This window comes from Papio anubis, unplaced genomic scaffold (genome assembly GCF_008728515.1).
Source record: "Papio anubis isolate 15944 unplaced genomic scaffold, Panubis1.0 scaffold176, whole genome shotgun sequence".
Lineage (NCBI taxonomy): Eukaryota > Metazoa > Chordata > Mammalia > Primates > Cercopithecidae > Papio > Papio anubis.
In genome coordinates this window covers 1,533-145,711 of record NW_022161757.1, presented here as the reverse complement: position 1 = coordinate 145,711, position 144,179 = coordinate 1,533, and the positions used below count along the sequence as shown (strand labels likewise).

Here is a 144,179-nt window from a genome sequence, read left to right as displayed (position 1 = left end):
AAATTCAGCCAAACTGAGCTTCATAAACAAAGGAGAAATAAAATCCTATACAGACAAGTAAATGCTGAGAGATTTTGTCACCACCAGGCCTCCCTTACAAGAGCTGCTGAAGGAAGCACTAAATATGGAAAGGAAAAACCAGTACCAGCCACTGTAAAAACATACTAAATTGTAGACCATCGACACTATGAAGAAACTGCATCAACTAAGGGGCAAAATAACCAGCTAGCATCATAATGACAGGATCAGATTCACACATAACAATATTAACTGTAAATGTAAATGGGCTAAATGCCCCAATTAAAAGACATGGACTGTCAAATTGGATAAAGAGTCAAGAGCCATTAGTGTCCTGTATTCAGGAGACCCATCTCACATGCAAAGACACACATAGGCTCAAAATAAAAGGATGGAGGAATATTTACCAAGCAAATGGAAAGCAAAAAAAAAAAAAAAAAAAAAAGCAAGGGTTGTAATCCTCCTCTCTGATAAAACAGACTTTAAACAAATAAGATCAAAAGAGACAAAGAAGGGCATTACATAATGGTAAAGGATCAGTGCATCAAGATGAGCTAACTATCCCAAATATATATGCACCCAATACAAGAGCACCCAGATTCATAAAGCAAGTTCTTAGAGACCTACAAAGAGACTTAGACTCCCACACAACAATAGTGGGAGACTTTTTTTTTTGAGATGGAGTCTTGCTCTGTCACCCAGGCTGGAGTGCAGTGGCACTATCTCAGCTCATTGCAACCTCCACCTCCCGAGTTCAAGCGATTCTCCTGCCTCAGCCTCCTGAATAGCTGGGACTACAGGCCCATGCCACCACGCCTGGCTAATTTTTGTATTTTTAGTAGAGACAGGGTTTCGCCATGTTGGCCAGGCTGGTCTTAGTGTTCTGACCTCAGGTGATCCACCCACCTTGGTCTCCCAAAGTGCTGGGATTACAGGCGTGAGCCACTGCACCCAGCCAATAGTGGGAGACTTTAATACCCCACTGTCAATATTAGACAGATCAACAAGACAGAAAATTAATAAGGATATTTAAGACTTGAACTCAGCTCTGGACCAAGCGGACCTATTAGACGTCTACGTAACTCTCCACCCCAAATCACAAATTATACATTCTTCTCAGCACCACATCGCACTTATTCTAAAATTGACCACATAATTGGAATGTAAAACCTTCCTCAGCAAATGCAAAAGAATGGAAATCATAAAAAACAGTCTCTCAAAACAAGTGCAGTCAAATTAGAACTCAGGATTAAGAAACTCACTCAAAACTGCACAACTACATGGAAATTGAACAACATGTTCCTGAATGACTACTGGGTAAATAACGAAATTAAGGCAGAGATAAATAAGTTCTTTGAAACCAATGAGAACAAAGACACAATGTACTAGAATCTCTGGGACACAGCTAAAGCAGTGTTTAGAGGAAAATTTATAGCACTAAATCCCCACAGGAGAAAGTGGGAAAGATCTCAGATCAACACCCTAACGTCACAATTAAAAGAACTAGAGAAGCAAGAGCAAACAAATTGAAAAACTAGCAGAAGAGAAGAAATAACTGAGATCAGAGCAGAACTAAAGGAGACAGAGACACAAAAAAAACCCTTCAAACAATCAGTGAATCTAGGAGCTGGTTTTTTGAAAAGGTTAACAAAATAGACCACTAGCCAGACTAATAGAAAAGAGAGAAGAATCAAATAGACACAATAAAAAATGATAAAGGGGATATCACCACTGATTCCATAGAAATACAAACTACCATCAGAGAATACTATAAACACCTCTATGCAAATAAACTAGAAAATCTAGAAGAAATGGATAATTTCCTGGACACATACACCCTCCCAAGACTAAACCAGGAAGAAGTCGAATCCCTGAATAGAGCAATAACAAGTTCTGAAATTGAGGCAGTAATTAATAGCCTACCAGCCAAAAACCCAGAACTGGATAGATTCACAGCTGAATTCTACCAGAGTTACAAAGAGGAGCTGGTACCATTCCTTCTGAAACTATTCCAAACAATAGAAAAAGAGGAACTCCTCCCTAACTCATTTTATGAGGCCTACTTCATCCTGATACCAAGACCTGGCAGACACACAACAGAAAAAGAAAATTTCAGGCCAATATCCCTGATGAACATCGATGCAAAAATCCTCAATAAAATACTGGCAAAACAAATGCAGCAGCACATCAAAAAGCTTATCCACCACGATCAAGTCGGCTTCATCCCTTCAATGCAAGGCTGGTCCACCATATGCAAATCAATAAACATAATCCATCACATAAAGAGATCCAATGATAAAACTCACATGATTATCTCAATAGATGCAGAAAAGCCCCTCAATAAAATTCAACAGCCCTTCATGCTAAAAACTCTCAAAAAACTAGGTATTGATGGAATGTATCTCAAAATAATAAGAGCTATTTGTGACAAACCTACAGCCAATATCATACTGAATGGGCAAAAGCTGGAAGCATTCCCTTTGAAAACCAACACAAGACAAGGATGCCCTCTCTCTCACCACTCCTATTCAACATAGTGTTGGAAGTTCTGGCCAGGGCAATCAGGCAAGAGAAAGAAATAAAGTGTATTCAAATAGGAAGAGAGGAAGTTGAATTGTCCCTGTTTGCAGATGACATGATTGTATATTTAGAAAACCCCATCGTCTCAGCCCCAAATCTCCTTAAGCTGATAAGCGACTTCAGCAAAGTCTCAGGATACAAAATCAATGTGCAAAAATCACAAGCATTCCTATACACCAATAATAGACAAACGGAGAGCCAAATCATGAGTGAAAACTCCCATTCACAGTTGCTACAAAGAGAATAAAATACCTAGGAATCCAACTTAACAAGGGATGTGAAGGACCTCTTCAAGGAGAACTACAAACCACTGCTCAAGGAAATGAGAGGACACAAACAAATGGAAAAACATTCCATACTCATGGATAGGAAGAATCAGTATTGTGAAAATGACCATACTGCCCAAAGTAATTTATAGATTCAGTGCTACCCCCATCAAGCTACCATAGACTTTATTGACAGAATTAGAAAAAACTACTTTAAACTTCATATGGAACCAAAAAAGAGTCCATATAGCCAAGACAACCCTAAACAAAAAGAACGAAGCTGGAGGCATCACACTACCTGACTTCAAACTTTACTACAAGGCTACAGTAACCAAAACAGCATGGTACTGGTACCAAAACAGATACATAGACCAATGGAACAGAACAGAGGCCTCAGAAGTAACTCCACACATCTACCACCTTCTGATCTTTGACAAACCTGACAAAAACAAGCAATGGGGAAAGGATTCCCTATTTAATAAATGCTGTTGGGAAAACTGGCTAGCCATATGCAGAAAACTAAAACGGGACCCCTTTCTTACACCTTATACAAAAGTTAACTCAAAATGGAGTAATGGCTTAAACATAAAACCTAAAACCATAAAAAACCTGGAAGAAAACCTAGGCAGTAGCATTCAGGACATAGGCATGGGCAAAGACTGCATGACTAAAACACCAAAAGTAATGGCAACAAAAGCCAAAATTGACAAATGGGATCTAGTTAAACTGAAGAGCTTCTGCACAGCAAAAGAAACTACCATCAGAGTGAACAGGCAGCCTACAGAATGGGAGAAAATTTTTGCAATCTATCCATCTGACAAAGGGCTAATATTAGAATCTACAAAGAACTTAAACAAATTTACAAGAAAAAAAACCCCATCAAAAAGTGGGCAAAGGATATGAACAGACACTTCTCAAAAGAAGACATTTATGCGGCCAAGAAACATGAAAACTCATCATCATTGGTCATTAGAGAAATGCAAGTCAAAACCACCATGAGATACCATCTCATGCCAGTTAGAATGGCAGTCATTAAAAAGTCAGGAAACAACAGACACTAGAGAGGATGCAGAGAAATAGGAATGCTTTTACACAGTTGGTATGAGTGTAAATTAGTTCAACCATTGTGGAAGACTGTGTCGATTCCTCAAGGATCTAGAATCAGAAATACCATTTGACCCAGCAATCGCATTACTGGGTCTATACCCAAAGGATTCTAAATCACTCTGCTATAAAGACACATGCACACGTATGTTTATTGCAGCACTATTCACAATAGCAAAGACTTGGAACCAACCCAAATGCCCATCAGTGATAGACTGGATAAAGAAAATGTGGCACATACACACCATGGAATACTATACAGCCATAAAAAAGGATGAGTTCATGTTCTTTGCAGGGACATGGATGAAGCTGGAAACCATGATTCTCAGCAAACTAACACAGGAACAGAAAACCAAACACTGCATGTTTTCACTCGTAAGTGGGAGTTGAACAATTAGAACACATGGACACGGGGAGGGGAACATCACACACTGGGGCCTGTCGGGGTGGGGGGTGGAGAGGGATAGCATTAGGATAAATACCTAATGTAGATGACAGGTTGATGGATGCAGCAAACCACCATGACACGTGTATACCTATGTAACAAACCTGCATATTCTGCACGTGTATCCCAGAACTTAAAGGATAATTAAAAAAAAAAAAAAAAAAGAATACAACATGGAAGACAACAAATATATTTGTTGATTTATCAGATATTTTTAAGTGCTTAGTATGTGCCTTTTTCTAGGTGATGGGGATAAAGTGATGAATAAAACCAGTGTCATAATAAAAGCAAGCATTTATTGAATACTTAAAAAAAATTTCGGAATCAAGTCTGCCTATTTGAAATGCAGAAACAAGGAATATCTGTATCACCCTTCTGTTTTTGTAATTGACTGAAGAATTTAAGAAGTTTTAAACACTTCTTTAAAAGACTTTTCATGAAAACTTCTTGCCAGATATATTTTCTCTTAGAGATATTTCCTTAAGGTAGTTTTATAACTATAGGGGAAAAATTAGGATGGAGTTACCCATTTTGGTTTTCTTTACAGGTATTGTAATCAGGTTCTTTGTAAAGAGATTGATGAATGTGTGACTCTTCTTCTCCAAGAGCTTGTCAGTTTCCAGGAACGCATCTACCAAAAAGATCCTGTGAGAGCAAAAGCAAGGAGACGACTCGTTATGGGTCTAAGAGAAGTTACCAAACATATGAAGTTAAACAAGATCAAGTGTGTTATAATTTCTCCAAACTGTGAAAAAATCCAGTCAAAAGGTATGCGCTTTTTGCTTTTGAAGTATTTTGATAGTATAGCTGTAGGATATTCAGTGAATATAAAGTGGAAGCCATATGTCTTTCTCATCAGAGTTTAGGTATAAAGCAGAATATTGGAGCATGAGAAAAGAAAATGCAGTCTTTCAATACCTGAAATTAAGTAGTAGAATTGAGACTGGATTGTAAATAAAATCCTCATGTATGAATACCAGTGGAAGATTTCAGTTTGGCCCACCAACTGTCCCTTCTGTTGTGATCAGATGGAGGTCTATCCAGAATGCATTTCTTTGGCAAATATATTCTGCTTTTAAAATTTTATGGTGGTGATTTGTCTCTCAGCAGCAGTTTCATTTAGAGGCACTTATGCAAACCAGCACACAAGTACTTTGAACTACATCATGCATCCTTATTTGTCCTTTTTGATGGGCAACTTTAGGTGACCATAGTAGACAAAGCAGGTAGAAGTAGTAGGCATATGCATGGCGAGGAATATCAGTGAGACCAGTAATGTATAATCGATCTCATTGCATTGTGAGAGATCTTTTCTTGAACTGAAAGATTTGCGAGTCAGCCATTAACAATTTGAATTAATTTCTTTATAATAAATATTTGCTGAATTGCAGTTTGATTGCTGCTATGCTAATCCCTATGGAGAAAGAAAAACACTGGATTTGAGGGAATTTGGAATTTAATAGGGGAGAAAGAAAATACATATATACTTCCATATGTAGTATAAAATCAAATAGGATAATGTGTGTAACAGCGTAAGTGCTACAAGCGTTCATAGAATTCTTTGCTGCAATGTTTTATGCTTTAGCTGTCGGGTGTGCAATTAGCTCCATGTAGGCAACAACTAAAAGCCTTTCTGTGTGTTGATTTTCTCAGGTGGTCTTGATGAGGCCCTCTATAATGTTATAGCCATGGCACGGGAACAAGAAATTCCTTTTGTGTTTGCCCTTGGAAGGAAAGCACTAGGACGCTGTGTGAACAAGCTGGTTCCTGTTAGCGTAGTGGGAATCTTCAACTACTTTGGTGCTGAGGTAAGAATTTAGAAGACACACACTCTTGCTCTCCAGCACATACATCCCCCAGATAGCACATTTTTCAATTGACATATGCCAGTGTTATGTTTAAGCATTTGAAGGAGTGAGTTGACAACCCTCAAAGAATGAGTGGAAATTTTTTGAGTATTACATTTCCTTTTTTAGTGGTGGAAAAGATTTATGTAGATGAATCCTAAAGCATTTTGAAAAGGTTTTAGTTCCTATTTCTGCCAAAGTGGTTTTTTCTTCCGGGCTCAACTGCATAGTACTTGGTAATTTATTTTACTGCTGGTTAAAGATATCTGATATTATGTAATGTAATTTCTTCAGTCTCTAGATGGGTATATTTTGTGCTACTAGGAATCAGGAGACAAAAGAATCCTTTAATTGGAAGGGATTTTCCTTTAGAAAATGGAATTTCTAAACCAATTGTCACAATAGTTGTACCCATGATACTATCAACCATCATCTCTCTGGCAATCTGCTAATATTGATCTTTATCTATAGGAGCTGATAATATAATGGTTATTAATTTAGCATAATGCTCATCAACTGTAGTGTTTAAGACTGTTTTTTTACGAAGGTGATTCTAAAGTACTTTGTGATATCATTGACAGACTGTTTTTGCCAACCACACTATTTTTGTGTGTCTATCCAGTCACCATGTTTGCATATCCTACATTCCCCTGTCCATTCTGTTTCTTTCCCACCACCCATGAAATTCTCTACCCACCTGCTCTATGAGCATATAAATAATATTTGTGCTCCCACAATAGCCCATGCTTTTGTCACGTTTAGCATAACACACTGCCTTGCTGTAGGTTATGTATGTTTCTTTCCCTTTAACTGTGAATTCCTTGGTGACAGCCCCCTTCCTTTGTCTTTATATTCCTGACACCTTTCACATTGCTTGAGTATAAGCAGGCAATAAATGTTTGTTGAATGAAATTGTGAGATAGATGTATATCTGCCCACTATGCTAGACTATATGTGAGAATTTCTTGCCTGTTAGCCCAGTCACTTGGGAGGCTGAGGTGGGAGGAGCGCTTGACCCCAGGAGTTCCAGACCAGCTTGGTATATTATCAAGTATGTCTATTCACAGTGAATGGTAGTGCACCTGTTACTTTTACCATCTTATAGAACTAATCTTTGAATTAAGCTTCCAGTCTTTACCCTCACATTCAAGGCTTTTATTCCTTGATCTTAGCATCTCTCTTCAGTTTTTCTTCTCTTTCCTTATATTCTTTTATTCCTAACAATTTCTTTCTTTTTTTATATTGTAAAACCAATGTTAAACTCACATATCCATTTGCATGTTTTCTTTTTACTGTTTTCACTTCAATGCATGGTTTATTAAACACTGCAAATATTTGTCAAGCCTGTTACATGTAACCACATAGGGGCTGTCATTTTTTTTTAACAGAATCTGTCTTCCTTTTTAAAAATAATAAATCCTGAATATATTTTTTTACACTACCAGTAGGTAACACCCACCACTCTTCAAAATTAATACAATTAGCAGCATCCTATATTATACCTGCTATTTTAAACAGTTTAAAGTGGAGCTGGATAAAGGAGGCTACTTATATTTTTCCGTCTTGAGATGAATTTTCAGAGACGTATTATTCTACAGCAATGTAGCACTTTTTGCCATGCTTTCATCTCAAGGTTTATACTTACTATAAAATTAAACAGATTCTCAAAAATGTCCAGGTTATGTTTAATTATTTGAAATTCTTTACTTAATGTTGTATGTTGCATTGTGATACTAAATTGGTCATTTAACAGGAGTGGGATGCTGTAGAATTATGGCATAACTAAAAGTCATATAGATTGGCCTTCTGGTGGCTGTGGAAACTTAAATCTTTGGACATCATTAGGTATCATAGTTATTGAAGTACAACTTTAATGCTATATGAATTTTGCCATCTTATTATTATTAATTTTTTTTGAGGTGGAGTTTCACTCTTGTTGCCCAGGCTGGAGTGCAATGGCATGATCTCGGCTCACCGCAACCTCTGCCTCCTGGGTTCAAGTGATTCTCCTGCCTCAGCCTCCCGAGTAGCTGGGATTACAGGCATGCACCACCATGCCTGGCTAATTTTGTAGTTTTAGTAGAGATAGGGTTTCTCTTTGTTGGTCAGGGCTGGTCTCGAACTCCTATCTTCAGGTGATCCACCCACCTCGGCCTTCCAAAGTGCTGGGATTACAGGCGTGAGCCACTATGCCCAGCTGAATTTTGCCATCTCATTAAATGTGAGTATGCTCAGTGTACCTACCACTTCACGGAAATTATTTATTTTGTTCCTATTTTTGTTTCAGCAATGAAAGAACTTCTGGTTTTTTTAGCTCCATATTCTACTTCCAAGCTCTATATTCTAATTTGCATTTGGCCCAGTAGTCATGCTTTTCTATCTTGTGTTATCTTTTCATCATCTTCAAGGTCCTAGCTATCCATATTATCACCAGCTTACTTTTGTCATCTAGTTCTTCCAAAAAATAAACAATACAGGAAAATTTAATTCCTATAGAGATTGCCATCTCCTTCTACATTCCTGAACATCACTCAGAATACACTCATTCCCTTATATTGTAACCCAGATAAGATTCTTTACTGCTCCCCTAACAAGCCTTATACTTTTCTTATGTCTGTAGCTTTATTAATGATTTTGCATATTTGGCTTTGAAGGCCCTGATTTCACCCCTCAAAATTGTACCGTTTTCCAGGCCAATGCTGATGTCATCTTCCCTTCATGACTTCCTCAGTGATGCCCAGCAGTTTAGAGTTGATGTCTCATCTAAAAGCTGTAACACTTTACACCTCTCAAGGCATTTAAGGTATTATGCCTTGGATTATAGGTGTCTCTTACCATATTTTTCCAGCCACATAGAAGGTTCCTTGAGAGTAGAGTTGATGTTCAGTCATCTTTGTACCCTCTGTAGTGGCAGACACTAAAGGAAGAGTGCACTTGTTGAATGTTGTAAGAATTTTAATACATCACATTTAGTGGCTAGTGTTGGAATCAAGAAATTTCCTCAGACTTGTGAGAATTAAACAGTAAATGTAAGTTATAGAGTAATTTCATAAGGTTCTGTGGTTTGCATACCATTTGGATTTTATCCCCATTGAAAGTATGTCTGACCCTGAAACAAACAGTAGAGATATTTATTATCCATAATAGGAATAAAAAGTATAACAAAAATGGATTAATCAAAATACTCTTTCTTTTCAGAGCCTGTTTAATAAGTTAGTAGAACTCACTGAGGAAGCCAGGAAAGCATATAAAGATATGGTTGCAGCAATGGAACAGGAGCAGGCTGAGGAAGCCTTGAAGAATGTGAAGAAGGTGCCACACCACATGGGACATTCTCGGAACCCCTCTGCAGCAAGTGCCATTTCTTTCTGCAGTGTCATTTCTGAACCCATCTCTGAAGTAAATGAAAAGGAATATGGTAAGTTGTTGAATACTATTTTAAATGACCTAAACTATGAGATGATTTCTATTCTGCCTTTTATTTCTATCTTTATTCTTGACTAGTCAAATGTTGCTCGAAATTTGGTTTAAAACATTGCATTAAACATGTTCATTAAAAATCAGGAGAATATTTGGGACTGAGACTTCTTATGAGACACTGGAATTTAATCACAGTTCCAAATTTTTAAAAAAGCCTCGGGGGCTTTAAAAATCAAAACACACCGTACTTGTGACCTGTCACTAAGTAAACACTAGGAAGTTTTATTCCAATACTTTATGCTCAGTTACTAAAATTTTATATTTCCTAAGGGCTGGTCTGAAGGTAGTGAATTATCTAATTTGTTCACAGTCAGTTATAGATTGATCTCCTTTGTTCTGCTCTTTCCCCGCTTCTCACTACTGCACTAATCTTAAAAAGAAAAAAATTTTAAAAAAAATTTTAATATTGTATTTACTAAGTAAACTACAGACCTGAATGTTATTCACTCTAAGCTTGTAAAACCTAGACATGATATTTGCCTTAAGTAAAGTCTGATTGTAATCAAAAAGAGATACAGACTAAAAAATAGTACTTAATGTTTAACATTTGTTTATTGAAGTCTACATCTCAGTCGTTTCTTTGCCTTATAGTCTATAAAACTTTGAGCTCTTTAATTCTCTTTCTTGGTTTAGTTTATGATTTGTTTTCCCTATGTAACTTTCTTTGTTCTTCTTTTCTTAAAATTTAAATAGTATAGCCACCTTCTTTCATTTGACTCTTTGTTCGTTCTTTTTTTCTTTTCTCTGGGAGGTTATCAAATAGCTTGTTGCCACCTAAAATTTAACATGTAAAAAGAGTGAGTCCTCATTTTCTTCCCATACTCCCCTTCCTGGCCTCCCTGTCTGTGATTGTAGTTAGATGTTTGGAATGCTTTCAATAAAGCTTCAGAGCAGAGGCAATTTATAAGTTGTTGTGGGCCCTTAGGAAACTATTGGCCAGGGACAGGTGATACTGGTTTAGAGGCAGCCATGTTTCTTTTGCAGGAGTGATACTAGTTGAAAATTAAGAAGATAAAGGGAAAGTGCTAACATTGTAAATGAGCGCGATCCTCTCTATATAGTGAAATGCCACATCTCAAAGGCAAGCCATAAGAGAAACCTATAAAGCTGTGGGTTTGGACAGATGACAGAGTAACAAATGGTATTCATACGGGCACAAATAAACACAGGTAGTATAAAAAGAAGGTCTCAGAGATGGAGGTGATGTTTTCAGAAAGCACCAGATTCAAAGTGTTCAAAGATTGAAGCCTTGGTTTTTCTATATTCTGCCTAAAGGTTTTAGGTGTTATCAGTTAATCTCGGGGTCTTGGATTTCTCTTTAGAAAAAAAACTGTTGAAAGGAAATGTTAATGTGCATCTAAAATTTTAAAACATTTTATGCCTTTCGGAGTTTTTTTTAATATGTAATTAAATATATGTAGGAACATTTTCACTTACTAGACTTTTTGTTTGGTTGGTTTTTTTGTTTTTTTTTTCTAGCACTTACTATATGCCAGTCATAGGGACACAGAGATGAGCTGGAGTGGAAGTGAGGAGGGATGAGGAAGGTGAAACAGCAAACACAAAACGAGAGCTTTTGACTGTATATGTAAAAAGTGCTGTGGGAGTTCAGGTTAGCGATTGCCTGTCTCAGGAGCCAGGAAAAACTTCATGAAGGAACTAACATTTAAGAGTAGTTTAAGATGAATGGGAGTCTGAAGGGGAAAGGAGGAAAACACATCTACAGAAAGAGTATAGCTTATGTTGCAACTTTAGGGAACAGTGAGAATTTAAATGACACTGAGCAGGGAGCGTGTGGCCCATGGTTCAGGGTCAGAATGAAATAGGACCAGAATGATAGATAAGGGCCAGATCATGGAGGCCTTTGCTGTGCCACGCCAAGGATTTTGGATTCTATCCTAGGGTGATAAAAAGCCAGTTAGACAATGATATAATCAATTCACAAAACTGGTTAGGAAGATACTACAAATGAACAGCAAGAAAAAGAAGGCCTGAGCTAAGGCAGTAGTAAACAGATTTAGTAGTTTTTGAGCTACCAGTGTCATGGTATAGTGGTGAATTCAGTGGACTAAAGGGATATAATATTAATAGGAGAGAAAAGTAGAACCAAGGGTTACTATAAGGTTTCTTCTGCTTTGAGATCGTGTAAATGATAATGTCATTAGCTGAGAATGAGAATATAGAAGGAGGTGTTGTTTGTTTCTTTCTTTCTTTGTTTTTTCATGAGGTAGAAATTAGAGTGGAAAGGACTCATTCTATGCTAAAGAAGCTTCAGGAAAGAAATTTTTTCCCAGACAATGTATCCTGACTTGAAGTGCCCAAAATACGCTCTGTATCAATATATCGTCCATAGATGGTAACCATAGTGAACATATTAGTGTGAATAGGTTTGCTACAACTGACACCTATGAACTGCAAATAGTAGCTGTAATGTCAATATGATAGAATTTTTATTTTTAAAAAAAACTGAAAAAATTGAAGGGTGAGAGATCTTTACTGATTATTGGTATGTTTTTTGCCTTCAACTGATTTCCTATCATGAGAAATAATTTAGTTTGTCACCACTCTAGTATATAATACTTTTTTTGTCTTCCAAAATCACTTTGTAAGCCAAGCTATATATATATGTTATAAAACAACCTTTCACAGATGTTAGAAATGCATAGATGGATTCTTTGCTTATAATTGGAAACACATGTCCCATTACAGGCCAAAAGATAATTTAAATAACTTGCTGAGTGAGCATGGTACAAACATATGAAATCAGAACTATTGTTGCTGGACATCTTGGCTCTTCTATCTCTCGGGTTGTGGGTCCTTGAGCCCAGTACACCTCTAGGCCACAAAAAAGTTAGGCAGTTCATTGATTTTCATGAGTGTATGGATTTTATTTATGAGTGCCAGTGAGCTCCCATTGGTATAAGAGCTCTTGCATTCTGAAGCATTAATATACTTATTTGTACCTCCCTGTTTCTTTATCTTGAATGTACATTTTTGGGAATTATTTTCCCTTTATAACATTTAAATTAGGTTGGGCACAGTGGCTCACCTGTAATCCCAGCATTTGGGGAGCTCAGGATAGGAGGATAGCTTGAGCCTAGGAGGTCAAGGCTGCAGTGAGCCAAAATCATGCTGCTGCATTCCAGCCTAAAAGAGCAAGACTCCATCTGAAATACACACACACACACAAGCGTGCGCGCACACACTTTCTCTCTCTCTCAAACTAGTACTAAACAAACTAAATTTGTAGTTTTTCCAGTTTCTAAGCCAACAAATTTATATATTTTGTTGTTCTTTCTTATTTGGGGGTTTTTAAAGAGTTGCATGATTTTGAAACAGTGTTCCAGAACGTTTTAAAAAATCTGCTTGATATTTGTAGAAACAAATTGGAGAAACATGGTGGAAACTTCAGATGGACTGGAAACATCAGAAAATGAGAAAGAGGTATCCTGTAAGCACAGCACTTCTGAAAAACCCAGTAAACTTCCATTTGACACACCCCCTATTGGTAAGCAGCCATCATTAGTGGCTACAGGCAGTACTACCTCAGCTACAAGTGCTGGGAAATCCACAGCAAGTGATAAAGAGGAAGTGAAGCCAGATGACCTGGAATGGGCCTCACAGCAGAGTACAGAGACTGGCTCTTTGGATGGCAGTTGCCGAGACCTTTTGAATTCCTCCATCACCAGCACCACCAGCACTCTTGTACCTGGCATGCTTGAAGAAGAAGATGATGAAGATGAGGAGGAGGAGGAAGATTACACTCATGAACCCATATCTGTAGAAGTACAGCTCAATAGTCGAATTGAGTCTTGGGTCTCAGAGACCCAGAGAACTATGGAAACCCTTCAGCTTGGAAAAACCCTTAATGGTTCTGAGGAAGACAATGTAGAGCAAAGTGGAGAAGAGGAAGCAGAGACGCCCGAGGTGCTGGAGCCAGGGATGGACAGTGAGGCATGGACTGCTGACCAGCAGGCCAGTCCTGGGCAGCAGAAGTCCAGCAACTGCAGCTTGCTCAACAAAGAGCACTCTGATTCTAATTACACAACCCAAACTACGTAACTCTCAGGAAATGTCGGCTCTCTATCTCCAGCTGTGGAAGGGTTGCAGCCATTACCATTTATGCTTCATCTCAACATTTTGCACTGTCCAGTATTTAATATACGTATTTAATTCCCAACAAATATTTTTGTAGCTTTTACTTGTTTTGTTGTGATCTGTAGCTTAGCTTTTGATTAGCATCCAGGTGTCTTTCTTTCTAAGAACTGTGTGGAAAATTCAGATCTGTTTCAGCTTATTTTGTAATCAAAAATAATGATAAAAAGAAGACCAGATCTTAAAGAAAATAAATTTCAAATGCTTACTTAAAGTTATTTTGAAAATTAAAGAACAAGGTTCTCAGGATAGAAGCAGTTATCAGTGTTTGCTTCAGGATTCCACCTCCTCTACTCTAATTTGACCAAAAAGTTGTTTGGGCTTCTTTAAAAAAGAACTGGGGGTGGAGTCAGAAAACTAAATAAAAGGCTGAGGGTAACTAAGTCCACCAGTGTTGTATGTTAAAAAATCGATGCAACTTTTATGTGGTCCACAAATGTTTAGTCAGAAGTCACTGATTATTGTAATTAATTAATGTTGGGATGGGCTAAAACAGAGTCTTCAAAACTTCGGCTAGCAGTGGAGCCACCATCTTAGATTATAGCTAGCTAGCCTCATTTGTGGAAAGTGATAGATGCTGTCTATAATAGTGAACAGTCACCCGTGATAGGACCTCCAGGTTCTCTCATATTTGCTTCTTACTTACCTCAGGAATGCTCTTGTACATAGACTTATTTACAAAAGTTAGGCACATTTTGACAGGTGAATAACTGTAACCGATTGTATGACTGCTGCACTTACATGTAAACTCTTCAGAAACAAAGTCTTCTACTGGTGTGTTCTCTTGCATGCTTCTGGTTCAGGACTCTTGATTTGAGATATGGATTTGATTGAGTATCCAAACTTGTCCTGAGTGCAAAACCGTTTCACCTTTTAAAAGATACCTATTTTGCACCTAGCCTTGAGCACCTTCCACATAGCAATGACCGTAGTTACTGTCAGGAGGTCAGGGAAAGGAACTTTGCACAACTTGTGACATGTATCCTGATAATCAAGGCTTAGATGAGGAAGTTTTAGAAGATAAGAGAAAGTTGTTCTAATTGTGCTGAAACTATTAGATGATTTAGAGTATACAGATATGTAGGTATTAATTCTCTATTCACTATTATTTATCTCTGCCCTTCTCTAGGAGTTTGTATACCTGCTTAGGAGACAATAAATGAGCTAAATGTTTTATTTGCTAGTCAGTCACCACCTGGACTTTAGTGACTTTACAAGTTTATGTAATGGTGGAAGAATGACAAACTGTATTTTTTGTGTCTTCCATCCAACTCCCCACCACCCCCAACTGCCCCCCCCCCCCCCCCCAACATGCACACGTGTGTGTGTGTGTGTATGCCAGTTTCCCACTTACAAGCTTCCATAAGCAGGCACACAACTGAGAAGGAAGGGGTATTTTCCCTGCCCTGATTATCTGGGGCAGGGCTTTGCCTCACAGAGGCAGGAGAGAAGAATTGGGCAGATTCTTTACTGAACTCATTGGGACTACTGTGCTAGTTTTGATGTTTTATAATGCTGGCATTTAATTACTGGAGAGATTGGATTCTTGGTTGGTGATTTAGTATTTGTGAATTGTGAAAGTTTAGGAGCATTGCTGTGTAGAAAATGTTAGTCAATCAACTTTATTATTGTGCTAAAAGGGGACATTATTATACTGTCCTGTCTAAACTGTTCTCCAGTATAGACTTCCTAGGCACTAAATATCCAATACTTAAAGGAACACAGCAGGTAAGGAATGAAGCCTCTGAAATAGTACTCATGGATTTATATGTGGCAGATCTTACTGTCTCTACACATTTGGAAGTGTTCATTGATTTAAAGAAATGATAGAGGTTTTGAACTACTGACAGTCTTAAAAGTGAATTTCAAAACTTTCATACTTTTTATGGTGTAAATTTCCTTTGCTCGATGTCAGTGATTCAGATAACTCTTGACCTTGAGATGATGGCTTTTCACAGGTTTCTTATATTTTATATCTCTTCTGAACATGAATTGTCGTTTTAGATTTTTGACATTTGTATCAAAAGAGAAGTTGAGGAAATCTTCAGAACACTGGTAACTTTTAATTTTGCTATGGACTTCAGAAGTGTTTATTTCTATGTTCGGTAAATGCTCTCGCATATGCAGTACCTCTTCTGCCAGCAAATCCAAGGCACCATCGCCTTTTTATGAGACAGGTCACCTCGAGAGGACAACCCAAGAATTAGTAAAGGCAATGTTACCATTTTGAGAGCATGCTTAAATAAATATTAATCACGTCTTTGTAACTTGTTTCCTTTAAATTTTGGAATATTGAATTACAGACTTTGGAGGAGTTGTGAAAATCAGGAAAGTTTTTATGTATTTTTTGAAGTGGGCGTGCTTGGCTCTTTGAAGACCTATAAAGAGATCCAGTGGAAAGAGTAAAGGTTCATCATCACAAGAAATAAAAAAACATAGTGATTCTTTTTCTTAATGTGTAGAGGTGGTTTTACTGGCAATAATTAATAATAGATTTCTATTTCCGTATATAAGTATATTAACTAAAATATGAATTACACTTCCAAAGTTAGATTTCTGCTTCAGTAGGTTTGTTTGCTGTGAAGATTACTTCTCAAAAGACAAATGTTCATATTAGCTTAATTTTTGGTTTAAATATGTTTGTAAATGATGTAATATATTTCTTTTGACTAAACATGGAAAAGTAATGTGTGTTATACATTGAGAAGTTTTTACTGGCTTTGACTGGAGGTTGTTTTTGCAGAGATGGTATTTTATATGATTCCAGTATTTCGAAAAGAATTAGTCAAAAGGAATTACATAGTTTAAATACTGAGAAATTAATATCCAAATATGTACTTGTCTGATTTCTAAATAAGCTGGGGGAGGAGGGAGGGGTGGGAATTGAAATGTGCAAATGAGTAGTGAATGCTACATTCATTTTCAACTCTTTAACATACAACTGTTCAATCTTAACACATTGTTACTTTAATATATGTATAAAGAAGTATTACTGTTTGTAAAGCTGCTGTTTGCTTAAAAAAACACCCTTGTCATGTATTTTCTGTATGTTGGGCCAACAGGTTAGAACATTAACCCATTTAAAAATGTTTATCTTTTTTTGATTTAAAAAAATTCTGTGAAATAATTTATTTACAGACATCTTCCTCCTCCCTCATCCCTTCCAACCTTTACATACATCACAGAATCAACCAAACTGTTTGCCTAATCTGAAATCTGAATCCTAATGAGAAAAATTTAAACTTTGTTGGCACATCACACCTTGAAAGTATTTGTATTATTTTATAATTTAATTTCTAAATATACCACATAAGTTTATAATTTAATGTCTTAATTGTAATGCTCTAATAAAAAACTAGCAAAATTAGTGTGAGTTATAACATGAAGGGATTTTCATCTTTTGCTCTATGAAGGATAATTGTTACATCACATTTGGGGGGTAATAACAGCTTTTTTGCACTATGTAAATACTAGTGGGGATTCTTCTGTACTAATAAAATGATTATTGAAATGAAATCTGTCCTTTCAGAAGAGATACTTGAAGAGTTCATGACTTTCCCCACATGTGGAAGACAGAAAAAAGAGTCCAGCTCAAGTATTGATTGGTGGTCACATGGGGTTGCCAGAAAAGGCTTTAAAATCGGCACGAAGGAGTTAAGAATAAAAATCTCCATCTGGGGTGGTCGGTGTGATCTGTGGCACGGGCCCAGGCATTTAGCCAGAAACCATCCTGGTGTTAGGAGAAGGCTTCTGTAGATTCCTTCACCTTTTTATATTAGTTCCCCTGTGCTGGGCACTGTCTTTTCCCAGTATTAACTCATCTAATCCTTACAACAATCCTGTGAAGTAGATTCTGGTTACTGTTTCTCAGTTTTCAGATGATGGAAGAGTCATGGAGATGTTAACCCAGCCCATGCGAAAGCCCATGCCCCAGTCACTGTACTTTGTTATGTCTTGGCGCAAAGTGCCTAGGGTGTGCAAAGCAAGCATGCTTCCTTCACCTTCAGGTGTCTTCAGGAATGTGGAGCAGGAGGACTGAAGATGGCCTTGGGGACTGAAGTTATTGGGCCTTACCTCATCGCTCTTTCCCTAAGTAGCCCCAGACCTTGTCACTGTGTCACAGTGACATGTAGGGAATCTGAAAAAGTACATTAATCTGCCAGAAAATAGTAATGATACTAATTTTCATAAATGAATTTTTTGGTGATCACAAAGAAAAGGAGGATGCCTCATCAGTTGTTATCAGATACTTCCTTTTTAACCAGTACGTGTACCACTCCCTAATTTTTTCCCGATAGTGATCAGTTTTTCTCCTAACTGACCAGAAGAGGGTGTGCGTCACACCTGAAAACAGTCAAAAGCTACATGTAATATTAATGCTTTTTTTAAAGCAGGAAAAGGCGAAGGAGAAGTAACGTGAACTATGGGCCTTGCCATTAAAGGTGCTTAGTTGAGTCTAAGCTCAGAACTGGGAACCGTGCCTATGCGTGTCATTTCATTTTAGAAAGAACATTTAGACATGGTGAATAGGTCACGTGAAATTTCTAGATTAGCAATTCAGTCAGTACTTTTGGCTTAATTTGGGTTCTTCTGATGTTATTGTCATGAAATATTACACTTGACTTATGTGTTAGGCATCAGTGGCAGCCTTGTGGTTGCAGAGCCAAATATGGTTTGGGAAATGGGAGGTGTTTCAGTTCTGGACCCAGTGTCAATCTCTGTATTTCTCCCTTCCCACTCCTTCCATTTTGACACTTTGAGTAATTATTTGGCAACCATGTGGCAAGCAAGGTGACCCTTACTCTTGCAGAAATGGGTTGGATAATTGTGCGACTATAAACTGGCTGTACCTGTATCTAAGGTTTCAGTTGGAAGCAGAGGATCGGAGCAAATAAGATAATGAGCTGCGTGAAATTTGGAGCTTCTGGCTGAGCATGATGTTCTTCATGTAATTGCTGAGGAACCAACCAAAGAATGGAATTGTGATCTGGTGAGCTATGGTTTTGGAGGCTGGTGTAATAGGTTTCTGTGGAAGGAATGAGTGCTTCATCTAGCCATGGCTTTGAATTACCCAGAGGGAGCAGATAATAGCCACAGCATTCCCGTGGTAGGCCTCTGGAGGCAGTGTCAGTTGCATCCTCATCTACCAGGAGATGAGTGATGTGAGTAAGGCGGTTCCTACTTCCTTGTGCAGATTTCTCCAGGTAATTGTTTTCACCCTTCACTTCTCAGCCTTCTCTCTGTTTAACTGAGTTAGAGAATTTCATTCCCTTGTAAACCCTCAGCTTGAGAATGGAGTAATGAATTGAAATTAAAGCAGTTAATGTTTGTTAGCTCTGGATAAAAAGAAAACTTCTAAAATATTGGCTTCTCAATCACAGAAATATTAGAAGTCATCATCCCTCTCATTGTTCCTTTTCCTTGCTTCCCCCTTCTTAAAGCCAACATTGTAAGGAAAATGGCGAACTTCTAACAAATCCTGTAACATCTGTAATTAGAAAGGTAAGAAATTACTGTGTTCCTATTTTACAAATACTCAAAACACCATGATGACCAAGAAAGATAAAACTATTTTCTTAATTTTCTCTTTTCCTAATAAAGTGTACCAATTAAATGATGTAATCTTCTAGATAAGGTGATAAGCAAACTATTGCCTTATAGCCTGTGGGCCAACTCTGCCCAGCAGCCTCTTTTTGTCAATAAAGTTTTGTTAGAACACAGCCACACATTATTTACATATTGTCCATGGTTGCTTCAGTGCTACAATGCAGAGGTGAGAGATTTATACGGCCTGCAAAGCCTGAGATAACTTATTCTCTGGCCCTTTACAGAAATGGTTTGCCAATCTCTAAAATTGAGATGATGTCCAACATTTTACACTCATGTGATTCCCACCCCCAGTTCTTTTATCTCTAGAGATGATACATTTATTGTGGTTTTACACTTTAAAAAACATACCAAGCTCTGCCCAGGGGTAGAAGACATGCAGATGCATAGGAGGAGCACCACCAGAAGCAAGCCTGGATGCTTTGACAGTACTGGGGTTTGGGAAGGCCTGAATTCTTGTTTCTCTATTCTCTAATATTGGGCAAGCCCCTGGAATCTCTGGTTCTTGATTTCCTCTTCTATCGGGGGATGTACTGGGTGAATCATAACTTGGCTCTTTAGAGAAATGGAGGCCATTTTTTGGTCAAGGATGGTCATGAGTTGGATGTGAGCTGGGCACTTTCCTAAGGCTACCATAGCCAAAGACTGCCAGCACCCTCAAGGTGGCCTGGAAGGGTCCTGTCCCCAGAATGGGTCATGGCAATTAAGCCGATCACCTTAGTTCTTACCGCTCCAACCCCTGCTAAAATTTGAACTGGAGGCCGGAGAAAGCAGAGTGGCGCAGGTGCGTGGTATGCAGGTATGCATAAAGTAGAGAGGCTATGAAAGTAACAAAGCAAGACTGACCACTTTGCATTTTTTTAGCCCATGCTGTGCTTTAATCAACATGACTTTTCTTTAATTGTGTAGAGCTTTTTATGCAGTTAAAATATTTTATAAGAATAACCAAAAGGAATGGGCCAACTAAAACGCAACTATTTTCTATCCCATAACTGACTTCCCAGACTTTGCACTGACTTCAATACATTGACAACAAAAAAATTAGTAGTGGAAATGGAACTGGAAACCAGATTTAAACCCCTATCTTGATCGATTTAGCAAATAATGACTATTTGTTAAATAGCCAAGAGCTACAAATTTTATCTTCTTCCCACGAATGAAAAACTCTTCATCTTTTCCCTGGCCTAACCCTCCCCCACGTAGTGAGAAATATGGGTTCCATCTATGACTCTCCCATCTGCTCTTTAGCTAGAGCAAAGTGCTTTAATCTTCATAGAAAGTTCTAAGATTGTGTTAGCAACCCACTTATTTGGTTTCCTTAGCAACCAGAACACAGTATTTAAAGTAATGACATTCCTTGCTCGGAATAGAAATTGAGTAAGCTGATCATGGTGCTCCTGGTCTGCTCAGGGCTGCTTCACCTCTTCAAACACTATTTTTCACCTGCCAGTTCATGGTAGCAAACCTATAAACGGTAGCAAAGGGGCAACTACCTGGAATACAACGTAGTGAAAACTCTGGACCTGTATCCACAGCCAACTTCACCCTGGCCAGCTGCAGTGGCCCCTGCAGTGGCCTAGTCTGTGGAAATATTGACAAAACAAACTGTCTCTTTTAATTCCAGAATTTAAAAAATGTTTCCATGTCCTTGTAACTTTTGCAGCAATTTAGGTTAGTTGCCACCAGCTTCCAAGAAATTCGAACACGAATCAAGATGATGAAGCTGCTCAGGCATTTAGAAAAAAAGCATAAAGAAAGAAAAAAGAACTTTGAAAGGAAATCAGTACTAAAGTACTGTCAACTAGGCATCTGCTGTTTTGTCTGGTTGGTACATCCATTCTTCGGGGAACAACACTTATGCCTCACACACCCACCAGCGATATAATCTCTTAATTGCAACAGGAGCAGGCAATTAAATGACCCTGAAACCATTGATTAGTCTGGAAAACCTGAAACAGTTGATCTATGCTGTGCCAATGGGTTTTATCCTTGGAAATTTTGGACTTGGGATTGAGAGAGCTTGGCTCAAATGGTTTGGGGTGCCTGGCTTTTAAGAGAGGAATCTCTGAAGTCATTTTTGGCCAAGAAAAAGCTAAATCTGGGTTAGGCAGTGTTGAACAGGTTTCCTTACTGTCAGACATTCTACAGCCTCCAATATCCTAATGTATTTTGACTCTCCATGAAGGAAAGATTTATTATATATCAGGCTGCATTTCCTCAACATGTTGGACCATGACACACAGAGTTCTCCAAATTTAGTCACAGAGCACTTTTTCTGTGCAGGAACTATGAACATCCTGGGGAACTAGTTTTTCATGTAATGTGCAACAAAATCTATGTTGCATGAACTCTGAAGGTCCAGGAGGATGAGACACATAAGGAATGCCTGGACTGCTGTAACTCGGAGATTCTCAACCAGGGGCGATTTCGCCCCCAGGGGACATTTGGCAATGTCTGGAAACAGTTTTGATTGTCACAACTGAAGAAGGGGCTACTGTCATCTAGCAGGTCAAGACCAGAGATACTGCTAAGCACCTTACAGTACACAAGAGAGCGACCCCACCCCACAAGAAAGAAGTATCTGGCCTGAAATGTCGACAGTGCAGAGGTTGAGAGGCCCTGCACTAACTCAACCCTGGTAGACTGCATTACTCTCGTATAGGTTCAGGGCCCCAATTAGGTGGGCCTGTGTTCATATGGTGAGTTATCAAATGCTCTTGACTTCTGTTTCTGGCACATGTTTATACATTCTCTAATGTTCCAGAGTTGGCTTAGCCAGAGACATCCAGGTCTTCCTGATACAATAGGCCTTATTTTAAAAAAGTGTTTTTTTCAACCGCCTGGGGAAGAGAATGAAGAGAGTTTGACCTGGAGCTTCTGATGACGTGCCAGTACCTCCTCCCATGTCTCCCACTTGTTTCCTCCCATCATGTGGGCAGGCGTGTGAGGAGCAAAAGGGCAAGGAGGCACCTCTGGCAAGGGCTGCTCAGTGAACACTCCAAGAAAAGCACAACTCAAGTGTGAACACGAGGCCAAAGGAATTCGCTGGTCTGGCCCCATCACACAACTGAATCAAGCAAAGGTGGCAGGGACTGAGTTTTCTAAGACACAGTGACATGGAGTCCAGCTGCCTGCCCTGCTGAGTAGCATCCCTGAAGCAGACACAAGAAAGCCTTTGCAGGATACTCCAGCCATCTCTCAGCGAATGGCTGCCCTGGAACCAAGTTCCTCAGGAGAATCACTGGACAGGGGCTTGGAAATGCCTGAGCAGCTCCTGTAATTCTGGAGAGCATGAAACACAAAGCCCCTGGCTACAAAGAAGCAGCTCCCTTCTTAAGGTCCCGCTACTGTTCAAAGACATAGGGAGACTTACTAAGCCACAATCCGTGGACGCTCTATTACATTTTAATCGAATCAGTGTTGGTTGATGCTGATTCTGGGCCAGGGTTGAGTTAGGTGCCCTGGCAGAGTTGACAGACACGCAGGCTGCCCCATCTCACACATGACTGTGCAGTGAGAGTTCCTAAATTGCTTGAAACATAGAACGTTATTCCAGAGTAGCCATATTAAAGTGCTCATTATATTCCCAACCTAAGTCCTAGAAACCCTTAACCATAACTCACGTTGGAGCTGAAACGATAGGGAAAACCCACAGTTAGAGGAAACTATGCTGCTACAAATGCGTTTCAGCTTCATACATTGAAACTGTTATTGAATCCCCCTTGTTTCTAGGAGAAAAGTGTATAATTCAGGAAAATAAGTACACATTTCCAATTACCTGGCCCCTCCTACTCACACATATAAATACACACACACACACACACACACACACACACACGGTCTTTCTGTTACCCAAACTCCAGTAGAGCAGTGTGAGAATCAAGGACCAAGGTTTCCCGGTGCAAAGGCAGGTCAGGAGCACTTTCCCCTGCTGGGGTGTTGATGTCTCAGAACAGCCACTCTCCCGGCTATGGCCCCCGGATACAACGACGGGGGTAAGAAAACACAGCACACTCCCCAAGTCTGTCAAATAGAGACACAGGGCAGGCAGCGTGTTTCCCCAACACAGAGTTCCCAGGTTAGAGGATCTTTAATATGGAGGGAATCGTAAAGATGATTCAGTCCAAGCCCCTCATTTACAGATGGGGAAACTGAGGCCCAGGGAAGTGAAAGAATCTGGCCAAGGCCACTTAGCTTTGTGGAGGCATATTAGGGCTGGGATTCCAGATCCACCAATCCCCAGGCTGTGCTCTTGTCCCTCCATCCTGAGACTCAGAAACTAGAATTCCCCTCGGGCTCCTTCCAAGGCCCAGTTCTACTTTTGCAAAACACATTCTCTAAGAGAAGCTTTGTTTCTGGCTAAAATAGCTGTGCTTGCTGAGTTGAGGTCATAGAACTCTTGAGGCAGATATTGCTAAACTTTGCCACCCCATGATACTGCAGATGCTGCGCTTTCTCTGCACCTAGAATCTTCCTTCTCCCAAGCAAAAATCAGCAATTGGCAGCACCACCAACCACCATCACGTGTCTCCCATCCTCACCATGTTTATCTCCGATTGTTGGAAAGGAGCTGCCCCCACTCTGGCCATCTTCTGACCAGAATGTTCTTAAATCTCAAGAAGAGAGAGACTGCTCTTTGTAGGTGTGTGATGGTGATGGAAGAGGAAATACAAACACTTTGTCAAAAGATGTAACACTGGTGCTCCACGGCCCTCTGTCTGCAGATGTCTGAAAAGCCTCCAAACCTCTTTTCTAACCTGGAAACGCCCATTATCTTGCTCAAAGCCATGCGGCTCTTTACAAGGTCCTCAGGCTGCCAGAGTGGGTGGAGCAAGGAGTTGACCATAATGATCCAACTATAGTACAATAATGTATTCCATGTGCAAGGCTGTTCACACCTTGAAAAATGCTTTTGTGTAAATGATCTCAGGTGGCCCTGTGAGGGAGGTAAGAGAAGTGATTCTTATACCCATTTTATGGATAAAAAAACTGAAAATAAATCTGATTATTCTTCAAATGTATCCGGTGGCAGAGGCAAGATCAGAACCCGAGTCTCTTGGATCCAGTATCTTTTCCAACAAACACAGAGCAGTCTTTTGAAAATTTTTTATTGTTCTTGAATAGACAGTATCTACACATGGTTCATAATTCCAAAGATACCAAAAGATGTACAGTGAAAAGCAAGTCCCTTTCCTGCTTCTCCACTTCGTTCCCCAAAGGCAGCTAGAGATGCAGCCTTCCAGAGCCCATCTAGGCACATCCCAACAATAGATATGTGTATGGAAATACATCTGTATGTGTGCATGTGTATAAACACAAATGAGAGAGCTTTTATTCTCTTAAACATATGTATTTTCCACTTCAGCCCATGTGGAGTTACATTCCAAAGGGATCAATAATGCTTATTTGGGTGGAAGGTGGGCAGTGGATCTTACAGTTAAGTGCACAGGCACTCTGCAGTCAGGCAGATCTAGGACAGACTTAACACTGATCATGTACATGTGACAAAACCTCTCTGGGTTTAGTTTTCTCATCTGACAAATGGACATAACCATTTCTAATACATAAGTGAGACAGTGTCTGTGACATGTTTAGCACATAGCGTGTCCAATAAATGGTGGCTACTTAACTGTATGCCTATGATGTGCCAGATAGTCTCCTGGGTACTGGAGAAAAGAGGTGTCGGCTCTTAAAATGCTTACAACTGAAGATTGGAGAAGGAGATCTAAACAAACAAATTTACTTTATTTATTTTTATATTTATGTTATACTAAATATTTTATATTTTATATATATTACGGCAGAATGGTTGGGAAGTCGTTCACAAAGAGGGTAAGAGCATACATAGACTCTTACCTGCAGGCAAAACATTCTTGGGGTGCAATCTCATCTTGAATGAGTTATTCAACTTGCCGTGAGCATCAGCTTCCTTGTCTGTAAAATAGGCATCATAATATAGAGTTGTGAGGATCAAGTGAAAGAATGCACAGCACTTAAAACAGTGTCCGGCATGTGATAGACATTCAATAAAGGGTGATTTTCAGAATTGTATAGAAGAAATGCCACTGTAGAAACATGTACAAGGCACCAAGGTGGCACATGGAGAGGGCAAGCCTTGCGATGACATGAGAACGGCCATGTAGCAGGCCCTGTAGTTGATGTTTCACACGCATCCTCTCACTGAATGCTCAAACTCCCTCTGCGAACTGTGTTACCCCCTTTTCACAGAAGAGAAAATCAAGGCTCAGAGAACTTCTCCCAAGGCATAGGCAGAAATGGCAATTCCCTTCTCATTCTCCTTTTATCACCTGGCTCTCCAGAGAAGAGTCACTAAAACCAAGACGTCAAGGACCTGGGGCACTTCGTAGGTGACATTCACTCACTTGCTCACACATCCTCAGATGTATGCTGAGCCCTGTTGTGCCCGAGCCTCTATGCTACACCCCGGGCCAGAGCAGAGACGGCAACTCTGGTCCTTGAGGAGCTTCTATCCCCGTGGCTGGACAGACCTCAAAGTCTCACTACACATCTGATCATTCATTCACAGCCATGATAGACAGAAGGAGATGTGCCTGGCTTCGGATCTGATCTGGTTCAAGAAGATGTGAGGTTCCACCTCCATCTGCTCTTGCCTTCCCAACGTCTCAGTTTATGAGGGAGATTGGAGGGTAGAGAGGAAGAGACTATGAGCAGAGGTAGAAGTCGTTGGGCTTGTTATTGCATGGAGGGGAAGAAAGTCTCTCTTCAACCCAGAGATCACAGGGCAGTCCTCTCAGGGGGCCTCCCATTGCCACAGCTGTGATGAGCACTGACCTTGGCCAAGCAACGCCTCTCACACCCACAGACAAGGAGGGTGTGGAACTGACAAGATGCTGAGCGTGTAGCTTCTACTGCTGTCATGGGTGGCACTGTTGAAGATATTCTTTACATCTAATTTACATGGCAGCTTCTAGTCTACCCAGCACTTTTGACATCCACCATTTCATTTTATTTGTTGTACATGATATTTATATACAACATTTATGTACAATTGGGGTGGGTGGGCCAGGAGAGATTGGGAATTACTTCTCACTACTGCTACTCCTCACTGTAGCTCAGTTTTCTACCTTCTCAGGTAAACTAGGTAGGTATTATCAGTCCCATTTTACAGATAAGGAAACTGAGGCCGTGAGCATTTAAGTGACTGGCCCGAGGTCACAGAGGTCATTTGCTTCCGAACCAGGGATTTGGTCAGAAGGGTCCTCACGTTGACATGCAGTGATGCCACATGTTGGCCCCTTGTCAGACTCTGCCTAAGTTTCACCCTGTGACAAAGAGCCTCTTAGCTCTCCACATTCTTTACCAGGTAGAATTAGGCTGTGTCCTGAGGAAATAAGGTCCTCATGGCAGGTGTGGACTTCTCTCCTTCCCTATGTTCTAGTGACACTCCCCTATACCCACTTTGGCTCCTGTTACGGACTGAATTGTGTCCCCTGCCTCCGTTCATATGTTTAAGTCCCACCTCCAATGTAACTGCATTTGGAAATAGGCCCAAGGAGATAATTAAGATTAAATGAGGTCATAAGGATGGGGCCCTAATATGACAGGACCAGTGTCCTTATAAGAGAGGGAGGCACCAGAATTCTCTCTCTCTAAGCATGCTCAGAAGAAAGGTCATATGAGGACACAGCCAGAAGGCGCATCTGCAAGCCAGGAAGAGAGGTCTCACCAGGAACCAACCCTGGCACCTTGATATTGGACTCCAGCCTCCAGAACAGTGAGAAAATGAATTTCTGTGGTTAAAGTCACCCAGTCTGTGTCACTTTGTCATGGTAGTCTGAGCAGACGAATAGAGCTACTACGTCCTAAATCTCCACCCTCCACCTTCACCTAAAGGCATTGAGCACAGGTATTTTACCCAAGACTTTCTCTCTGGGGTTCTCCTCAATTAACTGCTTAAATTAATTTCTCTTGCAGTGTTTATTTTCACAAAAACTTTCAAGAGAGATTTCCAAAGAAATAGCTTATGACCCTGAGAAACAGGTTTGGTTTCATCAGTGAACAGCATGAATTATGAAATTGATCATGTTCCCTTGTTTGACATGTTTGCTTGGGAGCTCAGAATTAAATTGACAGTCTAAACTTTTAGAAAGTTTACTTGCCCTTCTGTGAAACACTTTATATACTATCACCACTGCTTTCATCTTAAGTTCCTTCTTGTTTTTTCCCATCAGTTGCTTCTTACATTCATTTATTTCATAAGTTAATGGATGAATAACACATTCTTGTTGTAAATAATGAAAAGAACTCAGAAGTATACAGAACAAAACTTGAAAGTATTCATTTATTACATCATCGTACTCTCTGTATTTGTGTAAGTAGCCTCAAATCCATTTGGAACAATATTAGGAATAATCAAAAATTTTAAAACAAATAAAAGATATCTTTATCTGAAAAACAAATAAATAGATACCTTTGTTTGAAAGCTTACTACCATGCTAGGAATGTTCACGTATGCTTTCTCTTTTGATTGTCACAGCAACTCTATAAAGCAGATTTCATATGCCTGTTTCACAAACTAACGCAATTGAATGAGGTTAAGTTAGTTGTCCAAAGTCATAGTAAGTGGTAAAGTCAGAACAAAACTCAGATCAAGAGTTCAAAGTTTGTGTGTTCAATAGCAAAGTCATGGAATCAACCTAAATGCCCATCAATGGTGGACTGGATGGAGAAAATGTGGTATATATACACTATGAAATACTACACAGCCATAAAAAAGAACGAGATCATGTCCTTTGCAGCAACACGGACAAAGCTGAAGGCCATAAATTCTAAAAGAACCAACGCAGGAACAGAAAACCAAATACTGCATGTTCTCACTTATAAGTGGGAGCTAAACATTGAGTACACATGGCCATAAAGAAGGAAACAAAAGACACCAGGGCCTGCGTGAGGGTGGAGGGTGGGAAGGGGAAGAGAATTTTTTAAAAAACTATCTATTGGGTACTATGCTTTTTACCAAGGTGATGAAATAATCAGTACAGCAAACCCCGTGACAAGCAATTTCCCTATATAACAAACCTGCACATGTACTCCTGAACCTAAAAGAAAAGTTGAAAAAAAAAGTTTGTGTGTTTGATTTAGTTGTTTGTTGTTACTGTTTTAACTATCTTGATCCTCTACAACAAAGAGTAGGATTAGGAAATTGATGTACAACTGGGTTGTGTGGATGTGCGTGTGTTGCGGGGCAGCTGTTGTGAATTGCTTTTCATCACAGCTATTCCTCTGTCTGGTGCAAGCCGTTGGAATTATTTAGGCAATTCAGCCAAGAGCCAGGTTTTGTTTTCCCTTAAGTGGCAATAGAGACCTGACCCCGGCCAGCCGATCTTGTGTCAACTCCAGGAGAAAACTTGGCCAAGGCCAAGTGTAAGGACCGTAGCCTGTCACCTTCCACCACTGATCAGTGGGCCGCTGCTATCTGCTAGAATACAGGGCGGCCTCTCTCTCTGGTGAAGAGGCAGTAGCCGAGTCTGGACAGCAGATAGTTGGTGGGAAGAAACTTGCCCACCTCCCACCCGCTACTTCTCCCCAACCAGGGCAAGTTCACATTGCTATACAACACGTGTGCACAGGCGCCTTCCGGACCGCTGGCTCCAGTAATTTGTACTGGTGTCCCCCTCCTCGTAGGTCCTGGCCAGAGGACACAACTTTCGACAAAACACTGACCGCTGTCCCAGCTAGCAGGCAAGCCCATTTCTATTTTCATCTGAATTCCCAGCATCTTGGGGAAAGAACTTGGCCCTTCCTATCAAACAGACCCATGACGAGGGAGGAGAGCCTGCAGGCTCCTTCTTTAGCCTTCTTTGACTTGGACTCCGAAGACAAAGGTGAACTTGAGTGCTGCGGAGACACAGCTTCCCTTTATGCTCCCACCAGGCCCCCGGGCCGCCTAGTATCCAGCACTGAGGCCCTATTGTCCCGACGGAGCACCCGGGGCCTGACTGCCCACACTGTGAAAGCGCAGTTCCAGCCCCCTCTCCTCTCCCCCTGAGTCGCTGTGCCTGGAGAAGGGCTTTGGAGTTTCAGGGAATGCACACTGGCCCTTTTCTTCTCGGGGCGCCCGCAGCTTTGATGCTGCGCGCCTGGCAGCCGGGTGCTCCGCTGGTCTTCTTCAGAGAGACCGTGCGAAAGCGCGGACCAGAGGCTCTTCCCGCCGCCAGCCGGGGCTTCTCTAGAGGGGCACAGCCCGCGGCGGCCGCGGACCCGGCGGCCTGCAGCTCCCTCCGCCGCACCGAGGGGGCGCTGCGCCTGCCCGCGGGGAGCCCACGCAGCAGGAGCTCATCCGGGAAACTCATCCCTGGCCCGCCTTTCAGACGGAAAACAGGCAGCCGCGAGCCGGGCAATGCTACCTCTGGGAGCTGATTCTGAGATAATTAGATTGGGATCTGTGAGAGGATATGTCAAAAAAAACTTCTTCAGCCAAATCTTTCTATGAAAAATTGCAATCATGCTAAAAAGTTGGAAGAATGTTACAACAGACACCTATATACCCGCTATCTGGCGTCTGCAATTAGCATTTTGTATGGAAGGATTTAGCAACAGTGGCTATCACTGTCCTATTGTATGTGTGTGTAGGAATCTAAAACCCCCCTCTCCGATTTGTTAAATTATGCCACATTTGCACAATGGTACTATATAGCCGTTTTAAAGTAACATCGTGTATTCAGTGATATGGAGATTTTTTTAAGTTAAAAAAAAAGCAGGTAGAAAACCGTATGCACAATATTATGTTATTTTTGTTTGAAAAAGCAATTATTTATAGGGGAAAAAGCAGCCTGAGGTGGTTTTTGTCTCTAAAATATGAATAAGGATTGTGGCTAAATTAGGATATGGAAGAATTTAGTTTTCATAACTGACTTATGAAGTACTTCTATGCAAAATGAAAAAAAGAAATTTAAAACATGTGATCAACTCAAGAAGCTGACCAGGCTCCCTGGGATTATTTCAGCACTATTTATCATGATAGAAGTCCTGGGCTCTCCCAGCCCACATACAAACACTACTGTGTTGCCCCTTTTGGCCATTTCCAGCTCCACCAGCCCCACACAGGTTCCCAAATTTGCACTAGATCCTCACTTCTCTTACCCCTGCTTTCCTGCAGCAAACCACATTCCTCCTTCTCATCACTTACTCTTAAGCCAGAGAGGTTCCTTAGTCTCTATAAAGACAGAATCCTACCATGCTATTCACTTTTCCCACTAAAAGCAAAAGTCTTGTAAGATAAAATTCCTCTTCTTAAAAAGAAGTCTGGGGCTTAACCCAGAGGCAGACCCTGACGTGTCTCTCTGTGAGAGGCCTGTCCCAGTTAGATTCCCAGGAAAAAGCATTTTTTTTGGTGTGGGTTCTTCAGGAATCTTTAGGACCAGCTGGATGATATTTTCATCACTACACAAGCAATGGCACTTTGGGAGACTACAGTAATAATAGCTCACTTTGTACATGTATTTTCAGTTCACAAAGGAAATCCACAGACTCCCTTACAGTGATTCCCAGAGCATATCCAAAATCATTTGGAGATAGACATAGGGTTGCTAACTTATGTTTTGCCACATAGAGCCATTTAAATACTACCTAGTATACTACCTAGTATCCTAGATACTACCTGGTATACTACCTTGTGTCCTAGATACTACCTGGTATCCTAGATACTACCTGGTATACTACCTAGTATCCTAGATACTACCTAGTATCCATGTTTGCCGTTACTTCATAACAGAAAAGACATTTTACCACACACAGAAAATAGGAAGGACAATCTCAAAACTTTTTTTAAAAAGCAGTATTTAAATATAACTTCACTATAAGGTCCTCCTTTTCCCCCATGTATTTTACGATTATTATCATTTCTATATAAACTGGAGAAAACATTTTTACAGACAATCAGTGGTTTGGGAACAGTGCTCCATTGTTTTTGATACTTAGAGTTACGCACTTGCAGGTGAGGAAGCCAAAGTTTACAGACCATCGGCTGATGGAATGTTTAGAATCAAATTCAAGTCTGTCTGCTCCCAGCGGCTTTTTCTTATTCCAGATTGCTTCTGTCTAACCATGTTGCCAGTGTGATTCTACCAAGAGAAAACCTAACTAAAAAGCAAATGAAAGTCTTGGCTATGCTTGGATCACCAGACTACACCTAGTGGGTCAAATTTTATTTTTGATTGAAAAATCACTGAGCTCATCAGATGGAATTAGCCTTTCAGGAAAGTTCCTCTCTAAGTTCATTATTTACTTAATCAACAAAGTCATTCATATAGGTGGTTTCTAGGGGAGAATTATATGTTAGAATTCTAATATTTCTACTTGTATGTATCTATCCATATACGTCTATTGACTGGTGCCTGAAATTCCTTCATTTTGGTCTCCTTTAGTGATAGGTTTTTAAAAATCACTAAAAATGTAAGAATAAGGCAAAAAGGTAGACAGCATGTCCTTTCAATGTAATACTGAAGCATTGTTTAACAAGCTCAATTTTTTTTTAACTTTTATATTCTGGGGTGCATGTGCAGGCTTGTTATAAGGGTATATTGCATGATGCTAAGGTTTGGGGTGCTAATGATCCCATCACCTAGGTACTGAGCATAGTACCCTATAGGTTTTTTTTTTTTTTTTTTTTGGCAGAGCTAACTGAGGTTTTATTTTGGGGGGAAAAATGGAATTGGAACTGGAGGCATGGGCAAGGCAGTTCTCCCGGGCAGTAAACTTCCCCACGGGTGGGCTGAGGGCCAGGGCTGAACCTCAGGTGGGCCTCCTGTTCCCTGTGCTCCCCTGCATAACGGCCTCCCTCCCAGGCTCTGAGGCAGCGGCAGGAGGGGTAGGCTGGGCAGGGCTGCTGTGGCCATTCACTTGGGCAGGACATTAGAGGACTCGGACCCCAGCTTCCCATCGCGGGTCTTGATCGTCTTCACAACCACGGCCCTGAGGGAGCTGGTGCAGCTGAAAGAGCTGGAGGCCCGGCCAGAGCCAAAGCTGGAGCCCCAGGCCTTAGCTGAGGTCAAGGCTTGTGACGCACTGGTAGCGGAGCTCAGCGCACCTGCATAGCCACGGGTGGTCTTCCTATGCATACTCGTATTCTGCATCCCAAACTCCAGCCGGCTCTCCTCGCGCTCCAGTAGCTTCCTGTAGGTGGCGATCTCGATGTCCAGGACCAGCTTGCCGTTCATCAGCTCCTGGTACTCAGGCAGCTGCCGCGCCATGTGCCCTGTCGTGCTTGGCCCACTGCTGGGCGGCCTCCAGCTCGGACAGCTTGGCGTTGGCGTCCTTAACCGCCAGCTCCCCGCGCTGCTCAGTATCTGCGATGGCGGACTCCAGGGAAGCCCTCTGCTCTGGCCCTTGAGGCAGGCCCTCAGTCTCAGCCTGGAGCCGGCTGATGTTTCGGTTCATCTCAAAGATCTTCGTCTTTGTGCGACGCCGGTCATCCCAGTGCTTCCCAGCCAGTGTCTGCAGCTCCTCATACTTGATCTGGTACATAATCTCAGCCTCGGCCCGGCTGCAGTTGGCGATCTCCTCGTACTGCGCCTTGACCTCCGCGATGATGCTGTCCATGTCCAGGGAGCCGCTGTTGTCCGTGGACAGCACCACAGATGTATCCAAGATCTGGGACTGTAGCTCTGGGATCTCCTCTTCATACAGCTGCCTGAGGAAGCTGATCTCGTCAGTCAGCCCTTTCAGATGAAACTCCAGCTCTCCCTTGTTCATGTAAGCTTCATCCACAGCCTTCTTGACCAGGACAAATTCATCCTCCATCTCTGTAAGCTTTTTGATCTCATCCTCGTACTTTTTCTTGAAGTCCTCCAGAGCCCCTGCATGTTGCCAAGCTCCGCCTCCAGTTTCAGCTTCTCCTGGCCCAGGGTCTCCAGCAGCCACAGAAGGTTGTTGATGTAGCTCTCCAACACGTTGTCCGAGAACAAGTTGCTCCAAACCGTCTTCTGCTGCTGCAGGAAGCTCCACTTGGTCTCTGGCATCTTGTTCTGCTGCTCCAGGAACCGTACCTTGTCAACGAAGGAGGCAAACATGTTGAGGGTCTTGATCTGCTCTTTCTCCTGGGTGTCCGTGGCTTGCATGTTGGGGTCCAATTCCAGGTTAAGGGGGCTCAGCAGGTTCTGGTTGACTGTGATGGCTGTGATGCCTCCCATACGCTGGCCCCTCATAGCCTCCACACAGACCCATGCTGGTGCCCAGGACATCTCGGAAGCTGCTGCTGCTCACTTGGGAGAAGCTCAACAAGCCTAGTTAATAATTTTTTTTAACTTTTATATTCAAGGGATACATGTGCAGGGTTGTTATAAGGGTATATTGCATGATGCTAAGGTTTGGGGTACTAATGATCCCGTTAGGAGGCCTGGGGCCAAGAGGTGGACACCTTGTAGGACTTCTGGGTCACCCTGATGGACATGGTGGAGGCAGGAGTGGAGGCAGGCAGGCTGAACCACGCAGAGATTCGAGAACGAACGGAGAAGCTACTTCTAGGACCCATAGTTAGTTTTTCAACCCTTGCCTCACTCCTGGCGTCTCCCCCAATAGTCTCCAGTATCTATTTTTGCCATATTTATGTCCATGAGCACCCAATATTTAGCTACCACTTATAAGTGAGAACATGCAGTATTTGGTTTTCAGTTCCTGCATCAATTCACTTAGAAAAATGACCTCCAACTTCATCCATGTCAATGCAAAGGACACGATTTTGTCTTTTTTGATGGCAGCATAATATTCCATGGTATATTTGTATGACATTTTCTTTATCTAATCCACCATTGATGGACACCTAGATGTAATGTCTTTGCTATGGTGAATGAAGTGCTGCAATGAAGATATGAGTGCATGTGTCTTTTTGGTGGAATGTTTTCTTTTCTTTTGGATACCTACCCAGTAATGAGATTGCTGGATCTAATGGTAGTTCTGTTTAAAGTTCTTTGAGAAATCTCCAAACTGCTTTCCACAGTGGTTGAACTAATTTACATTCCCACCAACAGCGTGTAAGCATTCCCTTTTCTCTGCAGTCTTGCCAATATCTATTGTTTTTTGACTTTTTAATAATAGCCATTCTGACTGGTATGAGTGGTATCTCATTGTGGTTTTGATTTGCATTTCTCTGATGATTAGTGATATTGAGCATCCTTTCATGTTTTTTGGCTGCTTGTATGTCTTCTTTTGAGAAATGTCTGTTAATGTCTTTACTCACTTTTTAATAGAGTTGTATGGATTTTTTTGCTTGTTCAGTTGCTTAAGTTATAGATTCTGCATATTAGACTTTTGTCAGATGCATAGTTTACAAATATTTTCTCCCATTCTGTAGGTTGTCTGTTTACTCTGTTGATAGTTTCTTTTGCTGTGGAAGCTCTTTAATTATGTTCCACTTGTCCATCTTTCTTTTTGTTGCAATTGTTTTTGAGGTCTCAGTTATAAATTCTTTCCCAAGGTTGATGTCCAGAATGGTGTTTCCTAGGATGCTTATAGTTTGAAGTGTTAAATGTAAATCTTTTATCTTGAGTTAATTTGTATATGGTGAAAGGTAGGGGTCTAGTTTCTTTCTTCTGAATATGGCTGACCAGCTATCCCAGCATCGTTTATTGAACAGGGAGTCCTTTCCCCATTGCTTGTTTTTGTCAACTTTGTTAAAAATCAGATGGCTGTAGGCGTGTGGCTTTATTTCTGGGTTCTCTATTCTGTTCCATTGATCTATGTGTGTGTTTTTGTACCTGTACCATGCTGTTTTGGTTACTGTAGTCTTATAGTATAGTTTGAAGTTGGGTAGCTTTGTTCTTTTTGCTTAGGGTTGCTTTGGTTATTTGGGCTCCTTTTTGATTTCATATGAATTTTAGAATAGTTTTTTCTAATTCTGGGAAAAATGATGGTGGTACTTTGATAGGAATAGCATTGAATCTATAGATTGTGTTGGGCAGTTTGGCTATTACAATGATATTGATTCTTAATTTAGCCTTTTGTGGTCATGCTCCTCAAAATTTTTCCAGCCACTGCCTATTGCCCAATTTTGAAACCACTTCACATTTTATATTTGTTATAGTAGTACTTCACTTGTGGTGCCAAATCTGTATTAGTTTTCAATTGCTGCCATAACAAATTACCACCGATTTAGTTTAAAAAACACACATTTATTATCTAGCTACTGTAAGGATTGGGGTAGTTGTTTGACACAGGTCTCTCCAATCACCTGCTTAAATCAAAGTACTGGCAGGGCTACATTTCTTTCTGGAGACTTTAGAGAAGAATCTGGTTTCTTGCTTACTCAGACTTTCAGCAGAATTAAATTCTTTACAGCTCTATGTCTGAGATCCCTGTTTCTTTGTTGGCTGTCAGCTGAGGACCCTGTCTTCATGGCCCCTTCCGTGGCTCATGATCCCTTCTTCTATCTCCAAAGTCAGTAACAGTAGGGTGAGTCCTTCTCATGCTTCAAATTTTTCCTCCGTTTTTTTATGTCTCAAATCTCCTAGCTCTTACCACAATGAGGAAATGTTCTCTGCATTGAAAGACTTGTGTGTTTAGATTGGGCCCACGCAGATAATTCCCCCATCTCAAGGTCTGTAATCTTAATCACATCTGCAAAGTTTCTTTTGTCATGTTCCTGGGATTAGGGTGTGGACATCTTTGGGAGTGTTTAGTCTGTTTACCATACTGTCAACATCCAGAGTTGAACCCAGGTTGATCTGACTGCTTTTGGACTTTTCCCACCTGACTCCATAGTCTCCTCTCATAACTGTGCTTGTGTCTCATGCCTGGAGGCCCTGTTCTTCTTATGATCCTGTTCTTGCCATTGTATTTTTGTCAGGTAGCAATGTGTTGGGCCGTAAGTAATAACTAACAGCTAACAGCTCCTTGAGTTGCTTGAACTATTGAGGTTCATTTTTCTCACATAACAAATCTAGAGGTGATTGCTGGTCTTGGTTCAGGGATTCAGTGATGTCAAAGCATTGGCTTCATCATTTGGTTGGTCTTTCCCTCATGGTCGCAGGAGGAACCACAGTTGTATGTGTGGCTACCACAACTCCAGTTATCATATCCACATTCAAGACAAGAAGACATGGGGTGAAGAGAGTGGGCTCCAGTTTTGTGTGCCCCTTTAATTAGGAAGCAGATGTTTTCCCAGAAGTTCCCATCATATTTTCACTTGCATCTCATAGATCAGAACTGTATCAAATGTCCCTATTCCCTGCAGTTGCAAGGAAGCCTTCTCCTGGTGGAAGTGGGCAAAGGAAAAGAAAGTTGGGAAAGGATTGGATTAGCCAATTCATAGTGTCAGAGTTCCAACCTATCAGGACTCTATCTTTGCCTTTTTCTTTTGCCAGACACAGTTAGAGTGGAAATCCTGCTCCTAAATCAGACACCTGATGATTGTACTGGGACTGCATTAACACCCACTCACTCCTTATAAAATATTCCTGGCCCCAATTAACTACTTGGCCTGCCATCTGACATGTCCTGGATGCACTTTCTGTTGCTTCTTGCTGCTGGCCCCTGGAAGCACCTGACCACCTTTCAGAGGCAAGGCCTAGAGACTCCATCAGTCCCCTGGCTATGCAGAGGTAAGCTTCTATTCTGACAGTGCCTGTTTTCACTTGGGTCATTTATAAGCATCGTGTGTGTGTGTGTGTGTGTGTGTGTGTGTGTGTGTGTGCATGTATGAAAAAGGGGGAAATTGGACCACATTGGCCAAGAACATTTTAATCCTATGCTAGGTTTAAATTTAATAAAGTAGAAGGTTTTCTAAAAATATTACCATGGCAGATAATATCTATTTTTATCTTCTTCCCCCCAGTAACAGAACTGTGATTTTTGTGCAGCAACCATGCACCCAGACAAAAGACTTTTTCATTCTCAGATGAAGAAGACTTTATCTTCTTTTATAGCTAGGTACAGCATGTGATTAAGTTCTGGCTAATGTAATATAAATTAAAACATTGTGTAGGGTATCTAGAATGTTTCTTTAAAGAGACAGAGCATATTATTCTTTGTCCTTTCATCCGTTTTGCTGCCTGGAGTGCAGATAAAATATCTGGAGCTCCATCAGCCATTTTGGGCTATGAGGAGAAGGACTATACTTTAGGGCTAGCCAAGAGCTGACACTGCCCCTGGATTTCCCACCTCCAGAGTAATAAACTTTCTATTTAATCCATTGTAATTTTTAATTTTTATTTTATTTTCAACTGAACCTGACCCTAAGTAGTTCATCTGCTTTTCATCTGCATGCTGTCTAACTCTTTACATAGCCTTTCCAGGTACATTATTTTCTTTTCAACAGATAGGAAAATACCCATTTTCCTGTACATTTTTTTTTAGCTGGTTCGAGTTCTAGGAGTGTAAGATCAACAGCAACTATCAGAAAACTGTCGATCTATAGGGCTGGAGACTGTGAAAAAACAGAAAACACTGGGTTCAGGAAGCAAAAGGTGATTATTTCCAGAATCAATGACAACTTTGGGGGATATGACCCTGCCTCGATTTTTGGGAGGCTAGGCCCTTACCCTTGGAGATACAACTCTTCTTCACCATCTTATTTCCCCATCCTGAAAATGATATTTTGGTCTCTACCAAGAACTTTATATAAATATTTTCTTGTGGAATTTTTTCTCCAAAATAGAGCTTCAGCAATGTTTTCATTCCCAACTGATGGGCTGTTAGACGCATTGTGGGTATTGCTCAGTGAAAATCCTTCGCTAGTAGGTCTGCTGTATGATAGAAATTGTAGTGGAGGGATGGAGTAAGAGTCCTTGTGCTACAGCACTCAGATACCACCTGCTCCACTTTGTTCCAAAGTAGCGATCGGCCTACAGCCCCCCAGAGTTATTATGTCTCTGCCTTGTTCTCTCTCCTCTTCCCCCATATCCTCTAGCACAACCTTCCTCTACCCCAAATTCCACATTGGATTATCTTCAAAAGCTGGGCTGGCATTTTTGCCAGGTTCTCTTCTCTCCTCCTCCTGGACCTGGCTAATTCTAGCGTGGCAAAGCCTGACCCAGGTCTTCCTTGAAACTGCCTGTTCTACTCAAGAAGCTCAGCCAGCACAGGATGTCTCTTAAGAAACTGACATGTTGTTTCCTAGCAGGTGCCCTTGGAGGGGGGATGTCTCAAAGTAAAGGAGGCATACCACCGGGCTCTAAGCAGAACTCTGTTTTCCAAGGGCAAAGATGAGGCGTTCATGGTTCTCAGATGATTTAATGACAATAATGGCTCTTCTTATCTATTATTCATGTTTTTACTTGTGAGGTATTTAGGGTGAATTTTATAGGTATGCTATCCAAGGAGGAGAAAGGAGCAAGAACTAACATTTATTGAGCATACAGTAGGAGTCAGGTTTATATACACTGGATCATATCACGGTGGTTAAGGGCATAGTTTGGAGTGAGTCAGTGCTTCGTTCTACACCACACATACCACTCCCTGGTTATGTGACTTGGGCAAGTCAGTAAATGACGGATAGCACCTGCTATATAGACTTGCTGGGGGGCTTAAATGTGAAGCGCTTTGTTCAGGACCTGCTCTAGAGTTAGTGCTCAGCAGATATTATTGATTATTATTGTGCACATTTTACATATACAAAACCTGAGTCTCAGAGAGGTTAAGTAACTTACTCAAAATCCCACAGCTGGTTCTGTAATTCCCAGATAAATGTTCATCCAATTACATTTTGCTGTGAGTGCATACTGCTTGTAGGTAGTGGCCCAGTTATCAAAGTTTCCTGAGACATCTAGTCTAGTATTATCTTCTGATAAATGATCTTTGGGCTAAATACACTTTCCCTGGGGATTTTGGAGGGGTAGATACAGGAAAACCATAGATAGGAAAATATTCTGCCAGCCTGATCTCATTGATCTGTGAGGGCCAGCTCAGGGGTAGGCTTCCAAACAACCCTAGAACCTCCCCAAATCCCCAGCTCTTCTTCCTGCCTAGTCATTTCTCAGAGCTTTAGGAAGCAGTAGGATGCCCTGTAGCCATCATAGGCCTGGAAACTAGACTTGAGCGCTCTGGTCCCTGGGAGGCGGCAGAGTACAGTGGCTGCCAGCACAGGCTTTGCAGTCAGGCCCAGAGGGATCCCAGGATCATTGTTCAACAGCTGGAGCGCCTTGAACAAGTCACTGCCCTTTCTCTCAGCCTCATTTTCATATCTGTAAGGCAGTGAGGAACACAATCCCAGCCTCCACAATTTGTTATAATAATTGAACCAGAATGTAGGTAAACTGTCAGGTGTTCCACAGATAGTAGCTCTTATTAATATTGTTTTAATCATTACTAATTGAAGAGGATGTTCTAATGCCTTGAAAAAAGCAAACCATCTGCCTTGCCCAGCCATCTACCTAGAATGAAAAGCAATTCAATCAATGAGCCTTCTCTTGGGCTGTTAGGACTGAGAGAATGGTCCAGCTGGGCAGGCTCAGCCTAGAGGCTATTGCCCACTTCCCAGTTGGGGATCTGGTCTCTTTCATCCTCATAAAACGCTGTGGCAGAGCTACCCAGGAGAGCCGAAGTCTCCAGGCTTTCAGAAGAGAAAGAGCCCACAATGGCCATGACTGCTTTCTTACCTTACCTAGTCCCACTTCGCAACCCCCAACCCGCCCAGGACTCAGGCTTTCTGAGGAATGTAGACTGGTCTGAGCTCCTGGAGTCTGGCCAGCACCGTGCCTACCTAGATGAGCTGGCTCCCCTGGACACCCCATCCTGCAGTCATGAGACCTCTGTGAGGATTCCTATCAGCCAGGCAGGCCCCTGTCCTTTCCAGCCTTCTCCAGGCCCAGCTGATTTAAAAAACTGTTTTCTTTGGACAATGTTGGCTTTCTTGGCTTCTCCCACTTTGTACTAATTTTTCTTTTTAGTTGCTTAGAATGATATAAACTCTGCAGTGTGAGGGGTAAGAGTATGATCTTAGGGGGAGGCAGCTCTGGTTCCAATGGCCATTTTCTCATACTGCCCACAGGTACTTAGTGAGATAGGCACTGTGTGGAGCATTGGGCCAAGACTTTACAGGGATGAGGATTATTCATAAGCCCTCATAACAACCCCATTAGGTGGCTGCTGCCGACCTATGAGGACATTCAACCACGGAGAGGTAAAGTAACTTTCTAAAGGAAGCATGTGATGAGGTCATCACAGCATAGCAGAAGCAAGGCAGGGACCCAGGGGAAGGCAAGAAAAATGAGAGGAAGAAAGCAGATGAGGAATGAGGAGGAATAAGAGGTAAATAATCTTGTCCAGAGCCTGTCTCCTCAGCCCTAGGGATGTGGGGTCCAACTGATTTAGCTACTTCCCTCAGTTTTGCCAGGAGGAGATGTAGGGGAGGGAAAAGGAGGTCAGCTAGGGTTGAAGGGAAGATTTATGAAGACGCAGAAAAGCCTTTCCAGGTAAAGAAACGTCTGAACAGCCTTGGCAGAAGGGATGCAGATAGGTGCGTTATCTCCCTGGGGGAGCAGGGAGCTTGAGAGGAGGATGCTGCTTTCACTGGTCACTCTCAAACCATTTAATTCAGAGCCTGAGTTTGGATCCCAAGGGAGCTCAGGCTCCCAAAGTCATCAATATACATGAGCCTAATGCAGCGTTAGGGTCAATAAGATAATGAAGGTGGCACCCTTGATTCCTTTGGTTGCCAGTTTGTCTTAATTTTTTAATTAACGAACAATTTCAGATGACAAAGCCTTGAACCACGGAGTAGTGCAATCTTTTCTGAGAGTTCTTCATCTCTTCCTATGTGTGATTTCCACCCTACCCTGACACCCCACACCCCCGGTGTTTCAGCAGTTTCCTCTTCTCCATTCCTGAAGAACCTGCATTTTCTTTTCCCAGCTCTGGTTTTGGCTTCCTGTGTGCTAAGCCTTTGCAGTTGTCATCATGTCTTCAGGATACATTTGATAGGTACAGGAAGTTGCACCAGACGGAAGATGGAACCAACAATCAATAAAAAAAGAACTATGTTTCTAAGAAAAATGCATCATGGCTTCCCACAGGAGTTGTGAACCGTATGGCCTAATATCCCTGGAACAATGGGTCTAATTTTTAGCTCCTCTGCTCTGCCCTCCCGGCCATCTCAACAAGAAAGAAAATAGATCTTTTAACCTGCTGCTCCCCAGCTAATGATCTGTAGTAAAGATTGCCTTTCCTTTTAACTCATTCATCAGATACCACAAAATAAAATGTGTCCCTCCTCTCCCGCTAGCTTTATTTCTCTCGGCTACTAGTTTAGTATATTTATGGTCTATGAGTCATCAAGCTGCCTCCTGATTGGATAAAAACCAAGCACCTCTGAGACCGTCAGTCAATTACAGCTATTCTCAGCTTCATTCACAGATTTATTAGCTTGCACACACAGAGAGAAATTCATTCGGCAAAGTTCATTCATAAAAATTTCAACACGCTGCGTATCATCCTGCACATCTCAGCTTTCGGCTGCAAATGGGCTTCTGAAAAAAGCTCCGAGAGGAGCCCAGGAGGGAGGGAAGCTCTGAGCGAGGGTAGGCAGGCTGGGAGGGGATCTGAGGAACACGGACCCATCACAAGTCAGTGAAACAATGCGGAGCAGCGCCCGTCAGTAGTACTCCTGGCTGGTGGCCCAGAACGATGCAAGACAAGATCTTCCAAGAGAGGGCAGCCTTCGGAATCAACGAACCCAGGCAGAAGGGCCTTTGGCTCATAGATACAATATTTTTTTCTTTTTAAATGAACAATCACTGGAACAAATAAAGGGTTAATAGGCCAGTCATTTGCCCCGCCCTGTGGGAGCCGAAGGGAGCAGGTTCGAAAGTTCCTGTGTGCAGAACAGAACGCTGGGGTAAGGGTGGGAGTGGGGTGCTAAATATTTCTACTAGGCTCCTGCAAGGCTAGTGATGCGTCGGGGCCCCCTGGCCGGCGCTCGCCCGGGTTCTGTGCCTAAGAGTTGGCCGTGAGCGACCACCGCCGCCGGGAGCCTGGGTCTAGGCTCTCCCGACAAGGATTCCAAGGCGAGAACACTGGTGCCTCTGCCTGGGCCAGGGAGGGACTGAAATCAGAGCAGGGGAGGCGTTTCCCCTCTGGGCTGTCACCCTTAAGGGGCCGGGAGCCGAGGTGGGCGAGCTCGAGAGCAGAGTTGGAGAGGTGGCTGCTGCGAGTTGCATCGGGCGTTGAGGCGTTTGATGTCTGCACCGTTTATCTACCAGACGACGAGGCGATTTATGCAACAGTATCCTGTTTCAGCACTGCCAAGGCTATGCGAGAACGCAGCCAGGACAGCCTGGCAGGACTCGTGCTGTATGTAGGACTCTTCGGGCACCCCGGGATGCTGCACAGGGCCAAGTACAGCCGCTTTCGGAACGAGTCGATCACGTCCTTGGACGAAGGTAGCTCCGGAGGCTCGGTCGGGAACAAGGGCTCACCGCAGCCTCCCCACCCCGCCCTGGCACCTCACCTGCCGGCTGAAGATGCCGCCTTGCCGTCGCAGGAGAGCCCCACCCCACTGTGCACCTTGATCCCCCGCATGGCGAGCATGAAGCTGGCCAACCCGGCCACTTTGCTGAGTCTGAAAAACTTTTGCCTGGGTACCAAAGAGGTGCCTCGGCTGAAGCTCCAGGAAAGCCGGGACCCAGGTTCCAGCAGTCCCTCTTCCCCAGAAACCAGTCTCAGTAGGTCTGGGACTGCACCTCCACCGCAGCCGGACCTGGTGGGCCACAGGGCAACCGCCCTAACCCCTGATTCGTGCCCGCTTCCTGGCCCTGGGGAGCCACCCCTTAGGAGCAGGCAGGACAGGCACTTTCTACAGCACCTGTTGGGGATGGGCATGAACTACTGTGTGAGGGTAAGTCCATTTTCCTCTCTGCACTCTTTCTAAGAACTTCTGTGGAAGGGGGCATCTTCTCTGCTTTCTGCAAGGGGTCTAACGTTACCTACCTGGGTTCTGTGTTTGGACAGGACATGATTCGACTGGACCAAGGGGGAGGGGAGCTGGGTTTACAAATGTCCCTACAACTATCTGACTTGTACTGGAGTCAGGCAGCCTTTGGTTCAAGGACATGAACTGGTGCTAACTTGTAGGACATGAACCTGTGGGTACTTGGCAGGTGTAGAGGCAAGTTCTGATAGAGGCAGCTGATGGCACCACTTTGTCCCCACTGGACCTAGTATTCTGGCCAAAAAGAGTCAAGGACTTCAAATCTGATCAGTGATTGAGAGTTGGTAGGTTATACTGGCCATTGTATTTTGGATGAATACAGTAAAGATTTCTGTGCTATAGAAACACATGGTGTTTAAGGGGCTTGAATTATTCTTTAAAAATTTATTTCAGCATTTAGCAAACACTTCTCAAAACATGTCTGAGTTTCTAACCTTGTGCTAGGAGCTAGTCTTAGCTCTCCAGTGCACATTTATTGCCTTTACTGCCTACGCTGCAGCAACTAGGCCTTGTCCATGAGCTATGGGCAAAATCAAGGTCCTTGCTGGCCTTGCATCTGTCCTTGCTCGATCAAGATTTGGGCAAATGAAGATTTGGCCTGTGCCCTTTCGGAGCTCAAATTTCAATGAGGGAGATCAATGAATACATGCGAAATACTAAGATAATAATACTTAGCAATAGATAGCTAATATGAGAATGCTGAGGGAATTCAGAAAAAAGGAACGATTTTGTGATCTGGGATTCATTCACATGGGGAACCCTCAGGAGAAGATGAATCTTGGAAGAAATGTCAAATCCGGGTTGGCAGAAAGGAGGAAATTCCTGGTAGGCCAAGAATAGGAGCAAAGTCACTGTGGTGGCTGCAGGGGAGCACCACACAGGCTAGCAAGGGGAATGCTGGAGAATAGTGGGGGACTGAGGGAGGGGCTGGGGTAGTTCTCAAACAAGTATGAGTTGAATAAAGACAAATAGAGATCACGAGTAGCTTGAGAGACCGAAGTTGACCGAAGCTCTTAAATGCCGAATGAGGAGATTATAAACACTCTGACTGGTAAATGCGAATCTTCCTAGGTTTGTAGGGCATGACTTGCTGAAAGTAATTTTTAAAAGACCAGTCGGTTGATTTATTTGACATGGATTGAAGCAGGGAAAAATTAGAGACTTGGAGGGCAGTAAGAAAGATACTCTGAGAGTTTAGGTATGAGGGAATGAGAACACTGATTAAGGTGGAGAGGAGAGAAAGGAGGTGAATGGTAAGCCATTCTGTGAGAGAAGAATGAGAGAAACCTCAACAACCCTGGGAGATTAAGCAGATTATTTCAGATCCTAATATAAATAATAGAATAGCGAACATTTATTGAGCAGTGGGTAGATTGGTTTGTTACCATTGTTGTTTATTGGGGTCGTGAAGATTATTGATGGAGAGTTGTAAAGGGTGAAGAAAAGCCTTTCAAATTGAAGTCTCGGAATGACGTCAGTGATGCCAATGACTGAAGCAGAGAAAATTAGGAAGTGGACTCGTTTTAAGTTTGTTTTTGACATATTAAATTTAATGTCATGATCTCTAAATAATGCTAATATGTAGGTAGACAGTCATATAAGACTAGCACTCAGGTGAGATGTCTGATCTGAAGGTATACAGAGCTAGCCCAATAACTGTATTACAAACAGACAATTAGGATCTCAAGGAAGGCCAAATAGTAAACACTGGAAGGGTTACAGAGAGAGCAGGCTTGGGCAGTCCTGGCAAATGGGTAACTAAAACCTCTAAAGCAAATAAATGTATGGGACATGCAGCTCTTGCCCTCCCCCACAGTGACATGGCACATAATGGAAATACTTTCATGTTTCTACTCAGAGTTCACGGGCATATTCTCATTTGTCAAGATTAGGTGTGTGCCAGGCCCTCATGGGAAAACGAGTGACTCTCCAAACCTGGGCTCTCTGCACCTGCCTTACTGTCACCTACACATCCTCTAGCCTCTGCCTCAGCTTTCCTTTCCTCTTGTACCTCCTGCAATCTCTCCACACCCACACACCTGTACAATTTTAAATGTGAAAAGAGTTGCTATGTGATCTCCAGTTTCCCTAGGGATTGGCTCCTCTGGCGTTTTAGATTTTTAATGTGGCCACCATCTGTCTTCTTATGGCAATAATCACTGACCCCAGAAAAAGTGCCGACCCCATGACCCAAATGAACCTCACAAGATTGCCAATATCTGTGACATCCAATACAAGCTAATGACATCTCTTATGAAGTCAAAATACGTGAAAGAACTTACTTTATTAAGTTTTATAGAATCCTAACTTTGAAAGATGGAAGAGACTCAGAAGTTATCAAGGTCAATTCCTTTATGGTGAAACCAAACCCCAGAGAAGGGGTTTTTCAAAGGCCACACAGGTGAGTTAAAGCAGAGTGAGATCTAGAGCCCAAATCTCCTGTGTGCCATTCTCACCTGTCTTCACCACAAGTTTCCATGCTGGTTGTTGTTCTGTTACTCAGAATTCTTTTGAGATGTGAACCAATTTTGAAAATGAATGCCAAGCTATTAATTTACAGTAAAAATATCATACCAAATGAACCAAACTTGTGAACTCTGTATTCCCATCTGTAGGGAAAAGCACGTTAAAACATTTAAATCAAACCTTGCTTGGTAATAATGGATTCAGAGGAGAGAACTAAGAGAAAGATGATCTTAATGGCTAGTTGACACAGGGCTGGTGGATTTAGGGGCAAATTTTACAGGAAAAAGGCCACTTAATATTCTACCTTCTTATCCATATCATGTGACTGTTCCTCTCCCTGCCCCAACTTATTCACTAATCCATTCATCCATTTATTCAACAAATAATACAAATATGCAAATTGCATTATGAATCAATTATGCAGCAGTAACTGTTCTAGGCACTGGGCATCTATGAACAAAACGAATCACTTCTAAGCATCAGTAAACAAAAGAGGTCTGACTCATTGTGATATATTTTAGTGAGTGGAGATAGGTTCAATTGAATAAATGAAAAAATATACTATTTCAGATGGTAATAAGTGCTATGGAGAGCGATAAAGTGGGGTAAGTGAAAAAGGCAGTAGCTTGGGTGGGAATGGAAGTTATTCCTTTTAGGTAAAAAGTGGAGTTGTTATAGCTACTCTTTATTTTGTTTTCTTGCATCTTTTCTCTTTACAATAAGGACTATATTTTCCATCTGCACTAAGCTAGAGTTGACTTTGGGTTAAATATTCTTTTTAAAAAATGGCTTGTTTGGTCTTATGATGCAGAATCAATTTTACAGCTGAAAACACTTTATGAATCCTGAGTACCTGTTTTGAGTAACTTTAATTTAAACTCAGACTTTGGACCCCTCGAAGGTCTCTCAGGGAAGGGGGCCTAACCATTCTTTGAAAGATATTGAGCCAGGAATAGGACAGTGAGATCCCAGTCTGGGCAAAGTAGTGAGGTGGGCAAAGCCCATTAAATGGTGTCAAATGTGACTTCATTCTCCCCATAAGACTAAGTCTGTTTTCTTTAGAGGCCTTTCCAAGTCCATTCATCCATCAGCAGACATTCATTTAAAGGTCTCCCAGGTGCCCAATGTAGTGGGGAATGTGGAAAATCTACACCGTGACAGTGTTCTCCTCTTTAAATGAGGGAATTGGCTTGAAAGCCCTCGCAGCACCAGTGTTTAATGAATGAAGGGTTCCTTTCTCATACGGGAGGTGTTTAAAATATCAGTTTCCTTTCCACCTCTGAACTTGGCTCAAAGACGTAATAAAGCAGAGGCAAAGAAACCAACCCCGACGAGCTGTGGCAGGTAACCACAGTGGCCCTCACCACAACCCCCTGAGGAAGGCTGTGTTCTCCAGGTGAGGCCACTGAGAGCCCAGGTGTTTGTGATCCACAGGATACTTCACAACTAGTAAGTAGCAGACTGAGGATTCCTATCCAGGTGTGTCTCACTCCAACGTTTCTCCTCTTCCCAACCTCTCACTTGACTCCAAGCAGGACGGGCAATCTCTGAAGTATGGGAATGGAGTAACATAGATGAAAGGCCACACTGTGCAGGATAGCCTCATCATAGCACCAGCCCACGGAACTTGCCTTGTCATATCCATGTGAGTGATTTCAGTCTCTTCACTTCAGCCCAGCCCAGCCAACTGTTTCCTAGATTGTATTGGTTTCCTAGGGCTTCTGTAACAAGTACCACAAACTGGGTGGCTTACTACTATAGAAATCAATTCTCTCACAGTTCTTGAGGCTAGACGTCTGAAATCAAGATATCAGCCAAGTCACTCTGTCTCTAAAAGCTCTAGGGGGGGATTCTTAGAGCTCTTTCTTGTCTCTTCTAGCTTTTGGTAATTGCCAGCAATTCTTGGTGCTCCTTGGCTTGTAGGTGCATCACTCCAGTCTCTGCCTCTGTCTTCACATGCATTCTCTCTGTGTGTCCATGGCCAAATTTCCCTCTTTTTTATAAGAACATCAGTCATTGGATTAGGACTCACTCTCATCTAGATTAATCTCATCTTCACTTGATGACATTTGCAAAGACCCTCTTTCCAAAGAAGGTCACGCTCTCAGGTTCTGAGGGTTAAGACTTGGACGTATCTTTTTTGGTGGACAAAATTCAACCCAAAACAGTCCCCAAGAACATTTATTGCAATGTGTTTGCTCACATAGGCCTTCTTGGGTATCAAGCTCATCATCTTTGTGTGCAAATAGAAATTTGTGTTGAAAGATTTTCTTTACTTCCTTTGTAAATCCCACAGTATACTCTTACCATCCATCTTCTCCTGTCTAAGGTTTCTTATCACTGAGCCAGTAAACTAGTATTATCAATCATCTATTGTCTAGACTAGATGTAGTCCACAGTACCAAATGTTATGTCTACCTCAAGTAGCTTTTCCATAGGAGATGACAGGTCTAGGAATTTGAAGACTTGTATTAAAGTAAGGGCTCTGACACTAAGTTGTGTGACTTTGGGTGAGTCACTTCACCTCTGTGGGCCTCATTTTCTCATATTTAAAAGAAGAAAGAAGTTTCCGCCAGGCACGGTGGCTCACGCCTGTAATCCCAGCACTTAGGGAGGCCGAGGCATGCAGATCACTTGAGGTCAGGAGTTCGAGACCAGCCTGGCCAACATGGTGAAACCTCCTCTCTACTAGAAATACACAAATTAGCCGAGCATGTTTACATGCACCTGCACTCCCAGCTACTTGGGAGGCTGAGGTGGGAAGTTTGCTTGAACCTGGGAAGTGGAGGTTGTAGTGAGCTGAGATCGTGCCACTACACTCCAGCTTGGTCAAGAAAGCGAGACTCTGTCTCAAAGAAAAAAAAAAAAAAAAGAAAAGAAGAAGAAGAAGAAGAAGTTTGAACAAATGCTGCTTAAAATCCTGAGGCTCCAGGTATTTTTTCCTGCCTGTTTGAACCCCCTTACTATTAGGATCTCTTTTGGTTAGAAAGAGTTACCTTGAGGAAATAATGTTTATCTGCTTTGTGTTAGCAGAGAAGAGAAAGAATGTCCTTCAGGGATGCATTCAATTCTATTTTAGCACCCTCTTGCTAACACTGAGCTGGCTTCACCAGTAAGGCAGAAAGGAGGGTGTTATACTGGCATGGGTGGAGGCAGTAAGTTTCAGAGAGATGGAGGGCGGTAGAACAGCATCCAAGAGTAGGATTCCAGGGAGGGGTGAAGCGTGGGCTAGCTCGGGGGCAGGCCAGGGTTGGAAGAGGTGAGTGATAGTGGATGGGATTGTGGGAACATGGCATTCATTCCTCATGTGTCTGGCCAGTTAGGTCTGACTGGACTTGGTGTCCAACAGGAGGACTGCAGAAGCGACAGAAATTAAGCCTTCTCTATTTTCTCTGGACAAAAGAGCCAAGTAAAAAAGGCCTTGCCACACACATAGCCTGGTAACTCTAACCTTGAAAGAGGGAGATTTGTAACTCCAGGAGACTCCTGGAAAGACAGTCCCATGGTTTACACAATGAAGCCAGAGCTGGGTCACTCAGGTACCCACAGTGAAGGGAAATGGCTTTCTGCCTCTGTAAATTTCCTTCTTTTCTAAGTTATTGGTGGTTGAGAAGGAGGTAGTATGGATGGAAGGAAACAATTCCAGCTAAAACTGATGCCTTGGCTTTGAGGGTATTATATTTTCCTTCCTATGTCTTTCTTGGAGTAGATGTGGAAGTAGATTCTGCTAGAACTTAGAGAAAACCTGGCAGGTTTGACCCATTCCCCTGTTCTCTCTAGACCTTCACATATCCCTTGATTGGTCCAGTCCTTCCATGCCCCTCTACACTAGAGCCTTAACTGCAAGGAAGAGTCTTAGAGATCAGTGAGTCCACACACTTCATTTTGCAGCTGAGGAAACTAAGGCTCAGACATGTGAAGTGACTTGCCCCCAGCCACACATCTATCAGTGGTGGAACCCAGACAAGAGTTCCTAGTTCTGTGTACAGCACTGTATTTTCTACCTCCATCTTGCTTCATCTTCCCCCACTCTCTGAACTAAATGTGCTACACCAAATGCCTCTACATGATTAAAATGCTGGGTGTGCTTTTTAGAAAGATAATTACAAAAACTTCTTTCTAATAGGAAAATTGTCTTAAAATAGCAGTGAGAAGAAAAGAGGGAGCATAGAAGAGTGGCAAGGAGCCCAAAGAGCACTGGCTTGGCCAGTTTCAACCTTTTGATTAAGGAGGTCCCTGTGGATGGCTGTGGGTTCATGTTGGGCCAGGACTTGTTACCACATGCGTGGACTGGCTCCCATTTCATTCATTTGCTGCAACCTTAATGACCTTACGGTCATTTCCCCAATATGGCTTCCTCTCATTTCCACGTTCATATTACTCTGAAGCCAATACAGTGTTATCATATGGAGGGACCGAACCAAGCCTGGATCCCAATATGACAGTTCCATCACCAGGAGGGTGATCTAAATGATGCATACAGGCTGCCCCACCCTCCCTACCCAGCTTCACTCACTTACATCATGCATCTGTATCTGAAGGTGGCTAGGTTTGCACACCCACCAGTGGCAATGGAATGTGAAGACATTTCTAGCCCCTTTGTCTTTCATTGTCCACTCAGAATATGTGGGAAGGAAGCTGAGAATGTCTTCTTCCTGGGTAAACATACTGGGACGTCTTTCTTTTATGCAAAGGGACAAAGAGTACTGGGGGCTGCGTGAGACCCAAGACAGGGATCCTGCCTTCTCAGCTCAGGAGCTTTTTCTCATTTAACAATGTTACAAAGAGTTTTTAAGGGTAGTAGAACTCTAGGATTAGTACAGGCTGTTCCTGTTTCATGAAGAGATTGTGGGTGAAGAGTTAATTTGTACATCAGTTCTTTGAGATATGAAATTTCCCAGAGAAATGTAACTAAAACTTGATAAGCCTTCTCATAGTTAGGGAGCGGATAAAATGACAAACTGTATGTAAAAAGCTTAGCACAGAGCCTGTCTCATAGTAGGTCCCAAGTGGAAGGACGAGAATGGATTTTCAGTAACCTAGGGGTGCCTCTGGGCCAAAAACTCAGGATAGACTAAACTTGGTTTTGGCATTTCCCCGCATTCCTTTGGCATACTTTCTCCTGGCCAGCAGCGCCACCCTGGCAGAGCTTTCTTCCCTAAGTCTTGCCTTGTGCTGCTCACCAGGGAGGGCCTGCCTGCCTTCTCTAAAGCTGCCTAATGTTTATCCGCTAGTCCCCTGCTCCTCCGGTGCAGCACAGCGAAAAGCATCTGCATTTTGGAAAGATGTTTATTTACTTCACTGACTCTTTATTGTAACGTTTCCCAAAGTTTGCTGAGGACCACCTGTAGCAGTTAAAAATGCTTGTTAAAAATGCAGATTCCCAGTCCCCATCTTGGACTTATTGGACCAGAATGTCTGAGGCTGGGGCCCAGAAACCTGCATTTTTGGCAAACTCCTTATGTGATTCTGCAGCAGAGAAGATTTGGGAACGTCTGCTGAGTCCAGTCAGAGCAATGGTTCTCAACTGGGAATTATTTTGCCACGCAAGGGACATTTGGTAATGTCTGGAGACGTTTTTGATTGTCATAACTGGGAGGGGAGGTGAGTGCTACTGGCCTTTAGTGGCTGGAGGGCAGGATGCAGCTAAACAGCCTGCAAGGCCCAGGGCAGCTCCCAGAACACAGAATTGTGAGGCCCAACGCGTCAAAAGTGCTGATGCTGAGAAACCTTGAGCCAGTGGGATGAAGTGTATGAACCAGGGATGTAGATTAGGAGGCAATATTAAATGGAAAAATAAACAACTGCTCAGTGGTTCCTGTAAATCTAATCTAAGCCACTTCTAAATGTTCTCATTTTCTTCTTTCCCCTCTTTAAAATCTACAGATTCTCTAAAAATTGTAGTTCACGCCACTTTCCACCCAAACAGTACTCCTGTGGCTTCCATATCAGGATCTCAGGTCATGGGATGAACGTGGACCACATGAGCCATATGTTGCTATGAGCAACTCGCATATCAAGAATGTCCACATTAGGACAGATTCTACCTTAACCCAGGGGCGCTCGGGCTAAATGGCATTGACAGGCTAGCTTAGTTTCTTTTTCTGTGGAGGGGGATGGAAATATGAGATTTTATTAGCATTTGTTTGGAAATATAGGAACACAACATCACATTCTCATTAACATAATAGCTATGATTTGTTGAGCTCTGTGTATGTTGCAGGAAGCTTGCATCAATTACCTCACAATGACCCTGTGGAGTGGGTGGATGGGGAGGAAACTGACACCAAGAGAGGTCCATTATCTGGCCTTGATGCTTGTAAGTAGCAAGCGTCAGTATTGAAATGGGAGTCCAACATGTCAACTCCACTGTTGTAGTTTGCTTTACACAGTGTTTTTTTTTTTTTTTTTTCAACTTTTATTTTAAGTTCAGGGGTACATGTTACATAGGTAAACTTGCATCATGGGGATTTGTTGTACAGATTATCTCATCACACAGGTATTAAACCTGGTAGCCATTAGTTATTTTTCCTAATCTTCTCTCTCCTCTCATCCTCCACCCTCTGATAGGCCCCAGTGTGTGTTGTTCCCCTCTATATGTCCATGTGTTCTCATCATGTAGCTCCCACTTGTAAGTGAGAACATGCAGTATTTGGTTTTCTGTTCCTGCATTAGTTTGCTAAGGATAATGGCCTCCAGTTCCATCCATGTCCCTGCAAAGGGCATGATCTCATTCTTTTTTATGGCTGCATAGTATTCCACGGTATATATGTACCACATTTTCTTTATCCAGTCTATCACTGATGGTCATTTAGGTTGATTCCATGTCTTTGCTATTGTGAATAGTGCTGCAGTGAACATACACACGCATGTGTCTTTATAATAAAATGATTTATATTCCTTTGGGTATATACCCAGTAATAAGATTGCTGGGTTGAATGGTATTTCTGTCTTTAGATCTTGAGGAATCGCCACACTGTCTTCCACAATGGTTGAACTAATTTACACTCCCACCAACAGTGTATAAGCATTCCCTTTTCTCCACAATCTCACCAGCATCTGTTATTTTTTGATATTTTAATAACCATTCTGATTGGTGTGAGATGGCATGTGGTTTTGGTTTGCATCGCTCTAATGATCAGTGATGTTGAGACTTTTTCATATGATGGTTGGCCACATGGATGTCTTCTTTTGAGAAGTGTCTGTTCATGTATGTCTTGTCCCCACTTTTTAATGGGTTTGTTTTTTTCTTGTAAATTTAAGTTCCTTATAGATGGTGAGTACTAGACCTTCGTTGGATGCATAGTTTGTAAAACTTTTCCCCCTTTCTGTAGGTTGTCTGTTTACTCTGTTGATAGTTTCTTTTGCTGTGCAAATAGCTTTGTATCTTAATCATGGTATCCTACTGTTACCAGTACCTTCATTTCCACAGGGAAATGCATTAAGATTTTTAACAACTAATTTACAAGTAAATTTTAAGAGCAGAGCCTGTCTTGGGGTTGAAAACTTCCTCTAGTTAGAGGGGTTGACATTCCAGAAGGCAGGAGATTTGAAAAACCCATGTGCTTTAAGGATAACCCCAGAAATTGGATTTTTACTCTCAATATCATCAGAGAATAATTTATTATATAGATGAATCATTTATTGGGAAGTGGTGAAATGCATAATTCAAACTTAATTTTTTTTAACCTAATGCCAACCCTGGCTCCTTGAAATGCCACTGTCCCTCCCACGTCCCTCTCAGCTTGGTTCCTTTAACCCTGGACTCAGAACTCATCTGATACATTAGACTACAAAGTTCTGTTTCATGGTGAGTTAAGCTCTCCAAGGTCACAGGGCTCATCGGCAGCAGAGCAAAGACTAAATTTCACATCTCCTTACTCCCGAGCCAGTGCTCTTTCCACTACATTATGTGAATGAGACATAATTCTTGCATAAGGAAGTGTAGTAGGAAAGTAAAGCAAGGATGTCCACATAAATTACTGTAATAAATGTTAGGTTACAATAAATGAAACCAACGTGATACCAATGAAGGATTATGGGAGTTCAGAGAAGAAAGGGCACACTTTCCACTTGAGATGATTAGAGAAAGTTTCATGGAGGAAGAGGTATCTTACCTGAGTTTTAAGAAATGGGTAGCGTTTCCATAGGCTGAGATGGAGAGAGACCCTAGGCAAAGTGAAGGCATGGAGGTGGGAAAGTGGAGGATGTATTTGGGGAGCAGTGAGCGGTTTGACTTGGTTGAAGAGTGCAAGAGGCATATGTAGGAAATCAGAGGGAAAATAAGATGGACTGATACAACAAGGTTGTATAGTACCTGAAAAGCTGGGTTTTCAACATAAAGCCACTGGATATTTTTTTTAAGGGGGGAATGAGAAACGCAGAGATATGCTTTAGGAAGTTTACATGGGCTGCAATGCTCAGAGAGGATGCAAGAGGAGGGGCCTGGAGAAAGGCAACCAGAAGAAAAACAGAGTGGTAACAAAGGCAGTGGCACTAGGAAGAGAGGGGAAAGATGGGACACCTAAAGGAGGAAGAAGCTACCAGCTTCTCACCCCTTCAGAAATGGGTCACAGGCAGGAAAGTGAGGGGGCAGGATGGATGGGGCTGGGGATGAATCCCATTGTGCACCTGCTGTGTTCAAGGTGAACCCAAAGCATCCAGGTGGAAATCTCCAGCAAAAAATAGAATAGTTAGGATTGGGGAGAAATTATTTTTGTTGTTGTTGTCATCAAGGCCTGTGGAATGTACAAGGCTGCCACAAGGAGAGGGTAGAGCAGGATTTAGGATTTAGGTGTTCTATGGAAAGGGAGGAAGGGAATGGGCAGTATGAGGAGCAGGATGGAGAGGAGACAGGTCACCTAGGGAGAGGGTGGAGAGAATTTCCAGGAGAGAGATTGGTCAAAACCATGTCAAAACCCATGGAGGGTTCAAGGAAGATGAAAACTGAGAAAGAACCACAGGGCTTGGTCTTTTGTCTTCCTACTCCTACCCTCCTCCAGGATATTAACGCCAACCATCACAACCCAAGCACACCATTGGATATCCCACACCTCTACTGTCACCTCCGCCCACTCAGTGACTAGTGCCTCCCTGTTGTCAGAAGTCTGGGAGCCATTCGAGACCACTCACCCTGTCTTGCCACACGCAGCCTCCTTTTATCATGAACTGTCAATTCCACCCTTAGCACATTCCTCACACACTCCCATTTTCCTCCATCCCCACTGCAGTTTCTAAGGTGTGGGCTCTAGTATGCAGCATTTTTAAACTTATTTGATCAGTTTCTTATGGAGCTAATATTCTGTGACACACAGATTGGGAAACTCTGCTGTTGTAGCTTTCATTTGAAACTAGGAGATCAATAATCATAATACAAAGTGGAAAATGATATACGCCTATAGAAAACAGTCAGATACATCAGTGTGATGAAGTAGATATGTCTTCTATCTGGTAGAGATGTCTTCTAGCTGAGTAGTCAAGGAAAGCTTCCTAGGGAGATGGCCTCTGAGATGGTCCCTAGTGATCGGTTAGAAATTTAACCATAGGGAATATATACATATAATTTTATATATTATCTAAAATACATATGAAATTTAATATATAAATTTTATATATAATAATATAAACAAATATAATTATATAATATAAAGTAAATATATAATATAAATATATAAAAAATAAGTACAATTATATAATAGAAAGTAATATACATAAAATTATATAATATAAAATAAACATATTATATAATTATATATCTAATATATTATATATAAATTATGTTTAATATATATTTATCATATGTTAATAAATACATTGTATTTTTATATTCATTATATTTATATTATTTATTATTAATAAATATTTCAATATTAATATCAGAATATTAATATTGTTAACATATTATGTTACATATTATTTCATATTTAACCTATTTTATATTTTATATATTAAAATTATACATAATATAAATCTGCATATTAATATATTATATAAATTATATGTATAATTTATAATTTATATACATTATAAAATTATATGTAATATATAATTATATAATAATTATATGTAATATATATTATATATTATATAATTCATATTTATAATTATAAAATTATAATATCAAAAAATTTACATATACATAATTTTTTGAAAGTATTCTAAGTGAGGAACATAGATAAGGAACTATAGGCTATCCACAAGGGAGGTCACCAATTTTAGTTGAGCCAGAGTAAAGGTTGCTTGGCAAAGAATGGTGGATAATAATGCTGAGATTTGAGTCAGATTATAACAAGTCTTAAGTATCAGCCTAAGAAGTTTAGGTGTCTGAGCAGAGGCATGAGGATTTGCACTGGTGAACGAAGTGCCTGGAGGTGGAGAAGCCCATTAAGAGGAGATTACAGCAATAGTCAAGATGGGAAGTGTGTGTATCAGGGTCTTGATAGAGATAATGACATAAGAGATAGCGATATTGTGGAAGAATAATTTGATGAAGAGGGTAACGGGAGAGGGTAGAATTCAGTCCAGCCTGCCTAAAACTTGGAGATGCATGGCCTAGGATGGGATGGGAGAGATGCCAGTGGAAGACACAGGACTACAGGACAAGCCGTGTTGAGAGGGAACAGGTGAGGCTCCATTCCCAACATGTTGAGTTCGAGATGGCAGAGTTATCTAGATGAGAGGGAGGTGACCAGCAGGCAGGCAGAGTTAGGGAGAACATCTGGGCTGGTGTACACTTTTTTGGTCAAGCCAAGCAGTTGGAGACACTTATCTAACAACCATCCTGTTAAGGCAAAGAGATTTTAGGTGGTGAATGGAGTGTTTCTTAATATTATATAGTAGAAGACGTCTTCTCTGATACTATTGAGACTTGTCGTTGTAGAAGGAAAATTAAAATGTTACATATATACTTTTGACCCTTAAATTAAACGTACATAAATGTGCGTTTGTGTTGTAGGGTCAAGGCTCTTTCTCTGAATTTTATAGATACAATGATTCACATCCCTTTTCATCCTTCTTGCATAAATTCTGACCTTAGTGCCTAATCCACATTCCTCCTTTCAGTTTCTTTAAAGTGAGATGAGCAGTTAGAGACATCTTCAAAGCAATCTGAAACTACAGAAGCAGTTTCATTTTTTAAATATGTCTTTTAAAATAGTCTTATCTACTTTTAATTTAATACTATTTTTAAAAGCAACTTGCTTTCCTAAGTTTTGCCAAAGCTGTTGACTTATTTTTATAGAATGGCTACCTTATCCAAATCCACACTCATATGTTATCTGTGTGTGTGTGTGTGTTTCTTTTCTGAGACAAGTTCTTGCTCTGTCGCCCAGGCTGGGATACAGTGGTACAGTCACGGCTCACTGCAGCCTCAACCTCTCGGGCTCAAGCCATCCTCCCACCTAAGCCTCCCAAGTAGCTGGAACTCCAGGCACACACCACCAGGCTTGGCTAATTTTTAAAATTTTTGTAGAGACTGGGCCTTGCTATGTTGCCTAGGCTGGTCTCAAACTCCAGGGCTCAAGTGATTCTCCTGTGTCGGCCTCCCAAAGTGTTGTGATTACAGGCGTGAGCCACGGCGCCCAACCCAGTGTGTTGAATATCTACTTCAATTATGTGATTTCAATAGCAATTACAATTGCAATATACAGGTGCCATATACAGCAATTGCAATTGCACAAACACAGCAGAATTCTTGGTAGGCCCACAATTCAAATAGTCACAGCCAAAAGTATAGACATACTGGTAGCCTGCTGGCTTCATGAAGCAAGTTGTCAACTGGAAATCAGTCAGCAGAGTTTTATGGTATTGAATTTTGTGTTAACAATTCAGCAACATGATTTGTTGATATGTCTCATGATGCGTTTCCTATCATCACATATACATGCTATGTCGTATAGCTTTAATCAATGAGCCCATTTTACATTCAATTGCCTTTCTACTAAACTTGACAACATCTTGCCCTTGAAGAGCAAAGAGCATTTAACAAATGCTGTTGTGCTTACTACTTACTCTCACAGTGGTTTCTGTTCAGGGAAAATGATATATAGAGAGTGTCCCAGGGCAACCTAGAAATAAAAAACACAGCTAGGAATATAACAGATATCTTGGCTACCCATGCAGAATAATATCCAAGACCCTGTGTATTCATGAGATGAAACTGAATCAGCAACTACAAGGGTATCTCTGGGGATAGAGGTTTAAATTTAGAAACTCATCTATGGCCTTTCCCTTTATAAAGAAAGCCAAAACGTGTGAGTTTTGAGTTTCTCCCACTGTTGTCAACGTTTTTATCAGCTGAAGACTAAGTGAAGATGTCCTGATTTTTGTTTTTCTTGATAACAACCTCAATCTTCTAGAGGGCCCTTTGCATCTCCATAGCATACTGTAAACATTAAACAAATTGCAATAAAAGGTGTTACAAAAGCAGGTGTAATTTTTTTCAAGAGCTTTTGTTTGTCATTTGGAAAAAAAAATACATATCTTTCTCAGGTGTGATGATGTTAACTATTAGAAATACACTGTCAAAAACCAAGATACTTTACCCACAAAGTGGATATATTTTAGATCTTATTTACCCAATGCTTCTAGGGACTCAAAGGCCTCCAGGATCCTGGTGAATGAGATTGTTCTCTCACTTGTATTTCTTAAATAGAGGAGTCAGGAGAAGAAAAAAGAATAACAAGCAATGACTTTTTGAGGGCTAATTGCACTATTAACAGCTTGTTTTGTATTCTTTCAGACTTTTTTCGTAAGTGTTGCATATTTATATATACACACAAATATAATTGTTGACACAGATGAAAATTATACTGTGCATGCTCGTCTGCAATGTGTGTTTTTTTTTTTCTCTCTCTCTCTTGTGGATCAGGGCACCCTTGCATGTCAGTACCTGTTGATTCATCAGTGGCAGGAGAGTGTCTTGGGGAAGGGGTCACACTTCTAGCCATTCCTCTATTGAAAGACAAGACCCAGAGGTGCTGGAGGACCCTGGCCAGAGGCTGGTCTGTTTTCATGCTGATTTTCTTTTGGCTTCTGAAATGATGTTAAAGATACTCATTTTGGCCAAATGAAGACATACTTAGAAATAGTTTTTGATTTGAAAAAATATGTATCTTGGAAATACTGACAGTTGGAAATAAAAGACTAAAAATTTTCAGAGTAGCTCTAACTGAAGCTTCATCCACTAACTGCCCCCCACCCCCCCAGCATAAGCATTCCATATAGCTCATAGGCGCTCACCAGCCTATCTACATAATGCTGGACTCTCAGGACCTGTCTAAGTTATGTCAAGTGTCTCTTCTCAACCCTTTCAAATGCAGAGGTGAGTTTAAAAAAATGTTAATCCATCTGAAATAGATATCTACTATTCACTTAAAAACAAAGAAACTCTTATTCAACACTAAATCTTGAATTTTTTTTTAATCTTTTGTGACAAGCAGCAATAAGTTGCAAAGTTCTGTGAAATAAAGGCAAACACCATATCACTGTGCCTAGTCCAGTGATAGGAATGTTCTAGGGAGAGAATGTTCCAAATGCATTGCCCAGAGAGCAAGAAAGATGATAAGCAGGGAGTGGGGAACAGTCATCCAGTGAAAATCTCAACATGAAAGAAGTGAAAGAGATTCTGGCCTGGGATGTGTGATAAATCTCCAAATTTCTCTTCAGAAAATATAAGAATCGATTTTACAACTAGGCTATCACTTAAGAAAAGAAGGAGGAAGAGCGGGGGAAGAGGGAGGGGGGAGGAGAAAGAGGAGGGAGAAGGAAGAGGAAGGATGAGGAAGGACGTGGGCATTGCTGTGGGAGGCCCCTGGGCCCTGGCAAGCAGTGAGTATTGATTCTGGAGGCCTCCAGGAAGCGTAATGTGCACAGTCATGGGGAATATATTTATTTATGATTTATACCCTGCTGACTTCCAAAAAGGTTTGAGGTGGCTCACCTGCTAGTGAGTTAATGCTTCCTACACACACTGAGCAACTCTAAGCAAGTGAAAGAGCAGAAACTCTGTGAGTCATCACCCAACTGTTTAAGTGATAAGAGGGAGAAGGGAGCTATTTCTTCTGAATAAGATGCCCACAGACATTGTCAACACTCACCAGTAAGAATCTTGACACAGTAAAGCTCATTTAGTTGACATCACCAGGCAATCATTGACTTTTTCAGATAATTGAAGTTTCTCCCTTTAGATGTCAGTCTTCTAAAAATGTAGTATTTTACATGGAAACCTCTTTATAATGAAGAGTATATGCTTCTTTCTCTCCATAGACAGATGATTCTGTTTGAAAAAAATTTGGGAGGTAAATGTCAGGTTTTTTTCTAGCTCTATGGTTTATTTTTATAACAGTTTTATTAAGCTATAATTCACATACTGTAAAATTCACTCTTTAAGTGTACAATTCAATTGTTTTTCATATAGTCACGAAATTGTGCAACCATCACCACTGTCTAGTTTTAAAACATTTTTAACACTCCAAAAAGAAACCCTGGAACCATTAGCTGTCACTCCCTCTTCTTCCCCTCCAACTCCCGGCAGAGACTAATCTACTTCCTGTCTCTATGGATTTGTCTTTTCTGGCTATTTCTTATAAATGGAATCATATAATATGTGGTCTTTTGTGTCTGGTTCCTGTCATTGAGCACAGTGTTTTCGAGATTCATCAAGTTGTAGCATGTGTCAGTTTTTCCCTTCTTTTTATTCCAGAATAATAGTCCATTGTATGGCGATACCACATTTTGTTATCCATTCACCAGTTACTGGACCTTCGAGTTGCTTCTACTTTTGGGCTATTATGAATAGTGCTATAATGAACATTCAGGGGTAAGCTTTTGTGCAGACATGCTTTTTTTTTTTTTTTTTTTTAATTTGAGAGGGAGTTTCACTCTGTCTCCCAGGCTAGAGTGCAGTGGCGCCATCTTGACTCACTGCAACCTCTGCCTCCCATTTTCAAGTGATTCTCCTGCCTCAGCCTCCCCAGTAGCTGGGACTACAGGCGCATGCCGCCACGCCCGGCTAATTTTTTGTATTTTTAGTGGAGACAGGGCTTCACCGTGTTAGCCAGGATGGTCTTGATCTCCTCATCTCGTGATCCGCCCGCCTCAGCCTTCCAAAGTGCTGGGATTACAGGCATGAGCCACCGCACCCGGCGTGCAGACATGTGGTTTTAACTTTCTTGGATGTACACCCAGAAGTGGATACTGATTGGAATTCAATCTCCTTTTTTTTTTTTCTGATGGAAATGGAGCCTTCATTCTAACAGTCATGGAATGCAATGGTTGGTTGCCCCTGAAGTCTGGGTTCCCAAATGGTTGAGCTTTTTGAATTCATCTGTCTATATTTTTATACTTTTTCAGATTTCTTTTGTTCAGTCAGCTATCACTTTTTGCTTTCCAGAGTGAGTCTGTCTCTGGGAGGACCCAACATTTCAATTTGGTCTCTTGAGCTCTGGAGAGGACAACCTGTTACCACTGTTATCGAAACCAAGGGTAAATGGGCTCTGAATGAAAGACTGGGTTGCTCTCCTAAGAGAAGAACATAAGCATAAACGTTAGTGTTGACTTAGTAGTATTTTTAGATGTTTTTGGGTGCTTATTTTTGTATTCTTAGCAATGCTTAGGACATTTGAAGTTGTTAGGTGTAATACTTTCAGTAAGATGTTATTGTATAAAGACTCTACTTTCAGATAATGGGGATTAAAACGTTACTTTTGCTGACATACAGGAAAGTCTGTTTAAGAGCTGCTGAACTGATTCTAGTAAGAAATCTTTTCACAGAGCTCCTTTTTGGTAGGAAGGGGGCTGCAGAGGAACCCTGGCTCCTCAGCTGCCATCTGAAAGCACAGTTTAAAAGATCCCCCTTATCACTTCAGATTAGATCACTACAAAACTCAAATAACTGGAGTTTAAACAAGATAGACGTTTCCCTTTTTGTTCATTTAGGTAGGTTGGCCAGGGCTTCGGTCATCAATAACCCAGGATTCTTCCAGCTTTCTGTTTGGCCATCCTTAACACATGGCTTCCATCTTTGGGCTCATTCAAGATTGCAATAAGGCTGCTGGAGCACCCAGCATCATACCCATTTTTCAAGCAGCAGGAAGAAGGAATGTCAAATACGAATGGTATACCTCCTGGCTGCGTCAGCCCCCTTTTAAATAGTTTTCCTTGAAATCCTACCCAATAACATCCTCTCACATCTCCTTGGGCTCCTGGCTTCCAGGGAAGCTGAGAAATGGCAGTTTTTAAGCTAGGTACTTTGGGGATCTGTTAGTAAGGAAGAAAGAGTCAAAGGAAAAGGAGCAAAAGATGTAGGTGGGACACCCGGAGTCTCTGCCCTGGCTGCCTAGGCTCTCATGCTTTAAGATGGATGCAACAGAGGTGGACACCACATGGTGTTGCACACAGAGCTGGGCAGAGCTTTGCAAGAGTCTATCCCTTTACCATTTGAAAGTTTGTAGGCTTAGATTGTTGAAAAATAAATAGGCCTTTTTCTAAAGAAGACGTAAAAATGGCCAACAGCTATATAAAAAGGTGCTCAACATTACTGATCATCAGGGAAATGCAAATCAAAACTATATGGGATATCATCTCACACCTATTAAGAGGGCTATTATCAAACAGACAAGAGACAATAAATGAAGGTGTGGAGAAGAGGGAACTTTTGTGCACTCTTGGTGGGAATGTAAATTGGCACAATCATTATGAAAACAATATGGAGGTTCTTCAAAAAATTCAAAATAGAACTGTCATATGACCCAGCAATCCTATTGCTGGGTATATACCCAAAAGAAATGAAATCAGCATTTTGTAGTGCTATCTGCACCCCCATGTTCATTGTAGCATTATTCACAGTAGTCAAGATACAGAAACAACCAAAGTGTCCACTGATGGATGGATGGATAAAGAAATTGTGGTATATATACAATGAAATATTATTCGGCCTTAAAAAAGAAGGTAATCTTGTCATTTGTGACAACATGGATGAACCTAGAGAACATTATTCTAAGTGAAATAAGCCAGATGTAGAAAGAAAACTACTGTACGATTTCACTTACATGTGAAATCTTGTAAAGTTAGAATATATAGAGGCAGAGAGTAGAACAGGGGTTACAAGGCCAGGGAGCGGGAGAAAATAGTGAGGTATAGGTCAAGGGTCCCAAACTTGCAGTTATGTAGGATGAATAGGTCTAGAGATCTAATGTGCAGCATGAGGACTATTGTTAGTAACATTAGATTGCAGACGAAAAATTTGCTAAGAGAGTAGATGTTGGGTGTTTTTACCCACATACATAAACATTCTTGAGAGGATTGTTTTTGGTAATGGTTGAATTGTCTATCTTAGTTCTTTGGTGAGACTTTCTGGAGGATATGGGGTTTCAGAACAATGTTAAAGGAAGTGATGCTATCAGCAGTCCGTCTTTAGGTATTATGAGAATGGCTGGCTTAGAGCCAGCGTGGTATCACCTACACTTGGTTTCCATTGGTATACTCATGAATGCCATTGGTCAGGGGAATTCAGGGCAATGGTTTAAGGTTTGGTGTGTAGTCAGTATGGGCAAGAAAAGAAGCTGCCTAACTTCTATGAAAATCTCAAGCCTTAACTAGACTTCTCATTAGCTCTAACCAACTGACCTCTCCCATCTCCTAGACTCTTCAGCATTCCTGAATTTTTGATTACTTACCTCAATCTATGTATCTTTCTAGAAAGTCATTACTTAATGTAATAACCAATGATAATAATTGATTATCATGACAACTTCAAGCAATGTAAAAAATAACTGGATAATAATAACCAATAATTAATAATAATTCACTCATGCTAGCAGACTTTAAAGGAAAATAGAGATCTCCCTGTGCCCTTTCTTTCTCCTTAGCTAAAAACGCTGAATTTTTTTTTAAAAGAATGCAAGCTATAAAATAAGTAACTTGAATCTAGGATCCTATTTACATTGTATCCTGAAGGTGTTGGTTATTTAAGTTATAAGGGCATTATTTGAGTTTGATTCAAAAATCTATGTTTGATTTTAATGGGAACCTGATGTTTGTGATTGAATAGCTTAGCAAATTTCTATGCTTGCTTAGAGCTTTGTGCTGCTGCGTGATCTTGTTCAAGTCACTTAAATGCTTTGAAAATAAAGGGGTTGGGACAAATAGTGTTGTCCATCACAAAGTTTTTATGAATCTAGGGTTTTTGTTTTTTAAAAAAATGCTGACTAACAGGTCACCTCATTCTAGCTCTGATCGTGATGACCCTGGGATGTAATCCTGAAGCAATCCCACAGTTACTGAAGTCACAGGATCCTGCTTCTGTCCATCCTCATAGCATTGCCATTTACATAAAATCAGGCTCAATCCTGATTATTTATAAGAATATGAGTCAAATATTGCATGTTCTCATTTATAAATGAGAATGAAATAATATGTACACATGGGCATAGAGTTGAAATTGATAGTCATTGGAGACTCAGACAGGTGGAAGGGTATGAAGGAAGTGAAGGATGAAAAATTACTCAATGAATACAATGTGAACTATCTGAGTGATAGTTACACTAAATGCCCAGACTTCACCACTACCCAGTATATCCATGAAACAAACTGCACTTGTACCCCTTAAATTAACACCAAAAGAAGATTCCCCAAAAGGTATCCAGACATGTGAAAAGGGCAACTGTCTCTTCAACTTTCAAAGTTACTTAATTTGAACGCTTGAGAGAATCTGAATCATAATTAAAATAATTTATTAGAATCAGGTCTTTCAGATTTCATGGGTAGTCTTCACTCTTGCCTCCCCAGGGACTGTGATCTCACCATCATTTCTCTTCTCTCCTGTTACTGTCAACCTTTCTATCAACAAATATGCTCAAATCTGTTCCACCCTTAAAATAACACCCTCCCCTAAGCTTATCTTTCCCCTATTGTTAAAATACCAATTTCTCAAAACAAAAACAAAAGCACTGTGCTCACCGGTTCACTGCCTCATCTCCATATCAAATTTTAAATCTCTTGCTACCTGGCTTCTACTTCGATTACTCCACTGACATTCTTCCACAAAAGCCAACAGTTGCCAAACTCCTATGAACATTTTCCAGTTCCTTAGCCTATTGACCTTCTCCACTGCCCTGAATTCAGTCAACAACTTCTTCCTCCATGGAGCTCTGTGTACCTTTGGCTGCTGCTATGTCATACTCTTCTGATTCTCTTTGTACATCTCTGACTTTTGTTTTGTGACTTTAGTAGACTGTTCTCTGCCTTCCCTTTAAATGCTGAGTGACATCAGATAAACCATTTAATTTTTTATCCACAAAAAGTAGAGGAGTTGGAATAGATCATCTCTAAGGTCCCTTCAAGCCCTGGTGTGCTTTTAGTCATGTTATCAGGAGTCAGAATTCACTGCTCGAGGTACAGACAACTCTTGTGTTTCATGTAAAAAGAAGTATAATGAGAAATGATTACCATTTGAGCTGATTAACATTTCTGCAAAGCCGTATTGTTGACTGCCGCTTTTTCAAAGAAGTCATAAAAGCTGAAAACTAGTACAGCATAATTCAGCAGTTTATCACCATGTGGGAGAATGACTAATGTGAGTCATGGTTTCAGTATAACGAACATTGACCATTCATGTAGGACCTCAGGCTGTGACATAGAGAGAGAGTGACGTCAGTGAGGTCCTTTGCCCACATGGTCTCCAGACATGACCACACATGGGACATGCAAAGTCCTAGAGCACTGGGAAGATTGATGCTGCTACTAGGGACATCATCATACTGATGCCACCACTAGGGACATCAACTTTGACCAGACATAGCAACTGATGACAAAAATTTTGGCCTTTGACACTGCTGAGTCAAGAGGAAAATGGAATAGAAGAAAGAGTTTGATGGAGCTGCTGTTTGTCTACCTTATGGCAGTATTTGCAGATGCTCTTATTTGTGAATACACAGAGTTCCTCCAATAAATATTTAATTAAATAGAAACTCGAGGTCCTGGGTACTCAAAGCTGAGTCAGGTTTGTGTGATTTTAGGGGGTAGGATATAATTATTTAATTTTTTGGAGGAGCTTATAATTGAGAATGAAGGTCACAATACCCCAAAAATGTTCAATAGTAAGTGGATTATGTGTTGGCAGGAGAGACCATAAACACAGTGTCACTATTAGGTTATATCATATTCTCAACTTAACTAGACAAGAATACCAAATATAATTGCTAGGTCATTCACTAAACCATCCTGCAAGGGCATTGCCTTGGCTACAGCAGTAACCATAACCAACTTGATGGTGGACATGTTGGGCCTCTGAGAAAATCGACAGGGCCCCGTGCCATTTTCTTAGCAGACACCTAGAGCACCCTTGTTAGCATCTGTGTCTGGGCCCATCCCTCTGCTGCCCCATGATGGGGTGCACAGGGCTGCTGCCTCTTGGCATCTCTGCCTAGGAGCCTTGGAATACCAGATGGGCTTCCAATGGCAGGCCTAGTCATTAGATTAGCTTTGTCTGCACGGCTATGATTCTGGCTTTTTGCCTAACCTTTCAGAGCAAAGGACATCCAGCAAGACTCTCCTGGGAAGCAGATTAACTTCTGTGAGTCACTGCTCTTCCATCTCATTTATGATTCATGACCTGGGCTGTATTTTTAGCTTTTATTTATTTGGGTCTGAGAAGTGGGCTGGGTGGAAGCGTAGTTGGGAAACTCATGAAAGAATAAGAAGAAATTGGCATTACATCTAAGCGAGGGTGGCCTGAAACTTGGTTACACATCCTCAGATATTCAGCATAGTGTATTGAGAGCCTACTACGTGTCACATATTGTGCTGGACTCCAAGAACAAAAGGGAAAATGAGAACCAGCTTCTGCCCTGCAAGAGCTCATTGAATTATGTGGGCAGATGGTTAATTGGATGATTAATGTAATGTTGCCCCTGCTGATATCTCAGCCATATCCCTGGACATTAGTCATATTGAAGTATTTGGTATTTTTGGAGCACCCCTTATTTTCGGCCTTACCTCTTGCACGTGCTGTGCCCATTGTCTGGAAATTCTTCCCCGCCCCCCGCCACCTCTCATTGCCTGTCCTTCACAACTCGCCCCAGCATATGTGGAGCCTCTCTGACACACTCCCATAGCCCCTTGCATCCCAGTGCTCATCACACTCCTATAAAGCGCTGTTGATTAAGGTCCCTTCACAGTAATTGAGGCTCGTTTATCAGCTCCCCAAACTAAGGCAGGTAGAACTGAAGACAATCAGGAACAGCAGTATAGTCATCCCACTATAATAATGAACATATGCTGAGACCTTTTTATGCGCCAGTCCCTGTGCTTAGCACCACACATGCATTACCTGATTGGATCCTCACAATAACCCTATGAAACACATAAACTATTATTCTTGTTTTATGGATGAGGAAACTGAGGCTTTGAGAATTAAAGTTATTTGTCCAAGGTTTCACAGCTAGTATGTACAAAGCTGAGATTCAAACCCAGGCATTTCTGATTGTCTAAGCCCCTGCTCCTAGACTCTAAGCCATATTCCTTCTCCCCTTTCATGGTTATTGTATCAGTCAGGATAGGGCAGGTCATTCTATGTTAACAAATAATTCCAACATCTCAGTGGCTTAGACAAAAAGGTTTACTTCTTGCTTATGCCATGGTCCGTAGCACATTGGCTGGGGGCATCCACTCTATGTCATTCTCACTCAGCAACCTAGGCTGAAGGTGGCTCTCTATCTGTGCCTCCCCAATTGCAAGAGAAAGGAGATGTGACAAATCACTCCCACAGTGATATCATTGGCCGAATCAGGTGCTGTACCCAACTTCAAAGGGGCAGGAGAAGTGCAATGGTAATGTGTACTGGGAAGGTGAAGAATTGGAAATATTTGTGCCACGGCACTAATGACTCCCACAATATAAAAGAAAGGAGTGAGGGAAATAGAGAAATGAAAATAATAGAGGATAAAGTGTTCAGAGGAATAAGGGCCTTCCAGGGAATAGGAGAAAGCTTGCCTTTTGAAACCATAGGTCTCCAGTTAAACGGCTGCTGGGATCAATTATTCAGTTGTTCTTCCTGTAAGTTGCATTGTTAAGGCTTCTTCTCTTCTGAATGGATTAATACTTTGACACAACCTGGGATTTCGCTGGATCTATCAGGAGAGAGTAGTCAATTGCTATTACAAAAGCATCTTAATCTGAATAGGGTCAACTTTTGCAAGCCAGTATCCAACTCTCATTTACATTATGGAGAACCAGTCCCACCAGGTTAAAGACTTTCTCCAACAACACAGAGTAGCATTCCTGGTTTCCTAGGATTAGGCCTACATGGTGATAAAGAGCTTAAAAGTTTCTTAGGAGGCTTGGCTACAGTGCCAACACTTGTTCCTCCCCGCAAAAGACTTGGGTTAAAGCTATTGGTTGCAACTTTTAGATCTCAATAGCAACATTAAAATTGAATATAAAATACAAGCCCTCAAGGAATTTCTGCAAAGAATATATTGGGAACATTTTGGTCAAGGAGAATTCACCTTTGTACAAAGCAGTTCCTGTTTTCGGAGAACACAGAATGGCTGACATAGTATAAAACTGAGCACAATACTTACTGTCTTAGGTACTGGATGCAACGATATTTTGTCAAGTCACTATAAGTTATTAGATAATGTAAAACATTTGCTACATATAGGGGGTGTCTGGCCTTACCACTCCTCTTCTCTTCATGATATGGATAGATAGATCTATATGTATATCATTTATATCTATCTATATCTATCTATCTATCTATCTATCTATCTATCTATCTATCTAGCTATCTAGCTATCTATCTATCAATGTGTGTGTGTGATGGAGTACTATCTTCCATATATAATATATGCAGGGTATGAGTATCCCCTAGATGGTAAACTTCTTTAGGTGAGAGAGATGACATGGAACAGCAGCTTTAAACATCAAAAGATCTGGGTTCTTCTCCATTAATCAGCCCTGTGGCTCTTGAGCACAGCATTGAACCTCTGAGAATCAGTTTTTACACCTGTAAAAAGGCATCAGGGCCAGGTGTGGTGGCTCAGACCTGTAATCCCAGGTTTTGGGGAGGCCAAGGTGAGAGGATCACTTGAAGTGAGGAGTTTGAGATCACCTGGGCAACATAATGAGACCCCATCTTACAAAAATAAAAATAAATATAAAAGGAGATCACCTACCTATTCAGGTCTCATCACAGTTTCATTATGAGGATCAAATGATATAATACTCTTGAGACTAAACAGAATACACATCTCTATTTGTGCAGAGGCACACAATCAATCACACAGCACAACTTTTCTGGCCATGCCCAGCAGCAGAAAGAGCCATTTGTGGCTCCCAACACATTGGTGCAAAGTTATTCCAAGGAGAAATCATAGCTCTCAAATGCTATCAGTATAGTTTTTGCCACAGGGATGACCTCCAGCTGGGTGACTTTGTCTGTGCTCAAGTCTGTAGGCAGAGATGAAACCTCTCTTAGTTTAAAGAAATTCCCCTGTGTAAGGAATTTTCAATGGGAGTAGGACTTTTGGAATGAGACAGCGCATAGCTGCCTCATGGGATGCAGATGGTTGTCATACTTTCCTTGCCCACAGATGACCAGTACTATTTTCAGAGAAATTGAAAGATTTATTTGGACAATTGTAGCCAGCTCATTTCCCAGTGTATTAGTCTGTTCTCACATTGTAATAAAGAACTACCCAAGACTGGGTCATTTGTAAATGGGGTTTAATTGACTTACAATTCTGCAGGCTGTACAGGAGCCATGGCTGGGGAGGTCTCAGGAAACTTACAATCATGGCAGAAGGCAAAGGGGAAGCAGGCACAATCTTGGTTCAGCTTACTTTAGGGGGACTGGGAATAGAATCTTGGGGATGGAGACAATGGAGACTCTCTCCATCTGCTGGGGTGGAGTCCACTTAGCAGGGAAAGACATCGAAGGAGAGGGATTGGGCCAAGTGAAAGGCCTTGCTCACTTCACAACCCTGCCTTTTGACTTGGGCAGGAACCTGGAGAAGGGAGATCTTCCTTTCGTAAGAGCAAACAGAACTCCCAACTTACTGTTAGAAGGTTCCATCATTGTAATGACTAATGACTTACAGGGTTGAAATTTCCTGGTTGCTGAGTCTGCAATAGGAATGACTGAACAAATCCACATTTTCAGGCTTTAAACCTGGAGCAGAAGGAGGAGCTTTCAGCAAAAATAGATGTTTATATTTTAAAAATACACATTCAATTCAATCAATCAAAATATATTTGGAGGGTCTACTATGTTCTAGGTGTTGGGGATACAATACTCCCTGTTCTTTGTTACTGATCTTCTAGTGGGGGAGACAGATAGCAAGCCAAAAAATACATAATAATTTCAGCAGTAAGTGCTCTGTAGAAAAGCAAATATAAGAGAATAGTGGAGAAGGGGAAAGTGTTAGCAGCTCTATGCTCCTTGATGCTATAGATTATATATATATATATTTATGTAATGGTATTATTACAGCATTCAAAGGTGTTGTAAGATTTTTCCTAAGAAAAGTCAGTCTTTGCCAAGACCACTTGCACCTATTTCTTAAAGATGTGTTCCAAGCAGCCCATCTCTCTGTCCATCTCACTGAGCTCTCTCTCAACTTGCTTCCCTATTCCAGGGCAGGAGATCCCCTAACCCCACTGCTTCAAAACCCTGCCCAGGTTTTCATTTGATTGTTGTTACACTAAAAGGGGAAGGATTTTCCATTCCCTTCTTACATGACCCCCATTCCAGCTCAAACCCGGCACAAAGAGGGCTTTGGCCAGCTTAACTTCAGGATTATTTTAATTGACAATATACCCCTTTAAGAAGGAACACATTACAGATGGTCCAGTTAGGATGCAGGTTATTTTGAGACTTCCTGAACATCATTTCTTGGCTAGTTCATTCAAATAAATCATTTAATTGCACTGTAAGAGGTGCTGGGCATAATGATGACTAAGACTCACTCCCTGCCCTTGAGAAGCCCATAGTCCAGCAGGAGGCATAGACATTGGAACAGATAAATTGCAGCACCACTGGGTGACTGCAACCTAGTGGTGTGACCGAGATGCTCTGGGAGCCCAAAGGAAGAGCAATACACTCTACCTCAAGGCTGGAGAATATTTCAAACAACTGTAGTAACTGCTGATGCCTCATTCATTTATCCATTATTCATCCATTCTTACATATTTCCTGAATAGTTTATATCAAGGATTACACACTGCCTGCAGATATTGCTTATTTGGATTCTTTCTGTTGTTATTACTTCTTGGTAATTGCTTTATTGAGATGTAATTCACATACCATATAATTCACCCATTTAAAGTATACAATTCAATGGTTTTTTTTTAGTATATTCACAGAGTTATGCAACTATCACCAATTATAGAACATTTTTATCAACCCCCAAAGAAATGCTGTACCTGTTAGAGGTCACACTCTATTCCCTAAAAACCACATAGCCCTACCTTCTAGCTCTACAAATTTGTCTATTCTGGACATTTCACATAAATAAAATAAAATCAGTCTTTTATGATTATACTTTTTCACTTAGAATTAATATTTTCAAAGTTCATTCATGCTGTAGCATGTATCAATACTTCATTGCTTTTTATTGCCAAATACTATTCCATTGCATGATATACCACCTTTTATTTGTCCATTCATCAGCTGATGGACATTTGGGTTATTTCTACTTTATGGCTATTATGAATAATGCTGCTGTAAACATTTAAGTGCAAGTTTTTGTGTGGACATATGCTTTCCATTTTATTGGGTATATTTCTAGAAGTGGAATTGCTGGGTCATACGGGTAATTCTATGTTTAACTGTTTGAGGAATTGCCAAGCTGTTTCCCCTAGTGGCATTACCATTTTACATTCCCACCAGCAATGTATGATGGTTCCAATTTCTCCACATCTTCACCAACATTTATTTTCAGTTTGCTGGATTGTATTTTAAATTACAGCCATTCCAGAGGGTGTGAAGTTGTACCTCATTGTGGCTTTGATTTGCGTTTCCCAATGGTAAATTATATTGAACATCTTTTCATGTGCTTATTGTCTATTTGTATATATTTCTTGAAGAAATGTCTGTTCAGATCTTTTGCCCATTTTAAAATTGAGTTGTCTTTTTATCATTGGGCTATAAGAGTTTTTTAAGATATATTTTAGATGCAAGTTTCTTAGCAGATATATCATTTGCAAATATTTTCTCCCATTCTCTGAGTGGTTTTTTCACTTTCTTCTTAGTGTCATTGGAAGCACAAAATAATTTAATTTTTCTGAAGTCCAACCTATATATTTCTTTCCTTTGGTTGTTGGTGCTTTTGGTGTCATATCTAAGAAACCATTGCCTATTCTGAGGTCTTGTGATTATGCCTGTTTTCTTTAAAGAGTTTTACAGTTTTAGCTCTTATGTTTAGGTCTTGTGACCATTCTGAGTTTATGTTTTGCTTATCGTATGAGATAGAGGTCCAACTTTTATATACAATTGCTCTGGTGCCTTTTGGTGAAAACAATGTCATTTTTCCATTGAATTATTTTGTCACCTTTATCAAAATTCAATTGACAGTGAATGCAGGGGTTTACTTTTGGACTCAGTTCTGTTTTACTAATCTGTATGTCTATCGTTATGCTAGTACCATATTATCCTGATTGTGTAGCTGAGCAGTAAGTTTTGAAATTGAGACATGTGGGTTCTCTAACTTTGTTCTTTTTCAAGATTGTGCAGATTGTTTGGAAATTACACATGAAATTTTAGGAAATTACACATGAATTTGAAGTTACACATGAATTTTAGGATCAGTTTGTTAGTTTCTACAAAGAAGCCATCTGAGATTTTGATAAGGATTGTGTTGAAGTTTTAGATCAGCTTTTAAGAGTATTACTATCTTAACGTTATTAAGTCTTCTGATCCATAAACATGGAATGTTTTTTCCATTTATTTCACTTTTCTTAAATTTCCTTCAGCAATGTTTTTCAGTTTTCAAAGTGTAAGTTTATCCTATCAAATTTATTCATAAGTATTTTATTCTTTTTGATCACATATTGCAAATGAAATTATTTTCTAAATTTCATTTTGGATTGTTCATTGTGACTTGCTGGAATTAAAAATTAGGAAAACTTACAAATAAAGTCTGATTTCTGAACTTCTTTGAAAAATCATAGGGTCTGGTTTCCCAAACGGTAACGAGGGACTGGAATGATTGGTTTGGGCCTTGTTCTTTTTGTAGGCCATATGGTTCCAACTTTCTCCTAATCTAGCTACTTTCTTATATCTAGTTTACTTTACTCATTAATATCTTTATTATTAAGCATTGAGTTTTTGGCCTTTATGATTGTTCTTTTGGGAAATCTAAGTTAGAAGAGATTCAATATGAAAGAGCAGTTAATATTATCTAAATCCTTAATGTGATTGTTTTTATATATATATCCCATTCTTTCTTAAAAGTTACCTCAAGCTGTATCTTACTTTCTCATCTCAAGAATATTGTTGATCCAGGCTTTACACAGAGGATATAAAGAAGAAACAGACACCGTTTCTGCTATAAAAGAGATACAGACACATTGATGAAGAAGTAGTTCCATATTAGCAATGTAAGTTTTATTAAAGGTCTGCTAGAAGTTCATACAGATTATAGAAGAGGGCCCAAAGAGGGTCAAGGCTGCAGGTAGAGATGGGGAAGAAGAGGAGAGATATCATAAAAGAAGTAACTTTTGCATTTCTTTGTGAATAATTAGCAGGTATTAATCAGATGGACATGGATAAGAAGGACATTTCAAGAGGAAGGAGTAAAGGAAGGGGTTGTTCTGAATTTTGAAGCATGGTGAGTTCAGGCAAATGACTAGAGTGTAAAATGAGAGGGCAAAAGCGGGGAGGAAAAGGATAAAGAGTTCAGCAGGAACCAAATCATGAGAGGCCCTGTACATCATTCTAAGAAAGCTGGCTCTTTTCCTGAAGACTGGTGTTTTCTCCAAAGTGTGATTCCTGGACAACCTGTAATAGAAGGACCTGAGTGCTTATTAAAATGCAGTTTCACAGTCTTACTGAAGAAGAATCTCTCAGGGCCTGGGAATTTTATTTTTAAAATCTGATTTGTAAGTTTCCCTGGTGATTCTGAAGTTCTCTGAAGTTTGGGAAGCTCTGCTTTGAGGATGGGAGTCTTGGGAGTGTTTTAAGTGAGAATGATTGGGGGATAGGATGGAATGATAACATGCCATATATGTGTTTTAGTAACGTGCTGGCTGCACTGGGAAAGAGATTCAAAAGGTGGGACACCAGAAACCCCATCTTAGGGAGGGCCATATTCTAAAGTCAACAGTAGAATAAAACTCAGAATAAAGAATACACTGGATCATCCTTGAAATCTCCAACACCCGCGCATCTGGACGATCAATTGTCAGAATCAATGTCTTGTGTTTCTGTTTGCATTTATGGAGAGATACTCTTTCTCTGGGGCAGAGTATGTCTCCAAAAATGCAAACAGAAACAAGACATTTATTATTGCAAAAAGAAACACAAGACATTATTTAACTCTCTATAAATTCAGATACTCTTTCTCTGGGGCAGATAGTTACCCTACTCTCTGGCAAGTAGGGTTGAAAGACTGAGGAGATGAACAAAGGGACTAATCTCTCACTTTCTGCCTGCCAAGTGGATGCAGTTGAATTCATATGCTTTGCCCATGAATATAAATGTGAGACCCCAGTATTGCAATTGAGAAACAGAATGTGCCTAAACTTGGATAGTAAATGTTGGGGGTAGTGTGCAGGGTTCAGGGAAGAAGACAGGGAAGTTATGACAATGATAGGGAGATTGAAAGGATTGAGCTTGCCTCTTGATTGGTTGATGGATTTGAAAAAAAAAAGAGTTGACTTTTCTGGTTTATGTAATTAGGTGGATAGTGATACTATTGGTTTAGATCAGAAATGTAAGTAGAGGAATAATTTGAATGCACTGAATTTGAGATGCAATTAGAATATTCACATGCTGATACACATCTGAAGTTGGGAGAAAACCTGGGCTAAAAATGTGTGTGGCATGAGCATGAGGTAGTAATTGAAAGCAAACAAGTATACGTGCTAGAGACTGATTTTATTAGACTAGAGTAGAACCTAGGAATCAGAATTTTAATACTTCCCAAGTGATTCTAATATGCAATCAGGGTTGAGAACCACTGGGATAGGGAGAGAAGGAACCATTGTTTTTTAAAAAATAAGAAACTAGCAAAGGAGACTGAGAAGGAATAGTCAGAGAAGAAAGATGAGGAATTGGAGAAAATGTTCTCAGGAAAGCTAAAGAAGAAAGGTTCAGAGGAAAATGAAGGGGTTGAGTAGAGGTCAACAGCGGTAGGTGACCCCGATAGATGAGTAGGAAAACAAAAACCGTTCACTAAAGGAACTTTGAGGAAGCAGTTGGTTTGCTCAGGCAATTTCACTAGAGTGTTGAGGTCAGAAACTTTACTATTGTGAGTTGAGGCATGAGTGAAAGGAAGGAAGTAGAGACAATATTTCCAGGTTATGAAGGGAATGTCCCCGTTTCTTACTCTCCCATTTTTTTAAAGAATGGGAAAGACTAAAAATTATTTAAAGGTGGCAGAAATATCCTGCTGTGTTTTCCTGCCATTTTGGTGGCCTCTACCATTGTTGAACATTTATTGCATGAAGATCAGACCCTCCTTATATCACAGTTGATTATATACTGTTCTTCAGTGTTTGTTTTTAATTCGTTAACTATTTATTTTTATTTAGAGACAGGGTCTCGCTCTGTCCCCCAGGCTGGAGTGCAATGGCACGATCTTAGCTGACTGCAGCCTCAAACTCCTGGGCTCAAGTGATCCTCCTGCCTCAGCCTCTCAAGTAGCTGAAGTAATTTTCTTCCTTGTCTTAGCACTCTTATTATGAACTTATCAAGTGCAGGGCCTGTGCCTTAAACTTCTCTTGAACAATATTCTCCCGTACTCCTAGCTAAGAGGCAGGTATATTCTGAGAAAGGGAATAAACCACGTATAAAAAGGGATTTCACCCTACTTAATAAAACTGTGGTTCTTTTTGGCAAAGTCGTGAGCTTTGCTTATTTTATTTTTCAAATCTAAACTAATACTACATACTTATTTCAAAAATAAGTATGTTTATACTTATTAGTATAAATAGTACAAAAGTATAAAGTAAAAAGTAAAAATCTGCCTCTCTCCCATTTCCAAAAGCAACCACTGTTAGTTTCTTATTATCCTGCAGACCTTCTTTCTAAGAGTATAAGAATATGTATCTTTTTTTTCTTTAGGTAATGTGCTTGCCGTCATCATTCTGTAAGAGAGTTAGGATGAGACTTCCCATAAGTAACTATCATTCCTTTTCTCTGAAAACCCCAGTAATTTCTTCTCCGGAGAGCAAAGCCCAAGATACACATGGCCATAAATAGGCTGTTCACCTCTCCCTGGGAGCAAGTGGTTGAAGCTTAGACAGTACAAAAATATTATGACTGCCTTGGGGCATAAAGGGAAGAAGCCAGCTGGGAGTTAGGTAAACCCATGCCAGGGGCTGAATGGGCAGGTTGTCTGAGCACCGCTGCGTTCCCACCGTTCCTGTATGGCTCCAAATAAAGGTCTTCAGTGTCCTCTCCTCACCACAGGGTAGGGAATTAGGGAGTGTCCTCTGTCTCACCTCCTGCAGTTCCCAGAGCAATTTGGATTCACATCTGCTGTTACCATTGTGGTCCCCCCGTCTCAACACTGTGTCACTGTGTTCCTGGGTAGACCAAAGGGAGGGTAGTGGCAGCCAGCAGGATAACTCCTCTTTTCACTTTTTCTGTTATACAGGGTCCTAGCAATGGACTGCAGACTCTAGAATAAACCCTAATTCAGTACCAGTGAATAAATGAAACTGAGCCAGGCACTTTTCTTTAATAGGCTTCAATTTCCTCATCTCTTAAATAAAGTTAGCAACAATGACTAACCTCATAAAAAGGAAAGATAAGTCATCTCTTTTCATGGTTGTCCTATCTGAATGGGGCCAGGTTTCTTAAGAACAGGGACCATGTCTTATGCAGATCCGCATTTAATACATGAATGAGAAGTATTGTCATCTCCAGTTTATAGCTAACAAACTAAAATTCTCCTCTCTCGGGCCTTGATCTTCAGCCACTATCCGCTTATGCAGTCATCAAACACCCAAAGAAAGAAGTGGACAGAGTATTTTTATGCACCGCCCCCTCCCCGCTTTCTCATAGCGGTGGTTTTTAAGTGAAATGGATTGTGTGAGTCAATGGGAAGACCCACTCCATTCTTGTCTTTGGGGTAATTGTGGCAAAAATTAGTTGTGGTTTTCTCGACACATGCCCACAGTGGAAGGGGACTTATCCTCATTGTCAATCATCTCAGGCCATGACTCATGTTTTTCCAGAAACTTCCATTGTATCATACTGAGGCTTGCTCAAGTCACCCGTGCCATAGCTGACAGACAAGTGTATGAATCAAAACAGAGATTCACACGAAGGGAAGGGGATCCTGAAGCAATGCTTGGGCTTGCCTTAGTCCAAAGCAGATAAGGTCGTTATAGCCGTGAAATGTGATTAAGAACGAAACCTTGAAGGGGTTCCTCTCACCCCCAAGACACTAAAAATTCCTCTCCTCACTGATAACCAAAATGAATGGCAACTTACCTAATAACTGGGCTGAGAATAGCCTTCACTTTGACACTGTCCTCACGTGGGTCTCAAACTTGATCAGCCTTGAGTGTCCTTGTTCCAGTTGTTTCTTTTTGTCCCTTTGTCCCGCTCCTGTTCAGACGTGCAACCTACTCTCCTTTCTTTTTAAAGTTCCCACTGTCAACTCTATCATCCAGGGCTGTTCCCACCCACGGCTTATAGCCCGCCTGAGAAGTAGGGCACATTCTTGCCAGCTTCCCACTTCACTACAAAACCTCCTCGGTCTAGATTGTGTGTTGCCACTCCAAAATGAAGAACAACAAAAATAACAAATATGAAGTACATTGCTGAGAAATCTAGAAACCTTGCAAAGACATTGTTCTGGCCTGTCGCACCTGAGGCTGAGTCCTTGGTGCTCCTATACTCCTGAGTGGAGAGACCAGCCAAGCCTTTACCTCCCTCAGTCCCTCGGCTCTCCCCAGCCCCCGCTCATTGTAAAGGTACAATAGAATTGAAGAAAAGATGCTTCATTCATTCTTTCAGCATGTGTTTATTGAGTGCCCACCAGATCCTAGGCACTGTTGCAGGGAATACGGCGGTGATTGTGATCTTTACTCTTACGGTGGTTATAGCCAAGGGAATAAAAAGAGGTCCTAGACAAGCAAATTAACAAGTAAACCAATAATCAATCAGTGATGAATAGGGGCTGAGATGAAGGGTGGCAAGAGGGGGCCTCTGAGGTGTGCCATTTGAACTGAAAACTGAAAGATGAGAAGGGATCTGTCCTGCAGAACAGTGTAGGAGAGCCAGGCGGAGGGAATGTCAGGTGCAGGGAAGAGCTGGGGTGTATTTGAGGAGTAGAAAGGAGGCCAATATGGCAGCAAAGTGTGCAAGGGGACAGTGACACTGATGAAGCTGAAGGGATGAGACGGGGCCAGGAACTCCAGGGTTTAGAGGTTTATAGTAACGAGCTTGTTTTGATCATAGATGCCAGGAGTTTCACCTGGTGGAGGAACATGATCTGATCAATCTGTTTTGAAGAAACCCTGTGGCAGAGTGTGAAAAATGTAGGTGCTTGGTCACTTTTTCAAAAAGTGTGCACTGATAGGCCAGTTGGTATCACCTTGTCTTCAGTCGGTGATTTACAGCTAAAGGGAAAGGCGATACCCACCTCTTCACCAACAGGGCCTCCTGGAGGTATTGGAGGGGATCCAGGCCTGCTCCCCAGCCTATGTGGGGAGTCCACTCTTTCCAGGGCCAGGAGTGCAGGAAATAGGGAAGCAAGACCTAGGCTCTGGGGCGGAAGAGGGCATTGGAAGGCACCAAAAGCCAGAGCAGTCAGTGAAGACATATGGACAATCTTTTCACACCACCGGGACGTGAAGCTTGGATGCTTGGAATCTCCTTTCTTGACAGTTCTGAGATGGGCTTTCTAACCTACTTCCTATATCTAGCTTTCTTCTCCTAATAACCCTTATGGTTGAAGAGAAATCTCTAGACACCACTTTCTTAAGGTACCCAAGGCTTGGGAAGTTAAGAGTGATGGGGACAGAGTAAAATATCCAAAATGTTTCTTGTATCAGTAGTAGAGATTCCAAGAGGAGTGTAACTGAGTGTGACTAACAGGAGTCTCTTCCCAGCATCAGGCTCCAGGCAGCACTTGGTGCATTGAGGAGTTCTATCTGCACAATCTGCTCAGAAATACTATTATACAGCAGGACGTGGTGGCTCATGCCTATAATCCCAGCACTTTGGGAGGCCGAGGTGGGCAGATCGCTTGAGGTCAGGAGTTCAAGACCAGCCTGGCCAACATGGTGAAACCCTGTCTCTACTAAAAATACAAAAATTAGCCAGGTGCAGTGGTATGTGCCTGTAATCCCAGCTACTCAAAAGACTGAGGCAGGAGAATTGCTTGAATTTGGGAGGCAGAGGTTGCAGTGAGCCAAGATCGTGCCACTGTACTCCAGCCTGGGTGACAGAGTGAGACTCCACCTCAAACAAAAAAAAAAAAAGAAAAAGAAAAAGAAATACTATTATACAAGAAGTGTCTGGGCAGGTTCCCCCTCCCCACCAGCTCCTGACATCTTTTGACAGTGCTTTTGCCATTCACAAGCATAGAGAGGCTGGAAAGCCTCCAAAGGAAAGCTAAACAGGAAGCATATCATTTCCAAGGAGCCAACAGATCACTTTCAATTGGAACTCTTAGCTCTAGTAACATTTGTAAGGCAATTCTCAAATAAGCACTCTCCCTTATCAACCAAGCTCTGCTGGGAGGATTGACTCTCACAGCCTCACCTGGCAAAGCTACACAGAAGACTACTAAGTCCACGTCCCTAGGCTGAATCCTCTCAGGACTCCAGAATCCAATTTTCAGTTGCCAGCCTGTTATTTCCTGGATACCCTACCAGTGCCTTAAGTCAATGGCTCCCAAACCAATTCATCATCTTCTCTTCTCCTGGCTTTCCTGTTTCTGTTGATGGCATCACTGTTCCCTCTGCTACCCTGGCTGGAAACGTCTGAGTGAGTCATCCTTGACTCATCCTTCTCTCTTATTCTCCGTATCAAATCAACTGCCGAGTTCTGTAGTATCTGTTTCCATGATGTCACTTGAATCTGTCCCCTCTTTCCTATTGACACCATCCCTCTTCAGTGTGGGCTGTCATTACTTCCCTCGCCACAGGATCATCCTAACTTATTCCCTCACCATTAACCCACCTTCATACTGCCGCTGACTTAAGCCTCCTCCAACACAGATCTAATCGCATCATGCTGTTGCCAGCAGCCTGCCATGGATCCTCACTGCTGCCACACTAAATATAAACCATCTTTCAGCTTTATAAGTCACAATTCCTTTTGCAATACATGGTGTTCAAGCTAACCATACTCATCACTGATGCGGCATATGACTTTTGTCCTTTCAGGAACCCCCTTAATATTTAAATCAGCTGCAAAGGATGATAAGATCTTATATTACTAAGTTTGGCATTCTATGCATTTATATGCTTGTTCTATCCACTTAGATTTGACATTCCTGTATTCTTTATCTCACTTTTATTTTTGCTTCCTCTACTATTTGGGCCTTTCTATGTACCAAGCGTTGTTCTAAAAGCTTATTTACATGTAGGAAATAATTTCACTCTTCTAACAATTCCTATTGTATCCTCACTTTACCAGTGACAAGACTGTGAGGCTCAGAAGTTAACTTGCTGAGGTTCCATAACTAAGAAGTAGCAGAGCCAGGATGCAAAGTCACATGATCTGGCCCCAGAGCCCATGCTCTTAACCACTGAACCCATATTGGTCTTTGTTACTTGTGTTATCTATATTATGGTTCAGATTTAACTGGTGTTTTGTAATTGAATTGAAGCTTTAGGTGTGTGTCCATTAATAGTCAGAAATATCAATGGTAGGCGGAGGGTACAAATGTAACTTGATAGCAGAAGCTGATTTTAGTTGCTTCCCCGAAAGTCATTGTGAAGCTAAGAGACAGCTTCTTGGAATTTTTGTCCTACTTCTTCTTTTTTTTCTTCTTATTCTAGTACATGGGCTGTATTGAAGTGCTGCAATCAATGAGGTCACTGGATTTTGGAATGAGAACCCAAGTTACAAGGTAAGAAGCCAAAAATGGGAGGGGCTTTGAGGAGTATGGTTTAAAGTCACAATAATTTCTCCCACGGGAATTTCATGCAAACCTTCCAAGTCATTAGACACTTTTATTCATGTGACTGGAGCATAGAAGTTTCGTCCAGTGACCTTCAATGAGTGGCTTGATCTCATTGTGTGAAAGATTTCTCAAGTGTGTGGCAGTGCATCTGTGTTTCATGTAAGGGCGATTAAAATGATACAGTCTACAGAAATAGCTGGTTTCCCAGGTACCAAGAGTATTTAAAATTATGCCTGGCAGGAAGCGTTTACAGAATCAGACCTGTCAAGGAGGTAGCAGAAAATCAAACCAAGTAAGACTTTCAACGTGAGAAAGCCCAAGCTTTGCCCAAGCTCTTCCTGACGTGAGAACCTGCTTATTCCTTGTCTAGTTCTCCCTGCTCTGTGTACAGTGAGCCAAATGGAACAGTGGAACTGGGGAAGCTTTACCCAGGGTGACCCCAGGGAACTTAGGGGAAGAAATCAGAATCCTTGTTATGTGGAGCTCAAGTCAGAAGCAGAAATACATGGCATGGTTCATTAAAGCTAAGCCCAAAGCAAGGATGGAAAGAAGGAGTGAGTGCAGACTGGCAACTGGAAAAATGTGAGGTGAGGGAGATGAGGTAAGAGGACTGGGTCGATCTGAATGGTTCAGAACGAAGACTTGGGCATCCATTGGATGTGGTGCCAAGGTGTGTCTCAGGGGCATGCCACATTAGACCCGTGCTTGCAGGCCTCCTGTTCTGAAGGTGAATGTTGTCATGTAGAAAATAACTCTCCCTAATGCTCATCTCATGAAATTCTAGGCCTAGAAAAAGAAGTGTCCTGTGGTCCAAAAATTTAGGGAAAGGAGCCACATCACTCTTTAGGAGACTACAGTATACCATAGTATATTGAAGACTCTGAGCCTGGCGCAGTGGCTCACGCTTGGAATTCCTGCAACTCAGGAGGCCGAGGTTGGAGGATTGCTTGAGACCAGGAGTTCAAGACCAGCTGGGGCAACATAGTGAGGCTCCATCTCTACAAAAGTAAAAAGAACATAGCCAGGCACGTTAGCATATGCCAGTAGCCCCAGCTACTCAGGAGGCTGAGGCTGGAGGATCACTTGAGCCCAGGAGTTCAAGGCTTCAGTCAGATATGATTGTGCCACTACACTCCTGTGTGGGTAACAGCAAGACCCTGACTCTTAAAAAAAAAAAGACCGAGAAGTCCTATGCTGCTGTAGTTGAAAAAAACTCTACCCCTCAAAATTTTCTTTTTCTTCTCTCTTTTTTTTTTTTTTGAAATGGAGTCTTGCTCTGTCTCCCAGGCTAGAATACAGTGATGCAATCTCGGCTCACTGCAACCTCCGCCTCCTAGGTTCAAGCAATTCTCCTGTAGTGCCCAAGTAGCTGGGACTACAGGCGCATGCCACCATGCCCAGCTAATTTTGTATTTTTAGTAGAGATGGGATTTCCCTATGTTGACCAGGCTGGTCTTGAACTCCTGACCTCAGGTGATCCACCTGCCTTGGAATCCCAAAGTTCTGGGATTAAGGCATGAGGCACCGCTCATGGCCTTACTTCAAGATTTTCTAAATGTATTGGGCCTAGGATCCTTTTCTCATATAAAAGAAATGTACATCCAAGGGTTCCGTGAAATGTGCCTTAGGAAATGCTGATTTGGACTCTCTGCCTTATGATGCATTCAAATCTGCCTTTCCAAACCTCTCTCAACCTATCCTTGGTATTTCCTCTGGAGTCAAACATATTATATAATCCTGTGTTTAGTACTCTTGGTACCTACATCAGTTACTGGCACATGGCAGGGGCTCAGTGGATATTTATTGAATAAATTCATGGTTCCACCTGACTACACTTCCAGTATTTGCAAACAGCTACATTTCTTCTCCTCTTTAAATCTTCTCTTACACATTCTCAGTACCTTCAATTACTCTTCAAATGACATGGTATCTAGACTACTTTCCAAACTGTTAGCCTGTTGGTGGACGTATTTCAGGGTTTACTCCATTTTGATGATTCTTAATCTTGAGACAATTTTTCTTCCAATCCTGAGCAGGCTACAGATGAGAGAAAGAGGGCTGATACCCTAGGTGGGCACAGGACAAAAGAATTCTCACTGTCCTAACCTGAGAGCTATGGTCTGAATATGTCCCCTCAACATTTATATATTGAAACTTAATTCCCAGTGTGAAAGTATTAAGAGGCAGGGCCTTTAGGAGGAGATTAATTCATTGGCCAGAGACCTCATGAGTGGGATTAGTTATCTTATAAAAGAGGTGCAAGGGAGCTGTTTGCACCTTCTACCACGTGAGGATGCAGCAAGAAGCACCCATCTAAGAAGCATTGTGAGCCTTCATCAGACACCAGATCTACTGGTGCCTTGATCTTGGACTTCTCAGCCTCAAGAAGTGTAAGAAATACATTTCTATTATTTATACATTATCCAGTCTGGGGTATTTTGTTTTAGCAGCAGGAATGGACCAAGACACTGAGGATGACTAATTTTCTGTTCATTCACCCATTCATTCATTGATTCTTTCTCTTTCACTCGAATGTTTATGGAGTACCCAAAAAGTGCCTGAAACTCTTCAAGCATTAAAGATCAAGCAGTGAATAAGACAAAGCCTCTGCCCTCATGGAATTTGCATTGTTACTGGGGAAACAGACTATAGGCAAGGAAACAGATAAATAAGCAATATACTTTTAGGTAGGAAGAAGTGCTTATTTACTGCAACAATAAAGCAGGAAATGAGGATAGAGATTTCGGTGGTGGGTTTTTAAATTTTATTTTATTTTCTAGTTATAAAATATTGCATGTTTACTTAGACGATTTGGAAAGTACAGAAAAGTGTGAAAGAGAAAATTACTCAGAATCTTTCCTAAAGAGTGTGTTTATTATCATTCTGTGTTTAAAATCCCTTTCCAGTATTTTTTTCTACACATGAGCTTACAAAGAATTTTACACAAAATCTGAACAACATTATATACTAAGTCTCCCATATTGAGCAATTTCCTGTTACTAAAGATTCTAAAGCATGTTTTACCATGGTAAAATATACATAACAAGATTTACAATTTTAATCGTTTATAAGTGTATAGTTCAGTGGCATTAAGCACATTCACATTGTTGTGCAACTATCGACACCATCCATCTGCAGAACTTTTTCATCTTCCCAAAGATGAAAAACTGTACACATTAAACTCTGTACCCATTAAACAGTAACTTCTGGCTGGGCGCGGTGGCTCACACCTGCAATCCCAGCACTTTGGGAGGCGGAGGCAGATGGATCACTTGAGGTCAGGAGTTCGAGGCCACCTGACCAACATGGTGAAACCCCGTCTCTACTAAAAAAAATACAAAGATAGCCAGACCTCGTGGCACACACCTGTAATCCCAATTACTTGGGAGGCTGAGGCAAGAGAATTGCTTGAACCCGGGAGGTGGAGGTTGCAGTGAGCCAAGATCACGCCATTGCACTCCAGAATGGGCAACAAGAGCAAAAAATCCATCTCAAAACAAAACAAGACAAAACCCTGATAACTTCCCATTTCCTCTTCCTCCCCAGCTCCTGGCAACCACTGTTCAACTTTTTGTGTCTGTGAATTTGACTGGTCTAGGTACCTTATAAAAGTGGAAACATACAGTATTTGTCCTTTTCTGTCTGGCTTATTTCCTTTAGCACAATGTATTCAAGATTAACTCATGTTGTAGCATGTGCCAGAATTTCATTCCTTTTTAGGGCTCAATACTACTCTATTGTATGTCTGTACTACATTTTGTCTATTCACCCATCAGTCAATAGACATATGGGTTGTTTTTCTAAAATTTTAATGACTGCATAATATTCTCTCCTCCTCTTCCTCCTTCTCCTCCTCCTCCTCCTTCTTCCTCTTCTTCTTTATCTTCTTCTTCCTCTTCTTTCTATATAGAGACAGGGTCTCAATATGTTGACCAGGTTGATCTTGAACTTCTGGGCTCAGGGGATCCTCCCACCTCAGCCTTCCAAAGTGCTAGAATTATAGGCATGATCCACTGTGCCTGGCCTCTTCTACTTTTCATCATTATAAGTAATGCTGTGATTAACATTATCTTGATTGTATTTCCAAATTCTAGAATTAGGATCACTAGGTCGAGCAATATAAATGTTTTAAAGATTTTTGATATGTATTGCTGGATGGCTCTGCAGACTATTTGTACTAATTGATACCCCCTTTTCCCAGGCATTTATCTATTTTTATCTACTTAATAAAATCTCTGTAAACTTCTAAGTCTATATTTCCCTATTATTTCATAAATAGTAAAAGGTGGACTGCTTTTTTTCCCCTCTGCTATGAGGATTCAGTTTATGTCTAATGTACACAGCCAGGTGAAGATGTCTGGTATGGTATCTGGATATTGTTTCTTGTAGATGTGTCTATACATGATTCAGGCATGGCTGATTGTGTTCTGAGCAGTTATGGAAGCTCGAGGGTGGTGGTCTTTTATTTTTAGATTTGGTGGTCAGGAAGTCCTATCTAAGAAGAGGACATTTGAGCTAGGGCCTGAATAAAGTAAGGGATCCAGCCATGAAAGTGTCTGAGAGAAGAGAGCTGAAGGTGGAGGGAAGATGGCCATGGACATCATGGGTCCATGGTGGCAACATTCGGGCAGGGAGTTTGATAAAAATGTGAGAGAGGTCAGGCACGGTGGCTCACACACCTATAGTCCCAGCACTTTGGGAGGCCAAAGTGAGAGAATCACTTGAGTTTTGGAATTTGAGATCAGCCTGAGCAACATAGTGAAATCCCATCTCTACCAAAAATAAAGAAGAGTAGCAAAAGCCTGTAGTCCCAGATATGCGATAGGCCAAGGTGGGAGGATCACCTGAGCCTGGAAGGTCAAAGTTGCAGTGAATTGTGACCACACCACTGCACTCCAGCCTGGGCAACAGAGCAAGACTCCATCTCTAAAAAAAAAAAAAAGAAAGAAAAAAAAAAAATTAAAATAAATTTTTAAAAGAGTGTGAGAGGGTGTGCATCTTCTCCCAAGAGTAGATGCAAAAACATTCAGTGGTCACCAACTCAGGAGGGGGAAAGGCTGACTGGAGGGGAGGATCAAGTTTTAAAATGTCCTATGGTGTCAAGTGGTCCTACTTGAAGTCTGGAGATTCCAGCCACCAGTAGACTGGGGACCTCATCCACGGTGGGCCTTGAAAGCAGTGAGGCTGATTTCCAAGTGCCAGAGCCAAACATCAGTCCCTTGCTTCAGAATCCTGTCCCCGTCCCAGCTTCCTGAACTATTTCCCTGGGGCTTGTTGAATTTGAAATGCTGTGACTTGTGGCTGCTTGAGTGTAGAGCAGACCTGGCACTCCCTGACCCAGTAGGGAGAAGGAAAAACCCCATCTAAGAAGGGTAAATTAAAAAAAAAGAGAGAAGGGCCGGGCACAGTGGCTCACGCCTGTAATCCCAACACTTTGGGAGGCTGAGGCGGGAGGATCACAAGGTCAGGAGATCGAGACCATTCTGGCTAATGCAGTGAAACCCCGTCTCTACTAAAAATACAAAAAATTAGCCGGGCGTGGTGGCGGGCACCTGTAGTTCCAGCTACTCGGGAGGCTGAGGCAGGAGTGAACCCACGAGGCGGAGCTTGCAGTGAGCTGAGATCACGCCACTGCACTCCAGCGTGGGCGACAGAGCAAGACTCTGTCTCAAAAAAAATAAAAGAGACAGAAGATATAAAATAGATTATCTCTCACTTTAAAGAATTAGCAAAAATCAAAATTTGTTGAACAGAAAAAATATATTGTGAAATTCACCTCTGACTTCCTTAAATGGTGAATTCCTTGGTGTTTCAAATAACGTTTGGTATGGAAATAAATTACTTTCACATTTTTTCTCAGGAGCTCACATATTGCTGAAAGAGAGGGTGATCTTTGAAACTCTTCTTTGAAACTCTAGGTCTTGAACTAAATAGGACTATGAGCTAAATGAAAAGACTTTATGAATGTAAAAAAATTTAAATAAAAAAGTGGAAACGAGTCAACAGTAATGTTTAATGATAACATCTAAGACAAATGGTAACAAAACAACCTGAACAGTGGTTGAACATCAAAAATACATTGCAGTTGAAAGAAGAAAGGAGAATGACAAAAAAGGAAAAATCAGAAGGAAGAGAAGTATTTGGGAAATTGGGTGGGAAATAGAGGTTGTTGAGACAGTGGTCCATATGGCCTTGAGAAACACACATTATTGAATGAGCCAGTTTAAAGTCAAGGTGAGAGGATGTCCTACGGATACTGCACTCAAATAAAATATTCCCATCCAGTTAACATATGGGGGATTTGGGTGGGAGGGAGATGGACGGGATCTTCTGTTGTGTTTTTTCAAAAAAATTTTCCATGGACTAAGTTAGGATTTCACAAGAAAAAAACTGTATTTTGTGTGATCACAGCTATCTCTAGACATTGACATATCACCAAACAGAATAATTCAGGTGTGAATGCTGACAAACTGGTGTGAGTAATTACCATTACAAATACAAACAATTGGAGGCTGATGTCTCACTCACTGTAAATATCTCACCTTCTTTAGATTCCAAATATCAGGGAGACAGCGATGTGAAATTCCTGGTAATAGAGGAGGAGCCATGATTAAGAGTGAGCCTTTGAAACAAAGGAGAAAGAGCAGAATTCTTGTCTTGATGAGGAACCTTTCTGCCAACCATTTGAGGGCTGAATCCACAGACTTAGAACACAGAAAGTACTCAAATAAGAGCAGAGGAAAATAAAAAGACAAGAGGCCATTGACTTCTTTAGCCATTCCCCGGATCTCACTCCTTTCAAAGCTCTCATCTTGCTTCCCTACCTTGACTCCAGATTTAGTCCCTGGGGGAGCCACTTGAGTGGCTTTTACTGTTGTTCCTCCACTAATTCTCACCCAGGCATTCATCCCCTTGACTGATTCTGGACCAGATCTCAATTTTTAATAATAGAATATTCAATGCAAAAGGGCAAAGGAGGAGGTTTTTACTGATAGTAAAGAGAAACAAGATCATTAGGAAAACAAAGGTTTCTAGCCACGGTTGTCTTTAAAATGTCTGGAACTCTATCGAAAGGAAACAAGAGAAGAGAGAAAGTGAAGATCATGCTAAGAATGACACTGCTATTTAATCTCTCCTATAAAAATGTTCTCCTTCACGCCTGTAATCCCAGCACTTTGGGAGGCCGAGGCGGGCGGATCACAAGGTCAGGAGATTGAGACCACGGTGAAACCCCGTCTCTACTAAAAATACAAAAAATTAGCCGGGCGAGGTGGCGGGTGCTTGTAGTCCCAGCTTCTAGGGAGGCTGAGGCAGGAGAATGGCGTGAACCCAGGAGGCGGAGCTTGCAGTGAGCCAAGATCGTGCCACTGCACTCCAGCCTGGGCGACAGAGCGAGACTCCATCTCAAAAAAAAAAAAAAAAGTTCTCCTTATGTTTTTAAAAACACAGTTAAAGAAAATAAAATGACAACAACAACAAAAACAAAAACACACCTGACCTAAATCAGGAATCTCACACACACACACAAGAAATCAGGTCACTAAAACCTAAAGCTCAGCTTCCTTCCCTCGAGTAAGCATCCACATCAAGAAAGAAGAAAAAAAATCTTCCTTCTCCTCTAAGGATGGCTACCTCTTTGTGTCTAGGTGGGAACCTGCCTCAAACGCTGAAGGAGGAATAGACACATCAGGGTAAACCCAGTAAGTGGAGCTGGTGAGAAAGGGCTTGCCTTTCAACCCTGAAGAACAGAATACATTTTGATCCCCAAGGAAATTGCAAAGGGAACGTTTAGTTCATCATCACAGTACATAATTCACCCCGAGGGGCAGCGCACACCATTGGCAGGAGGGACCTCCAGATCACTGTCTTACTACACTGTACTCTTCTGATATTTAGTGCCTTACACGTGTAACTTGTATTCAGTAATAAAATCAGCCAGGCTCCCAGCACAGGATCTGTCCAAGCCAGGCTTACGGGGCAACTAAGAAGCAGTGGCTTGGAGTGGGTTTTCCTCCTTTGTGTGATTGCCACCTGGGGGTCGGTGAAGGAAAATGGGGAACTGTTAAAGAATGGGTGGCAAGTGCTCCCTTTTGAGGTCCTGGCTTCAGATTCATTTTCTCTAGCTGATCTCTACCTGTGCCTGGTGGTGTATCTGTCCTATTCCATTCTGTGAAGGAAGAAACCCTGAGTGGTGTTTTTTTTTGTTTGTTTGTTTTTACTGATGCTATAGACAGTAAGGAGGCACTCTGGGTGATTTGCTACTAGCTAAAGCAACAAGGAAACAGAGATCATCATTCAGAAGATATTGTAATTGGACTAATTTCCTGTGTATAATGTTATTGCTGCTGAGCAGTGATTCTGCAAATTTCATTCACTATGTTGAAAATTTTGATTACTGGGCTTCAACAGGACATTAAAGGCAGTGACAAATGCCTTTAATGACAAATGCATACTTATGGGTGTGTGTGTGTATACGTGTGCGTGTGTGTATGTGAGCAACCATCAGCTGCAAAGCAGATTCAAGATGCAGCTGAACAATTACATAAAGTCTTGTGCATGTGGTCTCAAGAAACGTGAACTCTAGAAGGAAAAGCATTCTGGAGAGGTCAAGTATCTGTATATTAGGTAGCTAAATTAAGATATGTTTGTTTGGAAACAGGCTGGCATTTGTCTAAATTTTCTGAGGATTGCAGGAACAGGATTAGTTACAGCAATGCATGGATAAGTGAGAGTATCTCCGCTAAGCCTTGGAGTAGTTGAACAACATATGGTACGTGGATTCTGTGTTGACTTGTTGCAGTTTGGAGTAGGATTGCAGCCACATGTCATGTGAAATAAAGACCACCAGAGAGGGAGATAAAAGGCCAAGTCTATTAATTTAGCAGGCAAGGGAACACTCCCCAGTGAAGAAATTTACTGAGAAGAGTGTTAAGGAGAAAAAAATCAGGAGTTTTAAAGTTCTAATTTATAGTGATTGTGCATAGGATTGAAAACAAGCACTGTAGCTAAGGCAGAATGTCCACGGTTGGTTAAAACAGGTTGCGTTGTTCATTGGTCAGGAAAGGGTGTTAAGACCCCCACAACGGTCTGCTGTCCCAGGGTCAAGGTTCATGGCCTTTATCAGCTGATTAGAACAATAAACCATGCAATAAAACATAACATCCAAAGATGATCTCCCCTCAGCGAGCACTGGTGTCAGTGGAAGGAGGATTTCCTTTCACACACGTGCAGATGTCAGGAAGCCTTTGCTGGAAATCTGATGTTGTGTGTGAGTGTATGCACAGTGACCACCTCTTCTAGTTTCAGGTTTCACTGCTCTCCAGTTTTGCCCAATCTAAGATCTCACTTTTCAGATACTTGAGATAACTGAAATGGCCAACTAAATTCCTTTTAGAAGACTTCAAAGAACTAGTCATTAAAAAAATAATTTCCAATCAATTGGGAATGGTTCTGATAGCATGACAAAGTCAAATGCAGACAGAGAGGGTATGAAAGTCAACTGTACCTTTTTGCTCTGTCATTAGCCCAATGTCGTTCACATAGCAGGCACATAGTTACTATTTGTTTGAATAAACAGGTGTAAAGTCAAGAAACATAGCTGCTAAGGCAACCCGCGGAATGGGAAAAAATATTTGAAAATCATATATCTGATAAGGGATTAATAGCCATAATATGTAAAGAGCTCCTATTACTCAACAAAAAATAAAGAACCCTATTGGGCAGAGGACTTGAACAGATGTTTCTCTGAAGAAGGTATACAATCATATGCATAATTCCTCTTATATGGGGTACCTACCGTAGTCAAATCCAAAGCAGGAAGTAGACTGGTAGCTGTCAGGCAGTAGGGGAAGGAGAGAACGGGGGAGTTACTGTTTAATGCTTATAGAGTTTCAGTTGGGGAAGATAGAAAAAGTTCTGTTCTGGAGATGGATGGCGGTGATAGTTGCACAACATGAATCTGCTTAGTGCCACTGAGCTGTATGCTTAAAAATTATTAAAATGGTAAATTTTGTATTGTGTATATTTATTATATATTTAAAAGTGTAGTTACTAGATGAGTTATATTTCTGGAGTACTGAAGTATTCAATATTGTATACATTTTATTTTTTTAAAAGGGTGCAAAGCAAATAAGAAAAGGATAATTGAGGCTTCAGGGCTTAAGTTTCTAGCAGGTCACACAGCAAAGAGAATTTGGTAAGGAGTGTGTAGTGGCCTCTTGTAATTTCTTGACAGGGAATCCCAACCAAAAGCCACACTGGCAGAGAGGAGCTGCGGCAGAACAAGACAATGAAAGAGTAGCTAATAATAGCTAATGTTTGTTAGCACTGCACAGAGCTTCTGCAACGCAAAATCACCCCGAAAGGAGTGATTTCCCCTTTTACAGAAGGGAAAGTTAAGGCTTAGAGAGGTAAGTGGCCATTCTAAGACCACATAGCTGTTTTGCGGGGACTCACACCTATGTACTCACACTCCAAATCCCTACCACACTTAATGTTTCCTAGTGAGATTGCTTTGGATTGAAACTAAGAAATGGTTCTTGTGGGCTGTGAATGAACTAATGTGGGAGACAATCAAGCGAAAGGGCTCAAGTCTTTAAAAAGCACACCATCACGCCGGGCACGGTGGCTCATGCCTGTAATCCCAACACTTTGGGAGGCCGAGGCAGACGGTTCCCTTGAGCCTAGGAATGCGAGACCAGCCTGGGCAACATGGTGAAACCCTGTCTCTACCAAAAATACAAGAATTGAAAACCAGCCATCTCGAGAGGACCCACAGACCCTCTGAAGGAAGCAGATTGCTCCTGCAGGACCCAGGAGAACCCCCAAAACTGTGAGTGCCCCAGATGCGGAAGTGGGAAAGGGACACCATCCGCTCCTGAACAAACACACCCACTGGAGAAGCCAAAGATCTGTTTGCGGGAGAAGTTTCCAACTTTACCTGGAGCTGAGTCAGTTTGGAGAGCTGAGCGAAATACAGGGGTAGAGGAAGCAGCAGAAAGGCCCTGGGAGCTCGCTGGACTCCCTAGCAGGCCAGTCCTGCCTGGAACCACAGGGATCCACAGGAGGGTGACCAGAGGAGCAGGGGGTAAAACTCTACAGGGAGAAGGAATTCTCTAGTTGACCTTTGTGACAATTTGAACAGGGTGAGAAGCCTCCTGGCCAGAACCTGGGGCAGGGCACAAATCTGGTGCGCAGACTTCACATGTGGGGAAAGAATCAAGCCCTTTTCTTTTGCAGCTGGGAGGCGGGTAGCCTGGAGCTGGGGCAGGTTTTCAAGCCCCCATCGCTCTCCATCTAGAAATGGACTGGGGGCTACTGGGGAGAGCACGGTGGGAATTAAACCAGACCTTCGGTTTGCATGGGAGCTGGGTGAGGCCTGTGACTGCCAGCTTTCCCTGACTTCCCTGACAACCAGCATGACTCAGCAGAGGCAGTGGTAATCCTTCTAGGTACACAGCTCCAGTGACCTGGGAACCTCACCCCCATCCCCCACAGCAGCCATAGCAAGACCTGCCCAAGGAGAGTCAGAGCTCAGACATGCCTAGCCCCACCCCCACCTGATGGTCCTTCCCTATCCACTCTGGTAGCAGAAGACAAAGGGCATATAATCTTGGGAGTTCTAGGGCCCCACACACTGAGGGCTCCTCTCCACACTACTATAGCTGATACTTTCTGGAAAGTGCCACCTCCTTGCAGGAGGCCAACCAGCCCCAAAATAGAGCATCAAACCACCAAAGCTAAGGACCCCCCATGGAGTCCACTGCACCTGTCCCTGCCCCCAGTCCCCCAGGGGAACAGACACTGGTATCCATGGCTGAGAGACCCATAGACGGTTCACATCACAGGACTCTGTGCAGACGACTTCCAGAACCAGCCTGGAGCCAGGTAGACTCACTGGGTGGCTAGACCAAGAAGAGAGACAACAATCACTGCAGTTCAGCTCACAGGAAGCCACATCCATAGGAAAAGGGGTAGAGAACTACATCAAGGGAACACCCCGTGGGACAAAAGAATCTGAACAACAGCCTTCGGCCCTAGACCTTCCCTCTGACGGAGCCTACCCAAATAAGAAGAAAACAGAAAACCAACCCTGGTAATATGACAAAACAAGGCTCTTCAACACCCCCCAAAAATCACACTAGTTCACCAGCAATGGATCCAAACCAAGAAGAAATCCATGATTTACCTGAAAAATGATTCAGGATGTTAGTTATTAAGCTAATCAGGGAGGGACCAGAGAAGGGTGAAGCCCAATACAAGGAAATCCAGAAAATGATACAAGAAGTAAAGAGAGAAATATTCAAGGAAGTAGATAGCTTTAAAAAAAAGGAACAATCAAAAATTCAGGAAACTGTGGACATACTTTTAGAAATGTGAAATGCTCTAGAAAGTCTTAACAATAGAATTGAACAAGTAGAATAAAGAAATTCAGAGCTCAAAGACAAGGTCTTCTAATGAACCCAATCCAACCAAGACACAGAAAAAAGAATAAGGAAATATGAACAAAGCCTCCAAGAAGTCTGGGATTATGTTAAATGACCAAACCTAAGAACAATTGGTGTTCCAGAGGAAGAAGAGAATTCCAAAACCTTGGAAGACATATTTGGGGGAATAATCAAGGAAAACTTCCCTGGTCTTGCTAGAGACCTAGACATCCAAATACAAGAAGCACAAAGAACACCTGGGAAATTCATCACAAAAAGATCTTTGCCTAGGCACATAGTCAAAGACGAAGGAAAGAATCTTAAGAGCTGTGAGACAGAAGCACCAGGTAACCTATAAAGGAAAACCTATTAGATTAACAGCAGATTTCTCAGCAGAAACCCTACAAGCTAGGAGGGATTGGGGCCCTATCTTCAGCCTCCTCAAACAAAACAATTATCAGCCAATAATTTTGTATCCAGTAAAACTAAACATCATGAATGAAGGAAAGATACAGTCCTTTTCAGACAAACAAATGCTGAGAGTAGTCACCACTACTGCTAAAAAGAGCTCTAAATCTTGAAACAAATCCTAGAAACATATCAAAACAGAACTTCTCTAAAGCATAAATCACACAGGACCTATAAAACAAAAATACAAGTTAAAAAGCAAAAACAAAACAAAAAAACACTAAGTACACAGGCAACAAAGAGCACGATGAATGCTCTTCAATCTAAACCTCACATTTCAATACTAACACTGAATGTAAATGGCCTAAATGCTCCACTTAAAAGACACACAACTGCAGAATGGATAAGAACTCACCAACCAAATATCTGCTGCCTTTAGGAGACTCACCTAACACAGAAGGACTCACATAATGTAATGGGTTGGAAAAAGGCATTTCATGCAAATGGATGCGAAAAGCAAGCAGAGGTAGCTATTCTTATATCAGACAAAATAAACCTTAAAGCAACAGCATTTAAAAGAGACAACAAAGGACATTATATAATGGTAAAGGCCTTGTCCAACAGGAAAATATCACAATCCTAAACATACATGAACCTAACACTGGAGCTCCCAAATTTATAAAACAATTACTAATAGTCCTAAGAAATGAGATAGACGGCAACACAATAATAGTGGGGGACTTCAATACTGCACTGACAGCACTAGACAGGTCATCAAGACAGAGAGTCAACAAATAAACAATGGATTTAAATTATGCCTTGGAACAAGTGAACTTAACAGATACATACAGAACATTTCATGCAGCAACTGCTGAATACACATTCTATTCAACAGCACATGGAACTTTCTCCAAGATAGACCATGTGATAGACCATAAGACAAGCCTCAAAAACCTTAAGAAAATTGAAATTATATCAAGCACTCTCTCAGACCACAGTGGAATAAAACTGGAAATCAACTCCAAAAGGAACCTTCAAAACCACATAAATACATGGAAATTAAATAACCTTCTCCTGAATAAGCATTTGGGTCAAAAACAAACTCAAGATGGAAATTTAAAAATTCTTTGAACTGAACAACAATAATGACACAACCTATAAAAACCTCTGGGATACAGCTAAGGCAGTGCTAAGAGGAAAGTTCATAGCCCTAAATGTCTACGTCAAAAAGACTGAAAGAGCACAAACAGACAATCTAAAGTCACACCTCAGGGAACTAGAGGAACAAGAACAAACCAAACCCAAACCCAGCAGAAGAAAGGAAATAACCAAGATCAGAGCAGAACTAAATGAAATTGAAACAAAGAAACAACAACAACAAAAACAACAACAACAAAAAACAATACAAAAGATAAATGAAACAAAAAGCTGGTTGTTTGAAAAGATAAATAAAATTGATAGACCATTAGCAAGATTAACCAAGAAAAGAAGAGAGAAAATCCAAATAACCTCACTAACAAACAAAACAGGAGATATTACAGCTGACACCACTGAAATACAAAAGATCATTCAAGGCTACTATGAGCACCTTTACACACATAAACTAGAAAACCTAGAAGAGATGGATACATTCCTGGAAAAATACAACCCTCCTAGCTTAAATTAGGAAGAATTAGATACCCTGAACAGACCAATAACAGACAAAACGGTAACTTAAAAATTACCAACCTCCAGGACCTGATGGATTCACAGCAGAATTCTACCAGACATTCGAAGAAGAATTGTTACCAATCCTTTTGACATTATTCCACAAGATAGAGAAAGAAGCATACCTTCTTAGTTCATTCTATGAGGCCAGCATCACCCTAACACCAAAACCAGAAAAGGACATAACCAAAAAAGAAAACTACAGACCAATATCCTTGATGAACACAGATGCTAAACTCCTTAACAAAATACTAGCTAACCAAATCCAACAACATATCAAAAAAGATAATCCACCATGATCAAGTGGATTTCATACCAGGGATGCAGGATGTTTTAACATACACAAGTCAATAAATGTGATACACCACATAAATAAGATTAAAAACAAAATTCACATGATCATTTCAACAGATGCAGAAAAGACATTCATCAAAATCCAGCAACACTTTATCATTACAACTCTCAGCAAAATTGGCATACAAAGGACACATCTTCATGTAATAAAAGCCATCTATGACAAAACCACAGCCAACATAATACTGAATAGGGAAACGCTGGAAACATTCCCTCTGAGAACTGGAACAAGACAAAGATGCCCACTCTCACCATTCCTCTTCAACATAGTAGTGGAAATCCTAGCCAGAGCAATCAGACAAGAGAAAGAAATAAACAGCATCCAAATCAGTAAAGAGGAAGTCAAACTGTCACTGCTTGCTGACAATATGAGATATGATCATTTACCTTGAAAACCTTAAAGACTCCTCCAGAAAACTCCTAGAACTGATTAAAGAATTCAGCAGTTTCTGGATACAAGATTAATGTACACAGATCAGTAGCTCTTCTATACATCAACAACAAATAAGCAGAGAATTAAATCAACCCCTTTCACAAGAGTGCAAAAAAAAAAAAAAAAAAAATCCTAGGAATATACCTAACAAAGCAGTCAAAAGACCTCTACAAGGAAAACTACAAAACAATGCTGAAAGAAATCATAGATGACACAAACAAATGGAAACACATCCCATGTGCATGGATGGGCAGAATCAGTATTGTGAAAACGAAACGACCATACTGCCAAAAGCAATCTACAAATTCAATGCAGTTCCCATCAAAATACCACCATCATTCTTCACAGAATTAGAAAAAACAATTCTAAAATTCCTATGGAATGAAGAAAGAGCCCACATAGCAAAAGCAAGACTAAACAAAAAGAACAAATCTGGAGGCATCACATTACCTGATTTTAAACTATACTGTAGTGCCATAGTCACCAAAACAGTGTGGTACTGGTACAAAAATAGGCACATAGACCAATGGGACAGAATAAACCCAGAAATAAACCCAAATACTTACAGCCAACTGATCTTCAACAAATCAAACAAAAACATAAAGTGGGGAAAGGACACCCTTTTCAACAAATGGTGCTGGGATAATTGGCTAGCCACATGTAGGAGAACGAAACTGGATCCTCATCACTCACTATACAAAAATCAACTCAAAATGGATTAAGGATTTAAACCTAAGACCTGAAACTATAAAAATTCTAGATAACACTGGAAAAACTCTTCTGGACGTTGGCTTAGGCAAGGATTTCATGACCAAGAACCCAAAAGCAAATGCAATAAGAAAAAAGATAAATAGCTAGGACCAATTAAACTAAAGAGCTCTTGCATGGCAAAAGGAACAATCAGCAGAGTAAACAGACAACCCACAGAGTAGGAGAAAATCTTCACAATCTATACATCTGACAAAGGACTAACATCCAGAATCTACAACAAACTCAAACAAATCAGTAAGAAAAACAAACAGTCCCATCAAAAAGTGGACTAAGGACATGAATAGACACTTCTCAAAAGAGGATGTATAAAGGGCCAACAAACATAGAAAAAATGCTCAACATCACTAATGATCAGGGAAATGCAAATCAAAACCACAATGCAATACCACCTCACTCCTGCAAGAATGGCCATAATCAAAACATCAAAAAACAAATGTTGGCATGGATGTGGTGAACAGGGAACACATCTACACTGCTGGTGGGAATGTAAACTAGTACAGCCACTATAGAAAACAGTGTGGAGATTCCTTAAAGAACTAAAAGTAGAACTACCATTTGATCCGGCAGTCCCACTACTGGGTATCAGCTGGTGGTGTTAGAATGGCCACTTACCTCTCTGAGCCTCAACTTTCCCTTCTATCTACCCAGAGGAAAAGAAGTCATTATTTGAAGAAGATACTTGCACACACATGTTTATAGCAGCACAACTGCAAAATCATGGAACCAACCCAAATGCCCATCAATCAACAAGTGGATAAAGAAACTGAGATGTATATATATATCTCCATCTCATATATATATATGAGATGGAATACTACACAGTCATAAAAAGGAATGAATTAACAGCATTTACAGTGACCTGGATGAGACTGGAGACCATTATTCTAAGTGAAGTAACTCAGGAATGGAAAACCAAACATTGTATGTTCTCACTAATATGTGGGAGCTAAGCTATGAGGACACAAAGGCATAAGATGATGCAATGGACTTTGGGAACTTGGGGAGAAGAGTGGGAGGAGACGAGGGATAAAAGACTACAAATCTGGTGCAGTGTATACTGCTCAGGTGATGGGTGCACCAAAATCTCACAAATCACCACTGAAGACCTTACTAATGTAACCAAATACCACCTGTATCCCAATAACTTATGAAAAAAAAAAATGTTCTCACTCATAGGTGGGAACTGAACAACGAGATCACTTGGACTCAGGAAGGGGAACATCACACACCGGGGCCTATCATGGGGAGGCGGGAGGGGGGAGGGATTGCATTGGGAGTTATACCTGATGTAAATGACGAGTTGATGGGTGCAGCAGACTAACATGGCACAAGTATACATATGTAACAAACCTGCATGTTATGCACATGTACCCTACAACTTAAAGTATAATAATAATAAATAAATTAAAAAAAAAAAAAACAAAACAATGATGAAATTCCCCTCTGAAGGAATAATCAAAGCTAGAGAAAAATTCTACATAAAATTAAATCTTAGTGTAATTAATAATAGAGAAAAATTGGAAACAAATTGAATGCCTAGTAAGGGGGGAAAGTGTCTAAACAAATTTTACAATGTTTATACAGATATAATATGAAACTTTAAACAACAGGTTGTTGATGAATAATTAATATGAAAAAATACTTCAAAATGTAAATTATGGTAAATTTATTATATGTTTTTGTTTTCTGCATTTCCAAAAACATATATCTATATGTATATTCAAAGCTTAACAACTAAAATTGAACTGTCACATAAAAAAAAAAAAAAAAAAAAAAAAACATAGACTTAGAAAAAATACAAAAATTAGCTGGGCATGATAGTGCACGCCTGTAATCTCAGCTACTGGGAAGGCTGAGGGGAGAATCGCTTGAACCCAGGAGGCAGTGGTTGCAGTGAGCTGAGCTAGCGCCACTGCACTCCAGCCTGGGAGACAGAGCACAACTCTGTCTCAAAAAAAAAAAAAAAAAAAAAAAGAAAGTAAAGGAAAAAAAGAGAGAAAGAAATCACACATCACCATGACCATTATCATTGGTAAGGTCAATCATCTGGGCCACATCTAGTTCTTAATTTTTTTTTGCATTTCCTTTCTGATTATGAAAAGTAAATCTGGCTTATTGTAGAAATGGGTACGTAGAATAAACTTTTAAAAAAGGCAAATCACTGGAGACAACTGATAGTAACAGTTTGATGTATGGTTTTTCTAATTGCATGTTTAAAAACTAAAGTGAGATCCTATGGTGCATATTAATTTGTAACATGTTTTTGCCACTTGTTGGGCACATTTTCTAGGTCATTGAGTCTGAGCAGTAATTGCTTTGATTTGAGCCTTAAGGTAGAGGGAATAATTTTCGGTTCATCTGCTTGCCCTAGGCATATTTACTTCTTGGTTTTAAGTAACAGAAAATGATTGCCTAGCTTAAGCAAAAAGGGGAATTCCTTCAAAGGATATTGGGGCAGCTCATGGAACCTGAGGAGCAGTAAACAATCAAACTAATAAAGGACAGGGGCCAGGTCTTCTGAGACCTTGGCAGCAGGAGTGCAGGTATGCTCCCATCTCTGGTTCTCTCCGTTCCAAATACTAATTCCCAGTAAATATGGCAATTGAGGCTTAACCCAGGACCAGACATCTTTAACCAGGACAGCACTGTATTGTGGCAATATGGTAATTCCATGATAATCCTGTATTGAGAAGGGGAGTGGGTAGGAAAAAGGGGATGAGATGGGGGAGTAGGAGAGGGGAAGAATAGGGGGAAATGGGGGAAGGACAAGGACAAGAAAAATCAGGTGGAAAAAGAAGCTTGTAAAATGAAGGTAATAGATACAGTAAAAAATAGATTTCCCCCTCAAAAGGAAAAGAAGACATTAGATCAATTTCTTTGTACTATTTAAATTATCCCTAAATATGCTCTACTAAAATCTAATATTTGCAAAATTGTTAATCAAATGTTTGATGTTATTATAGCGGTGAGTTAATTGTAGAACATAGTTCAATTGAGCTGTATTTTTATGTGGTGGGTAAACATTTCTAAACTTTGAGACTTCATGTATAGGTACTGTATATATTTAGGTCCCTTTTATAGGACTTCAGGCATTGTTTTAGTGTTTTAGATATTTATAGGGGTATATAAAATAGTCATAGTTTTCGTTCCATGACAAGCTGTTGGCAGTTTCTATATTTCATTTGCTGAGGAGTCCTTGGTCAGGAATGAAACTCCCAAATATAACATCTTTTCCATGGAAATTATGATCTACATTATGAAGTGGTTTCTAAAAATATGTTGTGGCTAAAAGCGGGGCCTGCTAATTTATCCATATAAATCTATAGAAACATACAGATGTGCAGATATTATTACACAAACACAGCTCCTCAATCAGGCAATATATACACATTCACTAGCCTAAGAAAGAATAGTTATATATCTGTCCATGTTGAAATATAGATGGTAATGGATGGCTTCAAGTGTTTGAAGAGAAACAAATTAATTCAGAGATTAAAACCCATGAATGTTAAAGCCTATGCATGTGTATTTTTAGCCCTGATTGCTGAATGAACTAGCTCTCTCCAGTGATTTCTTCCCAGGCCTTCTTTACCATGCAGAGTCAGATGAAAATACATTCTAGTATCTCTTGTTTGGTGGCCCCTTTTTGCTTTCCTTAAGCCTGGATTTCTAATTTTGATTTTGATAGATACGGTGGCCAGCCTCTAGTCTTAATCATTTTACAATGCAAGTAAGAATAGGCCTTTTGAACCATTGTTCCGCGAGGCACAGGAGCTGCATTTGAAAGGCAGCCTCCTGAGAAAGCTCAGTGTGCCCTGGAGGGTGTCTGGCCTGGAAGGGATTGTGTTCCCTAAGGTCTTTTTTCAGTGCAACAACCACAAGGGCTCCATCATCCATCATTTTTGGGCTTGAAGGTTTTCTTCAGAAGCCCAGTCCCTGGAGCTGGAAGGATTCAGAGCCATAGTTCCTAGGACATAGTTGGGTTGATAATTAGTTGTTGAATAACGGAGAGGTTTCTAAGCGTCTCAGGCCTGGATCACAGATCTTGAGATGACCCCCGGAGGTCTTGAAGTTTCCATGGTCACTGCTGGTTAGAGAAAAGCAGAAAAGACCTAGAGAATCTAAAACATAGGATTTGACATGCTGAACCTGGCCAAATTCCAAAACAAGGAGCTCTTGGACAAGTAGGTCAGGTCCCTGGCTCAACAGGAGAGTGTTTGGTTTATGGGTGCCATCCGTGTGTGTGTGTGTGCAGGTGTGTGTCGTGTTTAGAGACAGGATCTCATGCTATAACCCAGGCTGGAGTACAGTGGCATGATCAAAGCTCCTTGCAGTCTCAGACTCCTGGGCTCAAGTGATCCTCCTGCCTCAGCCTCCCAAGTAGCTAGGACCACAGTCATACACCACCACCACCACATCTGGCTACTTTTTTTTTTTTTTTTTTTTTTTTTGTGGCGATGAGGCCTTGCTATATTGCCCAGGCTGGTCTCAAACTCCAGGCCTCAAGCAATCTTCCCACCTCAGCCTCCCAAAGTGCTGGGATTACAGGTGTGAGCCACTGTGCCCAGCCAGGTATATTTTTGAACAAAGGAATAAAAATAAATTCCGTGAAGATACTCATTTGGATCAGACAGCCTTGGGGTCCACGAGTTGATTCAGATGAAGGGAAGGATTTTTCAATCACGTGGAACTGGATGAGCCTTAACCTCTTTCTAGTTGAAGAGATCAAACATGGTTTCAACTATTAGCGGGCTATTGAAATAGCAGCTTATTATTAATCTATAGTGACTCTTATCAACTTTGTCATCACAAAATTTAACATTTATAAGATAGATATTACTATTAACCCTGTTTTGTCCATAAGAATATTGAGACTTAGAGAAATGGAAAAATTTACCACAGTCATCTAGCAAGTCAGTAGGTGGTGGAACTGGAAATCAGATCTGCCCTGCCTCTTTTGCATTATGGGTCGGCCAAAGTGGAATAATTTTAAGGAACAAATCTTGCGGAAGTGCTGAAAGCCAGAAGGGACAGAATAGGGAAATGTTTAATCCTGGGTTTAAGATGCCAGATTCCTTGTTGGTGAGTTCTCTCTGAAAGGGCTTCATAAAGATACTCATAAATCTGTAGGAAAAGATACTTTAATGTCCTTTTGTGATTTCTAACGAGAAAAAAAATGTGTGAGACAGTAGTTCTCAAACTTTAGTATGCGAAGGCTTGTTAAAACAGAGAATGTTAGCTGGGCTTGGTGGCATGCACCTGTAGTCCCAGCTACTTGGGAGGCTGAGGTGGGAGGATCACTTGAGCTCAGGAGTTTGAGGTTGTAGTGTGTGATGATCACACACTTGTGAATAGCCACTGCACTCCAGCCTGGGCAACACAGTGAGCCCTTGTCTCTGAAACAAACAAACAAACAAACAAACACACACATAATATTGGACCCCAGCCCCAGAGTTTTTGATTCAATAATTTGCCTGTCTAATGAGTTCCAGGCAATGCTAATGCTGCTGGTCTGGGGATTGCATTTTGATGCCCACATGTGCAAGGGAATCCAGTGATTTCAAAATGAGGTCTCCATGTAATCTGGACCACAGATTACATGGACGCTCCTTATTTGTGAGCAGGTGGTTCCCCAGAAAATCCCCCAAAGCATCTGCAAGTTTTAATTGTTGTTTTGTTTTTGCTTTTAAGAAAGGAAAATGGGAATATCAGGGAATGTGAGAGCAGTGAGTTTCAACTACGCTACATCCTAAATAGCTAGAAAAAAATAATGATGTAATTCCTTTCGGGAAGAGTGAGTTATATGGGAGGCACCCAAAATTCATCAAAAACTAATCTCGCTGGGCGCGGTGGCTCAAATTTCAGTGTTCATAAATCCTGTAATCCCAGCACTTTGGGAGGCCGAGGCAGGCGGATCACCAGGTCAGGAGATCGAGACCATCCTGGCTAACACGGTGAAACCCCCATCTCTACTAAAAATACAAAAAATTGGCCAGGCGTGGTGGCAGGAGCATGTAGTCCCAGCTACTCGGGAGGCTGAGGCAGGAGAATGGTGTAAACCCAGGAGGCGGAGCTTGCAGTGAGCGGAGATTGCGCCACTGCATTCTTGCCTGGGTGACAGCGAGACTCCGTCTCAAAAAAAAAACCAACAAAAACAAACAAACAAAAAAACCACTAAACTAATCTCATCCAGAGACAGTCTTTTCATTGATAAAAGGAGAGCTTTGTGCCAAAGTAAATGCAGGACAATTGGTGCATCTCTCTACCTGCCAGGCAGATTTGTTCCATTTCCTGCTGGTATTCTCAGTAGGGAAGCTGAGAAATGCCTAATAGAGTAAGTGCACAGCTCTGGTCCCTTTAATTATATGTGATTGAGTTGTAGTTTTTGAGAGCTGCACTTACTTTAGGAAATGTGAACTGTAGTGTATGTTTGCACAATTAAAAAGTGGGTGTTTTTGATCCAGATCATGTGTCTCTTATGAGAAATTCTCTGAAAATGATTTTTTTCACTGTTGTCTGTGACAAAATAGATTCTTGAAATACATCATCTAGTTAAGTGTATGCAAGTGTAAGGGGGCCTAACTTACACTTGCAGCTTGTTAGCAGGTCTCAGGCTGGATATTGAAACAGGTTCTGAGATGGAGAGTTGAATGCAAAAGACTTACTGGGAGGGCTCTTGAAATCAACCATCAAGGGAATGAGGGAAGCAGGGCCTGGCAGAGGGAGAGGCTGAAAACCAATGAAGTCACAGCAGGCTCCGTGGGCAGTTCTGGAGCTAGGATGGCCCTTCAGAGTTGTCCCATATTGAGGGACAGGGACCAGGCCCTGGAACCCCATATTGACCAATCAGGTTGTTGGATGCCTGTTGCCACTGGGGAGGGGACATAACATGGGCAAGGCAACTTCCCCTAGAGAGCACAATTTCTGCGGAAGGAACTCAGCTCTGATCCATGAGAAGTGAGCACTCCAGCAACTGGGGAATGAATACCTCTGTCCTGAAGGGGGATTTGATTTCTACAGGGAGACAAGGGTTACACTTTGTTTTGATGACATAGAGCTACCTAACATTCATATATTGAATACATTGTTTATTTCCAAGGCAGCCTACTAGGTTTCATGCAATATCCGAAGAAAGCCAGACATGCATTCTGCTTTTATAGAAACGTATACTATCCATTACTATACACATGATAGAAATAATTTGACCTACTATATAACATATTAACTATAGCATTCCAGTTATAACACAGAGCATACTTTGTTGGGTAGTAGGTGTTGTACAAATTAGGTTAGACCGAGTTCTTTTTTTTTTTTGAGACATGGTCTCACTTCCTTGCTCAGGCTGGAGTGCAGTGACATAATCTCAGTTAATTGCAGCCTTGACCTCCCGGGCTCAAGCAATCCTCCCACCTCAGCCTCCCCAAGTAGCTGGGACTACAGGTGCAAACAAACACAGCTGGCTAACTTGTATTTTTTGTAGAGACAGGGTTTTGCCATGTTGCACAGGCTGCTCTCGAACTCCTGAGCTCAGGCGATCCACCTGCCAAAGTGCTGGGATTACAGGCATGAGCCACTGCACCCAGCCTAGACCCAGTTCTTAAAGTAGATAGCCATTATAAGGATAAAGCAATAATAATGGCTAGCATTTACTGAGGTATTGTCCAAAGCACTATTATTATTCTTACCTTTTATATTTAAGGAATTGAGACATAGAGAGCTTTAAAAACTTGTTCAAGGTGACAGAGATTGTAAGAGACAGCTAGATTTTGAACTCTGGCTATCTAACTGCAGAGTCTACTTAACTAACTTTTCCTCACTCTCTATTATTGTAAGAAAGTAGAGTTATAGATAAATTAAAGCCATCAAATTTTAACAGTTACTATAATTTTGCACTTTTGTTTATTTCTGTAACGCTTGCCCAAACACTTTGCACTGTTTCATTTACATAGTATCACTTAATGAAGTTTAGATGATAATTAAAAGGAAAAAATAATTTGTTTCCGTCTGCCTCTACTGAGTGCTGTTAGAAGAAAAGAATGGAAAAACAATAATTTACAGTGTAAAAGGAGTTCCATAATTCTTATATTGACATAGGGAAAGACCCCTTGTCTTATAATACCCAACTTCTTGTAGCAAGAAACCGAACAAGACAAAGTTCAAAATATGTATAAACAATCCTTGCAAAAGATTGCACTCTAATAAGCTTTGCACCATGCACTAGGTAATAGCTGACCACGACCCCAAATCTTCTCACATTGGTTTCTGGTTTGCTTTAGAGCAAGAATTAGAGAACAAGAGCCTGCAGGCCAAATCCCATCCGCTACCTGATTTTGATTTTGCCACCTTGTCAGCCAAGAATGGTTTTGACATTTTTAAAATGGTTGGAAAAAACACCCCAAAAGACTATTCTGTGACACATGAAAATCATATGGAATTCAAATTTCAGTGTCCATAAGTGTTACTGGCACACAAGCACACCCATTTGTTTATGTATTGCCTATGGCTGTTTTTCTAGCTACAACAGCAGAATTGAGTAGCTGTAACAGAAACTGCGTAACCTGCACAGCCTAAAATATTTCCTACCTGGCCCTTTTCAGAAAAAGTTTGCCAACTGCTGCTAGAGTGATTCTCAACCTTAGCCTTGTTGGAAGCATTTGGAAGAGATCTTAAAACTTCTGATCCCCAAGCCCTGTCCTGCACCAATTAAGTCAGAATCTCTGGAGCTGAGACCCAGTCTTCAGTACTTCGTAACATTCTTGGTGGTATAGTCCAATGTGCAGCCAAGGCTGAGAACCACTGCCTAGAGTGTTGAATGCATTTGAGGGGCAAATGGATTAGACCTTGCTGCCTCCAGGATGTCCTTGCTGCCTCCAGATAAGAGAGATAATGCCGACACTCTCTCACTGCTTGTATGTGCAAGGGGTGATGTAAGCAAAGATGTTGAGGACCTCCATGTGGCCTCTGGTAAAAGCCCTTCTTCTTTTTTTTTTTTTTTGAGACAGAATCTCACTCTGTTGCCCAGGCAGGAGTTCAGTGGCACCTTCTCAGCTTACTGCAACCTCCGCCTCCCAGGTTCAAGCGATTCTCCTGCCTCAGCCTCCCACCACTCCCGGCTACTTTTGTATTTTTAGTAGAGATGGGGTTTCACCATATTGGCCAGGCTGTTCTTGAACTCCTGACCTCAGGTCATCTGCCCACCTTGGCCTTCCAAAGTGCTAGGATTACAGACGTGAGCCACCACACCTAGCCATAAAGCCCTTCTTCTTGAGGAGATGAGGATGGGGGAGGCAGAGAGGAGAAGAGAGGATTATACCAAATATGTATCCCAGAATATAGAGCGACTACATTGAAAACAAAATTCCCCAGAATGGAATATCATCAAACATATAGGCAGTGTAACCTCCCCTATTCTGACCTCTAGGAATAGGTGACCTAATTCCTTAACACCCTCTAACGCAACCATCTGGTCTAAGCTATAGAGCACAGCACCAGTTAGTCTGTGCAGTGAGTCTGAGGAGAAGGTTTAATCAGCTGTGTGGTTCATGAACTCTGTATCGGAATCACTTGGAAGGTTTGTGAAACTGTAGATTCCTAGGCCTCACCCCAGAATCAAAACCTCTAGGAACGGTCCTAGAAATCTGTATTTTAACCAGTACCCGGGTGATTCTTAAGAACTTTACAGTTTGATCACCACTTACCTAATGGTGTACTCTTTGTGGATGGGCAGGCTGAAGTTGTCCTTGACAAATAATTTGTCAAGGTGGATTAACTGGCTAGGCCAGTTGTTCCTTCCTTCCAGAGGTGCACACACATTAAAAAAAATGGAATTCCCAATAAGATTTACAACATATATGCCAAATAGCCTTTAAAAGAACCAAAGTTATTTAAAAAAAAAAAAAAACAGTGGTAGAAATAATATATTCATTACACCAATTGCTGTCTTGCTCAATGGTATAGACACCTGTATGACAAACTGTTTTACTATTTATTTATTTATTTAGATGGAGTGTTGCTCTGTCACCCAAGCTAGAGCGCAATGGCACCATCTCAGCTCACTGCAACCTCTGCCTCCCGGTTCAAGCAATTCTCCTGCCTCAGCCTCCCTAGTAGCTGGGATTACAGGCATGCACCACCACGCCTGGCTAATTTTTGTATTTTTACTAGAGACGGGGTTTCACGATGTTGGCCAGGCTGGTCTTGAACTCTTGACCTCAAGTGATCCACCTACCTTGGCCTCCCAAAGTGCAAAGATTACAGGTGTGAGTCACCACACCTGGCCAAACTGTTTTAAATGTCTTTAAAATTCCAATTACTCTCTGAAGAATTTTTGGAAGTAGATATACATTGTTTAGAGTGAGCTTGAGTGAATAAAGTGGGTGACTAAGTAAGATCTGATCTGTTTTTGGTTTTGTTTGGTTTGTTTGTTTTTAATGAGCTTTGGCTTGTAAGTGACCACACTATGCATCAGTGCACTCTTTAACTCCAAAAGACACACCTTCATAATATTTTGAATATTTTGTCAAAAACAGAGTTGTTTTAAAGAAGCCCAGTTTATCCTAAAGGAGAACAATCTTTTGAATTTACAAATTCCCATGTATTTTATATGAAACCAACTCTATTTCTTATTGTCATTTCCTTAAGCCTATAAGCTATCAGCTTGTGGACATAGGTGTTTGAATTTTGAGATACATGATTGTATTACAGGAAATCACTTTGGGGACAGTAGAAAACCAGCACTTAATGTCCGTTAACTAGTGAGATTTATAGGGGAGATGTGATACTCTAGACAAGAGGATATTTCACCTCATTCCGGTGTGATTAATGGGTTCACATTTGCATCAGAGCCAAAGGGCAGAATCATGAAGTAGACAGACAAACCCATTTCCTATGGTTACTGAGCTGGGTTGGCTAGCAATTGTATTTTAGAATCAGACTTTAAATACAATTCAGGTGAACAGAGTGGTACACTAAGTCAGTGTGGGGATAAATGCTGTGGGCAGTACTCAAAGGTTTTATTTGACCATCCTGGGACTCGCGGTGCCTGTTTCTAAAGTGAAAGGATGTATTTTATGAGCTGAGTTCACCCTCCTGGAGTGCACGGGTGATGCCCCTTGATAATAGCACAAAGCAAATTTGAGGCTTTCCATTTTCAACTGGTCTATGGGCATTGACTGCATTCATTGTGTGCTTATCACCGCAGAGGCAGGCTCCTGTTCTAAAGTGTCCAGTCTGAGGGCTTTCACAAATTCTTGGATGTCTTTAATTTCACTAAGCTGGACAAAATTGAACACATAGATCACTGAGCCTTGCTGTCCTGGAGGCAAAGATTTAAAAAAAGATGGTACTGGTTTCCCTAGAACAATCAGAACAGCATAATACCACATGGATGTGCAGTCTGAATTACTCTAAGTCTCTTCATTCATAACAAGAAGGCAATCCGAGACATTTAGGGCGCAACATGTCCCTTAGACTTTGGTAACTGATTTCTTGAAGGACTTACGTTGGAGATGCAAAGTAAAAGAAAGTCCTTTGGGAAATGGCAGGTGAATTTGTTTTAGCTGAGTATCATTGACATTTTATTTTGGAAAGGCTCTTGCTGTGATTAAAATTTTATTCTCATTCCTATTTGCAGGGACAAAACTGGAACTACTCCTTCACTGCATATGTGACTATAGATGTGTGTGTGCGTGTGTGTGTGTGTGTGTATGTGTCAAAAGGTGGGGGATGTGGGGATCATTGCCTTTAATCATTCCAGCTGGGCCCCTTTGCCTGGTTTCATGTTGCACATTTTCTGGCTTTCCTATTGACTGAAGAACTGCATCTTGACATTCACCAGAAGAAATCTGCCCCACAGCCTCTCCTCCCATTAAATGCTCCCCTTTGTCTTGGATCGTGATATTGCCTTCCAAAATTAAAAAAATTTAAAAAGTGTATGTGTGTGCACGTGTGTGTGTGTGTGTGTGTGTGTGTGTGTGTTAGGCGACATTGCTTCCAGAGGAGCTTAACTGTTTGAGGGTTAAAGACACAGAAGAATTATAACTTCAGTGTCGTACTGGCCAGGAGTTGGTGAAGAAAGGTGGCTTTGTTTGGATGATTAGTTTGGACTCTGTTAAGACAGACAAAATATCTTTTTTTGGTCTTATGGCGTAGGCAGGGTTTTATATGCTTAAAAGCAAATCTTCAACGGCATTCTCATTCTCTTACATCAGCCCACTTCTCCCTTTCTCTCTCATGTGGCGAAACAATAAACAAAGTGGCCACTGTTGGTGCACTGGGGCGTTTCTCTTTCTTTCTAATACAGGCTCCCAAGATGGAAATCTTTAGCCATTGAAAGCCCAAAAATTCTGCTCCTCTAAAAGCAGACACTTACTGAATGTTTGCTAGCTGGAGAAAGTCTCACCGCCACTCAGCTCCAAAAAGGTTCTGCAGAAATTTTGGGGCTGTAAGAATGGCGGGGCCCCCTCGGTCCCAGGAGAAATCACACTCAGCTCTGTTGTCTTTTTCTTTTTCCTCAGCATTTGTAAAGTTGGCCCAAGGGTGTGGCTGAGACTCCAGAAAAGCACTGAAAGTACTATTTGTTCTTGAAAATGTTACAGTTAATGTCTTGGTCCCAGTAGTAGGGGAAGAAAAGATCTTTGTGAACAAAAGCAACAGAATGCAGGCATCTATCTGCCTTTCCTCGCTGGGATTTCAGATTTGTTAACGCTGCTATCAGCAAGGCAAGTGGAATTTGAGAGGTTAATTTAAAGCAGTAATTCTTAACCTGGGATCTGTGATTTCTAAGAGGTCCACAGAATGTTCTGGGGAGCTTTGGGGTGAGGAGTGGACCTTCTTAAACGGAATAGAAAAGTTTGTACCGGCCGGGCGTGGTGGCTCATGTCTGTAATCCCAGCACTTTGAAAGGCCAGGCGGCCAGATCACCTGAGGTCGGGAGTTTGAGACCAGCCTGGCCAACGTGGTGAAACCCCATCTCCACTAAAAATACAAAAATTAGTGGGGTGTGGTGGCGGGTGCCTGTAATTCCAGCTACTTGGGAGGCTAAAGCAGGAGAATTGCTTGAACCCTGGAGGCGGAGGTTGCAGTGAGCCGAGATCGCACCATTGCATTCCAGCCTGGGCAACCAGAACAAGATCTGTCCCAAAAAAACAAAAATAAAAAAAAAAAGAAAAGAAAAGTTTGTACAAATAGGCCTTTTATTGGAGAGAGGCATGGCTCATCTTAGAGTCTCCAATTCAAAAAATTAATAAGTACTATTTTTTTGAGACAGGGTCTTGCTCTGTCACCCAGACTGGAGTGCAGTGATATGATCCTAGCTCACTGCAGCCTTGAACTCCTAGGCTCAAGCAATCCTCCTGCACTGGGCTCCTGGGTAGCTGTGGCCACAGGTGTGCACTGCTACGCCTGGCAATTTAAAATATATATATATATATTTGTGGAGACAAGGTCTCACTATGTTGTCCAGTTTGTCTCAAAGTCCTGGCCTTGAGGGATCCTCCTGCCTTGGCCTCCCTGCGTGGTGGGACTACAGGCATGAGCCACTGTGCCTGGCTGATAATTACTTTTTAAAGCAAGTTCATAAGCCCAAATTTTCCCCTTTTTTTCTTTTGAGCAGAGTTTTGTACATCAAGAGATTTTGGGGGCTCTGTAAAGCCTCACACGCCTCAAATATACAGTCCTGAGTGAGCATGTGAGTGCGTACTCATGTATGTTGCCCATGTGGGCAGAGCCTGGCTCCAGATGCTCGTTTCTTCCAGGAGGTGGCAGCCAGCGCATAGACAGCAGAGGGCTGGGGAAGGGCAGGGGCATCTGAGTAAGTCTTTTCTAAGAAGAGTCAGCCCCTACCACTTTGTCCTTTTGCCTGGGTAGTTTACCCCAGCCATGCTGGTGTTAGCGATTGGCCAAAGAGCCTCCCCTCACTGTGTTAGGGGAGTGAGCAAGGGAAGGACAGTCAATATACTACTTCCCCTAGCCTCTAGAGCCTACGACTCCCTCCTTTTCATCCATCTGGCAATGTGGTTCCTTCCCAGTGCTTGTGGGTTTTGAAGTCAGAAGTGGATTTGCATTCTGTCTCTCCCACTGTCAATTGCCTTATTTGTACACAGTTATTTAAATTCTTTGAACTTTAGTATCCTCATTGGTAAAATGAGGGTGAAGTCCGTACCTTGGAATGATACTGTTATGACTCAATGAAATGATGTACATAAGGTGTTCACTTCTGAGCCTGACCATAGAGAGTGCTTAGTAAATAGGGGCTGGCCAGGAGCTATGGCTCACACCTCTAATCCCAGAACCTTGGTAGGCTGAGGTGGGAGTCTCACTTGAGCCCAGGAGTTCAAGACCAACCCAGGCAACATAGGGAGACACTGTCTCTACACGAAATAAAAAAGGAAAAGAAAAAATTAGCCAATTATGGTGGTGCTTGCCAGTTGTAGTGGTCCCAGCTACATGGGAGGTAGAGGTGGGAGGATTGCTTGAGCCCAAGGAGGTTGAGGCTGCAGTGAGCTATGATCACACCACTGCACTCCAACCTGGGCAACAGAGTGAGACCCCATCTCTACAAAAACAAAAAATTAAATAAATAAATATAAATGGGGGCTGTTCTTTCACTGAAGCTTGGGCTCGCTGTTACTGCAAGGTGTACCATTCTAAAAGGCTTTACTAAATGCACTCAAGATTTTTTATCTTTTTGAAACTTTTGGGAATAGAAACAGGTAGCTCTATTAAAAAAAACTGAAAAAGGAAATATGGATTTAGTGGCTACAAAGATGGAGGGGTTAAAAGCTAAGCTGGAATGGGAGCAGAGAGAGAAGTAAAGAACACCTGTTAGTATCCATAACACGAACATTGTCCCATCTCTCTATGGCTGTCGCCTCTCCATTGGGACATTTTTGATGTGCCTTCACATCTCAACACCTTTGCCTCACACTAGCAAAACTCCTGCTGAAGGAACTTACTGTGCATTATTTTCAATATTTTAAAGGATTACTTATCCAATCAAGTGCACAATGAAAGTAAAACATAACATTGTTTACCTTGTTTATATCTAAACACCAGTAGAATCAGAAACGAAATAGCAAACCACACACATAAAAAAACACCTAAAACCAAGCCATAGTTCATAAGCTTTTTCTACATTACTATTTACACAGGATTAATTTGATATAGCTGCTACTAATGTGTACATACTGTTACAAGTTCTACTTTTTCACACTAATTTCTGTAGACTTCTTCATATTTCTATAGTCCAAGTGGCAATATCCATTTTGATATGTTTTATCTCTATATCGCAAGACTTTGGGTTGGTTTCTTATGTTAAGTGTTTCTTTTACTTATATACTCAATGCTATCCCAATACAGGCTTCTCCCCACCTTGTCAAAGGCTGTAATAAATTATTTAAACAAATTGTTTTTAGAGACAGGGTCTCGCTCTGTTACCCAGGTGGGAGTGCAGTGGCACTGCAGCCTTGAACTCCTGGGCTCAAGCAAGCCTCCCAAGTAGCTGGGACTACAGGTGTGTGCCACCACGCCCCGCCCATGCTCTGAGAAATTTTGACATTTGTCAACTTTTACCAAATTTCTCTCTAGAAAGATTGTATTAATACTAACCGAGGCCCCTGGCAATGGATAAATATGCCTAAAGCAGAATATTTCCCATCTTTTCCAACACTGGGTTTTGTATTTTTTTTCCCTAATTTAATGAGTGAAGTATCTTGTTGTTTTAATTTTCAATTTTAAAATTATAATGAATGTGAATATTTTCCCATCTTAAAAAAACGAATGATTTCTCTCTCCTTTTGTGTGAATTATCGGATCCACGGGTCAAGAAACTGTGGCCCATAGGCCAGATCTGGCCAGCCACCAGTTTCTATAAAGTTTTGTTGGAACACAGCCATGCTCACTTGTCTACATATTGTCTGAGGCTGCTTTTTGCACTACAATAGCAGAGTTGAGTACTTGCAAAAGAGCAAAGTCTGAAATATTTACTGTCCGGCACTTCACAGAAACAGTATTTAGACTCTTATCTCTTAGTTCATATTCACTCTTGTTCTACCATATGTTATGCTCCAGCAATATGAAAGTACCTGTAATTCCCCTCATATCATGATACTTTGTGTTTTGGTGTCTTCACCTATGTTCTTCTGTCTGTCAGGAAATTCTAATCCCCTCCCTTCCAGGAAGGTTCATCCTTTTAAAACCTCCTTGAGAGATATTCATGCTGTAAAGTATTCCCTTCAACTTAAATTCACTGCATTACTTTTTGTTAGAAGACATTGATCCTTGGTGTGAGAATCAAAAAAACAAATGTGTGGGAAAACAGTTTATGAAATTATGAGTTGCTATATAAAAGTAACAACTTCTAATAAAAAGTTACTATAGTTGGCATATAATTATTGTTATATTATTATTGTTGTTATTATATTTGGCAGCATCAATATTCACCTTTGTTTTTACTTTAAGTTCACATCATTTATAGTCAACTTATTTATTTATTTATTTATTTTATTTATTTATTTTTTTTGAGACCAGAGTTTCGTTCTTTTTGCCCAGGCTGGAGTGCAATGGCGCGATCTCGGCTTGCTGCAACCTCCACCTCTCGGATTCAAGCGATTCTCCTGCCTGAGCCTCCCAAGTAGCTGGGATTACAGGTGCCTGCCACCACGCCTGGCTAATTTTTTGTATTTTTAGACCAAAATATCCAAATCGCTCTCATGGAGTAAAGGATCTGCCCTATCTTATAATACCTCGTTATTAAATACTGTCAATATAGTGGGGTGCCTGGCCTAGCTATTTTGGCAGTATCAGTGCCAGTTTGGATTAATTATGAGTCTTATCAATTACTGAGTAATCATTAAGATGACTCAAAACATCAATCAACCAACCAAGCCAGAGAGCCCAACTCTCTGTGTTATCCTTCTATTTGACTCCGGAGAACAAAGGATAGAATCCTAGAGAAACAATAAATATGAAATCCTGAGAATATGTGCTAACCAAAGATCCATTCTATCCTTTGATTGCAGATAATTATGCAAAAATCTAACAAGATAATACCTTGAAGAAGAGTTTCATTTATATAGAAAAAATTATCTGAGCTAAAACATACATTTATAAGTGCAAAATAATGCCTAGAATATTTGGGAATTCTAATTATCTTTCAAAAGTATTTTCTAGAAGAATATTGCTCTGCACTACAACCTATCATAGCTGTAGTTTTTGAAATGGGTCTGCATGGCCAGGCGCAGTGGCTCACACCTGTAATCCCAGCACTCTGGATGGCTGAGGCGGGCAGATCATGAGGTCAGGAGATCAAGACCATCCTGGCTAACATGGTGAAATCCCATCTCTACTAAAAATACAAAAAAATTAGCCGGGCGTGTTGTTGGGCACCTGTAGTCCCAGCTACTCGGGAGGCTGAGGCAGGAGAATGGTATGAACCTGGGGGGCGGAGCTTGCAGTGAGCTGAGATTGTGCCACTGCACTCCAGCCTGGGCAACAGAGCGAGATTCTGTCTCAAAACAAAAACAAAACAAAACAAAAATGGGTTTGCATTCCTCTCTCTGACGTCTCCCCACTTCCTTTGGGAATCTAAACTATAGAAAATACTATTGTGAAATATAATATATATAAAAACTATAATAGTGTTGCATGTGTATGTGTGTTGGGGTGTGCATGTGTGTGAGAATATAGTTTATTAATTTAAACAATGATCTCTGGGGAATCCGGAAGAGATTTTCATTTGCCTTGTGAAAAGTTTAATATATGTGTTCAAAGCCACAAGGCTAAGGTTCAAATTACACAGAGTGAAAGCTTGGGCAGTTATGAATGCTCAGAGTCCCAGAGACAAAAGCTTTTAGTTTTAACTGCATTTCTGGAAAGGAGGGCGCCAGTTCCTTCACCACTTCCATTAAGGAGCAACTACTTATTTTAGCGGTGCCTTTCTCTCAGGAAGCGCAATATATAGGAAGGGCAGAAAAGTAAGCAAAGGAGGAAATTTGATATTGATTTCTTTTCTTCTGTGAAATTACATGAAAGCTCAATGGCTTGTAGCAGCAACCTAGTCAATAAAACTCCATCTGAGACCACCTTGAAGTTCAACATTCTCCCGATCCTTTTAAATTTCCTCTAGTGTCAGGTTATTTTTGTATTTAATTGTCTTTAGTTCTGAGATACTATGAAGCTTTTTATTCATAACATTACAGAGATGATTTTGCTAGAGGTAACACTGCAAAGTATTTCCAGATGACAATGCCCTGCCCCTCCTTTTTGGTTAAAAATCAACAACACAAAAACCAAAATCTGAAAATCCAAGGAAAAACAGAGATGAAAAAAGCGAACAGTGGAGCTCCTTGTTGTGAAGCGATTGCTCACTATTAGGGTGCTGCTAGGTTTTCCTGCAGAAGGAGTAAGTACAGCATTTCCTCCTGTGGGGCTAGGAGAATATCATGTGTGTTGGACTCACTATTATGTATGTGTACTTTTTGGTCGTGATAATTTCTAACATTTCTTAAACACTTACTGTGTGGAGGTAGTATGCTAAGTCTTTATTTGTATGGTTTCTGTTCTTTAGGGAAGCAATAAGTCGCCTGTGTGAAGCTGTCCCCGGGGCAAATGGAGCCATTAAAAAGCGAAAGGTAAATGTTGCGGTGGTTTTCTTGCTTATGTGTCCCTCATGATGGCAAAGAGAGTATGAAAATTGCTGTTAGTTCATCCCACCGTATGACCCAAAGTCCAGCCTGGCCTTTATTAGGTGGCATGATATCAGAGCTGCACTCAAAGCTACTCTTGTCCCTCAAATCTTTCCGAGTTGCCTGACGCTGTCTGATGTGGCGATGCCTCCAGCTGCAGAGGGGAGAAAGCCCCTGGGCTTTATGTCAGAAATGTAGGGTGCTGGACTTGGCTCTTACTGACCAGGGAGCATGGAATCTCATCTTGCTGAGACTCCGTTCTTATTTCCTGTGGAGTGTGGAGTTAGGGAGTTGAACTAAATGACCAGTTTAGTGCCTTCCAGTTTCCACATTTTATAATGTATGTATTCTGCATTACAACATTTTAGACCTTTTAGGCTTCCTGGCCTGTTTTCTAGTATAAATATGGATAGCGGTAAAGGTGAGGTAATAACGCATGGGTAGAGTAGCTTTCCCTGTGGAAAGAAAGCGAAAGTTTTGATGTTAGACAGACTTGGATTGAAGTCCTGCCTCAGCCACCAACAAACGGTGTACTCTTGGACAAGTCACTTAACCTCTTGGATCCTTGGTTTACTCATCTGTAAAATGGGAGAAAATAGCACTTACTTTATAGGGTTATGTAAGAAATAAATGAAGTGATGTCTACATACTACCTGCCACAGCGTCTGGCATCTATTACACTTTCTGTGTTAATGGTAGCTAGTATTATTGCTATTAAGCTATGAGCCCTAGAATATTTTGTTGGTTTGAAAAGTCCAAAGGGCCGATGCAAAAGCTCTTAAGATAACTATATAAATCATATAGAATTGCAGACTGTTTAAGTGTAGGGGTTTTTTTGTTTTGTTTGGCTTTTTGTTTTTTTGTTTTTTGTTTTTGAGACGGAGTCTCGCTCTGTCGCCCAGGCTGGAGTGTAGTGGCGCAATCTTGGCTCACTGCAAGCTCCGCCTCCCAGGTTCACGCCATTCTCCTGCCTCAGCCTCCTGAGTAGCTGGGACTACAGGCGTCTGCCACCAAGCCTGGCTAATTTTTCTGTATTTTTAGTAGAGACGGGGTTTCACCGTGTTAGCCAGGATGGTCTCAATCTCCTGACCTCGTGATCTGCCCACCTCAGCCTCCCAAAGTGCTGGGACTATAGGTGTGAGCCACCACACCTGGCCGAGAAGGGTTTTTAAAGAGATCTTCTGGTCTAACATTTTCATTTTGCCAGCTACTAAACTGAATCTGAGACAAGAGATGGTATTTGTCTGAGTCACTAGGGTGATTAAGGTCAGAGCCAGCTGTAGAAGCCAAGTCTTCAGATTCCCAGCTTAGGGTTCTATTTCTATACCATTCTGCCCTGTTTTCGGTTATCATTCTTCATTATATTACATAGGGCTGAACCAGTGTCACCCAGAGTGACTCAGAGAACCCACATGATATGAAACATTCTGACAAATGGCTCTTAAATTCTATTAAGGACTCCCTATGACTAGTTTCTTTCACAGAACCCATGGTTCCAAAGTAATCTCTAACCTCTTCCTGCTTCTCATAATTTCTAATTAGAATGCTTCAACTGGATGATTCCAACTAACAGGCAAGATTTTCTCATCTAAGGAGCAGGGATTCCCCATCCCAAAATAAAACAAAGCAAACCTGGCTATCATCTATCCGGAAAGTACACTTGCAGAGAAAAACAGAAAAGCAGCTGGTTTCCTCCAATAGCTAGCATGTATTGAGTACTTAATATGTGCCAGGGACTCTTTCCAGCACTTTACCCCTTTCTTTTCTTTTCTTTTCTCTCCACTTTATTGTGGTAAAATATCCATAACATAAACTTTACCATCTTAACCTTTTTTTTTTTTTTTTTGAGACGGTTTCACTCTGTCACCCAGGCTGGAGTCCAGCGGCTCACTGCAACCTCCGCCTCCCAGGGGTTCAAATAATTCTCAATGCCTCCGCCTCCCGAGTAGCTGGGATTGCAATCATGTGCCACCATGCCTGGCTGATTTTTGTATTTTTAGTAGAGATGAGGTTTTGCCATGTTGGCCAGGCTGGTCTCTAACTCCCTGGCCTCAAGTGATCTACCCACCTCAGCCTCCCAAAGTGCTGGAATTATAGGCATGAGCCACCACTCCCAGCCTCATCTTAACCCTTTTTAAGTGTACAGTTCAGTGATATTAAGTACATTCATATTTTTGTGCAGCCATCACCATCATCCATCTTTAGAACTCTTTTCATCTTGCAAAACTGAAACTCTACACATTAAACCGTAACTCCCCAGTCCCCTATCTCCACAGACCCTGGCAACCACAATTCTACTTTCTGTCTCTATGATTTTGAGTACTCTAGATACTACATATGAGTGGAATCATACAGTATTGGGCCTTTTATGACTGGCTTAATTCACTTAGCATAATGTCCTCAAGGTTCATCCATGTCATAGCAGATGTCGGAATTTACTTCCTTTTTATAGCTGAATAATTTTGCGTTGTATGTATAGACCACATTTTGCTTATCCATTCTTCCGTAGATGGACACTAGGTTGCTTCCACAGCTTAGCTATTATGAATAATGCTGCTATGAACGTGAGTTACAAAATCTTTTAGAGACCTTCCTTTCAATTATTTTGGGTATACACCCAGAAGTAGAATTGCTGGATCATGTGGTTATTCTATTTTTTCATTGTTTGAGGAACTACCATACTGTTTTCTACAGCAGCTGTACCATTTTACACTCCCACCAATAATGCACAAGGATTCTAATTTCTCCATATTCTCACCAAGCCTATTCACATTTTCAGTTTCTTTATGATTTCGTCTTGATAGGTATTCTAGCAATTTGTCCATTGTATCTAGGTTCTCCAACTTGTTGGCATACAATTGTTCACAGTAGTCTCTTATAATCCTTTTTATTTCTGTAGAATTGGTAGTAATGTCTTCACTTTCATTTCTGATTTTAGTAATTTGAGTCTTTTCTCTTTTTTGCCTTAATTCATCTAGTTAAAGGTTTGCCAGTTTTGCCGATCTTTTGGAAGAACCAACTTTTGGTTTAATTAATTTTCTCTATTTTTCTATTCTCTATTTTATCTCTGTTCTAATCTTTATGATTTCCTTGCTTCCACTAGCTTTGGGTTTTGTTTTTTTCTAGTTCCTTAAGTTACAATGTTAGGTTTTTGACTTGAGATCTTTCTGCTTTTTTAATAAAAGTGTTTATATCTATGATTTTTCCTCCTAGCACTCACTGTTTTCACTGCATCCCATAAGTTTTGGAATGCTGTGGTTTTTATACTTTGTTAATCATCACAAAAAACCTAGCCACAAGTGTTATTGTTTGTCCCCATTTTACAGATGAGGAAACTGAGGCCCCAAGAGGTTAAGTAACTTGCTCAGTGACCCAGTCAGTGTGTGGAGGAGCTAGGTCAAGCCCAGGTAGTCTGGTCCAGCATCTACACACTTAATCACGATGTTATCTGCCCTTTTGCCAAGCATCTGCCCTGCAGGGAGAGAGCCAAAAAACGATGTAGGGCCAGTTGAATATAGTCAGATCTTTGTTTGATTCCTTAGGTCTGTTAGATACTGCATCATTAGCAGTTTGGAGTGCTAATGGATAAATGATTTATCTATTTATATGATCTCCTATGAGTTTTGAAGTCTAAAAGTTAATGAATAACTGAAAGAACTGGGGATTCCTGAGAGACTATGCCATATAGAGTAAGAAGAGCTAGGCTGCTATGTCAGTACCAATAAATTGACCCAGATACAGTCAATTAATGTTTCCCTATCTTAATGCTTTTCTCTTTGTAAAATATGGATAAGCACTTCTGCCAGGTCTGCCTCCACTCTTTTGTAAAAGTTGGTCAGTATCCCATCCTCAGCCTCCCCTTTCTGTTCCTTTCTCCTCTCATTCCCATAATGACCTCTCCCAAGGCCGGGGTCTACAGTTTCTCCCCTATCTCTTTCTTGAAGAAGAAATCCTGTAGCAAAATTGCCAAAATTCATTTTGAAAGTAGTAATTATAATCACTACAGTTTGTTAGCACTTCGCCGTATACTGTGCATTTCCATATACTTTATTATTAATACTAAGTTTGATTCTCCTAAGACCTCCCATGGCTAGAGGTGGAAGAATGGAAGTGATAGTATTACTCCTGTTTTGTAAACAAAGACATTGAGGGGGTTCCAGAGTTGTCTAAGGTCCCTTGACAAGTTAGGATCACACCTGGGACTTGAATTCCAGTTGCCTCACTGCCCATCCTGTGTGCTTTACACTCCTTTCTCTTCCATGGGTCTTTTAACTGTTAGGACATTTCTAATAATGGCATGAAAGACTTTGTCTCCTATATAATAAATACATTTTGGGCATATCCCACGAGATTAAGGTTATGGTGAGAACAAAATTAAGATGACTTATACAAAAGTTCTTTACAGATAACAAAATGCTTTTCAACTATGAGATAGTGTTATAATTTAATTTGTATTTCATATATATATTTTTTGTTTGTTTGTTTGTTTGTTTTTGTTTTTTTGAGCAACAGAGTCTTGCTCTATTGCCCAGGCTGGAGTGCAGTGGTATGATCTAGGCTCACTGTGACCTCCGCCTCCCAAGTTCAAGTGATTCTCCTACCTCAGCCTCCTGAGTAGCTGGGATTACAGGCACGCGCCGCCACGCCTGGCTTATTTTTGTGTTTTTAGTAGAGACGGGTTTCACCATGTTGGTCAGGCTGGTCTCGAATTCCTGACTTTGTGAACTGCTCACCTCGGCCTCCCAAAGTGCTGGGATTACAGGCGTGAGCCACCGCATTGGCCGCTTAATAATATTTTTTAAACTAGCATGGAAAAGAAACTCTAGAGAAGCAAATGAACAACTTGCTGTTAATAAAATCACTGCGGGGAACACAAAATCTCTCGCTTTGCCCAGAGCCGTGTAAGAAGCAAAGAAAGTAGACCAAGAGTCAGCTTTATGATGTGGTGATAGCTGTGAGGTTTAGGGCTCCTTCCTCACATTGTTTGCACTACATTTTAGAATGAGCTTGGAATTAAAAATAAAACTGTACATTAAATTTCAACAGTGCGGCCGGGCGCGGTGGCTCAAGCCTGTAATCCCAGCACTTTGGGAGGCCGAGACGGGCAGATCACGAGGTCAGGAGATTGAGACCATCCTGGCTAACACGGTGAAACCCCGTCTCTACTAAAAAATACGAAAAAAAAACTAGCCGGGAGAGGTGGTGGGCGCCTGTAGTCCCAGCTACTCGGGAGGCTGAGGCAGGAGAATGGCGTAAACCCGGGAGGCGGAGTTTGCAGTGAGCTGAGATCCGGCCACTGCACTCCAGCCTGGGCGACAGAGTGAGACTCCGTCTCAAAAAAAAAAAAAAGAAAAAATTTCAACAGTGTGTGTTTAACAGTTTGGTATGGCTCCAGAATGAATCAAATGAGAGCAAAACTAGGACAGAAACAAATTGTGTTTTCACTGATTGCCTCAAAGTATTGATTCATATGCTGAGGAATCACTGATTTCCATCAACTGGTCCACTTTCCAGCAGAGGATTTCAGGACTTAATCCAAGCATCCATCAAAGCATTTAAATCTCTCAAATTATTTCTTAGAATTTTTAATGTTGGGAAGGGCAAAAATAAGTAATAATAATAATAATAATAGCTCTCATGTACCTAGCCAAATACTGTGCTAAATGTTCTCCAGTTATTATTTAATCTTCACAACAGCCCTTATGATGTGGCTACTGTTTTTTTTCCCCCACTTTTTATATAAAAGGAAATTGAGGCTTAGAAAGGTGATTTGTCCAAGGTCATCAGTTAGTAAGTGGCATTTCTGCCTGAGGAAATCTACCAGCCCACCCTCTCGCCCCCCTGTTGGTATGCCTTTGTGGACATATGACCCCAGTGCTTTTCTTTATAATTCCTGGGTACCCCCTACTCTCATGATTCTTCACCAAACCCCCACACCTCCTCTTCTTGAGAAATGCCTGGTCCAGAATTTTGACTTCTATCAAAACATGTCCCTTTCCAGATCGCGCCACTGCACTCCAGCCTGGGCGACGGAATGAGAATCCGTCTCAAAAAACAAACAAACAAACAAAACAAACAAAAAAACATGTCCCTTTCCTCAGGATCTTCTTCTAAATCTCTATTAGTAATTTCTGGTAAATCATCTTTATTAATGAGTTAATGTGGAAGGGGCTAACGCCTTCCTAGTAATATTTGTTCATTTTAACAATTAGGACCTTCTGAAAACAACAATTTAACCTAAAAGAATGCCCAATGTTAGAATTTCAGGCATCATGATTATCTGAAGGTAACAATTAGACTAGTAGAGAGGACTTTTTAACTCTGGCAAGGGAAAGATGAGGGAGGAACAGGGATGGCTTCAGAGAAGGAAGCAGTTGTGTAATTGGAGAGTTCATCAATGCCTTCTGTGGCGTTAGATTCAGTGGATTGTCAAATTTTTCTTCTTTTAGATTTGCAGTATTGAAAAGGACGCAAGAGTTCAGCTGGTCTAAACTCTCACAGGAATTTGTTTACATTCAAGCAGGAGTCCACTCCCAGCACCTGGGGAGGAGAGAAACTAGGAGAAAGTTCTGAGGGCCTAAATTTCACTACTTAATAAAGAATTTGCTGCATTCTAATTTTAAAAACATGTTTATTTAATAAAAATCATTCCCTTTCATTTGATTTATATAAGGTAAAATAGAAAGGAAGAGTTTGGACTTTGACTCATTTTTAACATTTAAAAAACATTAACATTCATTCTGTGACAAAATTCCTGACAGTGTTTTGTTTTTCTTCTTTAATTTTTAAAGCCTCCAGTTAAGTTCCTATCAACAGTTCTTGGCAAAAGTAATCTTCAGTTTTCAGGAATGAATATAAAACTGACCATCTCAACATGCAGTCTCACACTGATGAATCTTGACAACCAACAGGTAAGATCACAAATGTCATTTATAGTTTAACATATCTATTTTTCCAGAGAAGCCTGGGGATAATGAAAAGAATAAAGTTTTAGACAGAGTATGTCTACAACTTAAGACAGCACAAGGGAAAAATCTGCTGAAGATTTATGCGTAACAATCATTAGAACAACAGCATTACCAACCCATCACTGGGGCGTGTAACCACCTACATACGTGCCCCTACCTAATTGGCTTTGAATGAAGAACTAAGGTGCAAAGAACATAGAAAATATCATTTAGCAACTCATATCCTTAAATTGATCATTGATGTCTCCACCAACCCTCCCCAAATGGATAGCAATTCCATTATCACAACTGACAGACTGTGTGTTGGGCCAGGGTGCAGATGAGGGACAAACGGGAAAGGTGATGTTAGGGTTAGTGTTCTAGCAAACTGAAATTTAAGCAGAAAATATTTTCTTCCAATTCTTGTAGTTGAGAAGCTTTCTAAAATGGTATTGTATAAAAGATAATGCTTTCTTCCTTAATAATTTATGATACTGTGGTGTGCCTGAGTTTTCATTGTGAACCTCATTTCTCAAAGAACAGCATTGCTGAAGCAAATGTAGAATTTACGTAGGCATTGGGCTAAATATGTACCTTAACAAGGACGTTTTGTTTGGCTTGCTTTTAATTTTTTAAACTAAATTCCTTCTATCAGGTTATGTATGTGTGTTAGGATCTGATTTTCCTCTTTGTCTAATATGTTGTGATCCAAGTTTCTTTACAGTTAAGGTTTTATTGTGTGGAGTGCTGTTGATCAAGGTTTAATGTGTACTTAATAATAATAACATGCTAAAAGCTCTGAGGTTACATATGGGTTGAAATGCTGGCTTTGCCACTTACTAGCAAGTGACTCTACTACTCTGGGCTTCAGTTTTCTTCATCAGTGAAATGAGGATTATGGTACTTATTTATAAGGTTTCTGAGAGGATGGATTTTAAGTGTCTCATAGGTCTGTTTAGAGGATTCAATGAGATAATAGATGTAAATTATATAGTGTGTGCCAGTCACATAATACCTATTATTATTATTTACTCAAATATTCTCAGAGACCTTTTCATATACTCAGTACTTAATAGGAAGAACATATTATAAGATTATAAAATTATCAGTAACATATAAGTACAGGTTTTGAGGGCTATTTTATTTTCTAAATTAAAAAACAGAATAAAATACACTGTTTAAGCAGTAGTATACAACACCTTAGAGGAAAAGTGCTAACATGAAACAGTTACAAGTAAATTCTTGTCTAGTTGGGTCCTGGTTGATCTTCCAAGAGTGGTGATGCTATTGGTGTAAAGAGAGCATAACATTTTGGGCTGTGCTTGGAAGACATGACACATATGAGTGGTAAAACATTCATTCAGTCATTCTGACATTTCGACTTCAGTACATATGTAGATGCAAAATTTATTTTTAGTTTTCATTCACACGGATGGTACTACGAAAGTTCAATGCTTTTAGTTATGAAATCTCACTAAGTAGAGGAGCCCTCAGATTATCTCGGAGTTTTGTAAGGGAGGAAGAGTGGGCAAAGCTGAAGCCATCATAATGACAGCCTTTTGGGTAGAATCTAATGATCATTTTTTAAGATGACCCTTTCTGTGGGGTTCCTGAAATGAATGAGGAATTTATGAAGAATGGGATTGTGGTGTATGTGGTGGGGCAGAGTTTATTCTCAGTCTCTCTTTCCCCTTCAGTACCCTTCTTTAGGGCAAAGTATTACTACCCATCCATAACCTTTCAGGCAAAACAGAGGTGAGGAAAATGGGTGATTTTCATTACCAGTAACTGTAGTAATATGATGTGCCTTTTAAAGTAATCCACATCTTTTCTGCACTGGTGCCATGGAACGGGGTTGTATTCAGCCCACTGCTGGAGTGGGGACCAAAGTTAAGATCTCATTTATCTCAGACCTGAGGGCTGATTTTTAGTAACTATTTTGAGCTTTTCTGCAGGCCTAGGGGAAATGGCTGGAAGGTGGGAGAGATGTGCCACTGTAGAGGCCTCAACTCAAGAAGCTTTATGTCTTGTGAGAAAGGCAACTAAAATGTTTAAGAAATGAACACAGCGAAGATTAGAGACTTTGTGGATACAGCACAAGAAAAGGATTAATTAAATCCTTAACGCTACCACTGGAAGTTCTAAAATAAATACAAAGAAATATTAATGCTTTCCCCATCCCCACTTAATTTCTAAGATATACTTTGGACTAAAAACAAAGGTTCAAGTTTATGGATATATTCATAGATGATAGCATTTATGGAACAGATAGTTCACATTTATCTTTGGTCACTGAGAACATCAAGAATATAACCATTCGTTCCCAGAAAATATTTTACAAACCTCCAGAGGCAGAAAATATTAAACATGTAATGCTTGCAATTTTTAAATATTACCATATTTCAGGATGGGAAAATACACTTTTGCAAGGGTAAGTTATAGGTATTTCCTTGTTTCAAAATTCAAGCGACAGACTTTATTGACATACTTTAATATAGTATTTTAGGGCCTCAAGCAAAAACGTCAGTCTCAGTAGCTCACACTCCCACTAATTCTTTACTGATTTCTACAACTCTAACAGATACTGAATTCAGAAGGGTAATAGAGTTAAGGTAAAACAGGCAAAAACTGAGACATCCTTTAGTCTCTACAAGGAGAGGCAACTTGAGATATTTAGAGGCCAAGTAGGTAACGCAAGCTGTGCAAACACAAGAAAAAACAATGGTGCAAGCCCAATGATAAATATCAAGTGCTACCTGGCCTCTATGTTGGGGAGATAACACTGACACTTGGCAAACAGAACACCTTCCTTGTCTAAAGGTGAATCAGATGTTTTTGTTTGTTTGTTTGCTTTTTTGTCTGTTTGGTTTTTGGCTACATAGGTCTATAGGTCAAAGGCTCCCAGATCTTTTACTTTAAAAAAATAATAATAAAAAGGTAAGAATCTAGATTTTTAGCTGCTATCTCTGTACTGAGATGTTGGTCTCTTAAAATTATAAGCATGAACCAAACAAAATAGATCTGTGGCCTGAAGATAGCCAACATGGGATATCTGATCTAAGCGAACATTTGTAATACATATGGATAAATTTGCAAAACTCTCCCTAATCACACTGTGTACTCAAAAGCTTCTTTAAATCCCCTATCTTGCAAAATCAGTTAGAATTTCCCCAGAACTCCTTTCTCTAGTTCCCTTAAATGAAGATACACACACACACACACACACACACACACACAAACACACACACACTCTCACACACATCTTCATTTAGTCCTCACAATTTGTAAGGTACATCCAATTGTCCCTATTTTCAGTTCAGGACCCAAGCCCGAGAGATTAATTTCCCAGTTACTGAGCTAACAAATAGTAGAACCCAAATTTTAACCAAGTAGTCTGGTTTGTCTGTGGTAACTGCATGTAAAGGAAATACAAATGATTTTACACCCCTAAAAGGGGTGTTAAAATGTTAATTTTCTATCCTCAATAAATACAAATAAGTATTTACAATTTTCATTGTCTCTCAGCTTACTGCCTATTTTTAAGACTGAAAAACAACCGAGCCAATTGCAGAGCCCAGGTTTTTCTCCCTAAGATGGGCCTTCAGATGTAACAGGGAGTGTTTCCCACCCCCAACTCTTGTGCCCTACTTAGTCCCAGAGAGAAACAGAATCACAACCTTCTAGTTTGTGGACGTCAGATTTTTTTTTCCCAAGAGTTTACCTTTCCTAGTAAAGATAAACATCTGGAGGTAAATACAACCAGCCAGTTTATTGTGCACTAGCATACCCCCATCCAAACTAATTTACATCACGCATGAAATTAATTATCTATCCACACTCATCTGACCGTAGCTACAGGCTAATTGAGATAGCAGTGGAAGTGGTAGGATTAAGAAGTCTAAGAACCAACACTTTACTTCCACCATCTCTCCCTCCCAACCCAGCTAGTGTCTGAACAATTCTGATCATCCTTGTCACAGTCCTATCTTTTACAGATCTCTCTCCCAAAAGGCAGGATGACCATAAAATAAATAAGGCTCTGAATTGTCCTGTTGCATTGGATATTCGTTCTTTACTGCTATAATGGAGCAGAAGCATCTGGAACCTTTTTACTGATCATGATAAAACCTGCTGATACACTCATTTTGCTGAACATAGCCTTCTGATGTAATCATTACTCTCCTAGAACCTCAGCATCTTAGTAAGGTAACCATGGCAACATACTCATTGATAGGGCAGGTTTTCCTAGACCAGCAAATTCTTGTAGGGCAAAAACTTAATTTACAAAGTTTAATTTCCAGAAATTAATTTGTGAATTAGATAGCTGAAGCTGGATTATTTTCCCTTAATACTGGTTAACACATACAATAAAAACTAGTATAAAGTATGTATGCAATATTATTAGCCAAACAAAATACACAGAACAAGAAATTTTATTATCTCCAATGCTGGTGCATAACAAATAACAAGCTTAATTAGAGGAGGAGACAGAGGGAAACTTCAGATACCAAAGTAATTTCTGGGTAGGTTTAAAACCTTTAAAAGTTGATAGAATAACTGTTCATAAAGTCTTTTTAGATATAGGGCTTTTTACTTGACAACTTTTTATTAACAGTTCTTACAATATGAAGTTCAACTAAAGTATTTCACCTGTCAAATTAAAACAGCAAGCAAAACAAAATTTCTCTAGTATATAACAGCGTGAGCAATGGTTTCATTGTACATTCACACACATTTAGTGTCTAGATTTGAAAGTTTTTAATTAAAGATGTCTTAATTTTTGACTTTTAAAAATGGTTATGACAATGAATTTTCTTGATTTATAGATCACAGTGGCTTTATAAATGATCAAGATACATGTACAAACAAAATTTCAGACGCTCTTGGAAACACATCTTAAGATACAGAGCACACGTGATACATCTTTGAGTTTACTCATCCTTTTGGAATAATGAAGAATACTTCATTTATCTTACACTGAAAATTTAGCCTTTGATAACTATGGCTTGACTAGATCACAAAATAGAATTTCCCAAGTTTTCTTAAACTTTCAGTCCAAATAACTCAAAAGATATGTGTCCTAGTTGGATACATTTTTTCTCATTATATAATTAATATCAGTGGGCTCTTGTATTGGCAGTTTGTCTTGGTCATGACTTATTCTTGCAAAACCATCTTTACAGCAAACAAATACGAAAGATATTTTCCCCAATGCAAGGAAAATAATCTGGATCAATAACAAAGTCAAAGCCATAGGTGTTTTAGGACATTCTTGATAACAGATTTCAACAGTCTTAAAATCTTTTTTCCTTTTTCTTTAATGATTCTCCTCCTTTTTCACAACTGTGCAGTCACTGTCCTATTGTCTTCTATTCTGAAAAACAAATTTTTTTGAAGGTCAAGTTTTTCAATGGCACAAAACTATTTGGAATGAACCCAAAAGATAGCGGAAAGTTGGGTCCCTCCTCAAGTAGTTTCCTCCTCTTTTAACAGCATGTAACTACTCTCTATCAATAATCTCATCACAGCCGAGTTCTTCGGTCAGACGATTGACAACCATCAGTGAAAAAAGCTCTTCGATAAAAGCTAACTGATCAAACGGGGTCTTCTCATAATGCATCTGAAACCCGCCATCCAGGGCTGCTTCTCTTGTTCTCAGAAACATCTTGTCGGCTTCTTCAAGAGCTGCTGCTACTCTGTAGCCGGCACCACTAAGCTGCTCCTCTTCGGGATAGTCGTAGTCGTCCTCCCAGTCATCAAATTCCTCGCCCTCGTCCTCGCTCTCGAAGTCTGCGCCCGCCACCTGGCCTGGCTGCTCCCCAGCGTTGGGCCCGTTAGCAAGGCTCCGTTTCCCCTCTGGCGCCGCCATTGGCTGGGCCTCCTCCTCCTCCATTGGGCCTTCCTCCTCGAGCTGTGGCGGGGCCCCGCTGCGGGAGGGACGCAGGGATAGCTCCCGGCTCCCGCTGCCTACCTCCATCTGCGGTAGGTCACCCTCGCCAGGCATCACATCCATTTGCAGGTCACTGCTCTCTTCATACAGCTCTGACAACTCGGCCATTTCCGACATTATGCAAACCGCTCAACCTCTGGCAAAAAGCTTCCAGCAAGATAGATGCTGCGCGGCCGTGCGTTTGTGCGCGTGCGCAAAGGCTGCGCGCTTGCGTAACCCCGCGCGCAGGCGTGGTCCTCAGGTACCGCCTCCTGCTTGGCGCGCCACTGTGGTTGGCGTAGCTCAATGTTTTTCCCGGGGTGTGGGCGTCGCTTTTTGAGCTACGTTTCCGTCGATTCGAACTTGGTATCTAGGGACCTTGTAGGCAAGAGGCGTAACAGTTTCTGTGTTACTTAACCCTACTGCTGCTTGTGATGCAGCAAACTGGAAAATAACTTTACATGGCCCTCCTAACATTAATGTGCCTCCCCTCCCTTCTTCCTCCTCCCCAGGGCAATTTATCTATGTGCTGATGACTTCTAAATCCACGTTTCCAAACCAGACAACATCCATAACCACAGATCAGCATATTAACTAATCCATTCTGTCCTTTTAGTGTTGTCATTTAAAAAGTTAAATTCACAAACGACATATATATTGTCCTTTTTTTCTTTTTCTTTTTTTAGTTATAGCGAAGAAATACTTGGTCCCATTTCTTTTCTCCGAGTAGGTATTTTTCCACTATTACCAATGCGGCGTGTACTCTTTAAATTCTTTTTATTTGCATTTACATGTATCTTTATGTATTCATAGCAAAATACTATTTTGTGTGTTTTTTAAAAACATGTTTTACCTGTCTTCAACTTAAAAGCCTCTGCTTTTAAGTTGTATATACTTCTATGAATTATATGACTGTGTATACTTAAGGATTCAAGCACGTTTCATTTATTCTGCACTTTATTTCTATTATTATAACATTGTAGTTACGTAGAATTATACAACTCACCATAATGTAGAATCAGTGGGAGCCCTGAGCTTGTTTTCCTGCAACTAGACAGTCCTGCAACTAGACGGTGATGAGACACAGTGACATCCAAGGTGTGTTCCTTATGTCCAGTGGATTCTGTAATCTCATTTTGGTTGCTGTTACTGCGGAAAATCCTGCCTCACAAAGATAGGATGTTGAAAATGAAAGGAGACTTTTCAGTACTTTTGTGGCAATCTCAGGATATTCCGCCTTGACTTTAATCGAGAACGTATGGAGATTTGAAGTTGTCTCAAACATACTTTTAAGGCCACCGCCATTTGCAATATCAAGCAGTTGATCCTCTTCTAGCATGGACAAAGTGGATTCACCTGGCTTATTCACAAATGGGTCACAGATCCATTCTGTCTTTTGTGGATGGGAAGTGTGATGGTTAATACTGAGTGTCAACTTGATTGGATTGGAGGATACAATTATTTATCCTTGGTGTGTGTATGAGGGTGTTGCCAAAGGAGATTAACATTTGAGTCAGTGGACTGGGAAAGGCAGACCCACCCTTAATCTGGGTGGGCACAATCTAATCAGCTGCCAGCTTGGCTAGAATATAAGCAGGCAGAAAAATGTGAAAAGAGACTGGCCTAGCCTCCCAGCCTAAATCTTTCTCCTGTACTGGATGCTTCCTGCCCTCGAACATCGGACTCCAAGTTCTTCAGTTTTAGAACTTGGACTGGCTCTCCTCGCTCCTCAGCCTGCAGATGGCCTATTGTGGGACCTTGTGATAGTGTGAGTCAATACTTAATGAACTCCCCTTTACATATATATATGTGTATATATATGTGTGCATATGTATATATGTGTATATATATATTCCATTAGTTCTGTCCTTCTAGAGAACCCTGACTAATACAGGAAGTAATGCTCAAAATCTCTGGAAAGCTGAGATAGGTGATCATGCACCAGCTGGGAGAAAGAAGACCCTGGCTCAGTCTCTTTCAAAATCTCTGCTAATGTTTGAAATGTCAGAAATCCCAGTGTTCATTTGTCACCCCCACGATTCCAGTTTAGCTTTGAAAGCAGCCACTTTATCTGCCAACTTGAACACAGTTGTTGTTCTTCCCTGAAGTGACAGAGTTCATTGAGCAGGTTGAATACGTCACACAAGTAAGCAAGTTTTGTGACCCATTCTGTGTCACTGAAATGTGCCGCCAATGGTGACTGTTTTTCTAAAAAGAAATCTCTGCAGCAGCTCTCTTAACTCGAAAACTCTGGCCGGTGATCTACCTTTAGAAAGCCATCTCACTTCTGTGTATAAGAGAAGACATGTGTGCTCTGCGTCCATCTCCTCACAGAGCTGTGCAAACAGATGTGAGTGAAGGTCATGTATAATATGGTTGATAATTTTAATCACATACTGCAAAATGTTGTTAACTTCAGGTGACATTTTCCAACTAGCCATCATTTCTGTATGGATGACACGGTGCATAGACTCACATTCAGAAGCGACCTCTTTGACCTGATTAGTGAAACCAAAATGCCATCCAGTCATGGCAACTGATTCACCCATGCGTATACCGATGCAAAATGACTGATTCCATTTTCCTGATATGTAATCATTCAAAGACTTGAATAGTTCTGCAGCTGTGGTGCTGGTTGGCAACAAAAGTGCATATAATGTATCCTCATTCACATCCTCCTGAAAAATATATCATACTCAAAAAAGCATTGTTGCTTTGTTGTCAGCATCAGTAGACTCATCAACCTGGATTGTGTACCACGGTGACTCATTAATCCTTTCTAACAATTGTACCTCATTATCCTCTGATATTTAATCTATTCATCTAGTTGTGGTGCTACCCAAAAGAGGAACACATGCCACCTTTTGAACTGCAGCCTCTCCTAAAAGTTCATGACAAATGTCCTTAGTAGCAGGCAGGATCAACTCTTCACCAATAGTAAAGGGCTTCTTAGCTTTAGCAAAGTGGTTAGGCACTAAGAATGATGCTCCCAGTGCAGATACATTTGATGAAGTGGTAGCCTTCAATAATTGCTTCTATTCTTTATGTTCACATTGTTTTCTTTTGAAAAACTCCAAAGGCTTAGTATTAATGCAGGGTGCTTGGTCTCCATGTGACAAAGCAGTTTAGAAGGCTTCATGGGTTTGTTACACAGCCACTTGCTACATATTATACAAAGTGAGCTTGGAGAATGTGAATCACCTGTTGTAATGAACTGGCATTTTAAGTAGGACTCTTGGTATTTTCTTTTAAATGCAGCTTTCTTTTTGTTGGCAGCCTTAAAGTCTTCTGCAGTCTCATCGTGGATCTTTCTCCCTTTTCAAAGAAACTCTCCAGCGAAGTTTGTTTTTTACTCATTTTGGCTAGGGTTAGCTAATGGGCTTACCAAAACTGTGACTGAGAAAGTGCACGGTGCAGGAAAGAGACATGGCTGGAAGTGGTAAATAAGATAATGGGCGGGCCAGGCACAAACTAAAATCGTCAGATTCTGACTTAAAACCTGCCATCAGCTGCAGCTGTACAAACTGAAGTACATCAACTCACTTGCCACTATGTAGCCTGCCACCAGATGCAGCTTAAGTGTCACTTGCTACTTACTGATAGGGTTTTGATATGAGTCTGCAAGCAATTGATTTATTATGGTCTCTGTGCAGTCAAACCTCTCTGCTATTGTTAATCTGTATTTGCAGCCACTCCCCAGCGCTGGCATCACCACCTCAGCTCTACCTGAGATCATCAAGCATTAGATTCTCATAAGGAGCATGCAACGTAGATCCCTCATATGCGTAGTTCACAAAAGGGTTCATTCTCCTATGAGAATCTGACGTCACCGTTCGTCACCGTTGATCTGACAGGAGGCAGAACTCAGACAGTAATGTGAGCAACAGGAAGCAGCAGTAAATACACATGAAGCTTCTGTCGCTCGCCCACTGCCCACCCCTGCTGTGCAGCCCGGTTCCTAACAGGCCACGGACTGGTACTGGTCTGTGGCCAGGGGAGTTGGGAGCCTCTGCTCTAGTTCTCCTCACCATGGACACATAATTTCTGGCTGACTGCTGCTTGGTGTCACATTTATCATAGACTAAAAGTTCTTAAATACATGAGTCTATTTTTAGACTTTGAATTCTTGTGAAATTTCTACACTTTCATATCTTGCTGTTTGATCAGGAATATTTTGTCTTTGTTCTTTAAAAAATTGCCCTAACTCTTCTTGCTCATTTATTCTTTCATATGAATTTAGGGGCATCTTGAATATGATATTATAATATTTCTTATCTGATAAAGGAATTCTTATGCATTTGTTCTTTTAAAATTTGCTTTAGCTCTCTTGCACATTTATTCTTCCATGTGAATTTTAGAAGCATTTTTATTGGGATTGCATGGAATTTATAAATTAATCTGGGGTAGGATTGACACCTTTGTCATACCGTCTTCTCATCTGTGAAAGTGATGTATATCTTTCTATTTGTTCAGGTCTTATTTATACTCTTCAATGAAGTTTTCCAAAAAGCATTACATGATTCTGATTAGTTTTATACTAAAGTACTCTTACAAAGTGTACCTTTCTCCCCCAAATACAGTGTCTAATTGGCTTTTGTTTGTTTGTTTGTTTTTTGAGACAGTCTCACTCTGTTGCCCAGGCTGGAGTGCTGTGGTACGATCTTGGCTCACTGCAAGCTCCACCTCCCAGGTTCACACCATTCTCCTCCTTCAGCCTCCCAAGTAGCTGGGACTACAGGTGCCCACCACCATGCCCGGCTAATTTTTTGTATTTTTAGTAGAGACAGGGTTTCACCATGTTAGCCAGGATGGTCTCGATCTCCTGACCTCGTGATCTGCCCGCCTCGGCCTCCCAAAGTGCTGGGATTACAGGCGTGAGCCACCGCGCCCGGCCAACTATTGTTGATATATGGGAATGACATTGATCTTTGTATATTGACTTTGTTTTTACTGAAATATAAATGTAGACAAGTACACAGATAATAAGTCCATAATAATTATCACAAAATGAACAGTTTTATAACCAATACTCTGATCAAGAAACTCCAGCATCCCAGAAAACCGTTTGCCCTTTCTTCCTGTGCTCCAGAAATAACCACTATTCTGATTTCAAATACCATAATTTTGCCTAGTTTTGAACTTCATATAAATTAAGCCATGCAGTATATATTCTTTGTATTAGGCTTCTTTTGCTCAACAAACATGTTGTTGCTATATAGTATGCCACCATTTGAATATTACAATAGTCATCGTTGGGATTGTTTCCAATTTAGGGCTTTATGAACAGGGCAGTTATTATCTTCTTTGAGAATATTTTTTGTTGCACATATTTACACAATCGTGTTGGATATACATCTAGGAATAGAATTGCTTGGTCATCTCATATAATCAGCTTTGGTAGATTCTGTCACACAATTCTGAAAACAGGATTAGTCAATAGTTGCATAGTTGGTGTTTTAATGAACCTTCAAAATAGCATGACAAATATGGCTCTGCAAATGGTCATTATACTGTGGTTTCCAAACAAGCAATCCTAGACTCTCAAATAAAGGACAGTCTTCTTAGCTGATTAATGCAGTTTACTTGGCGATTCTTATTCATATTAGAAGTCTTAATGTTAGTGCCTTACTCAGGATACATTTAGTAGTGAATGACTGAAATCAAATTCAAACTAACTTTTGCAAAAATAAACAAAAATATAAAGGGACAGGTGAAATATATTGGTTAAAGTGATGGAACAAATGTTACCAGCAGACTTTTTTCCTATTTTTAGTTCTCAGTTCTGATTTTCATCAGAAGAAAAACTTCATATTCCAGCAGACTTTTCTCACATGGCAGCGTAATATGGCCCCCAGAAGCTTTGGGCTTACATAGTTTTTAATGGCAGAGAGAGATGCTTTCTCTCCTATTATTCATTTCAATTCTTCTCAAAAGACATTGATTGGCTCTGCTGTATCCAGAGAGATGGTATTTTCTGATTGGCTAGCCCTAGATAATGTTCCACCTGGGTAGGCAAGGGCAGTGAGATGGGCATCACAAAATCACCAGAATCTCATGGTTTAAATGAGATTATTATACAGCGTAGGTGGGGTGGTTTCCAAAGGGATGCTGATCAGGTAAAAACAAAACAAACAAATGTATGTCTATTACTGTTACACTGTATATAACTAGAAATAATGATTACTTCATATTAGCATACATATTTATGTTTTTCAGATTATTGCAAATCATCATATGCAGTCTATTTCGTTTGCCTCTGGAGGAGATCCTGTAAGTATGGATTCACAAAAGTTCTTTTTATGAGTTAAAATAACTTCTTGATGTTTGGGGCTGGATGATAAAAAGAAATAACTTTTACATAAACCATATTAGCCACTACATGTCTTTTCCTAACATACTATTACAGTCTGTGAATAGCTACATGTAGCAGATAATAAAAAATTTGCCTTGGGCAAAATATTTCCTATCATTAAATTTTAAAATGTTTGGATTAGTAGATGAAACTAGTAGTGCTCCATTATGTTATTAGCCATGGAGTTATCATCTAATAAGTTTCTTGTTGATAATGTCTAGGTCATGAAAAGCAAGTATGTCACACATGTGTTGCTCAATCCTGCCTTAGAATTTCTTCTCAACACAGAGTTTCTGGCACACTTTACTAATCAACTGCACTTGGTATATCAACCAAGTCAATTAAGTCTAATCTGGAATGAGCAACCAGGTTTGCAGGAGCTCATGGAGGAAATGCTGAGCTGGGGAGAGAGAACTTGTAGTTCTTCTCTGCTAAGAAGAGGTCATGTGGTACTCATTTCCTGGAAATTGTACAGGATTTCTCCAAGCCTACTTTGCAGAATGGAGTGTCATTCCTTGACTCCCTACTGCACCATTTCTGGACCAGAGCAAAAGGAGAGGGGCTTTGAAGCTAGGGAGCCTGCAACTGAGCAAGAAGCAAATCTGTTTAAACTGAGGAAGTAGAAGAATACTTTTGCCACTCTGTGACATTATCGGTCTTTTTATTGTACTCTTTCCTCTTCTAACCTTCCATATGTTTTGATGAAAGGTTAGAAGAGGACAGAGTATGACTTTCATAATGGTTAAACATCAGTAATGTCAAGAAAACAGGGGAACATACACAGACCTTGTTCTTAGAATGTATTACCTTCTTTTCTGCAAAGCATTTCTTTTAAAAAAATTATATCCTTCAGGAACGAACCAATAAAATTCAGTTTAGCAATTGATTGTTTTCTATCCACCACATTTACTTTTCACTTCTAATTGAGGAATAAAATGTAGAGTCATCAATGATAGGATGATAACCTAGAAACCCAAGAAAATATGAGGATGCTAAAAACTAAATCTGGCAGCTGATATCATGGTAGTTTTAATTTGTTTTAAACTTTTTGCTAAATATTCAATGGGGGAGAAATAATTGTATATCGCAAAAGGAAGTAAAGTTCTGAAGTTACTCTGTAATCATTGCTTCATTTACTGGCATCTAAAGTATTTAAGCAGGTTCTTCCACTTGGGTGTTGGTGTAACTTACCTGTGTATAAAATATGTAGGTAAATGCTATTTAAATTAGCCAATTCTTAAAAACACTTCAATAATTACTTGTCTTCACATTGGCTACCAATGACCCAAAGTATTTAAGCATGTCAAACCAAGACATGCTTTTTTTTTTTTGAGACGTAATCTCACTCTTGTCTCTCAGGCTGGAGTGCAGTGGCATGATCTTGGCTCACGAAGCACATGGAAGAAAAGCAGCCTTCATAGGATTTCAAACTCTTGTTTTCTAATTAATGGTTATTCAGTTTCCCCTTTAGGCATTACTACTTCCTCATCTTTTAGCCTGGGGTGTAGTTATTTTCAAATAACTATTATATATTAGTTCTATGATGCTGCCATTTTTAAAAGTAAACCAAATATTAAGAGTTCTACCTTTTCCCCAAGAAATTCCACAGATGCCTAATTGTGAATTCCCATTAGCAAATAAGGGACATACAAGGTGTCAGGTGCTTAGCAGCTGCTATTTGAACCCAAGAGCCTCTCTGGACTCTTTTCCATCCAGCCTTGTAATCTGGCCTCATTAGCAACACCAAGGATGATGGCTGGCAGAGAGGGTCAACTGAATCTGGGCTGAAAAATACCAGCACTTTCTCGTCTTCCTAGCTCAGTCATCCATGAAGGAATTCAAATACTTTTCTTAAGAGATTTAAAGTAGTGTTTATACATGTAGTATGAAAAATAATTATTGGTGTTTGCCCTAAATTTCTCCAGGGTTGTCATCATGTTAGATTGGTGTGCAAACACTCATTTACTCAAGGCATGCCCTGAATGATTTCTATTATTGTTCTCCAGAATCTTAAATCTTTTCATACTCTCTTCACGTGCCTTTAGTTCTTTAAATTGACCAAAGCACCGTTCCTATCAAAAACAAACAGTAAATAATTTGTGGCAACTATGGGGAAGGTTTGTACCTGCTGCATTGAGAGCACCTCTGTGCTCTCTGAAGCTGGTGAGAAAGCCTGTTGATTCAAATTTAAAATAGAAATCTGGCGGCAGTGCCATGGCTTAGTTGGTTAAAGCACCTGTCTAGTAAAATAGAAGTCTGGAGCCACCCTAAGCACTGGCATTAGAAATCATCTCTATGAAGTTTTATCATCAGGTCGGGGAGGCAGTGTGATGTACTGCCAGGCTTTGGAGTCAAGTAGACTTGATTTATTTAAATTCCCTAAACTCCAGAGTCCTCATGTGTAAATGGAGGATAATCCCTATTGCCTGACAGTGTTGTGGGAATTACGTGAAATGATGCGTGGTTAGTGTTAGCACAGTGCCTGGCACACTGTCACAAGAAGTAACTACTACCACTATTGCTAACACATGCCCATATTTGTTTTAGGATACTAACTGAGATAGTTTACAGCTTTAGGGCGAACTACATACAAGAGTAGGAAGCTGACTTCAAAGTCCCTGTGGTCCAACATAGTAATCTTTCTCCAAGATTTCCTCCAAAATTTCAAAAATAATGAATAGTCTTCTCATCTCTTGGCCTTTGCTCGCCCTCATTTTTACTCTCTTTGCAAAAACAGTTAACTTGTTTTCCATCCGTCAGCCCTGAAAACATTTGTTGGTAATGTCTCTATGGCTATATATACTTTCTCCACTTAAAAAATGCATTGTGAATGTGTCAAAAATTAAATACGTTTAAACATATTTTCCCCTGCTATTTGTGCTTTACTTTTAGCATTCTGTAAATTCTCCCAAATGTTTACAGCTGTAGAATTTTAGAACTATACCAGCGTTGGAGGCTGTTTTGAAGATGAGGAAACTGAGGTCTGGAGAGGTCTCACCGCCTCTTTCCCATAATTGGACCTACCAGACAGCATGACTGGCATCAGACCACCTCGTCACTTGAATAAGAGTGGCAAAGTCCCCAGCAATTGTGCTTTTCCTTCTAAATTCACGTAAAACAAAGCCCATAGATATGGCGTTATTTATTTAGCGGATATTTAAAACCTTTTTCCTTTTTGCATAAGAGAAATTTACTTAGGTATGTGTTATTATTATTTTTTTAATTGCCCAAGACGAGTTATGCTGACCCTGAGATCCGCTTCCTGTGTGATTCATTGTGGGTTATTAAGTGATTGTCCTTGAGGGTATTACAAACATGGGCTTTTATTTCCTGCCAGTTGATTGCATCTTCCCTCTAGAGAGTCATACTTCTGATCTGCAAATGGCATTGTGTGTATTTTTTTCCTGAGAACTTAGATAACAAAAAGCATCTTTAATTATTAAAACCTTATCATTCATCAGCTTATTGTTTTCAATAAAAACTGGGATTACCAAGTGGCATTTTGTTTGTTTGTTTTTACAAAGTCAGCAGTGCATCTCTTTTTGAACTTCTTAAGTTTTTCAGGGGTTCTCTTTTTTTAAAAAATGATTTTTCTTTTTCTGTATATTGATCAAATAAATTCATTGTATTTTCACTTTATCATCCCTTAAGTTAACTTGCACTGCATACAAGCAAGCTAACAACCACAAAATCCAACATGTCTCTTCAGTCAACTTACTTTCTGATATATGTGGTATATGTTCGGACAACAGGAAATCATGATGCCCTATCTTAGTTTATGTCACCTTTATGATTGCATAATCCCTGATACTTCAACTTTCAATCTAGGATAGCATCATAGTCCCTAGCCATTTTTAAAGAATATGTCCTAACATATTCCCTATCTGCTTTCTATTTTATTCTTAATGACAGTCTGCCTCTAAGTTTTTAATTTTCTGATTCTTTCCCCAATGGACAGAGAATATGGACTCCATAATTGTTAAACTATATAGTGTATATTTGTTTATGTTCCCTTTTACAATGCTTTTCTTGTCTCTTTAAATAAAAACATTTGTATTTAAGTCCTTGCCTCAGTATCATGTCCGAAATATATGTTTCTTTCAACAGTGCAGTTCATCCATTTTAAATACAGTCATTTTCCCTTTTTTATAGGATACTACAGACTATGTTGCCTACGTAGCTAAAGATCCAGTTAATCAACGAGGTATGGAAAGCAACTTACAGATTTTTTAAAGAGCTGGTATATACCAACTCTAAAAAGTAACCAACAATTATTTTCAATGTACAGAGTGATGAGTATCACCAGGGTGCTATGTTGGATTCTAGAAATATTATGCAAATTTGAGTTGGAAATAAATCACCGTGTTAGCACAGCAAAGTAGAAAAACTATATAGATGAAATTTAAATCATTTTAAAGATCCGCAAACCAAAGGCTTAGCTGTTTGTGTACTCAAAAGAGAAGCTATTATGGTTATGATAGATGGGGCTGGCTGTCACATCCCCACTGAACAAAAGAATTACACATAAGACCAAAGCCTGTGAGGAGTGAGGTTATTGACCTGCATTGGCTTTGGGAGTGTGTGTGTGTGTGTGTGTGTGTGTGTTTGTGTGTGTGAGTCTGTATACTTGCTGTTCAAGAGCCTGTAGTATCTCTTTGAATGCTTGACTTCACCATTTGGATTTCTGCTTAAATGCCTCTTCTTCAGAGACCTTCTTTGATAGCACCTCCTGTCTCCAGTAGCATATCCTACCTTGCTGCATCACAATACTTATTTCTCTTTTCATTAACACTCCACATTTCTATTATAGGTTAGTGCAAAAGCAATCACAGTTTGCCATTACTTTTAATGGCAAAAACTGCGATTACTTTTGCACCAACCTAATATTTTATTTACTCACATATTGCACTTGTTTGTATGTTTAATGTGTCCTTTTTCCTAGGCTAAAATCTTTATCAGGGCAGGAACCTGTTTGTCTTACTCGCTGTTGTTCCCTAGCACTCATCACGATGCCTAGCATATAGGTGATACTCAAAAACTATTTTATCGAATGACTGAGTGAATGGAAGAGTGATTTGATGGGAATTCTTGTTTCAGGATTTAGCAAGGTCACATGGTTAGTATTGCTTCTCATCCCTAAGGCTGGGACATTCAGACTCCTCTTAGGTAGAAGTGTTAAGTTGGTTCTCCTCCTTAACTAGAACGTATTAGTTAGGCCACATCCTCTGCTGTCCCAGGGATGGAGTTTGCCCCCAAACATTTATTAAGTGGACATGGAGTAGGACTTGAAAATTTAGAGAGCTATGAGACACCGAGGTGGAAATGCACATGGCATGCCGGGGAGTAAATAAATAGAACACCCTGGACCTCACAATGTAAAAGTCTAAAAGGCATCTGTAGGACAGATACAAGAGAGCTAATAAGTAGGGACTTAATCCCATGGACAGATGGGTGGAGAGTACTGTTTACAAAGTAGAGTTTAGACAGATTGGTTTGGCAGCAGGATGTAGTAGATGGATTCGGGGAGAAACTTAAGGCAGGGATATCCATTTGGAAGCTATTGTGATTGTCAGAAATGAAATTATGAAGCCCAGCTGCTGGCACAGAGCCTGGCACGCAGTAGATCCTCAGCAAATGTTTGCCAAAAGAATGTGGCAGCAAAAAGATGAAAAAGAAGGAACGGCGGAGGATAAACACTATAAAATACTCTACTAAAACTGACCCACTCTAAACTAAGTAAGAAGAATGAATCATGGTCAAAGAGTGAGCAGGAGAGACAGGAACTAGTGAATGGGACAGTGGGGTTGTAGGAGCAGGGCGTAACAAAGGATGCCAGAAAAGGGCAACTTCTTCTAATCCTTGCCTGAACTTCCCTAAATAATAACTGCTTGCTATTTCTGGGAAGGCCTCTGAACAACAACACTTTTTGTCTTAACATGGAAATGACAGGGTGAAAGGAAGAAAAAAATGCATCGGGAAATCTAGATGTTTAGTAACTTTGCCATCAGTCATGGAATATCTCTGGGCATGTCATTGCTCTTAAGTAAATGATGGTGAAGTGTTCAAAGATTAATGTTGTTGCTAAGGGTAATGGCCAAGAAGGATCCACATGCTTGCAAAGCTCTCCCTTTGCTTAAGTGAAACAAGAGAGGCAGAGAAAATTATGATGCAGCATATTCACTTTGAAAGCTCCTGTTCTGGTGCCTGAGTCATTTGTCAGAGCGAGCTGCTTGAAGAGGACCCCTGGGGATCCTGGCATGGGGATTCTGAGAAGGCATTCGTGAGAACTGTTGAGCGAGGTCCTGGCTGGGAGGTGAAGGATAGAAGCGGTCCAAATCAAGGTTTCAGTTTTTTCTTTCTTTAGCCATCAGCCTGTGTATAGGAAATAAGATTGATGCTGGAGACAAAAAGACTGGGTTGGAATCATCATTATTTCATCATCTCACTGTATGACGTTAGGCAGATTGTTTCACAACCTCAAACCTGGATTTCCTTATCTTTTAAGTGGGAATAATAACATCTACATAACATGTGGAAAGCATAGTTTTCTTTCCTCCCTCATTACATCTTTCTTTCCTGTAGGAAAATGGGTGTGTCCAAGAAGATAACTTAGAAACAGGGTAGCTTTCTTGGTTTTAAAAGTTAATATGTCTCTATCACTTATTCCTCCTTTTCTGGTCTCCTCGTCCTCTCTCATACAGCTTGGCTATAAAAATCTCTGTGAGAAGACACTGTGTTCTCAACATACCTCCTGCTTGCACACACTCCTGTAGTACTAAATCTTTTCCCCCAACATGAGCCCTTGAACTAACAGTACCTGCAAAGAGGTGATGACACAGCTTTTGAATACACAAATAATTATTAATGATTATAGAAGGAAAATCCCACCATGGTATATCATTTAGTAGGAGGGAGAAACATAACCCATAAGATTTGCATAGAGAAAGAGAGATGCCGAGAGAACAGTGCCTGAAACATAGCAGATGCTTGGGATTTGTGGAGTTAAGTGAAAAAAGACACAGGTGAAAGAGTAGTATAATGAGAGCTTACAGCCAAGTGTTTGCAGGGTGTGTGAACGTGTGTGTAAAGGCAGGGTTGCAGAGAAAGGAAAGAGTGGAAGTAGGGGTCCCACAGCTGAAAAGTTAGACCAGAGACAGATTGTGGGGGGCTTTGAATACTGGCCAGGAGGTCACTGGAGCCATCAAATATTTTGAGCTTTAAAAAAATTATTATGGGTTCTGCTATTCTGAAATTACTAAATGATCATTTTTCTGGCAGTTGTGTCTTTAAAAGTGGTATTGGAGGCCAGGCACGGTGGCTCACGCCTGTAATCCCAGCACTTTGGGAGGCCGAGGCAGGCGGATCACGAGGTCAGGAGATTGAGACCATCCTGGCTAATACGGTGAAATCCCGTCTCTACTAAAAAAAAAAAAAAAAAAAAAAAAAAAAAACCCAAAAAATTAGCCAGGCGAGGTGGCAGGCGCTTGTAGTCCCAGCTACTCAGGAGGCTGAGGCAGGAGAATGGTGGGAACCCAAGAGGCGGAGCTTGCAATGAGCTGAGATCCGGCCACTGCACTCCAGCCTGGGCGACAGAGAGCGAGACTCCGAGACTCCGTCTCAAAAACGAAACGAAACAAAAATGGTATTGGAAAGCAGCAAAGCCATCTGGAATTACAGAGTTCAGTTTAGAGGACATCTCATTAGTCCCGGGCAGCGTGTAATGTTCTAAATGGCACTGGAGGAGGAAGGAACAGTTTGGATCAAATTTGTGAACTAATAGTGCTTGATGACTATTTAGATATTTAGATTGATGAAGAAATAGGAATCAGATGTTCCCGAGGATTTAATGAGATATCGTATGCAATGCAAATGTCTCAATACCTGGCTTATAGCACCTAGGCAATAAATGGTAGCTATTATTACTATTCTGTGTGATATGGAGTGGTGTTGCCACTAAAGAAACAGGGATTCTTATAAATAGAAAAAACAAACAAATAATCTAGTAAAAAATTAGGCAAAGAAAAATGGCTACCATTTATTTCATGCTCACTATGTGCCAGGCATTTTCAGTACTCCGTCTGCATTATCTCATTTTATCCTCACAGCAGCCCTAGGGGGTATGTAAACATATCATTCCTTTTTTTTTTATAGGAGAAAACACTGGAGGTGAGAAAAATAAGGCAGTTTTCCTAAGTTTATCCGGCCAATAAGTAGATGGACAGATTCCATGTCCTGAGCACACAAAAGAACATGACAAGGCACCAAGAAACATTTGAAAAATAAAAAAGTTTAGCCTCACTAGCAATCAAAGACACACAAGTTATAATTAGACACCATATTTCATCTCCAAATTTCAAACATTGAAAAAAGATAAGATGTGGTTTAGAGTAGTAGTTATTCTTGAACACTGCTGATAAAGAGTTTAAATTCAAACATTTTAAAGAGCAATTTGATGATTTGCATCAAAAGTCTTAAAAATGTAAATGCCTTTGAACCAGTAGTTTTACTTCTGAGGAAATAATTAGGATATGTACAAAGATTAAGCAATAGAGATCATTTTTGTATATTATTTATATCATAAGACAAAATTAATTTAGTATTCATGAGTAGCAAATTAAATGAATTCATAGAATGTACTATGATGCAGCAATTAAAGCTAGTAGTAGAAAAATAAGTAATTATATAGGAAAAATATTCACAATGCTGTTAATGCAAAAAACATATTATGAAGATTGTGTGTAGTATAATCCCAGGTGACTTTTCTGGGTAGATACACATTATAAAAAGATGAGAAAGACATATTCCAAAATGTTCCTAGTGGTTATTGAGATAACCACTGGATAGTGAAATTTTCTGTAATTTTTATTTCTTCTTGGTGCCTTTTTGTTTTCTAAAACTCTTACAGTGAATATTTATTACATTTATAAAAAGAAAAAAATCCTAAACCCTTGAATAAATGTTTTAAAATAGTGAAATCAGAAAGATGATGTTATA

The 144,179-nt window shown here is 40.7% G+C and overlaps 3 protein-coding genes and 1 pseudogene across 4 annotated transcripts in view; 2 read left to right on the top strand and 2 right to left on the bottom strand.

The window, feature by feature from the left end:
• LOC116272728 (selenocysteine insertion sequence-binding protein 2-like) overlaps positions 1–17,411 on the top strand; it is a 44,970-nt gene extending 27,559 nt beyond the window's left edge. For both annotated transcript variants that reach the window (XM_031661499.1, XM_031661498.1), the window contains 4 exons: positions 4,961–5,181; positions 6,067–6,221; positions 9,459–9,678; positions 13,120–17,411. In XM_031661499.1, coding sequence (XP_031517359.1) covers positions 4,961–5,181; positions 6,067–6,221; positions 9,459–9,678; positions 13,120–13,802 — 1,279 coding nt within the window. In that variant the 3' untranslated portion in view covers positions 13,803–17,411. The remainder of the gene's footprint in view (positions 1–4,960; positions 5,182–6,066; positions 6,222–9,458; positions 9,679–13,119) is intronic.
• Positions 17,412–32,154: 14,743 nt separating this feature from the next.
• Positions 32,155–34,171, bottom strand: LOC101015590 (annotated as a pseudogene).
• A 6,872-nt stretch (positions 34,172–41,043) lies between these two features.
• On the top strand, positions 41,044–142,580 carry LOC116272729 (SHC-transforming protein 4-like). The gene is made up of 6 exons (XM_031661500.1): positions 41,044–43,308; positions 81,052–81,122; positions 115,840–115,903; positions 122,749–122,868; positions 135,050–135,103; positions 139,338–142,580. Exons 1-6 carry the CDS (start codon positions 42,724–42,726, stop codon positions 139,416–139,418), a joined length of 975 nt encoding a protein of 324 aa, XP_031517360.1. The 5' UTR covers positions 41,044–42,723; the 3' UTR covers positions 139,419–142,580.
• Positions 127,320–129,933, bottom strand: LOC116272730 (EP300-interacting inhibitor of differentiation 1). The gene has a single exon (XM_031661501.1). It carries the CDS (start codon positions 128,969–128,971, stop codon positions 128,405–128,407), a length of 567 nt encoding a protein of 188 aa, XP_031517361.1. The 5' UTR covers positions 128,972–129,933; the 3' UTR covers positions 127,320–128,404.
• Positions 142,581–144,179: the final 1,599 nt, after the last annotated feature.

Coding starts and splice junctions, on each gene's coding strand:
- LOC116272730 (XM_031661501.1), bottom strand. CDS start 128,971: ATGTCGGAAATGGCCGAGTTGTCAGAGCTGTATGAAGAGAGCAGTGAC.
- LOC116272729 (XM_031661500.1), top strand. CDS start 42,724: ATGCGAGAACGCAGCCAGGACAGCCTGGCAGGACTCGTGCTGTATGTA. Junction 115,904..122,748: donor GAGCCATTAAAAAGCGAAAG/GTAAATGTTGCG, acceptor TAATTTTTAAAG/CCTCCAGTTAAGTTCCTATC. Junction 135,104..139,337: donor TTGCCTCTGGAGGAGATCCT/GTAAGTATGGAT, acceptor CCTTTTTTATAG/GATACTACAGACTATGTTGC.